The 144,179-nt window shown below is 39.4% G+C and overlaps 3 protein-coding genes across 11 annotated transcripts in view; 1 reads left to right on the top strand and 2 right to left on the bottom strand.

The window, feature by feature from the left end:
* Positions 1-23,666: 23,666 nt before the first annotated feature.
* On the bottom strand, positions 23,667-72,862 carry YME1L1 (YME1 like 1 ATPase). Its single transcript, XM_032396684.1, has 19 exons — positions 72,733-72,862; positions 61,552-61,683; positions 54,834-54,996; positions 52,779-52,877; positions 47,445-47,554; positions 45,672-45,822; positions 45,185-45,268; positions 42,261-42,343; positions 37,937-38,027; positions 34,135-34,287; positions 33,435-33,567; positions 32,029-32,091; positions 30,915-31,027; positions 30,062-30,217; positions 29,362-29,513; positions 28,364-28,490; positions 28,197-28,270; positions 27,271-27,357; positions 23,667-24,812 (listed from the first exon to the last, which is right to left on the bottom strand). The coding sequence occupies exons 1-19, from the start codon at positions 72,763-72,765 to the stop codon at positions 24,669-24,671; spliced, it is 2,148 nt and encodes a 715-aa protein (XP_032252575.1). The 5' UTR covers positions 72,766-72,862; the 3' UTR covers positions 23,667-24,668.
* A 662-nt stretch (positions 72,863-73,524) lies between these two features.
* On the top strand, positions 73,525-112,641 carry MASTL (microtubule associated serine/threonine kinase like). 2 transcript variants are annotated; one of them, XM_032396683.1, is made up of 12 exons: positions 73,525-74,098; positions 76,686-76,823; positions 87,292-87,431; positions 88,371-88,459; positions 93,822-93,928; positions 94,153-94,303; positions 97,818-97,990; positions 100,622-101,767; positions 103,247-103,385; positions 109,465-109,578; positions 109,661-109,762; positions 112,409-112,641. In XM_032396683.1, the coding sequence occupies exons 1-12, from the start codon at positions 73,913-73,915 to the stop codon at positions 112,564-112,566; spliced, it is 2,643 nt and encodes an 880-aa protein (XP_032252574.1). In that variant the 5' UTR covers positions 73,525-73,912; the 3' UTR covers positions 112,567-112,641. The 2 variants fall into 2 exon arrangements, with proteins under 2 accessions (XP_032252574.1, XP_032252573.1); XM_032396682.1 differs by having other exon boundaries at positions 103,244-103,385.
* A 14,626-nt stretch (positions 112,642-127,267) lies between these two features.
* Positions 127,268-144,179, bottom strand: part of ACBD5 (acyl-CoA binding domain containing 5) — a 42,301-nt gene continuing 25,389 nt past the window's right edge. For 5 of the 8 annotated variants that reach the window (XM_032396695.1, XM_032396690.1, XM_032396693.1 and 2 more), the window contains 4 exons: positions 142,363-142,562; positions 136,975-137,019; positions 136,543-136,652; positions 127,373-127,478 (listed from right to left, as the gene is read on the bottom strand). In XM_032396695.1, the coding sequence (XP_032252586.1) occupies positions 127,445-127,478; positions 136,543-136,652; positions 136,975-137,019; positions 142,363-142,562 (389 nt within the window). In that variant the 3' untranslated portion in view covers positions 127,373-127,444. The other 3 variants (XM_032396692.1, XM_032396691.1, XM_032396694.1) reach the window with 3 other exon arrangements.

Here is a 144,179-nt window from a genome sequence, read left to right as displayed (position 1 = left end):
TCTTGGGGTTATGAGTTTAAGCCTCACGTTGGGCATGGAGCTTACTTAAAAAAAAAAAAAAAAAGAATTAACCAAAATAAAAACTGACAGAAACCACTGTTGCACAAGATGCACCGCAAAATTTGAAAGTTTGGTGTCTATTTTTACGGCAAGACAAATACATAGATATAAATTAAGGTACTTATTCTTCAGAAGCCATTTAATGCCATTTTATGTCTATAGGTTGAATGATTTGACAATAAGTTGCTTGGAACTAGCAACTCAGAAACCAAGGGTCTGCATCTTCAGCCAAAATTGCTGCTGGAATGACCTACAGAGCTCTAGAGAGCACTAAGGTCCCTGCTGAGGAGGTGACTAGTTCCAGGATGGGTGTCTTCATTGGTGAAAGAGCAATGAACAAAAACAAAGAAACAAAAACAACAACAAAAAATTTCTCAGGCCTATCCAGTTTAGCTAGACAAAATCATTTTGGTGTGTGTGAATGGTTTCAACTATGATCAACAAGCAATTGTCTCCTACAGGTTCCAGCTAGAAAATTATCTTTTGTCTCTTACTTGTCTCCTCAGAATTCCCCAGGGTGACTTATGAGACCAGTAAAGGCTCTCTGTAGTGACATTTGAACATAAGACTCTGACATTTCCTAATGCAACCTGGAATGAGAGTCAAAGACATTAGCAGGCTATAAGGAGATAGGAACCACACACCAGAAGTCCAGGTAAGTTGTAGAATTTGGTTGACTCTAGTGTTTTTCTATAGATCAAAAATACTCAAAAGAGTATATGGTAGGTCAATTCTGAGCTTCTGTGTTCCTTGGTCAGATGCTATGTGGAACCCCCAAAGAGTTTCTCACAGTCAACTGAAACCTAAGATTTCTGATTCCCAGACTTCTGCGGAAACTAATTTCAGATCTAGAACAAACATCCTCTAGAAAGTTCTTGATTAGAACTCCCATCCCCATCTAAAGCTCAAATATGCCCCAGTTCAGTTTTGCCGCATACTCATTTGACAGTTATAGTAATGGAATTAATAATGTGTTAGAGTAATATTTGTTTTATGATGAAAAACAACTGAGATATGAATGCTTTAACAAATCCCTTAGCTCAGGTTTTCCAATTCCAGTTCAGGGCTGTCACAATTGTTTTCTCCTTTTAAGAGTTACCAAGAAATTCATCAAACACTTTTCCATAACTGGTTCATTCATTTTTTTGGACCTGTCTTCATTTGTATTTCACTGGATCTACTGAGGAAAACTAAAACTATATTGTAATTAAACCATGATTTAAAAAAAAAAGAATATGAGGGCTCAAGTGTGTTGAGGATGATCTGCCAGTGTCTACTGGAGATCCCTGACCTGGGAGAACCATATCAAGGGGACCATAAAGTTGAAACAGAAACATGTACTGAAAACTTTCTTTATTCTGGCATTGTGAGAGTCAGTGAGGAAACAACAAACATGACATTCCAGTGTTCACGGAGTGAGGTGAGTTTTATATTTAGTGCCACACTTAGGGTGAGCACTAAAGGGCCTATGGAATCATGTAAAGGTGAGGGTAGTGAGTCAGGGAATGATGCACAGGAAGAAGCAATATCAAAGCTAAAACTTAAAGAATGATTAGGGGTTAGCCAGTGAGAGGGGGAGAAGCACATTCCAGAAAGAAGGGATAATGTATCAGTGAGGGTCCAATCAGGAGAGAAACCATTTAGTAATTTGAACAGGGAAAGTTTAATATAAAAAATTATTGGGATGCCTGGGGGCTCAGTTGGTTAAGCATCTGCCTTGGGCTTAAGTCATGATCCCAGGGTCCTGGGATCGAGTCACTCGTCAGGCTCCTTGCTCAGTGGGGAGCCTGCATCTCCCTCTGCCTGCCTCTCTGCCTCTCTCTCTGACAAATAAATAAATCAGTCTTTTAAAAATTTTCTTAACTATAACAGTAGATCAACTATAAAGGTGAAAATGATAAGGAAAATCTGTGTCCTAAGATGGCTGACCGAGCCAGCAAAGAGAGTCCCAGTCCTTGCCCCAGGGCTCTTCCAGGTTCCTATCTCTGCTCTGCTTCCCACTCGCACCAATCCAGGTTCTTCTCCCTGCCCCGCTTCACACACGTGCCAAAAGTGCCAAGTATGCGGAAGTAGAAGTGTATATATTGCCCCCTTTGTTTGTGCTCGGGGCTCAGACCTTTGGAGATCACTCTCCTCTGAGCCTGCCAGCATTAAATAAACCTCCTATCCTCCAAGATCTCCGAGTGCCGCTTGGTTCTTCCGTCGGGCGATCCAGTCCAGGTTCCGTAACATTTGGTTCCCTCACCGGGAACCCAATGGCACTGGCCCATTATTGCCACCGGTTTGGGGGCAACAGCGGGGCGGTGATGGAATGAGGGATTGTAATGGAGAAGGCGCGCCCTGCCTAATTTTCAGCAGTCTCCCGCCCCAGTCACCTCGGGCTGGCCCCTCTCCGCTGTTCCCGCTGGATTCGAGGCGACTCAGCAGGTGAGGACTTGGTCCCGACATCGGATTCTGGTAAGGCCTGGGGCCCCAGGACCCAGACAGGCCCACCCCCACTGGGGTGGAAGGGGAGCCTGATCACCTCCCAGAGACCTCTTAGAGGTCTCACAGGTAGGGATTCCCAGGGAGGGAATGTAATAACTTCTGGAGTGTGAATGTGTGAGTGAAGGTGCAGTCCGACCTGGCTTGCTCGAGTACTGATTCTTTGACTTCCCGGGCGGGCACCCTTAAGGTCCCCAGAAGCCTATGGAGTCTGAGTGGGCCTGTCTGCGATTCCGTGGTGAACGGCATACAGTCTATGGTGGCATCAGAATAGTTTCCGATTGTAAGTCACAACGCTGAGACTGCTACGGCTAAGCCTCACCTAAGCTCCTTCGGCACACAGCCAGACGGGCATCTGATTGGTCTCCTCACCTCAGGAGGCACCCCCCCTTTGTCTGTCTCTGCACCACTGCACACATGGACATCACCATGGGGTCAGGGCAGAGTAAACCTACGGTTCTAGAGACCATGATCAAAAATTTTAGGAAGGGGTTTTTGGGAAACTATGGAGTCAGGATGAACCCCGGCAAGTTAAGAACCCTATGTGAATTGGAATGGCCCACGTTTGATGTCGGGTGTCCTTCAGAAGGGACATTGGATGTCCCAATGATTCTTGGAGTATGGCGAGTTGTAACAGGAGAACTAGGACATCCTGACCAGTTTCCGTACATTGACTCCTGGCTAGGAATTGCTCAGACCCTTCCCCCCTGGGTGTGATTCGCTTGCAATAGGCAGGGACAGGCGAGGGTCTTAATTGCCTAATCCCAGTGACCTAAAGAAAATCAGCAAAAGCCCCAGTCTCCACAAATCCGAGCTGGAGATCCCGAGGATGAACTGAACCTGCCCTCACTGTACGTACCCCCAAGACCGCCTACACCTGGCCCTTCAGCTCCAGACGCTCCACCGCCATCGGTTTCACTGGCGCCCCCAGGCCCAGAGGATCCACTGGCACCCCCAGGCCCAAAAGATCCACTTTCTCCAGGACCAGCAGCCAGGCTGTGCCCCAGGCCTGGCATAAGCGCCCTCCAAATGCTGGTATGAGAGACGTGGGAACCCGGGAGTCACAATGAAGACAGGAAGGTCCAACCTGGCCATTCCATGATGTATTATCAGCCTTTCTCCACCACCGACCTCCTCAACTGGAAACATAACACCCCATCCTACTCTGAGAAACCATAGGCTATGGTAGACCTCATAGAATCCCTCTTCCAGACTCATTGGCCAACCTGGGAAGACTGCCAACAGTTACTCTGCACGCTGTTTAACACAGAGGAAAGGAGGAGAATAATGAAAGGAGCATGGCAGTACCTAGAAGAGCACGCACCAGCAGGAGTCATCAACCCTGCTGCCTGGGCTAATATGGCCGCACCCAAAGAGCGCCCAGCATGGGACTTCACCACAACCAAGGGTCAGGCCCACATCTGCTGGTACCAGGAGGCCCTCCTCCGGGGAATCTGGGCAGGAGCTAAGAAACCCATGAACACGACTAAGGTATCCTCAGTCACTCAACAACCAGGGGAGTTCCTCAGGGACTACTATGAAAGACTATGTGAAGCCTGCAGGATATACACTCCATTTGACCCCGAAGCACAGGAAAGCCAACAGATGGTAAACACCTCCTTCGTGGCTCAGGCCACCCCAGCCATCAGAAAAAAACTTCAGAAACTAGAGGGTTTTTCCGGGATGAACATCACCCAACTAATAGAGATTGCCAGTAAGGTCTACATGAACAGGGAGGTCCCTCATGAATGCACGGGGACACCACTTCCTTTTCAGCTCTTGGCTAGCACAGTACCAAGGGCTCCTCTGCAAAAACCCATGGGTCATCCTCGAAACAGTAAGGACATTAAATCCAGCAACCTTTCTCCCAATGGAAGAGGGGGAACCAGACCATGACTGCTCCAAGGAGACTGATGAAGTCTACATGAACCATCCAGATCTGTAGGATCAAGCCATAAAGAATCCAGAGCTCACGCTGTTCAGCAATGGTAGCAGTTACCTACAAGAGGGTGCCTGGAAAGCGGGTTATGCAGTAACCACAACCACTGAAGTCCTAGAAGCTCAGGCATCACCAGCTGGATGGTCAGCTCAACGGGCTAAATCATATGCCTTAGTCCAAGCCCTCACCCTCAGTGAAGGCAAGGAGTCAACATCTATACAGACTCTCGGTTCGCCTTTGCTACTGTACATATACATGGAGGCATCTACAAGGAAAGGGGCCTCCTAACTGCAGCAGGAAAAGCTATCAAGAACAAAGAAGAGGGGTGCCTGGGTGGCTCAGTCGTTAAGCGTCTGCCTTCGGCTCAGGTCATGGTCCCAGGGTCCTGGGATCAAGCCCCACATCGGGCTCCCTGCTCAGCGAGAAGCCTGCTTCTCCCTCTCCCACTCCCCCTGCTTGTGTTCCCTCTCTCGCTGTGTCTCTCTCTGTCAAATAAATAAAATCTTAAAAAAAAAAAAAGAAGAAGAAGAAGAACAAAGAAGAGATACTGAGACCCCTCGAAGCTGCCTGGCCTCCAAAGGAAGTAGCAATCCTGCACTGTAAGGGACACCAGAAAGGAGACAGCCCCATAGCGTGGGGAAATCATCTGGCAGATGAGGCAGCCAAGACCGCAGCCAGTGAGGACATGGACAGAACCCCTTCCCTCACCATGGCCCTAACACACCCGGAAGAAGTCCCTCCGCCCAGTTACACTAAAAAGGAAAAGGAATGGGCCATGGCTGAGGGAGCCACCCTGACTGAAAAGGGATGGTGGATGATGCCAGATGGGCGCATCTTTGTTCCAACAGCAACTGGGGGGCATCTAGTCAAGTAATACCACCAACTCACTCACCTGGGAAAAACTGCATTAGAGGCCCTTCTCTCTTTTTTTTTTTTTTTTAATATTTTATTTATTTATTTGTCAGAGAGAGAGACAGAGAGCACAGCAGGGGGAGCAGCAGAGGGAGAAGGAGACTCCCCGCTGAGCAGGGAGCCCAATGTGGGACTCGATCCCAGGCCCCTGGGATCATGACCTGAGCTGAAGGCAGACGCTCAACCGACTGAGCCACCCAGGCATCCCCTAGAGGCCCTTCTCAAGAAGCAGTACTACATCAGTCAGCTGCCAGCACTATGCCAAGGAACAAGTGAACGATGCATAACATGTGCTAAAAATAATGCTCGGTCGGCACCACGGCCCCAGCCAGGTGTCCAAAGGCTGGGAGCAGCCCCCTTCGAAGACCTAGAGGTAGACTTCACAGATGTGCAGCCGAGCAGGGGTTTCAGATATCTCCTAGTAATAGTATGCACATACTCTGGGTGGGTCAAAGCCTTCCCGACTAGGACGGAGCAAAGCCAGGAAGTAGCTAAACTCCTCTTGTGGGAGATTGTGCCCGGGTTCGGCCTGCCATTAACAATCCATAGTGACAATGGACCCACATTTGTGGCAGACATTGTACAGGTCTTGACCAAATCTCTCAATATCACCTGGAGACTCCACACCACTTACTGCCCCAAAGTTCAGGGAAAGTAGAGCAAATGACTCGCACCCTCAAGGGAACCTTAGCAAAGTTTTGTCAGGAGATTAACTTCCCGTGGCCAGATCTGCTACCCCTAGCTCTCCTGCATGCTCGCTGCACGCCCGGGACATCAGGTTTCTCCCCATTCGAATTAATATATGGACGGCCTCCCCCGTGCTTGGGAAGCCTTCCAGGAAACTTGCATCAGGTTGGAGATAAAGGGATACAGGAGCAGCTTCAGGCCCTGGGGGGCCACCCTGAATAAATTACAAAAGTCCACCATTGAGAGGGCCCCAATCTCCTTAGGGTCTCAGGTACACTCCTTCCAGACAGGGGACTCAGTTTGGGTCAAAGATTGGAAGAAAGACCCCCTCAAACTGCAGTGGACAGGGCCCACACTGTTGTTCTAACCGCCCCTACTGCTCTCAAGGTCTCAGGTGTCACTCCGTGGGTCCACCACTCCAGAGTAAAGAAAGCTCATCATTCAGACGAGGAGCTGCGCCAGTGGGGAGTCCAGCCAGACTTCACGAACCGACTCCAGCTTCACCTTCGACAAGACCCCACCGACTGATGGACACCTGCTCACTGTGGTCCCTGGCTCTCATCAGCATGATTTCCCTCATCTTGGGAGTCACACTCTACACTGTTGCCCCTCCTGACTGGACTTCCCGCCAGAGGCTTACTATTGTCATTGCTTATTGGGTGTCCCTAGGGTGTATTACTGCACTTACTTGTCCACAGGTTTCATCTGCTGACGGGTTAGCCACAGTGGCTCCCTCTACCTAAGGTTGTAGATCCCAATTTTACTGGCCCTCTGCTGTCTGTCTACTCCTGAGTGCATTTCACCATGGTTTTCCTGGCCCCAGTCAGTGCTTGTCTTCTGCTACCTGGTGTGCTGTTCCTCCTCACTGCCTCTAGCTTCCCCGGCCAGGCAAGGGGGGCAAACTCTCATATCACCATTACTGGCAAATGGACGTTCCAGCTTATCTCCCTCAATCCTGCACCAGCGCCCCCACTGACTTCTTCCACCTGGGATGGGCACACACCAAAGGTTAACCTCAATTTTGATGGATGCCAGCTTTTTGATACCTCCTGGGAACCTCATAGACGGTGTTCCTACCATGGCCCTCACTCAGTTTACCGGCTGGTAGATATCCACATCTGTGGGGGTCCTACGCCTCAAGAGCCAAACACCTGCCCTCAGTTCTGCTCACAAGTCTGGGGATGTGAGTCATGGATGGCGACTTGGCCGGGAATGGAACGATGGTCCACCAGGTGGTGGCACCTCAAACAGCACAGTGACATCCAGATTTCCTTGGCATGCAACACCACCCCATCCTCTTGCTCTAACAATCCCTGTATACCGCTCACCCTCTCAGTCTTAGAACCCAATGCCACGTCATGGGCTACAGGAATCCTTCTCCTGTTGGGCCAATATCACCCTATGGGAACCGACTCCATGGCCAAATTTATGATTAAGTCCACGTTCACTCCAAGCCTTACAGTCAACCCCCAGAGTCAGACAGAAAATAACTCGCCCTGGTGTATCCCTGGGCGCCCCATCCACACGCAGCAAGCATCTATAGCGCAACTGTTAGGTATGATTAATGCCTCCCACCAAGCGCGTAACCGCTCAAATCCACCTCTAGCGTCTGACTGCTGGATCTGTATAAAGCCCGGTCCCGTCCAATACCTAGGTGTCATCCTCAACCAATCTACTGTGTCACCTCCCACCTCAGCACCGGGGACCTCAGATTATCCCTTTCTGGCTCCGGTACCGCTGTATGGCAACTCTTCCTCTCCCGTCACGGGCCACAGTCGGGTCTGTGAGCCTAACAACACTTTTCTGGCTTGTGATCAAGGTGTATGCATCTGCATCACCCCGCGCCATCAATCATGCACGCTTGTCAGCCTCTTACCTGATCTTTCAGTCCTCCCTGGGAGCGACGCCCCACTCATATGGAGACCTCCTAGCCGCCCTCGATGCTCCCCCTCTTATCGTGAGCCTGTTGGCCGCATCAGGTGTTGCCCTCGGCACCACTGGTGTCGGGATGTCTCAGGTTCAGTACCGATACCAGGGGTTAACAACAACTCACGGTGGATTTTTCCACCCTCACTCAGTCGGCCCTGGCCCTGCAGCGCCAATTCGATTCACTGGCCTCAGTGGTCCTCCAAAACAAGCACGGGCTCGACTTGCTCACAGCCGCGCACGGGGGGCTCTGCCTCTTCTTACAGGTGGAATGTTGTTCCTATGCTAATGAGTTGGGGGTGGACCAAGAAACTCTGACCCAAGTACAGGAACGAGTACATCGCCAGTGGGAAACACTCCAGCAGACAAGTTGGTGGGATTCCCTCTCACGATGGTTCCCTTGGTTCACCCCCCTTGTCGGCCCCCTCCTATTGCTTCTCCTCATAGTGGCGTTTGGTCCTTGTATGGGTTTGACCTGGGAAATGACCACTGGTAAGTGTGCAGACCTTGTGAGCCAGATTTTAAATGTATTACCTGATCCCCTAAACTCCTACTGTAATGGTCTAGCTATGATAATGTTTTGGGGGCCCAGTTATCAATGTCAACTCAGACCCTATGTTTAATAGTCCTTGAATAACATACAGGAATTCCATTTTCCCCAGTGTAGAATCATCCAAGTAATGACATTAGGTCCATTGGAGAAATATGGGAAAATATTGTAGTATATATTTTCCATGGCATTGCAGGGCTCTTCCACCTCTTTAGTGATTGGCTCCGGATCTGAAAATTATCAAGGGATCATCAGTTTTTATTGGGGCAATTGCCCTCATCTTCCTACTCCTTTATTCTTGCCTTTGTCTGGTTGTAGATATTAAGCAACACCCCTGTTGTTCACCTGACAAATTTTCCTCAAGGGACACCATGCTCTTTTAACCATCTCCACTTCTAACAATTTAACCTTGTTATGCTTGTGTTGGTCTTGATGTAATCCTCCATTGGGTCTTCTGGCCCCACATAAAATACCCATTCCAGCATGCGTACTTCCCTTGGTCTCCTTTTTCCTTCACCTGTCACCTGTCAGGGTATGGTATAAAAAATATATTTTGTATTCGTCCCCAGTTCCTAGCACAGAACTCCTAAAACCCTTAGAATTTCCTGAGTTAGGAATGTCTGTTTTCATGAACCCTGTTAACCATAACTGAGCTTATGCTAATGAGGTGACTCATTGTGGGAAGAGGGCTTAGATAGCTTCAGGAAGAGAACTAGTCACTGGAGGAACCAACCACATGATTAGAAGGTTGGAACTCCAGCCCTGCCTCCTTTGCCCTCAACAGCTATGCTGGAGGAGGGGAGACTGGAGACTGATTTCAGTCACGTGGCCAATGATTTAATCAACCACGCTCACATAATGAGACCCCATACAAAAACTCCAAAATGAGGCTCAGGGAGCTTCCTGGTTGGTGAATGTATCAATGGTGCTGAAAGGGTAGCATGCTTGAAGAGGGCATGCAAACCTTGCCCTGACCTCGCCAGACCTTGCTGCCCTATGTATCTCTTCATCAGTTGTTCATTTGTATCCTTTAGAATAAACCAGTAATCATCCATATAGCACTTTCCGGAGTCATTCTAGTGAATTCTCAAACCTGAAAAAGGGTCATGGGAATCCTCAAATTTGTAACCAAGTCAGACTGAAGTCTAGGTAGCCTGGGGACCTGAGGGGTTGTGGCTGGTATCTGAAGTGGGGGCAGTATGTGGGACTGAGGCCCTTAACTGGTGGGGTCTACGCTAACTTTGGGAAGTTACTATTAAATTGAATTGTAGAAGAGTTGATATTGCAAGTGCATTCAACTCAGACATTTCTGCTTCACTCAGCATTGGTTATTGCTTTCTCTGGAGTTCTAATATAGAATCTAACAGCAAATTTCCTCTATCCCCTGGGGCTCTTGCTTGTTAAATCCTGTTTCCCTCCAAATGCCCCCACATCAATGAGTTACTGCTTATCCAGTCTTACACTCATCGCACTTGATCAAGCCCCTTAAAATCCAATCCCAGAGGTACTCACCCTAGCTTGTGCCTGTACATACTACTTCTTACAGCTGGTTTGATGTATAATCTCTTCTTCCCTTATGAAGCCTAGCATAACCATCCTGATTATATTGGGATTTAACCCAAATTAGCCTGGCAGCCAAGAGAGGAGGTGGGTGCCACTCCTGAGGGTACACCTGTTGCCTTGTCTGGGAGAAGCCTCTGCGAAATCTTTCAGCACGTGGTAAGTGCTAGCACTTATGAGGGAATGCTGAGCTTAGAGAGCTAAATCCATGAGGATCTAGTGGGGTCTGCAGAACTGACATCCTCATGGGCATACATCCTGATGTCCCTATCTTATCTTAGAGTCTAGATATTCTCAGTGGCCCTGAACTTGGTATAGTGTCCTTGCCTTGGCTGAGTATTTAAACATCCCTGGACCTCTGCAACTCTATCAGATCTTCAATTTGTTCTTTCAGTTTCTGCTCTTCCACTGCAGATTAGGGCCGCCATATGAACTTCCAAAGAGGTCCTGTAGCTCTTTGTCAGTTTCTCATTATCCCAATCCAGGAGGAAGATACAACTTTGCAATACTCAGTATCTTTTTAAAACAGTTTTATTGAAATATAATTCATTATACAAGTCACCCATTTAAAGTGTTCAGTTCAATGGTTTTAGAATATTCAGAGAATTGTGCAACTATCACCACAATCAATTTTAAGACATTTCATCACCTCAAAAAGGAACCCCACACACACATTAGCAGTCAATTTCCATTTCTTTCCATCCCTTTGGCCCTAGGCAACCACAAATCTATTTTCTGTCTCGATAGATTTGCCTAGACATTTCACATAAATGGAATATTAAATATAATCATATAAGGTCTTTTGTGACTGGCTTCTTTCACTTGGCATAATGTTTTCAGTTTTATCCATTATATTAGTTTCCTAGGGCTGCTGCAACAAATTACCATAAATAACACAAAATTGGTGGCTTCAAAGAACAGAAATTGATTCTCACAGTTCTGGAGGCCAGTATTCCAAAATCATGGTGTCTGCAAGGCCATACTTCCTCCAAAGCATCTAGTATAGAAATCCTTCCTTGCCTCTTCCAGCTTCTGATGCCAGGCATGCACTGGCTTCTGGGGCATCAGTCCAACCTCTGCCTGTCTTCACATGGTTTTCTCCTCTTTTCCCTATCTTTCCTCTGTGTCTCTTGTAAGGACACATTATTGAATTTAGAGCCAGCCAGATAATGTAGGGTGATCTCCTCCCAAGATCCTCAAGTAATCTGCAAAAACCCTTTTTCCAAAGAAGGTCACATTCACAGTTTCCCGGAGTGAGGATATGGACTTATCTTTAGGCAGGGGGCTGGGGTAGGTGGGGTGGGGGGCAACTTTCAACCCATTATATCCATGTTGCAGCACTTATCAGTACTTCATTCCATTTTATGGCCAAATCATATTCCATTTTATGAATATGCCACATGTTGTTTATCCATTTTTCAGTCGAACATTTAGGCTGTTTCCACTTTTTTTGCTATTATGAACAATGTTGCTATGAACATTTGTGTGGATGTATGTTTTCATTTCTCTCCGGCATATATACTTAGAGGAGTGGATCTACCATCTTTATAGACGTGTTCCTTCCATATCTTTCAAAGTTCCTGCACCTGGAATTTTTTTTCAAGGTCACAACCACTTTATGCCAGGGAATACTCGTGCCCTATCTGCCACTCACAATAGTGTTCTTTTTGTCTGTAAGACAGTCTCAAAACCTGTCTCCTCAGACCACTCTTGGCACCACTTGTTAGTTGACTCCTCAAATAAGCAGATGCTTAGGTAGAGTGCAGGAGATTTACTAGGGAAATGCATATGAAGGAAAAAGTGGAGGGTGGTTTTAAGTAGAGTAATAGTCCTCAAAGATGCCCATATCCTAATCATTGGAGCCTATAAATGTTACCATGGCAAGCAAGGTATTAAGGTTGCAAATGGAATTAAGTTTGCTAATCAGAAGTTCCTAAAATGAAGAGATAACCCTGGATTATCCATGTAGGTCCAGTGTAATCACAAGGGCCCTTTAAATGAGGAAGAGTGAGGTGGCAGTATCAGAGTGGTGTGAGAAAGACTGGATAGACCATTGCTGGCTTTGAAGATGGAAGGGGCCATGAGTGAAGGAATCCTCTAGAAGTTGAAAAAGACAAGAACATGGATTCTTCTCTAGAACCTCCAGAAAGGAATGCAGCCTTGCCAACACCCTGACTTTAGTGAGATTTTCAGACCTCTGACCTCTAGAACTCAAGTAGATTCCCCAATGTGCTTAGGACTGGGGGATTCTTGGGACACCGAACTGTTAGTGCTAAGACCAAGTCAGTACCAGAGTATGCCCAACATACCCCTCATCTCTTTGACCCCCTCTTAGGGTAATTTCTGCTTATTATGGCAGTTCATAGCTGGAGAATTTTTTTTTAACATCTCTGCAGCCCCTCTTCCCATATTTCCCACCTATCCAGAGAAGACACCATCTGTGACTGAATTTCCTTAGTCAGAGTGAGACATTTGTAACTCTTCTTTGTAACTTTCAAACATTAAAACTCAGATTAGGAATGCAAGTTAAAATTTCAGCTTGGTCCTCTGTTTTACTTCCACACTTTTCCCCTACAGAATCTAGGCCAACTCCTGTGTGCCTGACCCCCTACATTGTGAGGGATAGAGCATTGTGCCTGCTCAAACCCTTCCCACTCGAGTCTTTTGTTTCCTATAAGGGAAGAGGACATACTGGTACTACAGTTATTTTCTCAAGACTATAGCCAGTCACTCAATGAACTTCCTATTTCCAACAGAAAAATGAGTGGGCTTCTGTACTTCATTAAATTTTAAAGTCTTCTTAAAAATTTGTCCTAGAATCTGTGCCAAACATAGGACCTCTAAATTTCATAGGGAGTTGGTGCCCAGAGAGTTGTTATAGGCATCCTCTTTGTTGCCAGACTTTTTCAACATAAGCATATTAAGTAGCTCAGTCTCCAACCTGGGACTCAAGTGGGTTCTAAGAAGCCCTCAGATGGGAAGGAGGTAGGCAAAAACTTAGCATCACCCCTCAGATCCTTCATGTAGGGGAGCCAGCGTTAGGAGAATGAGGCATAACTGCATCCATCTGACTGCCAGGGATTAATACTACTATATACTTATTTTCTTATTTATATTGTCTAACTTTTCCACATTAAATTATATGTGTTGCTTTTGCATATAGTAATTTGTTTCTAGTTAAAATAATAAAATAGCCTTAAATGTGTTTAAAGATTGGGGCACCTGGGTGGCTCAGTTGGTTAAGTGTCTGCCTTGGCTCAGGTCATGATCCCAGGGTCCTGGGATTGAGCCCCATGGCAGTCTCCCTGCTCAGTGGAGAGCCTGCTTCTCCCTCCCCCACCGGACCCCCCCCCACTCATACTCTCTCTCTTGCTGACTCTCACTCTATCTCAAATAAATAAAAATCTTAAAAAAATAAATGTGTTTAAAGAGTAACAAATGAAATATTCTGCATTAGATAATAAAGCATAAAATACATAATAAATATAAAAATATAATTATTAAATACTATGTTGTCTACAAAAGAATAATCAATGGAAAATAAAAAAGGCCTGGGAAAAAAATCAGTTAGTGAGTAGAACTTACCTACACATCTCAACACATACACCAAAATAAACTGTATTAGGAAAAGTGTTTACTTTTAATGAAACCATTAAACCATTAAATATTTCAGAAGAAAACATATATGAGTGGTATTACTGATGAGTGATAGATTTTTCAAACAGAAGTTATAAAAGAAAGTATCAATACATTTAGCCACATAAAATTTGTGACCAAATAAACTTAGTATAAATGCAAATATAGAAAAAAAGGATTAACATGAATAAAACATTTTTGTTTATAATAAAGGAACTAGAAAATTTTTGTAAATGATCAAAGGATATAATCAGTTCACAAATTAACCATGAGTACCAGCTTTCTACTCTTACCTGATCGGGACAGTAGGTTCAACTTTATCATCTTACCACAAGACATTTGCTCTTCAGTTCTGTCATAATTTAATCCACTGGAATCTTGATGTACTCACCACCTTACAGATCATCACGCTTACTCATTATATGGATTACTTCATGCAAATATTATTAGGTACATAGGAAATAGTCTGAAAATCTGTGAAAAAAATTTCCCCATTGTTACAATTTATGTAAATCTTTTTTTTTTTTTTCAAGATTTTATTTATTCATTTGACAGAGACACAGCAAGAGAAGGAACACAAGCAGGGGGAGTGGGAGAGGGAGAAGCAGGCTCCCCACTGAGCAGGGAGCTGGATGCAGGGCTCGATCCCAGGACGCTGGGATTATGACCTGAGCCGAAGGCAGACTCTTAATGACTGAGCCACCCAGGCACCCCAATTTATGTAAATCTTTTTAAAAAACAAATCAGTGTTATCCATTTAGATTTAAAGAAATACTTCCCCCAAATTAAGCACAAATTCAAGATACCACTTTGGTATCACATGTAATTGATAAAACATAATATTAATAATATAATCAGTTCTAACAGAGACCAAAATCTTTGGTGGATAAAACTAAATTGGGGACTTGGGATAGTCACATAGTAATATCTCACTTTTAGAAATAGTGTATTTTTATAAAGCCTAACCAAGAGACATTCTTTTTACCTTCTATTTATTCCTCTAACAACTCTTTACATTTTATATAAGATCTGAAGATCTTTTATAACACCAAGAAGCACTAAACTTAAGGATCTTAAAATCTAACAAAAATTAAAAAGTATACAAAAGGCATCAGCTTATGTGGAGAGGGCACAGGCAAACACATGTCTGCCTAATTTCCCAAACAGAAAAAAAAAATGGGTTATATAATAATCAAAGTATATGATATCCACTGCATAAATTCTGGTCTGTTTTTTTCTGCTATAACAGCATGAAACATGATTTATCAACAAAATTTAAAGTTTAAAAAAACTGAACCTGTGTCATAGCAGAACTAATACTGGCAACTTGCCATTCTAATGGTAGGTGCTGTGTTCGCCCATCCATGAAAATTTTACACCGGACTTCACATTGCTTGAACCACAAATTTCTTATCATCGCTCAGTCATTTCATATTTTTTTACTACAACTGATTATGGCTTCTTTTTAGATAACTGTGATTATTTCAAAATAATACAAAAACAAGAGTCTCTCTTTTGTTCTTCCTGAAAATCCTTTGGCAACCAACTTCTGCAAATACCTTTATATTTTGTCTCATTTCCTTATGTCTTCTGACACCTCTGCCTTTGTCATCACCTAGTTCATAATTTCTAGGAGTTACATAGACATAACATCTCAGCTTTAAGAACAGCTGGTGTTTAACATACTTTCAGGGCTGTGAAGAGTGGCAAAATTTGAGGTGAGAGCCTAAAATCATTTCTGCAGAACAGAAAGGATGAAACATTAAAGATAAGCACACTTAAGTGAAATGTATCTACTTAAACACAGTAAGACAGCAGCTACAGAAAGGCTCTCACTATACATCGATTTCCTTCAGAGTTCATGTGACACATACTTTTTTTTTTTTTTAAGATTTTATTTATTCATTTGCCAGAGAGAGAGCGAGAGCACAAGCTGGGGGAGCGGCAGGCAGGGAGGGAGCCCAATGCGGGACTCAATCCCAGGATCCCGGGATCGTGACCTGAGCCGAAGGCAGATGCTTAACTGACTGAGCCACCCAGGCGTCCCACACATACCTTTTTTTTTTTTTTAATTGTAACCACATCTATTTATATCCAGGACCTATTGAAGAGATGCCCATCTATTCACAAAAACATCCTGATTTATCTGATCACTTGGTAAGTTCACAGGACAATATAAGATAAACAAGGGATCTGGAAAACGGGAAAGGAGATTTTTCACTTCTTTGTAACATCAAATAACCTATTTCATTATTTTTAAATCCAAAAAAGACTGCATCTGATTACTAATGGTACAATTCAACTTAAAAACTCCATTAGAAGTGTGCAGAAAACAAAACTCAGCTTTAATACGTTCTTCCTAAGGGAAAGCAAGAACACAGCCACCCAGTTTACATGGTCCTAACACATAATTAATGGAACCTGTGACTTTTACTTGTGCAAGCATGGTGAGTAAAGAATTTGGCATGGATGTGATTAATGACTAGAGGAAGTCTTTTTTTTAATAGGAAAAGATGTTTAATTTCACTCCATATTAATTAATGAAAATGCAAATTGAAGCTCCATTGTAATACAACTTTTAAAAATCTGACTGACATAAAAAGATCAACAAAGTTTTACTATGGTTTTGCGGTATGGAGGTTCTTCAAGATGTTAAAAATAGCTACCCTATGACCCAGCAATTGCACTACTAGGTATTTACCCCAAAGATACAGATGTAATGAAAAGAAAGGGCACATGCACCCCAATGTTCATAGCAGCAATGTTCACAATAGCCAAACTGTGGAAGGAGCTGAAATACCCTTCAATAGACGAATGGATAAAGAGGATGTGGTCCATATATACAATGGAATATTACTCAGCCATCAGAAAAGATGAATACCCACCATTTGCATCCACACAGATGGAACTGGAGGGGATTATGCTGAGTGAAATAAGTCAAGCAGAGAAAGACAATTATCATATGATTTCACTCATATGTGGAACATAAGGAACAGCATGGAGGATCATGGAAGGAAGGGAAAAGTGAAGGGGGAGAACCATGAGAGATATGGCCTCCGGGAAACAAACTGAGGGTTTCTGAGGGGAGGAGGGTGGGGGATGGGTTAGCCAGGTGATGGGTATTAAGGAGGGCACGAGTTGTGATGAGCACTGGGTGTTATACGTAACTGATGAATCACTGAACACTACATCAAAAACTAATGATGTACGATACAGTGGCTAACTGAACATAATAAAAAAATAAAAATAAAGACTATGGTTTTGGTAGGCATATACACTGGCATATTCCCTATGAAGAGCAATTTGTAAATATTTATCTACATGAAATGGAATAGGCTCAGTGTCTAAAATAATGATTATTAATCCTTTTTGCTACATAATTATCTCAGGAAATGGCAGGTCACTCTAGATGTCACTCAAGGGATGAAGTGTAATCTCACATTGTAAAGAGGAAGTCCTTATTTATTTTTATTTTATTTATTTCAGAGAGAGAGAGAGAGATAACAAGCAGGGAGGAGGGGCAGAAGGAGAGGGAGAAGCAGGCTCCCCGCTGAGCAGGGAGTCCGATGTGGGACTCGATCCCAGGACCCCGGGATCATGACCTGAGCCGAAGGCAAACGGGTAACCGACTGAGCCACCCAGGCGCCCCAAGAGGAAGTCTTTTTTAAATATGAGTTTGATTCACCTGCTCCTCCCTCTGCCCCACTCTCATATTAAGTCCATCCCCTCTAGTTTTAAAATTAAGTCTGGTATCTCCCAGCACTACAAACAGATGTATGAAAGATACAGGAAACTGTCTCCTGGGGTTGAATTTTAAAAGACTTTCATTAATAATAAATTTATGTAAGACACTTAATTTAGAACATGAATGGCAGCAACTGGTTGATCAAAGATAAAAGTGTATCTTATATGAAATCAATCCAGAATACCTTAGAGAATTTCATATGCTAGATGTCTTAATCTTTTTGACAGGTCCCTCTATGTGTCAGATACTTTATAAACCTGGCACACAATCTGACCTTGCATTTTTTATCTTCTGAGAAAGAAGTCCTGTTCCTCCACAAGAAGACATTCCAGTCACATAAACAGTATCTCCTGTTACTGTTCTACTCACTGGGGTATTTTCAGGAATGAAAAAGTCACATAATAGTCTCTATAGCATTATTTAACTTTCTATGAAGAATCTGAACCATTTATTCCAGTGCTCTGCCTGAGGGTGAGGGAAATTAAAATAATTAACCTACTGAGTGCCTATTATTGTTTCATTCACTGAAAATGGTATTAGCTGACTGCCTATAAAGCACTTCAGTTAGTCCTAGAGATACAAATATGTTGAAGATTGCTTCCTAGAACTCATCATCAGGTGGCAGGAAGTCGACTTAGAATAAATTAGAGAATAGCTTATTGTTAAAGTACATATGTTGTGCTCTGGAGAAACAGAACAGATGGACATACAGCCTTAACAGAAGGACTGGAGAGAAAGACCAAGAAATCAACAGCATACAGACGACAGAGGAAAAGGGAGAGAAGCTAAAAGAACCAATGAAATAACCTCAGAGTTTACCAATATTGAAGAGCAAAGGACACCACAAGATAATTCCCGAATTTTAACATAATCATAAGAATGTTATCAACAGAATGAAGGGGGAAATAAAAGCTGTGACCAACTAAAAGCAGTCATCAGAAAGGGATTTCTCTTGCCTTATTAATTTAGCAATATAGATAATTCTATAAATTCCTGGATTAGCTCTTTCAGTATTAACAGTATTAATTCTGATAACAATTATGGAAAAATAACAGAACGAAATTTCATAGCAATTTTAAATGGAAAGAATACTAAGCTGTAATACAGTACAACAAAAAATCACATAGAAATACCAAGACAATAGTTTTGTTTAAAAAGTTAACAGTGACATATAGTCACATATATATTCCATATACAATTGTGACAGAACTATTTCAGATTTTGAAAAATCCTATGAATGGGATTATATATATTTAAAAAAAAATGCTCAAACATCTTTTTTTTTAAGTTTATTTTTTCTTAGTAATCTCCACACCCAATGTGGGGCTCGAACTCACAACCCCAAGATCAGGAGTCACACCCTTCCGATTGAGCCAGGCAGGCACCCCCAAAAATCTTAATATATGTAACCACTGTTTTTGACTCACAGGATATAATCACACAGCAAAATCATCTCCCACTAGTCTCTTAAGTATTCAGATATTTTTCTACCAATCCAGATTGAAAAACCTTACTTTAATAAAAAGTCCATAGAGTTGTTTTAACTTGTAATACGACACTAAAACAGAAAGTCCAGCCCCATATAATAAGACAGCAAAAGTCAAGAGTTCATCAGCCAGGTCAGGCTACAGGTTAACCACCTGCCGTAGGCTGGCATGGTCCTTTTTTTCTTTCCTGCCTAAGTCCATCCCTCCTCTCTCAGCTGGCTGGCTGTGTATGGTTTGACCTTGCCAGAGTCAAAACTGTAGGGGGTGGCTGAGTTCTTATCTGACTGATACTACTGAAGATGGTTTTGAACAGGCCGCACTTGGCAATCATTTTAATTATTTTAGGTTTTTGTTTTTGTTTTGTTTTAAAGCCCCAATATGGGGCTTAAAGTCATGATCCCAAGATGAAGAGTCACATGCCCTACTGACAGAGCCAGCCAGGTGCCCAGCAGTTATTATTATTATTTTTTTAATTAAAAAAATATTTTTATTTATTTGAGAGAGACAGAATGAGAGAGAGAGAGAGAGAGAGCACATGAGAGGGGGGAGGGTCAGAGGGAGACGCAGACTCCCCGCTAAGCAGGGAGCCCGATGCAGGACTTGATCCTGGGACTCCAGGATCATGACCTGAGCCGAAGGCAGTCACTTAACCAACTGAGCCAGCCAGGCGCCTGCCGGCAGTTATTTTAAAGCTGACCTTCTGTCAGGGGCACTTCTGTACCCACGGCTGTTCTCACCTGCAATTCCCTTGACCTGAGTGAATGCAATCCATTCTGTTGGTCTTTCTTTCTTCTTAGCTCTTAAGGAATCCAGAGATCCACTCTGGATTGTCTTCTTGTGAGGCCTCTTTGCACCTCTAAGCAACCCTTTTGTACAGTACCTAAAATGGAGCCTCCCACAAGGGCTCACTCTCCACACTTGACAAACATCTGGTCCTTCATTAGCACTCAAATAGTTTCTGTCAAACCAAATGCTGAGAGTACAGAACAGCTTCAACTAACATTAGACTTCTTTCATTAGCCAAAGCACCTTACCAGTCCTCTCAGATTCCAGGTTTCCTGAATATAAGCCAAACATTTATACTTCCAGAACTGCAAGTGATTCATATCAAGCTCTCCAAACTAGGTTTTATGAGAAATAAGTACCTTCTCACCCTCCCATTTTGGCAGCTTTGTAATTAGCTTTCTTTCCCATTAAATGCATTCTCAAATTCGTAACAGATTACCTACCCATTATATTACCATATGATGCAAGACTGAAGACAACATACCATTTATATATAACTAAATTTAAAGTCCACGGTCTAAATGGGGTGGGGGATCCACATTCTTGCCTCAAAGAATGGGGATTCACCTGTGACACAATGGGGGTAGAAGAGGATTTGCATAGAAATAAAGTCCTCAGTTCAAATATATCAACTCTCCCAATTCTTATGTCCATGACTAGGTATTATTTTTTTCAATCCAAAGATCAATTCTACATTCCAACATATTTTATTAAAATACTACGTACTTACATTAAGAAATATACTCATAACCAGCTGGATTGAAGTAACTCAGTATTTACTTTAAAATGAATACAAATAAACACAAAGAATATCTAAAAATAAAACATGTATCCATTACCAAAAGTAATCAACTTAATAGATAAACGTTACATGTCAAACTCTGGCGTTCTGGGAGCTTTGAATGGATAGCTCTGAAAAGTTTACCAGTCCTCTCTAGGTCTATTGTTATTAAACTGCTTTGGTTGGAGTAGGAGTCAAAACAAGTGAGGGAGATTAACTTTCAGCACAACGAGGTGAGGATGCTGACAAATCATCCCCACTTTTAAAAAAGCAACTATAAAGTTGGATAAAATTATTTTAAAAACTCTGGAAATCAACTGAAGACCTACAACAAACTAAGAAGTGTTTATTCATGAAAATCACTGAAGCAAATTTGGTAAGAGCTGTGTGAGTCTGTGGTGCTGTGCTCTCACTTCCCATGCCAGAACTTGTTGTCACTGACAGAAGGGACCTGCTTGACCTGATGCAGAGGAAGTCAGAGGGGCTCCATGCTAAGCACAGAGTTCTCTAGCCTGAGGTTGCAATCCTGTTTGCTGCAAACAAGGTAAGAGTAGCAAAGTATTTAACTTTAAGTTCTGAGAGGTAAGATAGCCATCTGGATTTGATAAGCACTCCATAGACTCCAGATTTACCAGAGGTATGCAGAGTAGAAACTGAAGCTGGTTCAAGCCACCCACGTACCCATGGTTGCCAAGGCGTGCACATACACCCAGAGAAGCAAAAAGCCTGTTAGAAAGCAAAAACCAGGGCAGCCTTGAAAATGACTCAAATGCTGAATGGACCGGAAGCCCACACAGATCCATCAGCAGAGTAGAAAGCATGAATGATGGGGTTTAAACACAATGTCCATCCAATCTTTGGCTAAATGTTAAAGTATGCAGGTACAGCAGCAACCTTTAGGAAGCAAGATTATAAAAATTTTAAAAATTAACAGAGACATCAATGGCTGCACATTGTAATAGAGACGGACTTCATAAATTTACTGGAGGCAAGTTACTAAACAAGACAACCCCCTGGGGAGGAAATCAGAATCCGTAATTGCTACATTATCTGAAATTCAACAAGATTACAAAGCAAAGAAACAAGAAAGTGTGACCCTTACTAAGGAAGAAAAGCATTAAGGAGAAACTGACTATTTCGAAATGGTAGATTCAGCAAAGATTTAAAAGCAGCTATACGGACATGGTCAAAGAACTAATGGAGGTCGTGTTTAAAAAATTAATGAAAACTGTGATGAAAATTATGCATTGCATGAAGAATCTCAAAAAAAAAAAAGATACAAAGTAAATGAAAGAATTGAATGGAAACTCAGAGCTGAAAAATACAGTACCTGAAATGGAAAATTCAATTTATTTGAGATGACAGAAGAATCCATGAACTTGAAGAATCAACAGAAATTATTCAATCTCACGCAGAGAGGGAGAAAAAACAATGAAGAAGATGAACAAAGCCTCAGAAACTAGATCAACATTAAGTGTACCAACACATATGTGAGGAGACTCCCAGAAGGAAGAGACAGAAAGGACAGATATTTGAAGAAATAATTGCCAAAAATTGCTTAAATTTGATGAAAAACTAATCTACAGATCTATGAAGCCCAATAAATCCCAACTAGGAAAAACAAAAGGACATCCACACCTAAACACATCATCATGGTCAAACTGGTAAAAGACAAGGATAAGCAAACAAAAACAAAACCTTGAAATCAGCAAGAGAAAAAAACAACCTATCACAAAAGGAGACCAAAATTATGACTAACAGCTGACTTCTTATAAAAAATAATGGAAGCCAAGAGCCTATGGGATAATATAATCAAAATGGGGGCACCTGGGTGGCTCAGTCATTGGGCGTCTGCCTTTGGCTCAGGTCATGATCCCAGGGTCCTGGGATCGAGTCCCGCATCAGGCTCCCTGCTCCGTGGGAAGCCTGCTTCTCCCTCTCCCACTCCCCCTGCTTGTGTCCCCTCTCTTGCTGTGTCTCTCTGTCAAAAAAATAAAATCTGGAAAAAAAAAAAAAATCAAAATGATCAAAGAAAAAAAAAAGTCAACCATGTATTCTATATTGAGCAAAACGATTCTTAAAAAAAAAAAAAAGGCAAAATAAAAGACATTCCCAGAGAAAGACTGAGGAAATAAGATTATATAAAGCACTAGTTATGTCACTGTATTGTTGAGTTGCTGTAACATGCACAGATCTAACATATGACACTAACAGCACAGAGAAGAAAATGAGATATATTGAAACAAAGTTCCTACATTTGACCAGAATTAAAGTAGACTGATAAGATGCACAAGGTCATACCTCGATTAACCACTAAGATGTAATTCAAAAAAGGAGGAACAGAAGGATCTTTTTAGATATGGAAAAAAAAAAAAAAAGGAAACAGAAAGCAAAATGAGAGGTGTAGAAACAAGTATATCAATACTAAATTTGAATTAACTAAACACTCCACCCAACAGAGATTGCTGGACTGGATAAAAAAAGCAAGATCGATAAAGGACTTGTATTCAGAATATATGATCTCTTACAACACATAATAAGACAAATAACCCAAAAGTGACAGGGAGAGTGGTCTGAATGGACATTTCTCCAAAGAAAATATACAAATGGCCAATAAAACAGGAGAGGATATCACTAGTGTAGATAAATGTATGTTAATCCATGAGATATTATTTCATTCACACTAGAATGACTTTATCAAAAAGACAGACTATAAGAATATACTATAGAAGATGTAGAGAATGATGCAGTTCATCAGGTTCTTTAAAAGGTAAACAGAAAATTACTACATGACCCAGCAATTTCAATCATAGAAGTCTACCCAAGAAAAATAAAAACATGCATCTGCACAAAGACATGTATACATACAGGGAGAAGTAAGGAAGGAGAGAGGGAGAGGGAAGGAGAAGAGAAAAGGGAAAGGGAGGTGGGCAATTAAAAAATGGGATGATGAATGTGGACCAAGGGTATATGGGAGTTCCTTGTATTATTCCAGTAACATTTCTGTAAGTTTGAAATTAGATCAAAATTTAAAATTATAAAAAAAAAGAGGCAAGGATATTGTATAGCAAACTCCCTCTATTCTTCAATGAAGACCATATACAGCTTAAAAGTTATTAGAAAACTGTAGGTAATTTTAATAAAATCACTTCAAGAATATAATTTGGTTGTAAAACCAATACAGTGAGCTCTAAAATAATTTTTCTATTGAGTTAAATAAAGTCATCTGTAAATCCTGTAACAACATGTTCATATTCACAAAATCCAAATGAAAAGCAAACACAACTTTCCATTTCTAACATAGGGTAATTCAAAGTTCACTTTGAAGGGACTGAGATTTTGGGTTAATTTTTCTCTTAATACCAAGCATAATTATAGTTATTTAGATTTTGAAGTGACTCACTTTTTATTTAACAAAACACTTGCAGCTCTGAAATAAATTTCATTAGTAAGAATGATAATGATGTTTAAAAGAAAAAAGACCATGAAAATGCAAGCTGCATTTCTAAAAGGTTATAATCATTTAAATTCTGATTATATCTGTACATTTACAATTCTCTACTCTTAGGCAAAAACAAAAAGAACTATTTTATATATGGACACTCTGGAGCATAATTAAGTGCATCTTAATGAAGTTTCCACTGACCTATATAGAAATATGGTTCACCGACAGCCAAATGGCAGCATATCTTTAACAAAGATAAAAGGTACTATCTAAAAACAAAGACAATCCTTTAACAATTTTACTTTGCCAAGTAAAAATACTTCCAAAGAGCTAAAGGCACAATTTTTATTCACATCCAGTAGAGGAACCAACCATAAAATCACTACTTATTTTCAAATGAATAACTTACTGACATTTCTCAAACAAGCTGTTTCCAATCCTAATAGTTCTTTATTTTCTTTAACATATTTATTATGGGTTGATAATTTGCAATAGGTGTCATTATGAGAATAACCAAAATTAGATTAAACATGACAAAAGAGAGACAAAGTGTTTCACACCCTTGAGTGACACCAAGGCAAGAATGGGAGAAAAGCATTGCAAAAGACTACTGAAATGCTACTTATATATTCTTGCAGTAAAACCAGCAATGCATCCATTTTAAGAGTTATCATCTCACTTCCAATTTCTTTCCCTCAAGAACAATTTGAATCTCTTTGGCATCCAAAGTCTCATAGGTTAGTAAAGCTTCTGCTAGATTCTTATGCTCTTTTGCATGAGTCTTCAAGATATGTTTCGCTCGTTCGTATGAGTCCTGAAATGAAAAAAGCAGGTATCTAAGAGGCAGAAAACGTAGGAGAAGCAAAAACCATAAATAAGAAAAAAAAATGTATATGCCTTAAAAAATATGAAATATATTCATTTCTAGTTATAAAAGATAAAAGCATTGGGCTCCATGCTGGGCGTGGAATCTACTTGATAGATAGATAGATAGACAGACAGACAGACAGACAGACAGATAGAGATAGATAGGGCAAGCTTGGTTCTCAAAGAGAAGTTTCGTATTTGCAAATGTTCTATTTTTAACCTCAAAATCTATCATATTGATAAATGAGGATTACTTAGGGAGCTACTTAAAGATATAAAAGTATGTATTATACTTATCTGTATTTTAAATAAGGTCTGTGAACAAAGAAATCTATTTCTCTATGCAATATACATGTTAAAAAGGGAAGGGAGGTTTGCTCCTTTTGCCTTGTGAGATTTCAGCAGAAAAGATCTACTTTTCTATTGTTATTTGATAACAACTCTGTCAGCCTGTGACAACTATACCACTGTAAAATGAGTTTACCAACATCAAGAAGCATAAGTCATATAAACATAACACAATTATTAAAAATAAACATCATTAGACATTCTGAACAAAACCGTTACGGTCAAGTGAAATCATCAAATTAAAGAAAACATATAAAGTATTATAAATATGTCATGGAATATTGAAACTAATATCCAAGGATGAATTAGTATTAACTTTAAAAACTTCATTGGAATGAAATCCTTACATTGTAACATGAAAGACTACGATAAGGTTTTCATATTTTTAAGTTTCATAAACATTTGAACCTAAAATGTATACTAGCTAGTCATCATTTCCCTTAATAACAATGTAAGCGTGCCATCTAGTGGAAAGAGTACCTACTGCCTTCCCAATCTTAACATTTCAGAAAAGTACTAGAGCAAAGAAAGAGTATTTCCAATGCCCTAAGAATACTAGAGTATAGATAATTTACTTAACATAAATAGCAAAGGAAAGAGAATGAAGATTCAGGGAAGGCAGAGAGAATTCCTCTTCTGAAACACCTTCTAAATCTTTCCATTATATAAATTTTTCATATACTTAATGACTTTAAACCATTTTCTACCTCCTTAAGTTAATCAAAACCTCGCCCTCCTGGGGGAGACTCCTAAGCCCTCAAGTGGCAGCTATTGATTCTTATCCCAGACATTTCAGGGTAAAGAGGTGAACTCTTTGTTCCCCTCACCGCTGACAGACCATTACTATGCTACCCTCTTCCATAAAGCACGATTCCTTTGAAGTTTACACCATCTGACTGTAGCCCTATTCAACATCCTTGATTTTGCAATCTACTACCCTAATTACAGTTCTCATTCACTAGACTTTCTGGAATTTAGCTCTGTCTTTTCCATTCCAAGACCTGCCTTCATGCACATCCAAATGGAATGCACATATTGAACCTCTGCACTAAGCACCAGGTCCACGTAGCTCCCTCAACTTGAAATCTTCACTAAGACACCTCAAATTCAGGAGCACCTGGGTGGCTCAGTTGGTTAAGCGTCTGCCTTCAGCTCAGGTCATGATCCCAGAGTCCAGAGATCAGACCCCACGTCAGAATCCCTGCTCAGCAGGCAGTCTGCTTCTCCCTCTGCCCCTCACCCACCCCACTCATGCTCGCTCTCTCGTTCTCTCTCTCAAATAAACAAGTAAAATTAAAAAAAAAAAGACACCTCAAATTCAATATGTATAAAACTCAGCTCATAATCTACATACTTCCCCACCTTAGGCCATCATCAGTGTTTTCTCAGTAAACGGCACACACAACTATACAGCTGCATGAGGCAGAAACAGCTTTGTATTTAATTTAGCTGCTCTCTCACCCAAACATCAAAAAGGCATTTTGATTCCACTAGATCAGTATCTCTTGAACGCATTTTCTCAATTTCTACACTCACTGCCCTAATCCAAGCATCTGCTGTACCACGAGGAGACTCCACAGTAACTACTAACTGATCTCACTGAGTCTATGCTCACATATTCTGTACTGCACACTGCGATCAAAAAGACTTTTGTTTTCAAAGAACTTTGTGCTTCATTCTCAGCACACGCACGCAGCTAGGCACAAAGCAAATAATATTTGTTGAATAAAATATATGTCAGAGTGAAAAACCAATAAAGACTCAAATAATCAATATCCCCTATTCTAACAACTCTATGGTTTTACAGCTTAAGTAGAATATTTATAATTACTGATATTAACTGTTCCTAGCCTATAGCCAGAATAAAATATTCAGTCTATGACCAGAGGCTCCCAAACAACATATTGAAATCATGGTTTCAATGGTGCACTTATTCTCTTTATTATACATAGTGACATTTCTAAACAGGGGATAACCATTATCTTCTGGTAGTACCTAACTATTGAGGCACATTATGACCAGACAAATAAATAAGCATATAAAAATATGATCATTACCCTTAGAAGGATTCTAATTTCTTGTTCAATAGCAGATTGAGTTTCTGGACTCAGTTTCCCAGTATCACTGTAGGTCATAACTCCAAGCTAAAAAAAATGAAAAGAAATTGAACAGAAAAACCCTAAACCACTAAAATATGTAACAGAGGAAGTACTATCCTATACTTAAGGAAACATCATGGGGACAAGGAAGAAATGCAATATAAAAACACCCTTGAGGGCAAAGAAATTTCATCATTCTTCTGAAAGTGTAAGACTAAAATTAAAAATATAAGAGAAAAAATTTAAAATAATAAGTATGGCTCTGAGTACCTTCTTCGAAAACCTTTGCAGCTATTCCAAATCCAGAAATCCACAATGTAGTGTATTAGAAATGATTCATGAAGCCACAGTGATAATGTAGGAGAGTGAAATATGTGGAAAGGGTAAAGTAAGCAAGCTCAGCAAATAGGTGTTTTATGTCATAAGAACAGAAAATAGAATATCTTATCATTTGCTTAACTCATGAGATACTGTTATTGTCCAAGCAGCTAGGATGGAAAGTGAATACTATATGTTATTACTCAAAAAACAAAAACAGTTTAGTTTAGAATAAGCTGTGACAAATCTACTTGAAATGAGATGGGGGGGGAGTAAATGTTACCAATTTATAATGAGAACCCTCTCTCATAGGGCGCCTGGGTAGCTCAGTTGTTTAAGCGACTGCCTTCGGCTCAGGTCATGGTCCCAGAGTCCCGGGACTGAAATCCTGCATCGGGTTCCCTGCTCCCTCTGACCCTCCCCCGTCTCATGCTTTCTCTCTCTCTTGCTCGCTCTCTCTCAAATAAATAAAATCTTAAAAAAAAAAAAAAAGAACCCTCTCTCATAAACAGACACTTGGCAAATCATCATTTGATACATGAGGAAGGGTTAAAATTAGCTATTACCTTTTCACTCATTCCAAATTTGGTAACCATCCGCTTTGCTATTTTAGTTGCATTATCAAAATCACTGGAAGCACCTAAAATTTAAAAATATACATAGAACTCAATTTTTTAAGGTATTTTTAAATCAGCAAGCACAATTTGAACTAAAGCCATTCTTTACAGCCAACCTGTTGTGATATGGTCAGTTCCAAATATAAGCTCCTCAGCTACTCTTCCTCCCATACTAACGTCCATCTGTGCAAGCAACTGAGCTCTAGTTTCATTCCATCTGTCATTCTCAGGCAAAAGGGACACCTAGACAATTGAAAACAAAGAAAAACTTCAGACACAGTTTGAAATACCTATATTAATGATCAGAATTATCATTTGGCTCTTGCTATAGTACTTAATATCATGATGCTGACAGCTCAAAAAAATTTAGAGATGGTCTCAGGCGACTAATGACAAAACTGGCAATATACAAAATAAGAAAAATTCTTTATAAAGCAAAAGTTCATTTTATATGTAATACGTATATGATGCTGCAAGAGGATGGACTTATACCCAGGTGCACAAAAATGCTTAAAGTGTCTATCATTAGAAAGGTATGAAAATGAAACTTGTACTTGGGGCGCCTGGGTGGCTCAGTTGTTAAGCAACTGCCTTCAGCTCAGGTCATGGTCCCAGGGTCCTGGGATCGAGTCCCATATCGGGCTCTCCGCTCCGCGGGAAGCCTGCTTCTCCCTCTCCCACTCCCCCTTGCTTGTGTTCCCTCTCTCGCTGTGTCTCTCTCTGTCAAATAAATAAATAAAATCTTTAAAAAAAAAAAGAAAATGAAACTTGTACTCAATAAGAAAAATCTTAGAAAAACTATGGAATCACTGACATAGTTTCTTTGTGGAGGGAAAAGAGCAATTACATATTTAAGAATGATACTTTGTTGTCATTCCAGATTTAAATTTCATAATGTAAATATATAATATTTGAAATATTAGTATTCTTTATTAGCAGATGTTTCACCAGTATCTCTGATTTCACAATGGTTCAGAATGTTAAAGAAGAAAGTTCTCAGCAAACTTAGGAATTAGTTGAATTTTCTTTTTAATTATTTTCATCAATAATTTCCTACATAAGTTTTTGGAGAGTGTTACTTGAAAGAAAAGAAAAAAAACTACAAGATACTTACATGTCCAAGTGTTGGCCCTCGTGGCATGATTGTAGCTTTGTTGATAGGCATTGCATCTTTAGTGTAATATGCAATAATAGCATGACCAGATTCATGATATGCTGTGATGGTTTTGTTTTTGTTATCAATTTCCACACTTCTACGTTCAGGCCCTAAGGATAAAAATTTAACTGAATAAAATTATTCTGTTAGGAAAGTATATTTAGATGAATGAAACCCACTTGCCTTTAAGTAATTCTTAGAGTGACATGACTTAATATCATTAACAAATATTTTAAACCACAGTAACTTGACAAATGACAACCAAAATTGTAAGAGCTGTCATCTTACTCCTTACTATCAACAAGGAAAAAGTTTAATTCTATTTCCAGAAAATAAATTTAAAGAAGAAATGTCATAACTAACCTGTTCTGAAGCCAATTCAAGATTTAAAATCAAATACTGAAAATCAGTAAAATTATTCTTTTATCAGCAATATCAGACAAGAGGAAACACATGGGCACCCCCTACCCCCAAAAAGTATAATCATATAAACTATATTTGTTCTGTAAGAGGCCCAATTGTGTGGCTATTTTTGAATATGTATTTTCTTGCTCCTGTACCTTTCTTTTTTATAACCTTTTTCTCAAAAAGAATTTATTCTCTAACATAATGAACAGTGTTAAGACAGGGAAAAAGAAAAAGGGGAGAGAAAACCTACCCATTAGAATTTTATCTTTGGAAAACTCTAGTTCCTTCATGGTAACCATTTCTTTTCCATCAACAGCTGCCTTTAATGCAGCCTGGTTCACAAGATTCTCCAACTCTGCTCCAGAAAAGCCAACAGTACCTCGAGCTATAATTTCTGGATCAACAGCTACATAGACAAACACAATATTAAAATTCCAGAACAACTCTTCACAAACAACTCGCATTCCAAAAGAAAAAAGAAAACAGCTATCCTGAACTAGAACTTAAAATATTTATTTCACTGTTAACTACAAAATAAACTTACTTTTTCTAAAGGAAAAAGCCAAAATTGCCATTAAATATATCATTAAAACTACCAGTGGGACAAATCACAGAAGTTCTTAAAGAACTTTGTGGAAAAAAAAAAACCAAAGAAATTCAGAGTTGCCAGACTTGATTTATAAACCTTCAAATTATAACCTAAATTGTTACTAGCCTAAGCACAAACTGAAAATGTATACTCAGACAACAGTTTATTGGGGCACCTGGGTGGCTCAGTCGTTAAGTGTCTGCCTTTGGCTCAGGTCATGGTCCCAGGGTCCTGGGATCGAGCCCCACATCGGGCTCCCTGCTCTGTGGGAAGCCTGCTTCTCCCTTTCCCACTCCCCCTGCTTGTGTTCCCTCTCTCGCTGTGTCTCTCTCTGTCAAATAAATAAATAAAATCTTTAAAAAAAAAAAAAAAGGACATATAAATGGAGAGAAAAAAAGGACATATAAAAAACTGGTCTTTTGAGACATTTGTCAAGTAACCACAAACAGGGCAGAATGAAATATTACCATTTTATAGAGATAATAATAAAGTTTATTACTGGAATCAGACTTACACTGATCAAACTTTATTTTATTGAGATACCATTTCAAAATTTCTGTTCGACCTTTTACATCTGGTCTTGGAACTGTAACCTGCATGTCAAAACGACCAGGACGTATTAAGGCACTAAAGGGAGAAGAAGAAAATATAAATTAATAATCTGAGTACGCTGAAGGTCAAATTAAATAGGACTGACACTCTAAAGTCAAGATGGAAGGATAATGGCAACCAGAGGTTAGACTGGAGTTTTAGTTTTTATTTTAATTCCAGGACAGTTAATATACAGTGCTATATTAGTTTCAGGTATACAATATAGTGATTCAACAATTCCACACATCACCCAGTGCTCATCACAACAGGTGCACTCCCTAATCCCCATCACCTATTTCACCCTAGATTGGAGTTTTGAACATAAATATTCAGATAACTCCTTGTAAAACATGACTCAAGTAACAGTTTCAATAACCAGAAGGCAGAACAAAGGTTGACAGAGAGAGGTAATACACAACCCTCATAAACAAAAACATGCAAGCCAGTCACTCAAGGAAAAATAATTCTAGAGCAGTCTATTATGAGAGCTACACTATGATAGCTTCCTATCACAACTGCTCTAAGTACAGAATGTTAAACTATAGACTTAGGCAAAGATAAAACTATTAGATCAAATTAAAATATGAGTAACTTCTATGATAAAATCAAAAATTTTAAACTATAATAAATTTTATTTTAAAAATGCTCTCCACCACCCCCAAATTCTGTGATATAAAGTTGTCAGAAGATTAACGACTTTACTGAAATTTAAATCACGTATCACAGAATTTCAAGTAGATAATCCAGTGGTTTTTAATATATTCAAAGTTGTGCAATTATCAACAATCTAACTCAAGAATATTTTTATTCCCCCACCCCAAAAGAAACCCCACAGCCACCAACAGTCACTACTCTCCATTCTTCCCACCCTCTGGCAACCACTAATCTACTTTCTGTTGCCACCGATTTGCTTATTCTGGACATTTCATATAAAAAGAATCATATGTGATGTTTTGTGATCAGCTTCTTTCTCTTTTAAAGTTCATCCATGGTTCAGTATGCATCAGTACTTGTCAAAAAAGTCTTTTAATACGTACTTATCTAATGCCTCTGGGAAGTTTGTGGCTCCTATTATGATAACTCCTTCGTTGGGTTTAAAACTATTAAAAAAGAAAAAAAGTAACATTTCACTGAATATTAAAAGAGTACACATATAGAAATGCTCTACACAAAACTGTTTATCATTAAACTTAGTAACAGCAAAGAAGAGGGACTGATCTTTTTTATACCCAAAGTGGTAAGACATCTCTATTATTTTTTGAAAGGAACAAATGTTATTAGGCCAGTACACTTCAATAAAAATGCTAATAATAAGTCACAAAGTCATCTATGATTACATGCCTTCACGGTATTTGTTCTACTTAGGAAGACATGACCTGACAGAAAAGGCTTGGGTAGGGGTGCCTGGGTGGCTCAGTCGTTAAGCGTCTGCCTTCGGCTCAGGTCATGATCTCAGGGTCCTGGGATCGAGCCCCGCATTGGGCTCCCTGCTCAGCAGGAAGCCTGCTTCTCCCTCTCCCACTCCCCCTGCTTGTGTTCCTTCTCTGGCTGTGTCTCTCTCTGTCAAATAAATAAATAAAATCTTAAAAAAAAAAAAAAAAGAAAAAGCTTGGGTACCTGACTCATTTGTGAAAAATTATTCTCAAGTTTACCAATTCAAATTATTTGCTCCTAGACTTCCTGTTTGGTTCCAAAATGTCCTATATGGTTTTAAAAAGTTTTTCCTTCTTGGGGCGCCTGGGTGGCTCAGTTGGTTAAGCGACTGCCTTCGGCTCAGGTCATGATCCTGGAGTCCTTGGATCGAGTCCCGCATCGGGATCCCTGCTCGGCAGGGAGCCTGCTTCTCCCTCTGACCCTCCCCCCTCTCATGTGCTCTCTCTCTCTCATTCTCTCTGTCTCAAATAAATAAATAAAATCTTTAAAAAAAAAAAAAAAAAAGTTTTTCCTTCTTTCAAAGCAACCCCACATCTTGCTCCTTATATTATAAAAACTGATGCAAACTTTTAATCTACCACAACACTAATACCTAGTCACAAATTGTGTAGGAACCAGCATACACTCTTTACATCTCCAAATAGACTAGTATTCTCAACTGGAATCATCACTTTCCTGTCATCATACAATTAATGAAAAAAGGTATAGAGATCACCAATTAAGAAGAGTTGATATGTCAATCACCCCATTAGTAATGCAGAGAACACAATACAGAGAATGCAGCTTGTCTTGACTTCTTGCACAGGGACTACTCTGTTGCCTACATTTTTTTCTATTTCTTTCTCTCTTTTTTTTAAGATTTTATTTTAAGAAATCTCTATACCCCATGTGGGGCTCAAACACACAACTACGAGATCAAGAGCTGCATGCTCCACTGACTGAGCCAGCCAGACACCCCGCTATTTCTCGAATGTTACCATATCCCAAAGATAGAGGAAGATTCAATTACCCATCCATTTCAGCAAGAAGTTGATTTATAGTCTGCCTTGAATATGGGTGCATTGGAGACTCAATTCGCTTCCCACCAACAGAATCTAATTCATCAATAAATATAACACAGGGAGCATTTGCTTTTGCTTCCCCTAGGAAAAGAGAAAAGATTCAAATAAGTTTAATGAAATCAATACTTTCTGAACAAAATCATGTAAGTATTAAAAACCTGTAAGACTGTCAAAAGCCAACAGAAGACATTCATTAAGGAGAAAATACACAAAAGGAGATCTTTCTTTCTTTTAAAACTGATATAAGAACAGTAGCCTCGGGAAAAAAAACTGTACCATAGAAAATGATATATAATAAAAACAACTGAGTATTCATTCTTCCACTGTACAAACCATATACAATCAGATTGGAGGCTAATTATTCTTTAATTACATGCTATTGAATTGATGAATAAGATAAAAAGGATAACAACAACAAAAAACCCAGCTTTTCAACAGGCCCCAACCTCATCTAACACTTCTAGCTCTTCTATTTGGGGAAAAAGTACAGTTCTGTTTTAGCTCACACATTAAATTACCTAAAACCAAAACCCCACAATGGCTAGGTCAGCTATCAATCATAATCAAGTAGCAAATAAAGGGTAAGAAGCCCTCTTTCCCTTAAATTAACAAAATTTCGTATTATATGAAAGATACATTAAAACATACTAAAGAGATTTCTGATACGGCTGGCTCCCACACCCACAAACATTTCATCAAATTCTGATCCAGAAGCATAATAAAAAGGAACATCAGCTTCTCCAGCCACAGCTCGAGCAAGAAGTGTCTTCCCTGTCCCTGGTGGTCCAACTAAAAGTATTCCTAAAAGAAAAAATAAATAGAATGGGTCAAATTAAAAAATAAAAATAAACCCTGATGTGAACCTATAAAAGTTATTAATTAATGTATATATAGTTTTGAGGTTGAAGGCACATGACCAATATTTTGAAACAAAACATACGTCTCTAGTAATGATTCACTTCAGGATCTTCAAAACTAATTTTTCTCTACCATTTCTATCTTGAGAGAATGGAATATAATAAACTTATTTATCACTAAACAAGATAAAACTCACATAAACACAGATTAAGAGATTAAACAACCAAATGTGACACATGAACCCTTGACTTGATGCTCTTCCATAAAAAACATTTAAGAAATTCTAGGGACATCTGATGAAAATTTGAAAAAATACTGGAGTATAAGATATTAAGGAAATAGTATTTAGTTTTATTTGGTAGGATAAATTATTCTCTTTAGGATAATGTCCTTTGTCTTAGGTGATACACAGCAAAGTATTTAGATGTATAAAGTAATTAATGTCTACAGCTTTGTAACTATTCCATATGTTTGAAAATTTTCCTAACAGCAGTATGTTTTTCATAAGTGGGAATAACAGAATTCTCTGGTTTCCACAACTTTTCATTTTTCATGTAAAAAAAAAAAAACTGTATTAATGCTATATTTTAACATAAAACTCTTTTTAAAGGAAAGTTGCTGAAAAATACCCTTAAGACTATCCTCTTGTATTGCCATGTTATTGTTATTCTTAGCTGGTTTAAATCATCATATCAACTTCTGTAGGATCTATTTTGGTACCTGAGAATTTTCCCACAATTTTATAAAATATCCCTTGTGATTAGAAAAAGTGTAACTACTTTATGACTTTAAACGTGTTCTTTATGATGTTATAGTATTGACTTTAATAAATGAATCCCAAATTAGCAGAGATTCATGCAAACATTTTTATATACTGCTGAACACTGTCAGTAGAGATAGTGGGCAGCATACAAACAAACCTTAAATATGAGTCCCCCCCTTTAACTCACCAATTCCATTTCTAGAATTGGAATCTAGAATAATAATAAATAAATGAGTAAATATAGAATTTATTCTAAGGAGATAATTAAGCATGTGGGCAAAGCCTTGAGATATTAAGATGATCATCACAGTGCTGATTTTATTATTTTAATTAAAAACTGTTTGAGTATAGTTGATACACAGTTACATTAATTTCAGATGTACAACATAGTGATTTGACAAGTTTATACATTATGCTGTGCTCCCCACAAGTGTAGCTACCATCTGTCACCATACAATACTATCACAGTATCACTGACTATATTTACTATGCCTTTTATTCCTCTGACTTACCCATTCGACAACTGGAAGCACGTTTCTCCCTTTCCCCTTCACACATTTTGCCCAGCCCTCACATTGCTAATTTTAGGAGCAAAACATTGGAAACCATAAAAGTTTAATATAAGTGGTTAAAGTATAGTACAATCATACAGTGCAAGGACACCACAAAGTCATTACAATCTTGTACCCAGTTCCAGCATATGGTTTTCCCTCACACCAACAAACAATTCTCCAACACCAGATGGGCATCTTAATATTCAACTCAATTCTGATGCTACCTACCTGGAGATAGCATCAAATACTGTAAGTTAAGCACTTGGTCCCAAAAGACTGCCTCTATCCCCAACCCTCACCATGTCATCTGCAAGACCAGGTTGTTACCTGTGCTTCTGACTGACAGATCATAGACAGGAGGTTCCAGTGACCCCTTCCTTGGATTTGATTAATTTGCTAGAATAGCTCAAAGAACTCAGAGAAACATTCTACTTACTTGATTACTGGTTTATTATAGAAGGATACAATTCAGGAACAGTCAGTCAGATGGAAGAGATGCATAGGGCAAGGAAAGGGAAAAGGATTGCTGAGCTGCTATGCCCTCTCTAGATATGCCACTCTTCCCACATCTCCACATGTTCACCAACCTAGAAGCTCTCTGAATCCTATCCTTTTGGGTTTTAATGGAGGCCTCATTACATAGGCATGACTGACTCAGCCTCCAGCCACTCTCCCCTCCTAGTCAGGAGGGTAAGACTGAAAGTTCCAGCCCTCTAATCACATGGTTGATTCTCCTGGCAACCAGCTCCTAACCTTAGGTGTGTTCTAAAAGTCGCCTCATCAACACAACAGAAGACAAATCTATTGCTGTCATCACCATGAAACTACAAGAATGGGACTAACACTAAATATATATTTCTTATTATAAATCACAATAGTCATTAAAAATCATATTAACTGTGAGAAAACATGAGACAAAGACAAACTGAGGAACAGTCCACAAATTAGTATGTATTCTGCACAATTTTTAAGGTCATGAAAGATCCACACACACTCCCATAAGAAAAGGCTGAGGAGGGGAGCCTGGGTGGCTCAGTCAGTTAAACGTCTGACTTCAGCTCAGATCACGATAAGGTCGTTAAGACTGAGCCCCACGTGGGGCTCCACACTCAGTGTCTGCTTTAGATTCTCTCTCCTCCTGCCCTCCCCCAGACCAACTCCTGTGCTTGCATGTGTGCTCACTCTCTCACATAAATAAATAAATAGACAGATAGATAGATAGATAAGACAGACAGACAGATAGACAGACAGGCAGGCTGAGGAATTTTTTCAGGTTAAAGAAAAATCTAAGGGTGCCTGGGTGGCTCAGCAGGTTAGGCAGCCAACCCTTGATTCTGGCTCAGGTCATGCTCTCAGGCTCCTGGGATTGAGCCCCATGGCTGCTCTACACTCAGCAGGGAGTCTGCTTAAGGATTCTCTCTCTCTCCCTCTGCTCCTCCCCCCACCTGCTCTACCTCTCTCCCTCTTTCTCTAAAAGAAATTGATTTAAAAAAAAAGATTAAAGAAAAATCTAAATGTGTAAACCTGGATTGAGTCTAAACCTGGGGTTGCGGGGGGGGATGGGAGGACCCCACTACAAAAGATATTATTAAGAGAAATGCAGAAATTTGAATATAACTGAATTTCATCATAGTTCTGAAACCATGTTAAATTTCCTCATTTTAACAACTATGTTGGAGTTACATAATAGAATTTCTTATTTGTAGGAAATACATAATGAGGTATTTGGGGTTAAAGGAGCATGATATCTACAATTTACTCTTAAACAGTTTAAAAATACATTTATGTAGCGGCGCCTGGGTGGCTCAGTCGTTAGGCATCTGCCTTCAGCTCAGGTCATGATCCCAGGGTCCTAGGATCGAGCCCCACATCGGGCTCCCTGCTCAGCAGGAAGCCTGCTTCTCCCTCTCCCACTCCCCTGCTTGTGTTCCCTCTCTCACTGTGTCTCTCTCTGTCAAATAAATAAAATCTTTAAAAAAAAAATACATTTATGTAAAGAAAGTGAGCAAATGAGACAAAGTGCTAAAAAACTATTGAGTTTTGTTAAGAGTACAGAGAGTTCTCTGCACTATTCTCACAACTGAAATTGTAACAAAACTCAAAATCCCCTTCCCCTCAAAAAAGGTTATACAAAGTTATGTTGAGAATGAAGACTTATTTGTAAAACAGCAATTAAGAACTAAACTTTAAGCTTTTAAATCCGGTAAAGATTAAATTAGTAATGGATTACAGTATTTTTTTGATGTCAAGTCATGGTAAAGGGAAGATATCTTACCTTTTGGAAGTTTACCTCCAAGCACGGTAAATTTTTGTGGATTTTTCAAGAATTCAACAACCTCCTGTAATTCTTGTTTAGCTTCTTCCACCTAAAGTGATATAATTTATCAAACAATTTTAAGTAATGATTAGATTATCAAGCCCTCCTCTTTGAAAATAGTAAATTTAACTGGAAATTAACTTGAAGGCTCCCTTATAAATGCACACACAAAAGGGATTTCACCCGACTCTTTTTGCCAGTTATGCGGTCTCCTTACATATCTCAACAAAAAACTAACTTTACATTTTTTTTTTTTAAGATTTTATTTATTTATTTGACAGAAAGAGACACAGCGAGAGAGGGAACACAAGCAGGGGGAGTGGGAGAGGGAGAAGCAGGCTCCCCGCGGAGCAGGGAGCCAGATGCGGGGCTCAATCCCAGGACTCTGGGATCATGACCCGAGCCGAAGGCAGACGCTTAACGACTGAGCCACCCAGGCGCCCCAACTTCTTACATTTTCAAGTAGTGCTTCCCCCAGTTAACAAGGACTTATATTCACAACTCTAGTTAAATGTGTCAGCGGCATTTGGTATAAACAGAAAGACTCACCTACCAAGTTTCAAATCCAGAACTTTTGACCTGGTTTATAAGCTTCAAGGGCAAATTATGTGAGCTTAATACATATCAATGAAAAGGGAGTCTGTGTTTAAGTTATAACATTAATTTACGATTAATTATTAGATTATTTTCATTATAAGGAATTACCACTAGATTATAAATGACTTAGTTCCTTACAAATGCCAAAGGGTGGAGACTAAAATTAAGCCAAAGTGCACTGATACTGCTTTGTAAATGGTTCTGGCAAAAAATGTTCAAAAGATTTAATCCCCCGAATACAAAAACCATGTAGAATTAAGGTCTCTCGCAAGAATAAAGCCCAATCTGGTCAAGAAAGATGGCATGTAGAGTATTAGCTCAACTTTAAAAACTCTGATATAAGATTAAGAAAGCTGCCTATCAGAGGTGCCTGGGCGGCTCAGTTGGTTAAGCGTCTGCTTTCGGCTCAGGTCATAATCTCAGGGTCCCTGGATCCAGTCCCATATCAGGCTCTCCACTCAGTGGCAGATCTGCTTCTCCCTCTCCCTCTATGATCTCTCTCTCTCAAATAAATAAAAATCTTAAAAAAAAAAAAAAAGCTGCCTATCAGAAATTAGTTAGCATACAACCAGAAGTAACAAATACAAGTACCTAGAGCCAGAATGATATCAAAGATGAGTGCAGAAGACCAGATATAAAATAACAGTGGTGGCAGTATGCTGAACTGGAAAGCAAAGACCCTTAGAGAGGACAAACCACCATGACTTGGCTCTACCACAGAATATAGACCTAGTGTTCTAGACTTCAATTTTTCAAGAAAAAAAAAAAGACATTAAAAATGTTAGCTACCAATTTAAATTAAAAGCACATTTATGTGTGTACTTTCATGTATTTATTTTGAATTACACTGGCCTAATAATACATTTGTAGCCAATTTGCAACCCTACATTAGACAACTTTAAATAGTTCTCAGTGGGAATAAAAGAACTCAAGTACATTGGTCAGGGTTAAAAAGAAACTACCTGACAAGAAGTGTACTAAAACATGAAACATCTCTGGGCTGAAGGGCATTATTAAAATCTAGAATTAAACTCATGACCCTCTTAGATTCCTGGATAATTTTCTAGGACGATTTCTAGGAAGTATACAATCATTAAAGAGTAAACAGTTTTTTAAATTAGGCTTAGAATAGTCTTTGAAAGTTATTGATTACATTATTAAAACTTAATAAAATGTTTGTAAAGTTAACAGTTGTAAGTAAAGCTCTGTCCACTCCTAAGGAGAAATGCGTACATATGTTCACCAAGAAACGTAAAAAAAATTCACAATAGCACTCTCTAGGCCAAAACTAGAAACAACCCAATTTCTACCTAATGTGGAATATACAATATTATGATATTCATAGAATACTATGCAATGGGAATGAATGAAGTACAACGTCATGTAAAAACATGGATGGATCTCACAAACATCATGTTGAGTGAAAGAAGCCATATACACTATGTAAAATTCAAAAGCAGGCCAAATTAATGTATGTTATGAGACAGAACAACGATTATGCTTGCAGTGGGAAAAAGGGACACTAGGAAGTTTCTGGTAATATTTTATTTCCTGAGCTGGGTGCCAATAATATACTGAGTTCACTGTGTGAAAATTTATTAAGGTACAGATTTGTGATTTGTGCAGTTTTGTGTGAATGCTAAGCTTCAATAAAATTTATGTTTATAAAGAGATTTGGGGGGCACCTGGGTGGCTCCTGGGATCGAGCCCCACATTGGGCTCCCTGCTCAGCGGGATTCAGCTTCGCCCTCTCCCTCTGCCCCTCCCCCACTCGTGCTTGCTCTCTCTCTCAAATAAAAATCTTTAAAAATATATATATAAATACATATAAAAAAGATTTGGCTCTTTATCTATTAAAATAAGCTTTTTAAACGTTCAAAGATATCCATATACTAAAAGAAGGCCAAAGTACATTCGGTCAAGGTAACAAATAACTTTAAATTGAAGGAAAAGGAAAACAAATTAGCTGTCACCTACTACTCAAACTACATTTTCTCTGCCCAAACTCTGTGTCAGGAAAATTACCAATTGAGGTATATAAAATCTATACAGGAAAATAGAGTTTAGGGAACAAGGCAATGAATAAAGTTATAAAAGCCCTTATTAGTATTTTTATGGCAGCTATATATAAAATTATTCCTACATAACCAGAAATTCTAGGCAAGGAAATGACATTCCTATACTAGCTCTTTAAGATTTGGTAAAACTGATCACAGGTACCACCTACTGGCATACCTATTTTAGTAAATGTTATACATTACTTTGGTGTACATAAATTTAGATTTTATAGCAATGAGAGCAATATAAAATTATAACAGTAATTATATTTGTTTAGATTAGCACAGGAAACTGTGACAATCTAAAAACTTTGTGATGTCCCCATTTCTAGTATTATCAGCATGTCTTCTTTAGCTTAGTATCAGAATTGGACTCATTCCAAAAGAAGTGCAGTATATTGAGTAACTGAAGTATATACATTGCAGGGAGAAAGTAAGAATGCCTTGCTGACCATAATCTCAGCACAGGTTCAATGTAGAGCAGGCTGACTGCACATCTTAAACAAAATGGGAAGAGCCCTCTGCACTAATGAGTCAAGTTTTCAAATACTCACTGCACCAACCTCTTCCTCAATTATTCTCTTTCTGCAACTCCAACAGGGTTCACAGCTGTTTAAATTGCAAAGGGAAGGGAAGGAATACTTGGTATAAAACTATCATAGTGACCCCTGATACTTAATTCCCTAATAGTAGAGGTTGTGAAAAATATTTATGCATAGATAGGGAACAGAGTGTGGAAAGAGGAAGAGCTCTCATTCTATTCCATATTAAAGTGGCCTTTTTATTGGTCAGCAAACAAGTCAGGCACATTAATTCTTCAGGATCTTTTTCTCTCTTTCTCTGGCTAGAAGTGTTCTTTGCTCAAATACATGCATGGTTTAGGCACACCTGGCTGGCTCAGTCAGTAAAGCATGTGATTCTTGATCTCAGGGTTGTAAGTTCAAGCCTCACATTGGGTGTACAGATTACTTAAAAATAAAATCTTATAAAAAAAGATACATGCATGGTTTACCCCATCATCTTCAAATCTTCACTCAAATGTCACCTTCTCAGTCAATCATACACTGAATATCCCCATTTAAAATTGTGACCTTTCTCTCAAAACTCCCAATCCTCTTTATGCCGCTCCGTATTTCTCCCATAATACTTCATCACTTTTGAACATACTCTAGTATTTCCTTATATACAATATCATGGTCTAGTTTCTGTTAGAACTAAAAATCCATGACAGCAGAGATTTATTTATTCTATCCCAGTATCTAAAAGAGGTCTGGAGAACATGCAGTGAAGCTAAAAGGTCCAAGGTTCTAATCATGGCTTGGTCTGTTCTAGTGTCCAGCCCCGATTCAGAAGCCCACCCAGAGTGGCCTCAGTACAAAAGACAGTGCTATCACCCAGGAAATTCCTAGGGACTTAGAAGCCCTGTGTTAGACATCAGGATCAAAGACCAAACTGTAGAACCAAAGATGCACCTAATGCTCTTGTCACTTAGGGGATTACAAGAGTTTTAGCGCCTGGAACTGGAGGTAGAGACAAATATATATTTATTTTCTATTTTACACCTTTAAAATCAAATACTGGCCTTACATAATTAGATAATAGAGAGTAGGGTAAATTTTTTAACTTACTCCTTTAACATGTTCAAAGGTGACATTTTTCATCTGGACAGGATCTACTGCAGAATCAAGCCCCGTTGTTGTCCGGAAGCGGACTAAAGAAGAAAAAAAAGAAATGTTTATATATTTCATAGATTCATAAAATTCCAACCACCTTATTATTCAGAGGTAAAAAAGTAGAGAAAAAATATATTTAAGTATTACATACATAAATTCATAGTGAAGTAACAGAAACTACATCTTCTGGATTTCTAGACCATGTTCAAGGAATAAATGACTCACATTAAAATGACATCTTTATACCTTCCAATTAAAATGAAAAATTATTTCCCTCTTCTATAATATCTAACAAGAGAAATTTACACCAATCATTCTCAAACTCCACCGTGCCTAAAAATCACTTGAGAAATGTAGTAATGCAAGTTCCCAGGCCATGGCCCAGAACTTCTGGTTGGTAGATTCAGGAAAAGGCCCAGGAGTTTGCAGTTTTGTTTTTTTTTTTAAAGATTTTATTTCTTTATTTGACAGAGAGATTGAAAGTACAAGCAGGGGGAGTGGCAGGCAGAGAGAGGGAGAAGCAGGCTCCCTGCTGAGCAGGGAGCCCGATGCAGGGCTCGATCCCAGGACCCTGGGATCATGACCTGAGCCGAAGGCAGACGCTTAACCAACTGAGCCACCCAGGTGCCCCAGGAGTTTCCATTTTTAACAACCACTCTAAATTATCCTGATACAACTGGTCAGGGATGCACACCATGAAATACATTGCCTTAAACCTAGCATAAGAACTGGCACTGGCTTTTTTTTTTTTTAAAAAGGGTAAACCTTAAAAGAGATTATTTCACTTTTCATGTAGCCTCCTCCTCCAGCAACTGTTATTACTTGCCCTCAGATGATATATGTCAGTAATGACATCATTAAGAAAGTGAAAGTTTGGAAGGAGAGTAAAATACTTAGAATGAACTACAGAGAACTATTACAAAGCTTTCTTAAAATCTCTCCCCTTTGGTTAAACTTCCCTACTAAAAAGATATAAATGAGTAAACAGAGCAATTTCTAATTTCCTCAGAGGACAAAAAATATTGTCTTTAAGACAGAAATTTAGATGCAAAAAGAATCAATAGGCAAAAATATACAGTTTTGTTGAAAACACTTAGCATATCAAGAATATACAAGTTAGGGGTGCCTGGGTGGCTCAGTTGTTAAGCATCTGCCTTCGGCGCAGGTCATGATCCCAGGGTCCTGGGATTGACCCGCATCGGGCTCCCTGCTCAATGGGAAGCCTGCTTCTCCCTCTCCCACTCCCCCTGATTGTGTTCCCTCTCTCGCCGTGTCTCCCTCTGTCAAATAAATAAATAAAATCTTAAAAAAAAAAAAGTTGGAAGAGCAAATGTAATATAGTAATTCTACAATGGACACTAATAGTTTTAGCCCACTAAATTGTTTATTCAAGGATCTACACAGATGGGCTTAATAAATAATGCAAATTAAATTTGTAGCCAAACCACTCGAAACTTATAAGAAATTATAAGGCAATGCACTTCATATTTTGATATATATTTTGCTTAATGTAAGAAATTAAGAAACATAAAATAATAACCACAGCTAATCCCACCCCTCCAATATCACACAGTGTCCCTACACTGGTTCTGTTTTGAAAATAAGTAGACAAAAGAAGATGACTCTAGCTATAAAGAGAATATTCTGGGGCGCCTGGGTGGCTCAGTCAGTTAAGTGTCTGCCTTTGGCTCAGGTCATGATCTCAGGGTCCTGGGATCGAGTCCCACATCGGGAGCCTGCTTCTCCCTCTGCCTGCCGCTCCCCCTGCTTGTGCTCGCTCTCTCTCTGTCAAATAAATAAAATCTTTAAAAAAAATAAAAATAAAAAATAATATTCCTGGATGTTAAAATCTCATCTCAGGTTTTATTCCACAAAAAACTTAAAATACTGGGGTTACATGCAAGTTCTGGGATAAAGTCCTGATCCAGATCAACTGATATTCTTTAATTGTATACCAGTTTTTTTCTCTCAAGGTAATCAATCATAAAGACCATAGAGAACCCAGGGTAAAAACCGAAGAGCTGAGAAAGCAACAGGAACCACTTAAAATGGACATTATTCATTTTAGACTGGCAAACTGAGAAAATATGAGACTCATTTAAGGCAATTTTTAATTGTACACTAAATTTGTATATATATATTTTTAAGATTTTATTTATTTGAGAAGGGGAGAGAGAAAGCACACAAGTGGGAGGAGGGGCAAGGCAGAGGCAGAAGCAAACTCCCCACCGAGCAGGGAGCCCAATGTAGGGCTTGATCCCAGCATCCTGGAATCATGACCTGAGCCGAAGACAGACGCTTAACTGACTGAGCCCCCCAGGCGCCCCAAAATTTTATGTATTTATATATTATACATAAATTTTCATAAATTTATTAGTGTGTCTTTGAAATAGGGGACTATTTCACTTTGTATTGCTATTATAAAATTCTTCTACATGTTTTCTAAATTTTATAATTGGACAGGTGTAACTTTTTAAAAGTCTAGAAAAAGAACCACTAATAGAAGCTAATCTAACATTCTTGCTATAACATAATCCTTGGAACTTTAACAAAATATTATTGCCTCAAAAATAAAACTTGAAATATGTACAATGTCTGAAGGAACTTATCCTGTAATCCACAAAGCAATGTAAATATAATGAGCCCTGAGAATGCAGATGGCATATAACCATAATAGATTAAAACTTTTCTACTTTAATGTAAAAAAGCAATCTCAAATTGACCCAATCTGTGAAGTGTTGACTTAGGAAAGAAAGGCCTAGACACTAGAACGGTAAATGCTTCCTCTCTCCTAAGTCTAAGGCAGACTAACTACGAAAAAAAAATTGAGTATTTAAAAGATACAAAAAAAAAGTCAGGTAAATGAAAAGAGCCTTTACCAGATAAAAATGGGTTTTTTAAGAGTCCATAAATGCCAAATAGCAGCAGAACGAAGAGAATCAGACGAGTTCGTCTCAGAGAATCTGGAGAAAAAAAAAAAACCTTAAATCAAATGACAACAATGACAAGTGACAGCTTGATGAGAAGTAAGCATTAGGTTATTGATAGTAATCATATTCTATCACATGCAATTTTGGAACCTGGCATTCCTTTGTATAATTGCCATGATTTCCTTTCAGCACCCTGTGACCAAAAACCTCATCAAGGCACTCGTGCTTCTGTCCTTGACGTTGCTTCTCATTTGAGAAAAGGGAGAGTGCCAATAGATTTTCCATTTTGACACAGCTTAAGTTACAAATATAATGGAATATAACCAATGAAAAGGTGCATACTTGTTAGAAAAAATATTTGTAATCACTTAAAGGTAGGACTATGACTTCCTTTTAGATATTCTTCCCAAATACGGATGGTGTCAAATCAACTTACCATTGGTTTTTTGCGTTAGTGCTTGAGCTTTCAGAAAACCCTCTGCAAAACCAGTTTTAAATGCATCTTGGTGAGCTTCAGGTATATTTTTGGTTTTCATGAGTTTGTCCAAACTCTCAACATCTGATCCTCTGTCCCGCAAAAGGAACCCCTAAATACACAAACAATGCATCAGTACTGACTATATAGATAACACTGCCCAACAATATAATGATCACTCACAAAAAAATTCATTCAAAAACTCTAGAATTTCTAATTTTTATTGTCCATCAGAAGAATTACACTAAGATTCAACAATAAATTACTTAATCAATGGCTAAGAAACTAACTTTGGACCTTACACTTGCATCAATCAATAAATATAAAGAAACTCTCTGTAAGAATACTATACTGAAAACAATAGGTCACCTGTGGACTTTAGGGTTCTAATGGTTTGATGTTCACACTCCTTTATCTCTACTAGACAAAAAACCTCATTAAGTTATTAAATGTTTACTGAGTACCTTTTATATACTTGGCCTTGTGTAAGTTCTGAAAATGTAAAGATAAATAACCAATGATCTGAATGTTCTCAGTCTACTAGGGAGAGATACACAAATAACTAATTTTTTGAAATCATTTTGATGTTATGTTAGAAGTTCTAGGTCTGGGGACACCTGGGTGGCTCAGTCGGTTAAGCATCCGACTCTTGCTTTCGGCTCAGGTCATGATCTCAGTCATGGGATCAAGCCCAACATTGGGCTCTGAACTCAGCAAGGAGTCTGCTGAAGACTTTTTCCCCTTTCTTTCCCGCCCCCAACCCTGCTCCTCTCCCGCTCGCATGCATTCTCTCTCAAATCAATCAATAAATAAAATCTTAAAAAAAAAAAAAAAAGAGGTTCTAGGTCTGGTGGTAAAATAAATGCTACCTCAGGAAGCTAGGAAAGGCATTACAGAGAAATAGGATTTCTAAACCAAAGGAAATGCAAAGCATAAACAATTTGACAGAGCCATGAAGTAACAGGCTTTAGCACTCAGGAACTGCAAGCTATCTTTTATGACACTTTAAAATGCCAAGAGACAAGTAGAGTAGAGGTTCAGAAGGAGTGCCATATTAAAGATAAGAACAGAAAAATGATAGGCAGAGGCCAAACGGATACTACAGCAGGAATCTGACAATAAATCAGAGGAATATATTACATTAAAACATTTTAGACAGATGGTGGGTTGGTGGCAGTCTGAAAGCTGGACTGAAGGTAACAAAACTAAAGGCAAGGAGACTAAGGGGCGCCTGGGTGGCTCAGTAAGTTAAGCATCCGACTCGACTTCCACTCAGGTCATGATCTCAGAGTCGTGAGATCAAGCTTCACGTCGGGCTCCATGCTTGGTCGGGCTCCACGCTCAGTACAGAGTCTGCCTGAGATTCTCTCTCTCCCTCTCCCTGCCCCTCCCAACATCCGTCCCTGTGCGCTCTCCCTCTCTAATAAATTCTTTAAAAAAAATAAAGGCAAGGAGACTAAATGAATGTTTACTAGAGTCCTTTAGGCAAGAAATGGTTATACTCCATCTATGCAGTGGAACTGGGAATGAAAAGAGACAGATCTAAGAAATATTTAAGAGGCTGGATCAATAGGACTTTAGTGATTAATGGATGTGATGATTAATGGATGTGACAGGAGAGAAAAGATGAACAAATCAAAGTTGATCAACAGGTTTCTAGCTTGGGCGGATGCTATTCTAGAGAACACACAGGTAGATGTGTAGGAAAAAAAACAAAAGGAGATGTCTAATTACCTTTACAAATGATGGTGTTATATGCTGTGTCTCTGTCAATCTTTCAGAGGTGGACTGTAAACGTCGAGTTCTTGATTTCAAAGTTTTAAAACCCCGAGACTGTATGAAAACTGAACGGAACAGTATCACATTTACTTCTCGTTGCACATTTTTGTAAGAAAAATGACTAGGATTCAAAACTGACACCAAGCCCATACAACCTAAGTTTATTATCTCATTTTTTAACATAGTCCTTTGCCTGACATTTCACTACCCTGGTAATTAAAGTCATTAAAATGGATTGAATCTATAAAATAACTGAATAGTCTCTTGGTAATTTTAAAATGTGAAAAAAAAAAAACCCACTGATGAGTATCAAATAAAAGTCAGTGTCTAATTCCTCAAACCCCAATCCCACTTCCCCAGAAGTGACCACTGTTAACAATTTCATGACTGGGATGCCTGGGTGGCTCAGTCAGTCAAGTGTCCAACCCTTGATTTCAGCTCAAGTCTTGTTCTCAGGGTTGTGAGTTCAAGCCCGCACTGGGCATGGAGCCTACTTTAAAAAAAAAATTTTAAATGAAAGAATAAAAGTTTTCAAGAATGCCTGGGTGGCTCAGTCAGTTAAACGTCTGCCTTCGGTTCAGGTCATGATCCCAGGGTCCTGGGATCAAGTCCCACACCGGGGGTCCCTGCTCAGCAGAGAGTCTGCTTCTTCCTCTGCCTGCAACTTCCCCTGTTTGTACTCTCTCTCTCTGACAAATAAATAAAATCTTAAAAAAAAAAAAAAGCTTTAAAGAATAAAAGCTAAGGGATGCTTGGGAGCTCAGTTGGTTAAGCATCTGCCTTCGGCTCAGGTCATGATCCCAGGGTCTTGGGATCGAGTCCCTCATCGGGCTCCTTGCTTGGTGGGGAGCCTGCTTCTCCCTCTGCCTGCCGCTCCCCGCTTGTGCTCTCTCTCTGACAAATAAATAAATAAAATCTTGAAAAAAAATAAAATAAAATAAAGAATAAAAGCTTTGAAAAACAATTTCATGACTACACTTCTATGTATTTAAACATATGCTCTTTCTATAAAAATAGTATATAATTTTTTGCAATTATCTTCTTGCACTTAACAAGAAATATATCATGGATATTTTTCAGAACAGGTCAAGATAGTACATTCAATTTAATGGCTGTTAATATTTTTCCAATTTATCAGTGTATAGCAATTTGAATATTCAACCACTTTTCTACTATGGACATTAGTTGTTCCCTGTTTTCTTATTGCTAAAAATGGTTCAGCTAAAATTCTTTCAGCATGTGTAGACTAAATTCTTAAAAGTGAAACCATGAGGTTTGAATTATTTAACACTAAGAAACTGCCCTCTAAAAGGTTGTTATTGACTTATACACTCACTGATGAATAGGAGTATCCTTTACTCCACATCCTTTGCAACACAGATTAATATACATTTTTTTTTAATTTTTTAAGGATTTTATTTATTTGTCAGAGAGAGCACAAGCAGCGGGAGCGACAGGCAGAGGGAGAAGCAGGCTCCCCGTTGAACAGGAAGCGCGATGAGGGACTCGATCCCAGGACCCTGGGATCATGACCTGAGCCAAAGGCAGACGCTTAACTGACTGAGCCACCCAGGCGTCCCTATAAATTTTTTTAATTTGTACAGATCTGATAGGCAAAAAGCAGTGTCTTGTTTTAATATGCATTTCAGATTAGAAATGAGGGAAAATTTTGAAAAACACTTTTACTTTCCTTGAATATTTTCTTTAGTAAATTGTTAATCACTCATAACCTTTCCCATTTTCATGAATAAAAGGATGCGTGCTATGTATACTAACTTTAAGGCACATATATTTGAAACATTTAATGTCTTTGTCTGCAGCAATTTATAAAGTTAATATAGTTTTATCTTTTAATCTTTAGTATTTCTGCATTGTGTTTTGATTAGAGAGCCTCACCCCCAAACTGTGATTTTAAGAGTCTACTGGGGCACCTGGGTGGCTCAGTCAGTCGAGTGTCCAACTCTTGGTTTCGGCTCAGGTCCTGTTCTTGGGGTCATGGGATCGTCAGACTCCACACTGGGCAGGGAGTCAGCTTGGGATTCTACTTCTCCCTTTCCCTCTGCCCCTTCTCTCCCTCTCTTCCTCTCCAAATAAGTAAATCTTAAAAAAAAAAAAAAAAAAAAGGAGTCTACTGACTTTCAACTTTGTTCAGACCTTTACCTATTTGCAACTTTTTTAAGATTAAAAAAAGAATCTGATTCTCGTTAGGCCCAAGTTTATTTTTTTATTTTATTTTTTTATTTTTAAGTAATCTCTACACCTGACTTGGGGCTTGAACTCACAACCCCAGATCAAGAATTGGATGTTCTACTGACTAAGCCAGCCAGGTGCCCCATTTTACACCCAAGTTTAAAATCAACTTCTTGGTTTTCATAGCAAGTGTTTAGGATTTTGAACAGGGTTGCAGTGAATTAATAAATCTGGACGTAAATTAAAACTGTTAGGGTACCGAGTCCCTTTAAAGAGGATTATGGCATTCTCTCATTTTATTTTACTCAGCTCTTGTATTTCCTTCAGTGAAGTTTCACATGCATATGTGTGTGTGTGTGTGTTTCTTGTCAAGATAAAAGGTTAAATGGGTTTGGAAGAAACTATAAATAAAATACGTTGCTAGAATATAAGAAAGATACTGATTTTTACGCATTTATCTTATATGATACCAGAGTAGCCTTTCAGTTGATTTCCTTAAGTTTTCTGGTAAGCAAACATATTACCTGGTAAGCAAAAACAATCATAATTTTGCCCCTTCCATAAACTTCTATAACTCCTTTTTTTTTTTTAAGATTTTATTTATTTATTTGACACAGAGAGAGCACAAGCAGAAGGAGCAGGAGAAGCAGGCTCCTGCTGAACAGGGAGCCTGATGCAGGACTCGATCCAGGACCCCGGGATCATGACCTGAGCCGAAGGCAGACACCTAACCAACTGAGCCACCCAGGCGCCCTCTATAACTCCTTTTAAAGCACATTGTTTAAAACTTCCAAATTACTCGTAACAAAAACAGGCTATACATATCTTATTTCCCATATTAATAAGATCCTAATAGATTTCCTTAATAAATTTTAAAACTTCCTATTCTAGTTTTCTACAACTTTGTAGGAAGTGTGACAATTAAAATCTATCACACGCCTTTTTCATACACTTGAAATAATATTGTTCTTTTCTAATCTATTAACATAAATTAACATACTGCCTAATATTAAATCACTCATATTCCTTAATCATATTTTAAAGCACATTTCTGTACTTCCTTTTTCAGATTTTATTTAGGATTTCTGTATTTATATTATTACGTGAAATTGCGATCTATTATATTTTTTATGCTAATATTTTAGTATCAGTAATCTCGTGGAATAAACAGGAAACCCTATTCTATCTTTTTCTTTATTTTGGTCCTGGAAAACAGAACACATAAACCATAAAACCATCTGAGCCTAGATGCCTCTGGGGCAACGGGGTTATATTTGAAAAATATTATCTTTCAAATTTTATAGTTACTGTCTTATCTCTCTTCTTGAGTCAATGTTGTTAATTTATAACTTGGATAATTGTTTCAACATGTTTTTATTTATACATACTCTTAAAAGTTTTAAATCTTCATTATCTGTGGCTGTTACCACTTTTCACTTCAACATTTTCTCAATGTTTTTAATCAGACTGTTCTATTTTCTTGTTTTCTCAAATTAAATCTGTTCATTTAATTAAGTATAACTTTCTTGGTGTTGTATTCATTTAATGTTTTATACATATTAATTTCTCACATTCATTTAAAGAATTCTCAAAATGAATGTTTAATCAATTTATTTTCTTTCTTATTTCCTAATAAATTATACAATGCCCTCATAGCATCAGTTGGCCCTCAACTCAAAGATTTTGATGTTGATTTTCACTGTGGTTCATTACTAATTGTCTGCAATTTCAGTTTCTCTTTCCCTCAGCCACAAGACACTTAGAAAAGTATCTTTAAATTTCCATAGAGTTAAGAATTTTTTAAGCTACCTTTTCTGTTATTTGATTTCAATTATATGATCAGAGAATCTGACCCCTGGGTAATAACTTTCTGAAAATTAAGATATTCCTTATACCCTAATACATGCTCAGTTTTTATAAGTCTTCCATGAAGACTTCCATTTGTAAATATATCATCCTTCTTTAAGAATTCTTCTGTCTTCTGCATTAACCATTTTTTTTCAGGGCATTACTGGTCTCTGTGCCCTACTTGGCACCTCTCTTTCATGTTACAAGTTTTCCTCAACATGTGGAGATTCTTGCTGATCCAGTTGTAATTGTAAAGAGAATACAGTAATCAGTACTGATTGTAGATAGGTTTCCTCAAAACTACGAAGGTGGTAAATACATTTATACTACAAAGCATGGACTTATAATGAGTAAGCACGGTATATTTAGTGTATGATTCAAATCCATTATTTTTCCCCTTGGCCTCAATGCTCATACACAATCTTCAGAGACAGACTTCTCTACACACACACACACACACACACACACACACACACACACCCTTTATTACCAATGTGTCTTTTGCCAATTGTAGCATGAAAGTTACAAGCCCTATCTACTCTGGGACTGGCCCACTTTTGGCAATCTTTCAGTTCAACTGTTCATGAATCATCCCAGAGCCCACTATTATTGACTTGGAAATGGGGTTTTTTCCTAACTTCTACCGGAAATAACAGCACACACCTCTTTTGTGTCATTCCACCCTAAGTTCCATGAAGGTGGGTAACATATGTCTTTTTCATTTATAATTATCACTGTTACCTAACAGCTATTAGTAGTGTCTGGTATTAAATAAATATAAATGTATGCATATTTGATTTTGCTATCAATGTGATGTCATCTATTTCTTACCTTATGGAAAGTCCCCAAATTTCTGATCCACTGATGAAACCCCTCTGCTGCTGCCCTGACTTTTTCTGCATTTTAAATTTTTTTCTGTCCTTACAGTTGATTGGAACAATTTTGAAAATGAAATTTTAAAAATATAGGGAAGGAAACAAATGTGCTTAGTTAATTATGTTGAAGGTATAGATAAGTTCCCTGAAGTTTGATTTACTGTGGCACTTATCACTCACATTCAAAATTCAGCTACTATATATTTTCCAAATTAAAAAATAAACATACCCAAACTAATTGACACCAAATACTCTATCAGTTCTACCATGAGCTACAAATGACTGTTTATAACATTAATATGATTAAGAAAGATAAATCAGAATCTGTTAAATAAATCTATCATTTTTTTCAAAATAAATAGTTGTTGTTTCATACCTGGCCAGCACTGAAGATCTGAACAAATACTTTTAAGAGTTCTTGAATGTTGTCTGTACAAGCAAGAGGAACGTAAAGTACTAAACATATCTAAGTAACCTGGAGGAAAATTGAAAAAAGTGAATTTTCTATTTACCAAGCTACAAAAAAGTCACAAAATATAGTAATTTTACCAAATATTATAAAAACAAAAGTATGAGTTTAGCCTTTTATTTGTTCATATGGCTTTGCTTTTAGGAGTTTTTAAAAACACTGCTAATCTAATTATAGTTCTTCATCTCTTTACTATCTATCAGTTACCCATTATATTATCTTTTTTATCTGATATATGACAATAGCTGCCAATGAAATTAAATTCAAACCAAAAGGTAAAAGATACATATATTTACCTAAAGTAACTTTTTGTTAAGAGTATGAAGAGATAAAGAACTGCTACCTCCTAGGGATGATTTCAAAAACTAACAAATAATGTGATTAAACACTGTAAACCAGAAGCATAGTTATCTTTCTCTCTCAAAGCTTCCAGTCAATGGGTTGGAAAACAGTTCCTTTCATAGCTGGAAGCTACCAACTTTGGCGATCCTTTGAATTCCCATTGTTGACTAATGAGCCCCATCCTACTTTACACCCATGATCCTAGGGAAAAAGTAAACAGGAGCAACAGAAACTGGTTCCCAATATCCCAGTCAGAATTCAGGGATTTTCCTAGGAATCAACAAACCCCTTCCTAATACCTCTGCCTGCTTAAGCCAAGAAAAGAGTATCAAGGAACCTTAAAAGGAAATGTAAATATGCAGACCAGAAGAGCAATACTACTACAACTACACAACGATAGTAACAAAAATTTTACTCTACTGAACACTTACTATGAGCCAAGTAGCATAGTATGGGCTAAATAAACTATTTAGATTATTTCATTTGATCCTGCAAAGTGAGATAAGGAGTTTTTTCTCATGCTTCATATGAGAAAACAGCAGTTTAGAGGAATAAAGTAAATGCCACAGCCACTCAGTGGCAGGACTGAGTCTGATCTTCGTCTGCTCCTCACCCGTAACCATTGAGCCTCAGGACTTCTCTCAGGAAGGAGGTAATATAACATAAAAAATAATAGAAGCAGATTTTTAATCCAAGTCCCCAAGCTCAAAAACTTCATTTTTCTCACTCTTGAATTCTTTACTTATCCTACAACCCATTTTTGAAATAAAGGCAATAGAATGATTAGTAAATGAATTACGTTTGTACAAAGTATGGCTTCAAACCTTTACCACAAAACTAATTAAACTTGCACTTTTGTTTCTGGGCTGTTAGAGCTTGTACCGATTTTTAAAATCTGTTCTTCCATCAATAAAAAAACAAGTATTTTGATAAGTTCTAACATTCATTGTTTAAGTATCATCCAAAAAGAAATTCATGAAGCTGAAACCCCTTCTACAAACTACACACTTATTGTTAACACCTGTTACAAGACTTAAATAAGAAAATATAGACATTCTTTTAAAAAAAAGGACTATTACTATTTCTTCAATGTATTCTCAGAAACCAGTACGGTTCTTGGATCTAATGTTTGTCACGTAAAATTAAAACAATACTCCGCTATTCCACAATCTGTGTAGTATGCTATAGTAGATCCTGGGACAAATAAAGAACCCTAGTGGAAAAACTAGTAATTTAGGAAGATTAAATTTCATTTGGTAAAGTCTAAATACAGTCTATACTTTAGTTAAATGTATTGTACCAATGTTAATTTCTTAGTTTTGACAAACACACCATATTTAAGCAGGCAGTTAACATTAGAGGAAGCCAGGTAAAGGAAAAATAGGAACTCAGTACTATCTTTGCAACTTTTCTGTAAATCTGAAATTATTCCAATATAAAAAGTTATCAAGGAAAGGAAAGGAAAGGAAAGGAAAGAGGAAAGGAAAAAGGAAAGGAAAAGAATGGAACGGAACTCAGGAAAGAACCTGACACACAGTAAATGTTAATAAATGCTATCTGTTAAATTATTAGTAACTACGACAGCTTACTTAAATTGGAACAAAAAACATACCAACCTACCATATTTATTTTCAAAGAAGGACTGTGCAGAGACATGAGATGTATGCCAATGGGAAGAAATGCTCTTGCCTTTACAAAATCCAGGAAGTAAACTGTCTACCAGTTGATCAATCTGTCCAATTTTTAATTCGGATAATCCAAGGTCTCTTAAATTAAGTACAGGCTGTAAAAGATTGAGTCAACAAAGTTAGCATTATTATCAAGATATTTAACTTAAAGAGTTCTTGTTAGTTGAAAAATTATGGATTTAAAAAAAAAATCTAACAAAGGTATTGATTCCTCTTTTCTTTCTAATATTTAAAAACTAAATTGGAAAAAAATAAAAAATAAATTGGTGCAAATATTTTTTTTTAAAGATTTTATTTATTTATTTGTCAGAGAAGAGAGAGAGAGCACAAGCAGGGGGAGCAGCAGGCAAAGGGAGAAGCAGGCTCCCCGCTGAGCAAGGAGCCAGAAGTGGGACTCCATCCCAGGACCCTGGGATCATGACCTGAGCCAAAGGCAGACGCTTAACCCACTGAGCCACCCAGGTGTCCCTGGTGCAAATATTTTTATAGTTCTAGTTTTATGGAGGTCAGTCATGTGGGGTTTGATAAAGATTAAAAATATTTTCCAAACAGTGTCTCTAAGTTATGGACATTTAAAGCTCCCTTCAGTTTCTAAGGTCCATAAACAAAAACCCATTTGATTAAAAAAAAAAAAAAGGGGGGGTATGCTATTCCCAGAGGACATCTCACTCCTCTGGTTTCAGTGCTGAGATCCTTCTTTGAACTGAGAGGTTCTATATTACCCATATCTAACTTCTAATAAGGAGGAAAATTGAACAAAGTAAAAAATGTGTGAAAACCAGGCAAGCAAATACACTCACATTAAAACAGTTCTAAACTAACTACAAATAGGATAGAAGTGAGTTATTTTCTTGTCCACAGGAGCTGTCAGGCAGACATGAAAGACAAATAAAAATAAGCTCCAGACAGCTTAAAGTTCAAGCAAGGGAAGCAAAAATAAACAGAACAAGTAAAGTATCAGCTTCTGAAGACTGATGTGAAGTTAGATCCATAAAATTTCACACAAAAAAATGAAGTTAGATCCATGGATTATATAGCTTTGGATTGATGTCCAGGGGTTTCTCACTTACTAGCTTTGTGAAAAATCATTCATAATCTTAGAATCAATTTCCTCATTAGTAAAATGCCTATGAAACATGCCCTGCCTACTTCACAACAAGATGGTATGGATCAATGGAAAAGATCATGCCATGCTCATCTGACATCCTAACACAAAGACAAGGATAGTTAAAGCCATGATGAAATAAAATATTTAAAAGAGCTCTTTATTAAAAACTACACAATGTAAAGCATATTATTACAATGAAAACAGCAGGACTACAATACTCAAAAGCTACTTTTCAAAAGTTATCTTTTTTTTTTTTAAGATTTTATTTATTTGACAGAGAGAGACACAGAGAGAGAGGGAACACAAGCAGGGAGAATGGGAGAGAGAGAAGCAGTCTTCCGCTGAGCAGAGAGCCCGATGTGGGCTCGATCCCAGGACCCTGGGATCATGACCTGAGCCGAAGGCAGATGCTTAACAACTGAGCCACCCAGGAGCCCTCAAAAGTTATCTTTTATTATTTTTTTAAGTAGGCTCCACACCCAGCATGGAGTCCAACATGGAGACCAACGCAGGGCTTGAACTCGCGACCCTAAAATCAAGACCTGATTCAGCTCTGATCAAGAGTCAGACGCTTAACCGAAGGGGCCACCCAGGCGCCCTTCAAAAGCTATCTTTTAAAATGGGAAGCCAAGGGCGCCTGGGTGGCTCAGTCGTTAAGCGTCTGCCTTCGGCTCAGGTCATGATCCCGGGGTCCCAGGATCGAGTCCCACATCGGGCTCCCTGCTCGGCGGGAAGCCTGCTTCTCCCTCTCCCACTCCCCCTGCTTGTGTTCCTGCTCTCGCTATCTCTCTCTCTGTCAAATAAATAAAATCTTTAAAAAAAAAAAAAAAAAATTAAAATGGGAAGCCAAAACGTCTATTTACAATACAAAGACTTCAAAAGGGAAATGCAGATTCTTAACTTAAAATTATTTCCCTTTCTTATTGGCTGTCAGGTCCTTGGAATGTAAAGAGAAATAAGGTACATGTAAGCACAGCAATTATCATACAACATAATAACTGCTATTACAAAGATATTTAAAACAAAAGTGGTAAGAGAACAGAAAGCAACTAATTTCCTAAGTCAGATACAGCTGCACTGAGGTAACACCTACTTTGCAAAATGATAGGAAGCCTTGGGGTAAGGGACAAACAAAATATCACCAAAGCACCTGGAATGTTTCAGATGTTGTCCAAAGATTAGTGATGGAAGAATGAACTAGATGGGCAATGGTCAAATTGTAAAGAGGCTTGTCTGAATTTAATTCTATAGCTAATATGATTAGTTTTGTTTTATTGCAAGAAAATAGAAGATAAAGATAACAAACTGGATAAAAAATGGCTGATGGAACAAGAGAAAAATGGTACGAGCCTGAACCAAGCCCTAACTAAAAATAAAAAATTACAGACAATAGACATACGAAAAAACCAATAGCGGATTGACAGGAAGAAGGGTTCTGAATGAACAATCTAGTTAATCAATTTATTGTCTCCTAGCTCCTCTTCATCCTTTCTGTTAGCTCCATGAACAATGATCTGGGCTCTTTAAATACTTTTTCTTTGCCAGCTGGGACAATGTTAAGCTTTGTCAGTAAAGAGCACTGGAGACTCTGTAAGAGCAAAGTATTTTTGTTCCTGGTTCTGGTGTGCTCATTCAGCAGGCTCCTATCTGGAGCACCCGTGGTTTCTCTAGCATCTGGCTGCCACTTGTGTAGCTTCTCCAAAACTTGGCCCCTACAGTCAACAGCGGCTAGCACGAGCAGCTTTTCAGTAAGAGACATTCCCATGAAGAGCTTTCCCTGCTACCAGGGATGGCAGATTTCCAACATGTGCAGCGAGCGTGACACCAGTGACTTAGCCACTCAGGGAGCCAAGGCCATACCCTCTTCCAATAAGGTCAGGACCTCAGCCCGCAGGTGAAGAACTCTTCCTGCCATGCTCCATCTCGGTTCTAAGAGCATTAGCTACTCCTTAAATCTTCTAGTACTGTGTATTTTAGAGTTTACTTATTACTAGCCAATCCCTAGTTATCCCAATCCCCTAAAAAAATAGGGTTTTGAAAATATTAAACTAAAAAATTACACTAATTTTTAGCATTAAACTTTCACTGTTCAAATAACTATGTGGTTTCTCTCTCCTGGTTGGAGCCAGACTGATAAAGAGGGGCTAAATCCACTGTAAGTTCAAATATACTAGAAATGTGAGAATAGCCAAGTTTGGACATCTTAATTTTGAGGTCCCTGAAATTCTCTCCAGAGGGGTATTTTAACAAGGCACTAAATAAATGACTTCAAAGATTTAAAGTGAATTTAGGGTTGGAGATATATTTGGGAGTTATCAGCATATATATACACACACATATGTATGTGTGAATATGGGTAACATGACTTGGGAGAATGTGCGTAACAAAAATTAGATCAAGGATAAATGCACAGCACACCAAATATTTAAGGGGCTGGCAACAAAAAAAACAAGCCAGCAAAACAGAAAGAGAAAAACCATCATCAATGTAACATCACTCAATACATGGGAGTATTTTGAAAATAGTGAACGTTCAGCAAGACCAGATGCTAAGGAAATGTTTAAAAAGATGTGGCTTTTTAAAAAGGCCTGAATTTAGGGCGCCTGGGTGGCTCAGTTGGTTAAGCGACTGCCTTCGGCTCAGGTCATGATCCTGGAGTCCCTGGATCGAGTCCCGCATCGGGCTCCCTGCTCGGCAGGGAGTCTGCTTCTCCCTCTGACCCTTCCCCCTCTCATGCTCTCTCTCTCATTCTCTCTCTCTCAAATAAATAAAAAAAAAAAAAAAAAATCTTTAAAAAGGCCTGAATTTAGCATGAAGGAATCAACGACTTTAGCAAAATAAGTCTGTAAAATGGTACAAAGTAATAGCCTAACTATGATGAGATGTAGTGTAAGAATAAAAGTTTAGCAAGTACAGTTACAAGTTCAGACTACTATTTCAAGAAGTCTGAAAACAAAAGGAAAATAAGTCAGTAGCTTTTGAAGGAAGTTGAAAGGAAGGTTTTTAAAATTACATTGTGGAATGGATATTTGGATAAGTAAGACTTGATGAAAGCAAAGCCACCACATACCAAAGGAGGTGAGAGTAAAGATGAGGTAGGATGCTTAAGGAGAGGGGCGCCTGGGTGGCTCAGCTGGTTAAGCGTCTGCCTTTGGCTTGGGTCATGATCCCAGGCTTCTGGGATCGAGCCCCACATCGGGCTCCCTGCTCAGCAGGAAGTCTGCTTCTCCCTCTCCCCCACTTGTGCTCTCTCTTGCTCGCCCTGCTCTCTCTCTCTCAAATAAAGAAATAAAATCTTTAAAAAAAAAAAGGATGCTTGGGGTGCCTGGGTGGCTCAGTAATTAAGTGTCTGCTTTCGGCTCAAGTCATGATCCCAGGGTCCTGAGATCCAGGCCCATGTCGGGCTCCCTGCTCAGCAGGAAGTCTGTTTCTCCCTCTCCCACTCCCCCTGCTTGTGACAGCAAGAGAGAGAGAGAGAGAGAGAGAGAGAGAGAACACAAGCGGGGGAGTGGGAGAGGGAGAACAGGCTTCCCGCTGAACTGGGAGTCTGATGCAGGGCTCATGACCTGAGCGGAAGGCAGAGGCTTAACGACTGAGCCACCCAGGCGCCAAAAATAAATAAAATCTTAAAAAACAAAAAAAAAAGGTGCTTAAGGAGAAAGAAAAAGTTCTGTAAAGCAATAAAGAACACTCACTAAAGACAAACAACAGGACACCAATTCCGTATCTGAAACCATTAATCATAAGCTCAACATTGGCTTCTAGAGTTTAGCTACTTTTCAAGCCCCTGACCTAGCAATTTCACTTAACGAAATAATCTTCAGTAACACAGACAGTAAAAGTGATGTTGTTTATAGCAACAAAAAATTGGGAACAATATCCAACAATGGGATATCATACAATGAACACTCTGAAGTCATTAAAAATATAGAAAATGGGGGCTCCTGGGTGGCCCAGTCGGTTAAGTGTCTGCCTTCCGCTCAGGTCATGATCCCAGGGTCCTGGGATCGAGCCCTTCATCAGGCTCCCTGCTCAGTGTGGAGTCTGCTTCTCCCTCCCCCTGCTTGTGTGCTCTCTCTCTCTCATAAATAAATGAAATCTTTAAAAAATATAAAGAGAGAGAATGTATGGCATAACAAGTCCATAAAAACTATTAAATGAACAAAGCAGAATTTAAATCAGCATATACAGAATGATCCAATTATAAAATTAAAAAGTACAGGGACGCCAGAGTGGCTTAGTTGGTTAAGCATCCAACTCTTGATCTTGGCTCCGGTCTCGATCTCAGGGTCATGAGTTCAAGCGCCACACTGGGCTCCATGTTAGGCCCATATGGAGCCTACTTAAAAAAAAAAGTGTAAGAGAAAAAGAGACTTGACATGTAAATACAAAATGTTAATAGCATTATCTCTGGGGAGTAGGATCACAGGAGAATTTTATTTCTTCTACCTATACAGTATTTTCCAAGATTTCTAAAAGGAACACAATATTGCTATATGTAGCAATTTTGATACATGTATTTTCATCAGGCAGGCTCTCTTGGACTATAATTTGGGACAGGGTTATCACCACAGGAGAAAGACAATGGACTGCCTATACAAAGAAGCAACAGGAATTGGGTAAACGTTATAAAAGGAAAGTCTAAAGACGTTGAAGAACAAACTTTTCATCTAACTAAAATTTTATCCCAAGACTGACTCCAACCCTCCCAAGAAGTGAACACTTTTTCAACTCCTCCTCTCCTATTCTTTGCCATAGCCCCTGATATCAGGACTAAGAACATAAGTTACTTATGGATTAATGAGGTTTTTAGGAAATTTAACTAGAAATGATAATGTTTTCTATGAAAAATGTATTCTGAGCTACATGCAGCTATCTTACTAATAAACCCTGTAAACACAAAGGTTCCTAGGCTGCGAATTCCCTGTATCCTAGTAAACACTGATTTTGTAATCCTCTGAATACTGAAAGTAGTTTCATAGTGTATGTCTTTCACCTTCAGGTACCTATATTCTAACTGTTCAGCTACACTGAACACGCCCATAAGGCAGCAGATGGTAACTTCTTACTATTCCACCTTCCTTGAGACTTGGGAGGTAATTATGGTCAGTTAATTGTGGGTTCACTGCTACTGCTGGAGCAATACAAAATATCTAAATGGTATCACACAACTAGTAATCTAGGAAGTGAATACCAAATACACTTCCACATGAATTTTTTTTTTTTTAAGGTAGGGTCCATGCCCAACGTAGGGCTCAAACTCACGACCCTGAGGATTAAGAGTCGCCTCCTCTACCAACTGAGCCAGCCAGGCACCACTGCCACAGGAAATTTTTAATAAATGTTAAAAAAATAAGACAAAGTAACTTTTCTATATGTACAATAAAGTCAGAATTAGACATCTTTAATCATAAAGGAGATAAGCTGAAGACAGGAACGACCTTGTCACAAGTGCCTAACCATAGAAAGACATTTCAGACATGTTTCCAACATACTAAATCAAAAACACTGTTTCTCACACAATCAGGGTAAAAACTATTACCTCATTGCCAGCAGCCTCATGGTCAGGAACTACATCTCGATGGTGGTTTTGCGAAGCTGACACACTGACAGAAATAGATGTGTTTTTTGGTGAATGGAAGGCATTGATGAGGTGACTCAGAGGAACTGTAACCTAAAAGAAGATAAAAGTTGAAATTCAGTAGTGTGCTTTTTAAAATTAAAACAGAGAAAATCTTTTTATTGTCAGGATCTGGGATTTGTAAAATGTAAAACATACACTGTGTATCAGGACTATGTATTAAAAAATGAAAACACTCAGATGTATTGCTAGCAGGAAAAAACAGGTAAATTCTTCCAGGACAGTACTCTGGCTATATGAATCAAAAGTATTAAAAATATGTATTTTATTTCCCATTAATCTAATTTCTAGTAGTTTATTCTAAGGAAACAATCTGAAAAGTGCTTGTATATGCATAGATGACAATTTTCATTAAAACATTTAAAAAGCACTGGAAGAGGGGCGCCTGGGTGGCTCAGTCGTTAAGCGTCTGCCTTCGGCTCAGGTCATGATCCCAGGGTCCTGGGATTGAGCCCCGCATCGGGCTCCCTGCTCCGTGGGAAGCCTGCTTCTCCCTCTCCCGCTCCCCCTGCTTGTGTTCCCTCTCTCGCTGTGTCTCTCTCTCTCAAATAAATAAATAAAATCTTAAAAAAAAAAAAAAAAAGCACTGGAAGAGCAGAAATGCCCACCATTAAAAGAGTGGGCTAAATAAATGATACCACCACAAAATGAAGTATTTCAGACTTAAAAAAAAAAAGTAAGCATATATCCAGAATTTTATTCTTCTCAACTTCCTCACTGCACCAACCTGTTCTCATCCTATTCTAAGTCACCATTATCTATATGCAGATTTTCACAACAGCCCTCCTAACTACTCTCCCTGAACCTGCTCTATTAAAAACAAAGTCAGGGGCGCCTGGGTGTCTCAGTCTTTAAGCGTCTGCCTTGGGCTCAGGTCATGATCCCAGGGTCCTGGGATCAAGCCCGCATCGGGCTCCCTACTCAGCGGGAGGCCTGCTTCTAACACTCTCCCACTCCCCATGCTTGTGTTCCCTCTCTCACTGTCTGTCAAATAAATAAATAAATCTTCAAAAAAAAAAGAAAAAGTCAGATCTCATCGCTCCTCTGCTCAAAACCCTCCAATGGCTTCTCTTCCCACTCACAATAAAAGCAGAAGTCCTAAGCAGAGTCCTATGACACAGAAAGCCCTCTATGGTTATTACCTCTCCAAATTTATCTACCACTATGTTCTCCTTCATTCTCTTTCCTCCTGCCATATTGGCCTCCTTGCTGTTTCTGGAACACACCTAGCAAGCCCTCCCTCAAGGACTTTGCATTGTTTTATTCCCTTTTGTCTAGCTTGCTCTCCAACTTCCTTCAATTCTTAACTCAAATGTCATCTTTTGAGTCTTTTCCCTAGCCAACCTATTTAAAATTTCAACAACCCTCCCCTAAAAAATATTCCATATCCCTTTTCACTACTCCATTTTCTCTTCTTGACACTTTCAGTATCTAACACACTTTATACATAATCTACTTGTTTATCTATACGTTGTTTATTTCTCGTTTCTCTCTCTTGACCAATTCTGACACCAGCTGGTTGTCCAACAATCCAATTCTGAAATTAATTACCCAGTGTTACTGTAGAACCCATAAGTTAAAGGCTCAGCCCCACAAGTCTGTTCCCATTTCAGATACCAGTCACAAGTCCTAAACCATTCATACTTCTGATCTACCAGCTATAAATCAGGGTTTCCTCAACCTCCTCCCCAGGTTTGATAATTTGCTAGAACAGCTTATAGAACTAAGGAATATACTTTACATTTACTGGTCTATTAAGGAAGGAAGGAAAGGAGGGAGGGAGAAAGTGGGAGGGAGTAAGGAAGGAAGGAAAAGAAAATGAGAAAGGAGAGGAGAGGAAAGGAAAGGAAGGGAAGGGAAGGAAGGAAAGGAACGGGGTGCCTGGGTGGCTCAGTAGGTTGAGCATCTGCCTTCAGCTCGGGTCGTGATCTCAGGGTCCTGGGATGAAGCCCCGCATCAGGCTCTCCACTCAGCCGAGAAGTTGGCTTCTCCCTCTCCCTCTGTGATCTCTCTTGCTTTCGTGCTCTCTCAAATAAATAAATAAAATCTTAAAAAAAAAAAAAAAAAGGTAGGAAGGAAAGGCCAGATGAATAGGCACAGCCACAAGGGTGCAAAAGCACAAGATGTGGAGTGTACCACCCTTCTGCACGGTGAATCTTTGCACTGAATCTCACTGTTGAAGAGTTTCTATAGAGATCAATCCCTAGGCCAGCCCTCCCCTCCCAAAGTCTAGGGGGTTAGGGCTGAGAGTTCCCATCTTCTAATCACTAGGTCTTTCAGGTGACCAGCTCAGCCCTGAGGCTGTCTAAAGACCCTATCCTAAGTCACCTCATAAGCATAATTCCAGGTGTGATCCAAAGGGGTGCCTTAAGACACTCCTATCACATAGGAAATTCCAAGGGTTTTAGGAGCTTCATGCCAAGAAATGGAAACAAAGACCAAATATTTACTTTTTATTATATACCAGTCTCCCACCAAAATGTAAGTCTGATGTGGCAAGGGATTTTTTTCTCTACTCTATTTTACTTTATTTATATAATTATTTAATGTAAAACTGTTAACAGAAAGAGTTAGGTGTCCCTGGAAAAAAGACATAACTTTCTTGACATAAGGCCCCCGAGGCATCTTGTGAAAGAATATAAGAACAGCCACTATCAGGCCAGGAGTCTAATCTTTAATCTTATCAGGGACAATAAATCAGTGGTAAAGCTCCCAGAGTTCAAAAGTGAAGACTGACCTTCTTGAGTTATCTTTGCAGTATCTAAATCCCTTTAACCCTCAGATATTGAACCAACTGGAGCCAGAAAACTGATGATACTATCCCTTGCTGGCCCTTGTGACTCTGACCTGGACTCAGTCACTTTAAGATGACTTTTGCCCCAATTCCATGATGTATTCCCCATTCCACAAGCCTCGTCATGAATATGTATGAACCCTTACCCTAAAACTTTCCCAATTTTGTTATTCAGGGAAACACTGCTTTGGGAAAGATGCCTAATGTTCTCCTTTACTTGCTGCAAGTAAAACCTTCCCTTTTCCCATTCTTTGGCTTGGTTGTGTCTCTTGGTTTGACATTCACCAAGAGACAAACCCAGTTTTCAGTAACAAAATGTTTTTACACAAATACTCACATAACTTACATACTTTAGATTTTCTTTTTCTCTATTTTATCCATACTGTATCCCAGTGCAACAATAATGCACACACAGTAGATGCCAAATAAACATTTCTTGCGTAAATGAATAAATTAAATGGGTTCTTACCATACAGGCATACCTCATTTTATTGTGCTTCACTTTATTGCACTTCGCAAATACTGCATTTTTTTATAAATTGAAGGTTTGTGGTCACACTGCATCAAGCAAGTCTTTTGGCACCATTTTTCCAGTAGCATTTGCCCACTTCATGTCTCTTTGTCACATTTTGGTAGTTCTCACAATATTTCAAACTTTTTCATTATTATTATATTCGTTATGGTTACCTATGATTAGTGATCTTTGATGTTAATACTGTAATTGTTTTGGGATGCCACGAACCACACCTATGTAAGACACTGAGCTTAATCAGTAACTGTGTTCTGACTGCTCGACCAATGGGCCCTTCCCATCCCTCTCCCTCTCCTTGGGCTTTCCCATTCCCTGAGACACAATATTGAAATCGGGGCAATTAATAACCCTACAATAGCATTTAAGTGTTCAAGTGAAAGGAAGAGTCACAGATCTCTCACTTTCAATCAAAATCCAGACATGAATAAGCCTGATAAGGAAAGCATGTCAAAAGCCAAGATAGCCTAAAAGCTAGGCCTCTTGTACTTTGCCAAGTTGTCCATGCAAAAGAAAAGTTCTTGAAGGAAATTAAAAGTGCTATTCTAGTGAACACACAAAACGGCCTCCGAATGGCTGAAAGTTTTAGTAGTCTGGATAGAAACCAACCACAACATTCCCTTAAGCCAAAGCCTAATTCAGAGCAAGGCCCTAACTGTATTTAATTCTATGAAGGCTGAGAGAGGTGAAGAAGCTGCAGAAGGAAAGTCTGAAGCTAGGAGAGGTTGGTTCATGAGGTTTAAGAAGCCGTCTCCATAACATAAACGTGCAAGGTGAAACAGCAAATACTGATATAGAAGCTGCAGCAAATTATCCAGAAGATCTAGATGACACAGATTACTAATGAATAACTATACTAAACAGATTTTCAATGTACAAGAAACTGCCTTCTGGTCTAAGATGCCATCTCATAACTAGAGAGAAGTTAATGCCTGGCTTCAAAGCTTCGAAGGACAGGCTGACTCTCTTGTTAGGGACTAATATAGCTGACTTTAAGTTGAAGCCAATGTTTATTTACCACTCTGAAAATCCTAGGCCCTTAAGAATAGTATTGAATCTATGCTGCCTCTGCTCTATAAATGGAAAAACAAAGCCTGGTCGACAGCACATCTATTTACAATATGATTTACTGAACACTCTAAGCCCCCTGTTAAGAGACCTACTGCTCATAAAAAAATGATTCCTTTCAAAATATTACTGCTCATTGACCATATACTTGGCTACCCAAGAGCTCTGTTGGATGTGTACAACCAGATTAATGTTGCGTTCACATCTGCTAACACATCCATTCTGCAGCCCATGTGTCAGAAGCAATTTTGACTCTCAAGTCTTATTATTTAAGAAATACATTTTGTAAAGGCTACAGCTGCCAGAGAGTGTGATTCTTCTTATGGATCTGGGCAAAGTGAACTGAACACCTTCTGGAAAAGGATTCACCATTTCAGATGGCATTAAGAACTTTTTCATAGGAAGAGGTCAGAATATCAACATTAACCGGGGTTAAGTTTGAGGGGGTTAAGACTTCAGTGGAGGAAAGTAACTGTAAATGTGGTGGAAATAGCAAGAGAACTAGAAGTGGACCCTGAAGATGTGACTGAAGTGCTGCAATCCCATGATCAAACTAAGAGTGATGAGTTGCTTCTTATGGATGAGCAAAGAAAGTGGTTTCTCTTTTTTTTTTAAGATTTTATTTATTTGAGGGCACCTGGGTGGCTCAGTCGGTTAAGCCTCTGCCTTCAGCTCAGGTCATGATCTCAGCGTCCTGGAATCGAGTTCCGCATCGGGTTCCCTGCTCGTCGGGGAGCCTGCTTCTCCCTCTACCCCTCCCCCTTGCTCATGATCTCTGTCTCTCTCTAATAAATAAAATCTTAAAAAAAAAAAAAAATCCTTAAAAAAAAAAAAGATTTTATTTGAGAGAGAGTGAGTGAGAGAGAGAGTGCGTGCAGGCACACAAGATGGGAGGGGACGCAGAAGGAGAGGGAGAAGCAGACTCCCCCACCGAGCAGCATGACCTGAACTGAAGGCAGACGCTTAGCCAACTGAGCCACCCACGTGCCCCAAGAAAGTGGTTTCTTGAGATGGAATCTACTCCTGGTGAAGATGCTGTGAAGATTGTTGAAAAGACAACAAAGAATTTAGACTATTACATAAACTTAGTTGATAAAGAAGGGTTTGAGAGGATTCAGTCCAATAATGAAAGAAATTCTACTGTGGGTCAAATGCTATCAAATAGCATCACATCTTACAGAGAAACCATTCATGAAAGGAGGAGTCCATCAATATTGCAATCTTCACTGTTGTCTTTTTTTTTTTTAAGATTTTGTTTATTTATTTGAGAGAGAGAATGAGATAGAGAGAGCATGAGAGGGGGGAGGGTCAGAGAGAGAAGGAGACTCCCCGCTGAGCAGGGAGCCCGATGCGGGACTCAATCCTGGGACTCCAGGATCATGACCTGAGCCGAAGGCAGCCGCTTAACCAACTGAGCCACCCAGGCACCCTCACTGTTGGCTTATTTTAAGAAATCGCCACAGCCACTCCCCACCTTCAGTAGCCACTACCCTGATCAGTCATCAGCCATCAATTGTAAGGCAAGACCCTACCAACAAAAAGAGTATGACTTGTTCAAAGCACAGACAATGGCGGAGCCTGGGTGGCTCAGTAGGTTAAGTGTCCAACTCTTGATTTTGGCTCAGGTCATGACTTCAGTGTTGTGAGATGGGAGCCCAGTATGGGGCTCCACACTGAGCAGGGAGTTGCTTGAGATTCTCTCCGTCTCCTTCTCCCTCTGCCCCTCCCCCCACTCACGTGCATATGTGCTCTCTCTCTAAAAATAAATGCATCTTTCTTTTTTTTAAAGATTTTATTTATTTGACAGAGAGAGACACAGCAGAGGGAGGGAACACAAGCAGGGGGAGTGGGAGAGGGAGAAGCAGGCTTCCCGTGGAGCAGGGAGCCTCATGCGGGGCTCGATACCCTGGGATCATGACCTGAGCTGAAGGCAGACGCTTAATGACTAAGCCACCCAGGCACCCCAAAATAAATGCATCTTTAAAAAAAAAAAAAAGCACAGGGACATCTGGGTGGCTCAGTCGTTAAGCGTCTGCCTTCAGCTCAGGTCATGATCCTAGAGTCCTGGGATCGAACCCTGCATCAGGCTCCCTGCTCCGTGGGAAGCCTGCTTCTCCCTCTCCCACTCCCCCCTGCTTGTGTTCCCTCTCTCGCTGTGTCTCTCTCTGTCAAATAAATAAATAAAATCTTCAAAAAAATAATAAAATAAAATAAATTTTTTAAAAAAGCACAGATGATGGTTAGCATTTTTAAACAATAAAGTATTTTTTAAAGTATTACATTGTTTTTAGACACCTAATAGATCATAGTATAGTGCAAACATAACTTTCAGATACACTGGGAAATCAAAAATTCATTTGTCTCATGTTACTGTAATCCTTGCTTTACTGTGGTAGTCTTGAACCAAACCCACAGTATCTTCAAGGCATGCTTGTCTACCAGGTTTTGTACTACATGCTTTACTTACATTATCTCATTTAATCCTTATGACAAGCATAAACATTATTATTTACTTCAGTTCAGCAAGAATTTAGACAGGTTCAGTGACATGTTCAAAGTCACACTCAGCAAGTTAAGTGTATGAACAAAGATTCTAACCAAAATAATCTGACTCCAGATTCCACTTAGACTTTTCATCTCATAGTTACTGATAGAGAAATAAATTCACAATATGTTGTAAAATAAAAAAAATTGTTAAATGTAAAACTACATCTTTTTTTAAAAAAGTATGCACACACAGGGCACCTGGGTGGCTCGGGTCGTGGTCCCAGGATCCTGGGATCAAGTCCTGCATTGGGCTCCTTGCTCAGCTGGGAGTTTGCTTCTCCCTCTCCCAGTGCCCCTCCCCCCATTGTTCTCTGCCTCTCAAATAAATAAAATCTTCAAAAAAAAAGTATGCATACACATATTTGTATAGAGGTAAAAAGTATGAAGGAGGGGTGCCTGAGTGGATCAGTCATTAAGCGTCTGCCTTCGGCTCAGGTCATGGTCCCAGGAGTCCCGCATCCGGCTCCCTCCTCAGCAGGAGGCCTGCTTCTCCCTCTCCCACTCCCCCTGCTTGTGTTCCCTCTCTCGCTGTGTCTCTTTCTGTCAAATAAAATCTTAAAAAAAAAAAAAGTATGAAGGAATATATTCTAAAATATGATGTCTGTGCAATGAGATTATGGAGGATTTTTATTTTCTTATCTGTATTTTTCTTTTTGGCATTTTTGGCAATGTGCACGTATTACTTTTAGGGTGAGAAAGAAGCAATAAGCTCTTTTAAAACTACAGGAATCAAAATTATTTTAAGATACATATTTTCTGCCTATTTCTTTGAAAAGCTTTATTTCAGTTATAGCTCTTCTCATTCAAAAAAGGATTTAAATTGCTAAAAGATAGTTTGATCTCTTCTCAATGAAAAAGTTTACCTTTTGTATCTTTCCTAACTTCAGTGTAAATTCAGGCATATTCATGGGGCGACTGCATGGCTCAGTCAGGTAAGCGTTGGCCTTCAGCTCCGGTCATGATCCCAGGGTCCTGGGATCGAGTCCCACATCAGGCTCCCTGCTCGGTGGGAAGCCTGCTTCTCCCTCTAATCCTCTCCCCTCTCATGCTGTTTCTCACTATTTCTCTCTCTCAATTAAATAAATAAAACCTTAAAAAAATAATAAATTCAGACATATTCAATGGATTAAGCAACCAGGAATTACAAGTGTTTACCATCTTTCAAAGCATAAAATGCGTAATGGTCCTATATGAGCCCAGTTAAGCCTGCCTATAGTACACAAAATAACTTCACCATCTCTACCAACATCACATACCACTAACTCTCCATCCAGCTGATGATAAATTCTCCTAAAATTGAGTCTTCTTGATATAAACTTCTTGAAGTTCAATTTTAAAAGGTTTAAAAGGTTTTCAACAGGTCAAGTCAGACTTCTTTTTCAAACAACTGGTAGGACTCCTCCAGATGTAAGCTAGGATGCAACAGGAAGTTACTCAAGTAAGAGGGCGGAAAGCTATCAGCAGAAGAGAGGAAGGAAAGGGACAAAAGCAGGGAAGGAATATGTTTTGTTTTGTAGAACCAACAGTTCCAGCCAAGAAGACATGATGTTTCACCTGGGAGCCCCTTGCTAGCTGTGTCTCCCCTGACAGCCCCTTATGTGAGCCAGTATGAGCTGGACTGGACCTGAGAAGCTGCAGAGAAGTCCCCCTGAGTTGTCCTGAAGTTACCTTTAGCTCATTATACTACCAAGATCTCCTAGAGACGGAGCTTTCCACCATTTTTTTGAACTAGCACATTGACATTCTGGGCATGAGTAATTGAACTGAAGTGCTTACGTGAACTCCCTGCCCCACCCCCTAATACACTGAATAAAAGCTTCCCTATACTAATCCCACCGACAGAGAGTGCTTTGAGAGCCATTATGTCTCCTTACTTGTAACAAGTAATAAAGTTCTTTGTTTTCAACACTTCCTTGGGTTTCGTTCAGTTTGATGCATCTCAAGTGGCAAACCCCTTGAGTTTGGTTACACAGATACTGTCATATTAGTAAATAACATTTTCATACATCCGCTGATCAAACCAGAAACACTTCTTTCCATCATCCCTCATATCCAATCCCTCATTAAATTCTACTCTTTGGGGGCGCCTGGGTGGCTCAGTCGTTAAGCGTCTGCCTTCGGCTCAGGTCATGATCCCAGGGTTCTGGGATCGAGCCCCGCATCGGGCTCCCTACTTGGCGGGAAGCCTGCTTCTCCCTCTCCCACTCCCTCTGCTTGTGTTCCTGCTCTATCTCTCTCTGACAAATAAATAAATAAATAAAATCTTTAAACAACAACAACAAAAAATTCTACTCTTTGTACAAAACAAAACAAACAAAAAAAGCTAACTCATCGCCTTCTTTCCATAACCATTGCTTCCACTTTAGTGGCGCATTATCCCCCTCCTGGATTACTGCAATAACATCCTTAACTGAAAACACTTCTACTTTTGCCCTTCTACATTCTCCACAGAAGCCAGAGTGATCTACTGAAAATGTAAATCTGATCACAGATTCTGTGCTTAAAAACATCCAATGGTTCCCAATACACTTAAAATGAAATCCGAAGTTCCTTATTATGGGCACCTGTGGCTCAGTCGGATAGGTGGACCGTTAAGCGTCTGCCTTCGGCTCAGGTCATGATCCCAGGGTCTTGGGATGGAGCCCTGCGTTGGGATCAAGCCCTGCATTAGGGCTCCCTGCTCAGCAGGGAGTCTGCTTCTCCTTCTCCCTCTGCCCCCCCCATAAATATATAAAATCTTAAAAAAAAAAAAAAGTACCTTAATATAACTTCCTGTATGATCTGCCTAAGGCTTCTTCCCAATCTCATTTCTGTCATCACACCCTTTAATCACTACATTCTAGCCAGACTGGCCTTATTTTTGTTCCTCCAAGAAGCTAAGCTCTTCCCTATCTCAGGACCTCCAAATATCCTTGCATATACCTGAGATACCTGTTCACTTCCATTCACTCTTCACCTGGCTAACTCTTACTCAATTTTTCTTCATATCACCATCAAGATTCCACATTTGTTTTGTCCACCTGGCAGGCACATTACTGGTGTCCAATAAATAATCACTCATTTTCGATTATCCAGCCAGTACTAACAAAAAAACAAAACAAAACAAAAAAACCAAGACAGTGGGGTTACACAAAGAAACGTAATTATATGCTGAAACTAAAGTATTAAAAATTATCTTAAAATCTGAATGTGTTCAGAAACTGTTCATTTGCAAAACTGAGAACTCCAAAAAAAAAAAAAAACCTATCAAAATGTTGCCATAAAAAAATAGATTTTTAGGGGTGCCTGGGTGGCTCGGTCGTTAAGCGTCTGCCTTCGGCTCAGGTCATGATCCCAGGGTCCTGGGATTGAGCCTGGCATCGGGCTCCCTGCTCCGCGGGAAGCCTGCTTCTCCCTCTCGCACTCCCCCTGCTTGTGTTCCCTCTCTCACTGTGTGTGTGTGTCTCTCTCAAATAAATAAATAAAATCTTTAAAAAAAAGATTTTTAAATGAACCAAGGATAAAACATTGTCACAAGTGATTACTCCTGAAAGAAGATAATTAAAAACCCTGGGAATGATGTTTTTCTGCCCTATCTTTTGCTCTATGAAAAAATGGGAAAGAGGCTAAATACAAATAGTAACGCAAGCAGTCAATAACTTAAAAATATGTTTATTAGTCTTTTCTGGCAAGGAAGGAAGGAAAGAAAAAAAATTCGTGGTATTCAAATTATTACAACATGTTTGAGTTAAATTCCATTTAAAAAGGAAAGAAAGTACTGGGTATCGGGGTTGTTACAGTAAATCCCTGGAGAGGTGATAAGATGGAAAGAAAACATTACTTGCTCCCTTTACATCTAAGGCAAAGGCGTTTCCATCCTCACTCCGCACCCCCCCACCCCAGAATGTCCGGCACTGAACAATGCCTAATGGATTCTCTAGTAAAAATTCCACACTATCAACTCGATAAACCAGTGTCTCCATCATATCGATCTCTGCTACATCGTCCGCCTTCTACTCTCAGAGTAGCCGCTGATCTCTTCTCAACCCTAGGACTCGCTTTGGGTTGATCGCTTCCCTCCTAGGATCCCAAACGAGAAACCGCTTCTACGAAACGCAAACGGCAAACAGGAGGGGAGAAAAAAAGGACCGGATGCCAGACTCACCTGGGGCTGCACCGTACTCGACAGGGAAAACATCTCCGGGCCCTCAGCGACCTCACCCGCCTGCCGAAAGTGCCCCTCTGTCCACGGCTCGGCGGGGAGGTGCTGAGCCCTTCTTTCCTTTTCTTTTCCCCTCTCCCCTTAGCTCTTACTCTTCCTAGAAACAGAAAATGGCTTCCCCTTCTCACAGCTGCTGCAACGACAGACAATCTGCCCCGGAAGGCAAGGCTCCAACGCAACACTACTTCCGGGGCAGGTGGGCAATACAGGGGAATACGCCTGTGGTTCCCCCTTTCCCCGACTGACGTATCTACTGCAGCAGCTGAGGTACCCTGGCCCGCAAACTAGTTGATGTTCACGTTGACTAATACAAGCGCGGGATCCCCAAGGTCTCTGGTCTTATTTTTTTTTTAAGGGGGTACGGCATTGACCCTGTTAAATCTTTGTACACTAACTTATCAAATCTTCCAAAACATTCTTCTTTTCCGACTGGGCCTTGAGGTACCATAAACTCTTTTGCTACTATTTGGTGCTCTTTATCTTCCCCACAGTAAATCGAAAATTCTTCCTGTTGGTCCTAATCCGCTTCAGTCAGGCAAATTACATCCTGTTTATATGTCAGATGGCAGGGCCAGCCACGGGCTTCCTGCTCATCCAGTTTCTCCACATTCTCTGATTTCCACTAGCCAGACCGAAGTGGCTTACATTTCTCGCGAGGGTGCGAAGTCGCAAAGGAGTAAAAAACAGACAAAACAAAAAGCAAAAGTGAGATGAGGGCAGGGTCCCACCAACCTCGATTGGAGGTCAGGAGAAACCTCAATTCTGCGATTGAGATTCAAGTCCGAGCAGTAGCCCCTTTCTCTTGTAGGCCAAAGACTCTGTGCCTCCTCCATTATTACAAATGAAATAACAGGGCCGCCGTCACCGCCCTCGAAGAGTCTGTGGTTGGTTGGAGAATTTCCCAACGTCCCCGCCCTCACCGCCATTGGGTACTTCCGCGCGGAGGAACAGGAGGTGACCGCGCGGGACTGCGCTGGGCTCGGCGTGGCGAGCGCGGCAACGCGGTGACGTCACTGGCGACGGACTGCGTGGGCGGGGTCTTACTTTGAACCCAGTTGGCGGGAGTTGTGGCTTGGAAAGGGCCTTAGCTGATGCTGCCGGCTTCCGTCTGGGCTGGCTTACGATGGAGCCCACTGCGGGGAGCGAGAAGGAGAGTGAAGGAGACGCGGTGACAGGGAAGTGCGTGAATAGGATCCTGGTGCCAAGACCTCCCTCCATTGAGGAATTCACCATAGTGAAGCCCATTAGCCGTGGCGCCTTTGGGAAGGTGTATCTCGGGCAGAAAGGCAGCAGGTTGTATGCTGTGAAGGTAAGAAGTCGGGGAGTAAAGAAAGGGAAAGAGTCCGGACCTTCGGCCCTCTTTCCTGCCCCTGAATTGGGCAGGCCCCAGGGCCATAGGAGCCTTTATAGCCCTGTGATATGACTTTCTTGGGGTGACAAGATTGCCGGCAGGCTGGGTGTCTCGCCTCTGCCCCACCCTTCTTTTCACACCGCCAATGCCTAGGATACGCCAGGATTTCTGAATCCTTTTTACCACCTTGACCTTTACCGGGATTAAGTTGGAAACATTAAATTTGAAACAATTAGTTTTTTTAAGATTTTATTTATTTATTTATTTTACAGAGAGAGAGAGAGACAGCGAGAGAGGGAACACAAGCAGGGGGAGTGCGAGAGGGAGAAGCAGGCTTCCCGCTGAGCAGGGAGCCAGATGTGGGGCTCGATCCCAGCACTGGGATCATGACCTGAGCTGAAGGCAGTCGCTTAACCAACTGAGCCTCCCAGGCGCCCCTGAAACAATTATTTAAAGACTAAACTGAAACATGTTAGAACGTGTCACTCCTTTATCCTTGCAGCAGTATATAACATTACAAAAGCACTCAAGAGCTTTCAATGTATTTGAGGCTCTTCTGGCCGCTCTTGGTCCTCACCCACTCCGTAGTTTCAGGTTACTCTTATTTCAGCACTGAGTGAACATGATAAAGGAAAGAAACCAGCAGTCTGAGTGCTGATGCAGTTTCAACTTTCTGTTGAACATTGCTATGTGAATATCTACCAGGTATTTTGAAATTGTACTTGCCTCACATTGCCTGCTTCAACACTGAATCTTCTGTATTCCCTCTCTCCGTTTAATAAAATCACCTTCATCACTGTCATTCAGCCTAGAAACTTGAATCATTTTAACTTTCCTCTACTTCATCTATATAACCAATGTCTCAACTAGTCCTGTCAATTCTGTCTCATATTTCTTATTATCTCTTCCATTCCATTCCCAAGACTATCCAAATACAGGACTTCATTTTTTCTCTTTTGTTTTTTTCCTACTCCCTCCCTCCCTTTTTCCCTCCCTCCCTTCCTTTTTAAAAGTACAAGTCAATTTTTGGTAAATTAAAGATTGGGTAACTATCAACACAATCCAATTTTAGAACATATCCATCACCCTAAAAAGATCTCCTGCCTGTCTGCAGTACCTCCCTCTAACACCCCTAGCCCCAGGATACCAGCAATCTACTTTCTATCTCTATAGGTTTGCCTTTTCTCTACATCGCATGTAGATGGAATCATGCAATATATAGTCTTTTGCATTTGGGTTTTTTGTTTTTTTGTTTTTACTGGACAACATTTTTGAGATTCATCAAACCTTCATTTACATACCTAGTCTATTGGAATAGGCCCCTAAATAGAATCCCTAATTTTTTCATCCCCTCCTTAGGCTGTGGCTTGCAAGCTAAAGTCCAAACTCCTTAGAAAAGCAATCATAGGGCGCCTAAGTGGCTCAGTCAGTTGAGCGTCTGCCTTCGGCTCAGGTCTTGATCCCGGGAATCCCGCATCGATTGGCTCCTCTTCAAACCTTACCTGACCTTTCAGACCCACTCCATTGAAATTAATTCTTCCTTGATTCATATGTTCCACCAATTTTTTGCTTTTCCTTCTACTATACTTCTTAATCAGTCCTTATCAGTTGTTGCAATAAAAACACCAATTCATTTTTTCGATGAATATTTGTTGAGTATCCCCTTTGTGTGTAGGATCTAGGGTGCAGTGGTGAACAAAACAAACATGCCTTCACAGAGCTTCCAATCTAGTGAAATGATAGGTGAAATCATGTTACAGACTGACTTTGACAATTTCCCTCAATTTTCTTATAGAAGGATATAAGGCTGGAATTTATAGTATATTAATTATACACATTAATATTGATTTTATTACTCTAATGAGTCTCTGGAAGCAATATGTCTTTTAATCATCCTGACAATTGATCTCAATGTTACTGACTTCAGTTTAGTGCCCCAATTTTAATATAGATTATATTACAGTTTTGCTTCTGTACCAATTACCTTGAAATTTGAAAAGAGTAATTTGTTATTTTCTGTAAGACAGCATTTGAGACTGTTAACTTTCAGTAGTTTTAACTATTAAGATTTTTTTCTAGGCAAACAAACTTCCTATATTCTTCCTTTTTCTGACTCAGTTCCCATCCATCAAAGAATCAGAAGTTAAAGAAAATTTATTAGCTGCTAATTATCTGTGCCTAGGTTCCTGATTATCTGGGGACTTATTAGGAACATTACCACCTTTGAATTTGTTATAAGAATAGTAGAATGGAATTTTTTTTCTACTAATATGTAGGGCACTAGGGAAGCATTTGTTTACTTCTTTTTTCCTTCTCAAAAGGGATGTGATACTTGTGCCACTTGATGCTAAAATAAGTAGTTCTCTTGAAGAAAGTTTAGTTTTGTTTTACCATATTAGCTGTTTTTCTGACAGTTTCCTGAGGGCAATGACAATGACATCTATGTTTTCTCTCTCTGGTTGTTTTCACAAAGGCAACTCTGAAACCTGAGAACACTTTTGTAATAAAAAATAAAATGAACCTATTGTTATGTTGTCTACCATAGGTTGTCAAAAAAGCAGATATGATCAACAAAAATATGACTCATCAGGTACAAGCTGAGAGGGATGCACTAGCACTTAGCAAAAGTCCTTTCATTGTCCATTTGTATTATTCACTACAGTCAGCAAACAATGTCTACTTGGTAAGTAAATAATTTTACATTTTTTTCTTTACACATTAGCAATCACTGAATTCATTGACTTAAGAATACAATTGGGGAGGGTGGCACTTGGCTGGCTCAGCCGGTAGAGCATGCAACTGTTTGATCTCAGGGTTGTGAATTCAAGCCCCACATTGGGTGTAGAGATTACTTAAAAATAAATCTTTAAGGGGTGCCTGGGTGGCTCAGTTGGTTGAGCGTCTGCCTTTGGCTCAGGTCATGATCCCGGGGTCCTGGGATTGAGCCCCGCATTGGGCTCTCTGCTCAGTGGAGAGCCTGCTTCTCCCTCTCCCTCTGCCTGCCACTCCCCCTGCTTGTGCTCTCTCTCTCCCTTTTTCTCTCTGTCAAATAAATAAATAAAATCTTTTTAAAAAAATAAATAAATCTTTAAAAATATATATAATTAAAAAAAAGAATATAGTCTCTGGGTTTAGAGTACTTGGGTTTGAATTACAACTTTTGCACTTACTATCTTTATGACTTTGGCCAAGTTCCCGTACCTGTTGTATGGGCCAGGTTCTCTGGAGAAAAAGAACTAATAGAGTGTGTGTGTGTGTGTGTGTGTGTGTGTGTGTGTGTGTATAGGGTGGGGATTTAAGGACTTGCTCTATGTGATTGTCAGGGTTGGCAAGTCTGAAATCTTGCAGGGTAAGCCAGCAGCCTGTAGACCCAGGGAAGAGTTGATGTTGTAACTCGGGTCCAAAAGCAGTGTAGAAGCAGAATTCCTTCTTCTTGGGGTGGGGTGGAGGTGGGGGCATGGAGGACAACACCTTGATCTTTTTTCTTTTAATGCCATCAACTGACTGGATGGGGTCCACCCAGATTATGGAGGGTCATCAGCTTTTACTCAAAGTCTACCTAAATGTTAATCTCATCTAAAACACAACTTCACAGCAACATTTAGGTTCATGTTTCACCAAATCTCTGAGTACTATGGATTAGCCAAATTGATACATAAAAATTAACTATCCCACCTCAGTCTCCTCATCTGCAAAAGGGAGATAATAATAGTACCTACCTCAGAGGTTGTTATGAAATTTTAATAGGTTAATATAAAGCATGTAGAACAGTATCTGGCACATAGTGCTAAAAATATTGGTAAGTAAAGGACATATACTAGGAATACTATATAAAGTTTGGTATATAGTAAGGAAAGTATTGGGAAGTGGTGGGTTTTGAGCATGTGCACTTTGAGAGTTGCTTGCTTTTCATTTCTTTTTTTTTTTTAGATATATTTATTTATTTATTTATTTAACAGAGAGAGAGAGAGAGAGACAGTGAGAGAGGGAACAAAAGCAGGGGGAGTGGGAGAGGGAGAAGCAGGCTCCCTGCAGAGCAGGGAGCCCAATGTAGGGCTCGATCCCAGGACCCTGGGACCATGACCTGAGCTGAAGGCAGACACTTAACGACTGAGCCATCCAGGCACCCCTTGCTTTTCATTTCTAATGAAGAATCTGAGGGAGCGGGAATTGGTGAAGATATTTTGACTACAAATTCTGGAGATCTGACTCCTGAGATGGTCTGTGGATTAAATGTTTGGTGTCTCCAATAGCTTCTGTTCAGTATGCACAAACGGTTTTCTATGAATGGATGGGCCTTAGGATGTAGATTTTAGACCCCAAATTTGTAGTTTACCAGCAGAACACTCATTCCTTTCATAATTTGATTTGCCTTCTGGGAGTGGAATCCCTTTATCCTCGATATGCTAAAGCTCTCTTGTAAGTCTGTGGAACATAATTGTGCGACACTTCAACTTTTTGCTATATCAAAAGCTTGAAACTGAACAGAACCTGATATCCAGCTTCAGACTGTACACCTGAAAACTCAGGATAGATTATAAAAATAGAATCAACCCTAAAACTCTTTTGGTACCTGATGGTTAAATCCATTTCTAGTCTTTCAGTAAATCTGTGAGTATATTTAAACTGACATTAAATGTGGTTTCAAAGATTTAATGGGAAGACCAGAAAACTTTGGAGAATAAGAAGTTTTTCTAGGACAGTGGTGAGCACCCTATTTAGCACCTTTTTGCATTAGGACTAATTCAGGATCAATAAAAGTTTTTACACAGTTTAAGTACATGAAATGTGATCATGTTATACTTACTATTCTACATATTTTTTTCCACTTACTGGTGACCTCATCCTTTCTAATAGCTACACAGAATTACATGGATTTATTTAGGAATTCCGTTATTTTTATAACAAATGTCCTATTAATGAGTTGGTTTGGGTTCTTTTTTTTTTTTTTTAAGATTTTTTTAATTTATTTGCAATATTTGCAAGAGAGAGAATGAGAGACAGAGCATGAGAGGGAGGAGGGTCAGAGGGAGAAGCAGGCCCCCCACTGAGCAGGGAGCCTGATGCGGGACTCGATCCTGGGACTCCAGGATCATGACCTGAGCCGAAGGCAGTTGCTTAACGAACTGAGCCACCCAGGCGCCCGGTTTGGGTTCTTTTACAATTCTAAACAACACTCCAACAAATACCTTAGCATGAATTGCAGTACCTGGTTGTAATGACCTTCTCTGTAAGAGACAAGACCTGGTAATGCTGTGGGGAAGGGTTTTGAAGCAAAGATACAAATTTATATTGAGGGAATTCACCCTCAGAGTCCTTCAGGAGACCCCCTAGGTTCTAAGAAAGGCAGATATGCGGGTCTACTTTATAGGATGGTTCACTGTCTGAGAGAGTTGAAAAAGGGTGCCTGGGTGGCTCAGTTGGTTAAGCGACTGCCTTCGGCTCAGGTCATGATCCTGGAGTCCCTGGATCGAGTCCCACATCGGGCTCCCTGCGCAGGGAGTCTTGCTTCTCCCTCTGACCCTCCCCCCTCTCATGTGCTCTCTCTCTCAAATAAAAAAAAAAAAATCTTTAAAAAAAATACAGAGTAGCAGTAAGAAGGTGAAAACTAAATACTATAAGAATAATTGACTTTCCATCTTTTAAGCCTGTGGTGAGCCAAATCTGGCCCACTGTTTCTGCACAGTCTGTGAGCTGAGAATAGTTTTGACATTTTTAAAATGTTGAAAAAAATCGAAGGAAGAATAATATTTTGTGATACATGAAAACTATATGAAATTTGAATTTCCGTGACTAAATATATTTTATTGGAACACAACCGCATCCTTTTGTTTACTTATTATCTATGGCTGCTCTTGTGCCACATCAGAAGAGTGAGGTAGTTGCCACACAGACTATATGGCTTGCAAAGCCTAAAATATTTACTATCTGGCTCTTAACAGAAAAAGAAGGAAACATTGACGTATTCCATTCCCAAAGAAGGTAGGGAACTATTTAATCACACAGGGTATATGGAACAGTATGGAGTAAAGGCATTAGAGAGCACTAGGAAGAATTAAAAGATTAATAAGATTAAAAGATTAAAAAGATTAAAAACAATATCCTATTAGTTTCAGGTGTAAATCATAGGATTTTATAGATTATGAAATGATCCCCACAGTAAGTCTAGTTGCCATCTGTCACCAAAGTTATTGCAGTGTCATTGAATATATTTCCTGTGCTGTACTTTTCATCCCTGTGACTTATGTATTTTATAACATTTTTTTTTAGAGGGGGGCAGAGTAGAGGGAGAGAAAGAATCTTAAACAGGCTCCATGCCCAGCACAGAGCCCAATGCGGACCTCGATCTCACGACCCTGAGATCATGACCTGAGCTGAAATCGAGTTGGCCACTTAACCAACTGAGCCACCCAGGCTCCATAACATTTTTATAGAAGGAGAAAAATATATCATAAGTACATGCTGAAATTTCCAATTCAATGGGAAATTATAGAATTTTTACTCCTCATCTTTGAAAATATATAACCTATAAAAATATTTTGAAAAAAATGTATTCTTTTACCCTGACCATCTGGGTTCTTAACAACATTAACATAATTACTCGTTTGCTTTAACTTATAACATTACGTATATCTAATACTTTCAAAATAACAATATCAATATTGTTTTCTTTTAATTTTAATTCAATTAATTAACATATAATGTATTATTGGTTTCAGAGGTACAGGTCTGTGATTCATCAGTGTTATATAATACCCAGTGCTCATTACATCACATGCCCTCCTTAATGTCCATCACCCTGTTACCCCATACCTCCACCCCCCCCACCCCCCCGCCTGCAACCCTCAGTTTGTTTCCTGAGATTAAGAGTCTCATGGTTTGTCTCCCTCTCCAGCTTCATCTTGTTTTATTTTTTCCTCTCTTCCCCTGTGATCCTCTGCCTTGTTTCTTAAATTCCATGTATCATTGAGATCGAATGATAATTGTCTTTCTCTGATTGACTAATTTTTGCTTAGCATAATACCCTCTAGTTCCATCCACGTTGTTGCAAATGACAAGATTTCAATTTTTGATGGCTGCATAATATTCCATTTGTGTGTGTGTGTGTGTGTGTGTGTGTGTGTGTGTGTGTACACACGCATTTTCTTTATCCATCTGTCGGTGAACATCTGAGCTCTTTCCATATTTTGGCTATTGTGGACATTGCTACTATAAACATTGGGGTGCAGGTGCCCCTTCGGATCACTACATTTGTATCTTTGGGGTAAATGCCCAGTAGTGCAATTGCTGGGTTGTAGGGTAGCTCTATTTTCAACTTTTTGAGGAACCTCCATACTGTTTTCCAGAGTGGCTACGCCAGCTTGCATTCCCACCAACAGTGTAGAAGGGTTCCCCTTTCTCTGCATCCTCACCAACATCTGTCGTTTCCTGAGTTGTTATTTTTAGCCATTCTGACCAGTGTGAGGCGGTATCTCATTGTGGTTTTGATTTGTATTTCCCTGATGCCAAGGGACGTGGAGCATTTTTTTCATGTGTCTGTTGCCATTTGGATGTCTTTGGAGAAAAGTCTGTTCATGTCTTCTGCCCATTTCTTGATTGGATTATTTATTCTTTGGGTGTTGAGTTTGGTAAGTTCTTTATAGATTTTGGATACTAGCCCTTTATCTCATATGTCAGTTGCAAATATCTTCTTCCATTCTGTCAGTTGTCTTTTGGTTTTGTTGACTGTTTCCTCTACTGTGCAAAAAATTTTTATCTTGATGAAGTCCCAATAGTTCATTTTTACCCTTGCCTCCCTTGCCTTTGGAGACATGTCTAGCAAGAAGTTGCTGTGGCTGAGGTCGAAGAGGTTGCTACCTGTATTCTCCTCTAGGATTTTGATGGATTCCTGTCTCACATTTACGTCTTTCATCCACTTTGAATCTATTTTTGTGTATGGTATAAGAAAATGGTCCAGTTTCATTCTTCTGCATGTGGCTGTCCAATTTTCCCAACACCATTTGTTGAAGAGACTGTCTTTTTTCCATTGGCTATTCTTTCCTGCTTTGTCGAAGATCAGTTGACCATAGAGTTGAGGGTCCATTTCTGGGTTCCCTGTTCTGTTTCATTGGCCAATGTGTCTGTTTTTGTGCCAGTACCATACTGTCTTGATGATTACAGCTTTGTCATAGAGCTTAAAGTCCAGATTTGTGAGCCACCAGCTTTGGTTTTCTTTTTCAACATTCCTTTGGCTATTTGGGGTCTCTTCTGGTTCCATACAAATTTTAGGATTATTTGTTTGTTTCTTTGAAAAAAGTTGATGGTATTTTGATAGGGATTGCATTGAATGTATAGATTGCTCTAGGTAGCATAGACAGTTTAACAATATTTGTTCTTCCCAAAGAATCCAATCAAGAAATGGGCAGAAGACATGAACAGACATTTTTCCAAAGAAGACATCCAAATGGCCAACAGACACATGAAAAAGTGTTCAATATTGCTCGGCATCAGGGAAATCCAAATCAAAACCTCAATGAGATACCACCTCACACCAGTCAGAATGGCTAAAATTAACAAGTCAGGAAATGACAGATGTTGGCGGGGATGCGGAGAAAGGGGAACCCTCCTACACTGTTGGTGGGAATGCAAGCTGGTGCAGCCACTCTGGAAAACAGTATGGAGGTTCCTCAAAAAGTTGAAAATAGAGCTACCATACGATCCAGCAATTGCACTCCTGGGTATTTACCCCAAAGATACAAAAGTAGGGACCCGAAAGGGTACGTGCACCCCGATGTTTATAGCAGCAATGTCCACAATAGCCAAACTGTGGAAAGAGCCAAGATGTCCATCAACAGATGAATGGATAAAGAAGATGTGGTATATATATACAATGGAATATTATGCAGCCATCAAAAGGAATAAGATCTTGCCATTTGCAACGACGTGGATGGAACTGGAGGGTATTATGCTGAGCAAAATAAGTCAAACAGAGAAAGACATGTATCATATGACCTCACTGATATGAGGAATTCTTAATCTCAGGAAAGAAACTGAGGGTTGCTGGAGTGGGGGGTGGGGTGGGAGGGATGGGGTGACTGGGTGTTGGACACTGGAGAGGGTATGTGTTCTGGTAAGCGCTGTGAATTGTGCAAGACTGTTGAATCTCAGATCTGTACCTCTGAAACAAATAATGCAATATATGTTAAGAAAGAAAAAAAGAAGAAGAAGAATGTAGCAGGAGGGGAAGAATGAAGGGGGGGAAATCGGAGGGGGAGAAGAACCATGAGAGACGATGGACTCTGAAAAACAAACTGAGGGTTCTAGAGGGGAGGGGGTTGGGAGGATGGGTTAGCCTGGTGATGGGTATTGAGGAGGGCACGTTCTGCATGGAGCACTGGGTATTATGCACAAACAATGAATCATGGAACACTATATCTAAAACTAATGATGTAATGTATGGGGATTAACATAACAATAAAAAATTAAAAAAAAAAACAATATTTGTTCTTCCAATCCATGAGCATAGAACGTTTTTCCCTTTCTCTGTGTCTTCCTCAGTTTCTCTCATGAGTGTTCTATACTTTTCAGTGTACAGATCCTTTGCCTCCTTCATTAGGTTTATTCCTAGGTATCTTATGGTTTTCGGTGCAATTCTAAATGGGTTCAACTCCTTAATTTCTCTTTCTTTCTCATTGTTGGTGTATAGAAATGCAACTCATTTCTGTGCATTGATTTTATATCCTGCCACTTTGCTGAATTCCTGTATGAGTTCTAGCAATTTTGGGGTGGAGTCTTTTGGGTTTTCCACATAGAGTATCATGTCATCTGTGAAGAATGAGAGTTTGACTTCTTCTTTGCCGATTCTGATGCCTTTTATTTCTTTTCGTTGTCTGATTGCTGAGGCTAGGACTTCTAGTACTATGTTGAACAGCAGTGTTGAGAGTGGACATCCCTCCCATGTTCCTGACCTTAGGGGGAAAGCTCTCAGTTTCTCCCCACTGAGAATGATACTCACTGTGGGCTTTTCGTAGATGGCTTTTATGGTATTGAGGTATGTTCCCTCTATCCCTGCACCATGAAGAGTTTTGATCAAGGAAAGATGCTGTACTTTGTCAAATGCTTTTTCTGCATCTATTGAGAGGATCATATGGTTCTTGTCCTTTCTTTTATTAATGTAGTGTATTATATTGATTGATTTGCGGATGTTGAACCACGTTTGCAGCCCAGGAATGAATCCCACTTGGTTGTGGTGAATAATCCTTTTAATGTACCGTTGGATCCTATTGACTAGTATTTTGGTGAGAATTTTTGCATCCATGTTCATCAGGGTGATTGGTCTGTAATTTTCCTTTTTGGTGGGTTCTTTGTCTGGTTTTGGGATCAAGGTAATGCTGGCCTCATAGAAAGAGCTTGGAAGTTTTCCTTCAGAAGAATAGGTATTAATTCTTCTTTAAGTGTTTGGTAGAATTCCCCTGGGAAGCCATCCGGCCCTGGGCTCTTGTTTGTTGGGTCAATGTTGTTATACTAACACTAAAACAATTCAATTTAGGATTCAATTTAGGATTTTTTTTTTTTTTTTTGCAGTTCTTTTTATCCTTGGGATATACTATCAAAATTCTTTTTTTGTTTTTTGAAGTCACTTGAAATCATTTTTTGCTTGATTATGAAACTTAAGATAGTGCTATGGTCATTTGTTTCCCTTTTGTATCGTAGATTTCTACTTAAAAAAGGGAATCCATAAAAGTACTAGAAGAAGGGGCAATGGGTGGCTCAGTCGGTTAAGTGTCTGCCTTCTACTCAGGTCATGATCCCACGGTCCTGGGATTGAGCCCCATCGGGCTCCTTGCTCAGTGGAGAGTCTGCTTCTCCCTCTCCCTTTGCGCCTTGCCCAGCTCATACTCTCTCGCATGTGCTCTCTCTCTTAAATAAATAAAATAAAATCTTTCAAAAAAAAAAGTACTGGAAGAAAACTCATGTGAATATTTTTTAATCATAAATTGGTGTAGGTATTTTAAGTACAAAATAAAACATATATAGACACAAAATACCATTTACCTAGTCAAATAGCAAGTTTGGAGAAAATATTTTTCATAAAATACACAAAAGGCTAATTTTACTCCTATATAAACAGATTTTATACATCAATAAGAAAGAACTAAATACCCCAGTAGAAAAATGGGCAAAGAATAGAAGTGATTCACAGAAGACACATAAAAGACCAAAAATAGGGACACCTGGCTGGCTCAGTCAGTGGAGCATGTGATTCTTGATCTTAGGGTTGGAGTTCAAGCCCCATATTGGGTAGAGATTACTTAAAAATAAAATCTTTAAAAAAAAAAAAATGGTGTAAAATGGGGCGCCTGGGTGGCTCAGTCAGTTAAGCGTCTGCCTTTGGCTCAGGTCATGATCCCAGAGTCCTGGAATCGAGCCCCGCATCAGGCTCCCTGCTCAGCGGGAAGCCTGCTTCTCCCTCTCCCGCTCCCCCTGCTTGTGTTCCCTCTCTCGCTGTCTCTCCTCTCTGTCAAATAAATAAATAAAATCTTTAAAAAATAATAAAATAAAATAAAAATTTTTTTAAAAATAGCGTAAAGATCCTAAATCTCCCTAAAAGTAAATAAACATTTAAACAACTCCATTTTTTCTTAGATTGACAAAAATAAAAAGGATCAATAATTATTGTTGATGAGGATGTAAGAAAATAGACATTATCATGAGCTCAAATAAAGTACCTGTTTACTTATTTATTTACCTACTACTAAATTATAAACTCTTTCAGTGCAGAGACACCTTATTCATGCTTATATTCTCAGTTCTAGCACAGTGTGTAGCACAGATTTTGGGCTTAGTAAATGTGTTAATGATTGATCTCCTCAACAAACATTGACTAACCTGTATATACCAGGGAAACTCCCGACCTAAAGAGGAAAGAAAGGACTTTGTTTTATGAAGTTCTCACTAGGCAGTATTTTATACCTTAAAACTATACAAATTTTTGAGAATAATGACTAGTGCATGTAGAAGAAGGAATAATAGAGCTTTGCAACCACATAGCAATATTGGATTCAGACAAAAATCATCTGTGGTCACATGATGCTAAGATCAGTGCTTGCAGGTTTGTTGGGAAACAGGTTTTTTACATACTCTCAATGTATTTCCCCCATTACTAATTAATTATCAAGGGGGTTAAAAAAGTACTTCTTCATTGGAGAAATCTGGAAGTCCCACCTTAACTAAGTGATCAAAGTCAACATCCCCAGTAATGGAACATGCTGACATTAGGTGTCTCATCTGGTGGGAGTGTCTCTAAGAAAGAGTCAACATTACTTATTTACAATTACTGCCAAAAATGCAAACCTGAATTGAATAATGAGGAGATAATCAAATGTCAAGAAAGACTGCCCCCCTCTAAAAGGCAAAAATCTGTCCCAGATTAAAGGAGACTAAAGAGACATGATAACTAAATACCATGGGGGTCCTGGCTTGGGCAGCGGGGTGAGAAGTCTTATCAAGGACATTTATTTAGATACTCAGAGAAATTTGAATATGGACAATATAATTAGATAATAGTATTATATTAGTGTTAAATTCCTGGAATTTTATTATGCTGTAGTTATGTAAGAATATCCTTGTTAGGAGATACATGGAAAAGAATTTTGTGGTGACAGGTCATGACCTCTTCAACTTTATTCTCCAGTTATTTAGCAAAAACTTTAAAGCTATAAATATCAGTTGTTAATGTTGTCACATTTTTTAAACTGTTTAGTCTGAATAAAAATCATGCGTTTAAGATATTTATGTTAATAATCGTGTTCCTTTTTTAATTATGTAACAATTATGTTATTAACAAACATTTATTTCATATTCATATGTGTGGAGAGGAAGAAAGCAAATGGGCAAAATGCTCACAGGGGGTGAATCTAGATGAAGAGTATATGGAACTGTTCTTATACCTTTCTGTAAGTCTGAATTTTTATTCAGATTAAACAATTTAAATTCAGTTTAAAAAAACTAAATGGCAACATGAACAAACTTGGTATTAATGTGTACTGAATGAGAGCAAGAAAATGTGTCTGTTAAAGAACAATGCTAAAAATATATAACTAATACCAAATAATGTTTTTAAAGTAATCATATTGTTTTTATTTTGTAACATTTATATTCCTTTTTGATAGGTAATGGAATATCTTATTGGTGGAGATGTCAAGTCTCTCCTACATATATATGGTTATTTTGATGAAGAGATGGCTGTGAAATATATTTCTGAAGTAGCCTTGGCTCTAGACTATCTTCACAGACACGGAATCATCCACAGGTAAAGACTGACTTTTCTACAAACTATTACTAAAAAGCACAAATAATCAAATTATGGATTAAATATTTGAGTTTGAAATATTTGCATAATCATTTGCCCATGTATCTGGATTATCTAAAGTTTGGTAGTAACTTGTGTGAGTTTAGAAATTCCATCAACTCGGGGCACCTGGGTGACTCAGTTGGTTAAGCGTCTGCCTTCAGCTCAGGTCATGATCCCAGGGTCCTGGGATCGAGCCCCACATCGGGCTCCCTGCTCAGCAGGAGGCCCGCTTCTCCCTCTCCCACTCCCCCCTGCTTGTGTTCCTGCTCTCGCTGTTTCTCTCTCTGTCAAATAAATAAATAAAATCTTAAAAATAAATAAATAAATAAATAAAAGCACTAAGTTTTCAAAAAAAGTATAAATTCCATCAACTCTTCTTTTGTCTCCCCTCCCTGTGCTTTGAATATGTTCCGTTTAGCATGGGTACACCATTTGTTGTGAAGAATATTGAATCTTTTTTCCACTCCCTACCATCATATAAAAGTGCTCTACTTTATAATGCCAACTGACTTGCAGTGCGCAAAGAAAGTCATGTTCTAAGTGGCTCTTCTCAGTTAAGGCTTAATCTTACCCTCCATGAAAGAGGTAAATATGATTTTGGTGTGGCCTGAGGTTTATTTTATCGAATGAGGTTTATTTGTTGTAATGAACTATCTTATGAATAATGCCAAAGATAATCTAGTATTAAATCAGTTAACTTTCTCATAGGTTCAAATCTACAGAAGATTATTTACTTTTGAGAGTCGTTTTTCGCACTTTCAAAGCCAACAATAAGTGCCTTATTTTAGAGAAAATAGGGTTTGATTTTTCTGTAACTTTCTGGGTTTTTCCCTGCTAATTCTAACATCAACACTAGCTCTTTTTTAATTATCTGCTATTTGTCTTTTGTATGTGCAGGGATTTGAAACCAGACAATATGCTTATTTCTAATGAAGGTCATATTAAACTAACAGATTTTGGCCTTTCCAAAGTTACTTTGAATAGAGGTAAGAAAAATAGCAGGTAAGTACCTTTTTAAAAACCCAACAACTAAAAAAATAAATACCCAACAACTACATACTATTAACTTACACTATTTTGTTAGTTAATAATGCTAAAATTTGATGATTATTTGTTCCAAAAAAGACTAGAAAGGTATAATGATATTTCCTTTCAATTGAAGATGAAAAATGGAAGAAAAAAAAAAGATGAGAAATGGAAATCATTCCTAAATCATCAAGGGTGCTCAGAGATCTTTGGATCTTCAAAGAGGAACTCACAATTTCTGTTCTTCTGACTTTTCTTCTCTACTGAAACTGGTTTGACCAATTAAACATCAGTAAAATGACTAAAATAACTATAACATGATAAACAGTAATACCTACAGAACTTATTCACACTGATAGGACCACCACCAAGACCTTGATAAACAAGGGGCAAAGAAACTGATCACAATCCACACACACATACACACACACATATATATGGGAGTATGTTAATTTCGCTACTGGTAATGAAAGAAATGCTAATTTAAAAAATAACGAGTGAATCATTTCACACTGTTAAGCTAGGCAAAAAAAAAAAGAGAACTGAAGATCTAAAATTAATGAGACTGCAAAAGCACAGTTAGTTTTTTCAGAAACATTGTAAATTAGCACGGTACTTTCCAACGGATATCTACCAATGTGTTTTAAGAAACAAAAGAGTTTAATTCTTTTTGACCTAATTAGTCTATCTTGGAATTTATTCTAAGGAAATGGTTCAAGAGAACAAAATATATGAATAAAACTTTGTAGCAGCATTGTTTCTAATAGGGAGAAACTAGAAATTACTTAAGTTTATCATAGAAACATGGATACTTGAGAGCTTATCAATTTGGTAGCATATTGTATTCTCTATTAAAATGGTAGCAGATAGAAATAAAAACAGGATAGCAAAAACCTGGGCTTATAACTTAAAAACCACGGGATTATAATTATTTGAAAATAAATACAGATCTATAGTTCTTTATCTGCAAGTACAAATTTCAAAAACTTTTGAATACCTGAAGATTTTCATTTAGTTTGATAAAAATCTGACCTGAGCTGATATGGGCTATGTATGGTTTTTATTACTCCCATTTCATGTAACTACTCAGATTCTTCACAGCAGTAATAATAATATTTGAGTACACGTGGCTAGATGAGATGCCACTAGGGATGTTCCTTACTGTACAGTATACTGGATATTTACCCAAAGAAAACAAAAATACTAATTTGAAAAGATAATGTGCATCCTTATGTTGATTGCAACAGCATTTCCAATAGCCCAGATAGGGAAGCAATCCAAGTGTCCATCAATAGATGAATGGATAAAGAAGATCTGGCATAAACACACACACACACACACACACACACACACACACACACACTAGAATATTACTCAGCCATAAAAAAGAATGTGGTCTTGCCATTTGTGACAACATGGACAGACCTGGAGGGTATTATGCTAAGTGAAATAAGTCATACAGAAAGACAAGTACCATATGATTTCACTTAATATCATGGAATCTAAAACAAAACAGACAAAAAAAGTGGAGACAGGGCGCCTGGGTGGCTCAGTTGGTTGGGCGACTGCCTTCGGCTCAGGTCATGATCCTGGAGTCCCGGGATCGAGTCCCGCATCGGGCTTCCTGCTCGGCGGGGGTCTGCTTCTCCCTCTGACCCTCCTCCCTCTCATATGCTCTCTCTCTCTCTCATTCTCGCTCTCTCAAATAAATAAATAAAATCTTTAAAAAAAAAAAAAGTGGAGACAGAGAACAAACTGATGATTGTGGGGGAGAACAGGCAAAAGGGCAAAATGTGTGAAAGGGAGGGGGAGACACAGGCTTCCAGTATGGAATGAATAAGTCATAGGGATGAAAAGTACAGGATAGCAAATATAGACAATAATACTGTAAAAGCATTGTATGGTGACAGACGGTAGCTACACTTGTGGTGAGCATAGTATAACGTATAGAGTTGTTGAATCACTAGGTTGTGCAACTGAAACTAAGGTAAAATTGTGTGTCATACCTCAATAAAAAAACAACAAAAAAATAAAAAACCACTATATATCTATCACATTACCTTTCTAAAATCTAAACATCTTTTAATTGTGAGGCAAAGCTAACTCCTTGGGTTTCAGATAAGATATTGGAAAAAGTCATAAATCAGATAAATTTTGTGTTATGGTGATTAACAGTTTAATATTTTTTATTTTATTTTTTTCCTATCTGATGATTTATTTAAAATTTGGCTCCCATGGTGAACCTGCCAGGCTCAGTTGGTAGAGCATGCAACTCTTGATATGGGGGTCATGAGTTCCATCCCCACAATGAGTAGATGGCTTACATAAAAAATAAAAATAATAAAAATAAATAAAATAAAATACAATTTGCCTCCCAAATAATTCTACATTTGTATTAGTATAAATAGTAATATGACAAACATCTTTTAAGTATACAGATTCTGAATTTGGTTTTTCTCTTTTTTTAATAGTAGTAAAAAATTCATAATATAAAATTTACCATTTTTAGAAAGTGAATTTTTTTTAAGTTCAGTAGTATTAACTCTATTCACAATGTTGTGCAACAGATCTCTAGAACTATTTCATCTTGCAAAACTGAAACACTATACCCTGATTTCCCCTCCCCCCAGCCCCGGCAACCACAATTCTATTTTCTGTATCTGTGAGTTTGATTACTTTAGGCACCTCATATGAGTAGAATCATAGAGTATTTGTTGTTTTGTGACTGACTTATATCACTTAGCATAATGTCCTCAAGGTTCATCCATATCGCAGCATGTAACAGGATTTCCTTCTTTTTAAAGGCTTAATAACATTCCATTATACGGATATATGCCACTTTTTTTATCCATTCATGTGTCAGTAGACATTTGGGTTGCTTCTACCTCCTGGCTATTGTGAATTATGCAATGAACATGAATGTATAAATACGTCTTAAAGACATTGCTGTCAATTCTTTCCTGTATATACCCAGTTGTGGAATTCCTGGGTCATATAGGAATTCTATTTTTAATTTTTTGAGGAGCTTCCATTGTGTTTTTCATAGTGGCTGCACTATTTAACATTCCCTCCAGCAATGTACAGCGTTCCAGTTTCTCCGCGTTCTTGCCAACACTACTTATTTTCTGTTTTTTGATACTAGCCATCCTAATGGGTATGAGATAATATTTCATTATAGTTTTGGTTTGCCTTTTTCTGTTGATTACTAATGTTGAGCATCTTTTCATAATCATGTTGTCTGTGTTATCTTTGGAGAAATATCTGTCCAAATCCATTGTCTACTTTTAGATAATTAGATAATTATTTTTTTAATTGTTGTTGGGTTGTAGTCCTTTATATACTCTGTACATTAACCCCTTATCAGATAACTGATTTGCAGATATTTCCTCCCATTCTTACGTTCTTTTCATTCTGTTGATTGTCTCCTTTGATATGCAGAAGTTTTTAAGTTTGACATAGCCCCATTTGTCTATTTTTGCTTTTTGCCTGTGCCTTTGGAATCCTATCCAAGAAATCACTGCCATATTTTTAACATTTAATTTATAAAAGATTCTTTTTAAAAAAGATTTATTTATTTTTATTTTAGAGAGAGAGAGAGCGTGGGCACATGAGCAGGGGGAGGGGCAGAGGGAGAGAGGCAGAGGCTCCCACAACTCTGAGACCACCACCTGAGCTGAAATCAAGAGTCAGTCGCCCAGCCACTTGAGCCACCCAGGCGCCCCTAATTTATGAAATATTCTTTAAGATGTTTATTGTTACCTGTTAGTCCTTATTTCTTCATCAATGTGTGATATAAATAAAATTTGTTAAGTTCAAATTTTCAGCTTACCTTTAAAAGTCTGATATCACATAGGAGGGCACCTGGCTGACTCAGTCGGTGGAAGATACTGATATCAGGATTGTGAGTTCGAGCCCCACACTGGGTGTAGAGATTACTTAAAAATAAAATCTTTTAAAAAAAGTCTGATACCACATAGAATATTATACTTTTCCTACCATTTGTGGTGGGGGGCGTGTGATTATTTTTTTAAATTATTTTTTAAGGGGCGCCTGGGTGGTTCAGTTGGTTGGGCATCTGCCTTCAGCTCAGGTCATGATCCCAGGGTCCTGGGATTAAGTACCACATCAGTCTCCCTGCTTGGCGGGGAGACTGCTTCTCCCTCTCCCTCTGCCTGCCACTCCCCCTGCTTTTACATTCTCTCTCTCTGTGTCAGGTAAATAAAAAATCTTAAAATAGGGGCGCCTGGGTGGCTCAGTCGTTAGGTGTCTGCCTTCGGCTCAGGTCATGATCTCAGAGTCCTGGGATCGAGTCCCACATCACGCTCCCTGCTCAGTAGGGAGCCTGCTTCTCCCTCCCCCACCCCCCCACCCCCCGCGCCGCTTCTGTTCCCTCTCTCACTGTCGCTCTCTCTGTCAAATAAATAAATAAATTTTTTTAAAAACCTTTAAATAAATAAATAATTTTTTAAAGTAATCTCTTTACCCAACCTAGGGCTCTAACTCCTGACCCGGAGATCAAGAGTCACATGCTCTACCACCTGACAGGCACCCACCATTTTTGATATCTAAAGAAAACAGTACATTATGTGTGAATGTTGAATTATTTTACAAAGTTATGCAGTGAAACTGATAAAAATTCTGCATCAATTTCTATCTTGACCTACACTTGCACATGTTAGTTAATGGGGGGCCCATAATTTGTACTAATTCCTTAAATAGCTTGTGATTTTGAAATTTTAATTTATATTCCTAATATTCCTTTCTTAATTTTTCTTACCACATCTTTTTCTAGTATTTGATTTACCAAGAATTATTTTGTTGCCAGTTAGATAATACTCTTGTTTGGTGATTGAGTACTCCCTAATTTGGGTCATTACTGTGTTCTATTCATTCCAGAGCAAGACTCTATTCTATCAAAGTTTAATGATTTCAATCAGTTGCTTTTTTTTAAATAGGGAAATATTTATCTCTTTTTTTTTTTTTTTTTTGACCCCTTTCACCCATTTCTCCTATCCCCCACCCCTGCCTCTGGCATCCCACGCAAACTGTTCTCTGTACCTGTGAGCTTAGTTTTGTTTTGTTTCTTAAGATTCCATATATAATAGAGATCATATAGTATTTGTCTTTCTCTGTCTGCTTGGTTGTATATGTTTACTCTGTGGCATGGTGGCGTCTCTGGATATGTTCATCTTACACAAGCCAGTGTTATAGATAATGTTAATGTGGAAAAGGGACAAAGTTCAGAACAGATGATTAGTGGCTAGTAAGACAATAACATTGAAGTTTTTAAAGAATTTCATATACTTTTCTTTCCATACATAGACATCAATATGATGGATATCCTTACAACACCATCAATGGCTAAACCTAGACAAGATTATTCAAGAACCCCAGGACAAGTGTTATCTCTCATCAGCTCTTTGGGATTTGTAAGTACTTGATTAGAAAAAAGTCACATGACATGCCCTTTCGTGATTGCCGTTTAAAATTTTAAATGCTTTTTTTAAATAAATGTTCAAAATAAATTTAAATATCAAGCATGTTGAGTTACTTTAACATTATCTACTTAGGTGGTATAACAGTCTATGTATTTAGGTGATGTTTTCGTGGAGGTAAATCTTAGCATTTGTTTTTGTTTTTCTCTCTTTAATAGTACACACCAGTTGCAGAAAAAAACAAAGACTCTGCAAATATTATTTCAACCCATGTATCTGAAACATCGCAGCTTTCTCAAGGACTAATTTGTCCTATGTCTGTAGATCACAGGGATACTACTCCTTATTCTAGCAAACTACTAAACTCATGTGAGTATAAAAGAAAAGGTAGTTTATTCCATTAAGTGTGTCTTTTGAGGAACAAAATGTTTTTGAATTTTTAAATTTCTAATATGGGGGGCGCCTGGGTGGCTCAGTCATTAAGCGTCTGCCATCGGCTCAGGTCATGATCCCAGGGTTCTGGGATCGAGCCCTGCATCGGGCTCCCTGCTCCGCGGGAAGCCTGCTTCTCTCTCTCCCACTCCCCCTGCTTGTGTTCCCTCTCTCGCTATGTCTCTCTCTGTCAAATAAATAAATAAATAAAATCTTAAAAAAAAAAAATTTCTAATATGGGTTTGAAATACAAATACTTGAACAGTCTGTGGCATTCCTATCGTGTAAATGCCATTTCTGACACAGATTGTTGCAGATCTTTTTTTTTTTTTTTTTTTAAAGATTTATTTATTTGACAGAGAGAGACACAGCGAGAGAGGGAACACAAGCAGGGGGAGTGGGAGAGGGAGAAGCAGGCTTCCCGCCGAGCAGGGAGCCCGATGCGGGGCTTGATCCCAGGACCCTGAGATCATGACCTGAGCCGAAGGCAGACGCCTAACGACTGAGCCACCCAGGCGCCCCCTTTTTTTTTTTTTAAATAAAGATTTTATTTTAAGTAATCTCTATATCCAACATAGGGCTGGGGCTTACAACCCCGAGATCAAGAGTCACATGCTCTACTCACTGAACCAGCCAGGCGCCCCTATTGTAGATCGTTAAGTCAACAGAATAAAATACCTAGCTAATGAGACATTCCTCAGTTAGCTTGGTATTAGAATGATCATTGGGTAAATTTCACTATACTGGGTCTATGGAAATATTAAATAGAGAAGATGTAGTACCTATAATATTTTGTGTCTTTATAAAATTATTTCCAAAAGATTTTGAAATAAAATAGTTGAAGTAAAGATATAATTTTTCATTAGCTCACAATGAAAAACAAAAGTTAAGTAGTAGAGGAAGAGAATGGGACATTTGTATAGCACTTAACTTCACTTTTTATAACTTAGCAATGGTGGATGATTTAGATCTCTGCACTCGATGTTCTTCATCTTGGGAATGTGAATAATGATGCTTTGAAGAGCAATTAGTGTTACATGTTTTCGTAGATGTTACCTCATTTTGAATTTGGTCCTCAAATCTGTACATATCCAGGATATCTCCCTTACAAATGAGAAAATTAATGTTTGAAAATAGTTACACACTAGAAGTGGGTAAGCCAAGTCCTGATTGCAACTATAATTATCTGTCCACTGACCCTTTCTTCCAAAGTCAATGAGTCTTATTTCTTCTGTCAAAATCACTTCTGTGGAAATCAAAATGGCTGAAAAACATAAATAGCTTTGATAATAAAAACTACTAAAATACAGAATATGCAGATGTTACTACAGCCTTATTCTTAAATGAAAGTAATTGCATCTCCCTTAGTTGTTTTTTAAATCTAGTCAGAAGTAAATCAGGGCAAGGCACTGCTGGTCACCGAGTGGATATCAAGATGAATAAGAGAGGTCCTTGCCTCAGAAGAACTTGTAATTCTGTGTTGATTACATGTGTAAAGGGATAACAATAGCAATCCTCTAAAATAAAATCGCAAGAAGGATACTGTGATACAACACAGAAAGTGTTAAATGCTAACTGGGAAAATCAGGAATGGTTCTCAATGAAGATATAGCAATAGCTCCAAATGTATTGGAAAAGGGCATTTCGGATAGAGGCATGAACAAAGGCACAGACACTTGGAAGTATTCCATCTTCAGACAATGGGGACTAAACGTGTTATGTGAGAATGGGAAGCATGGGCAAGGGGAAAGGAAGCTTAGCAGGTAGATGGGGAAGGATCAAGTGTCATTACAGGGAACCTAGAATTTAAGCTGTAGAAAAAGGGGAGTCCTCAAAAGTTCCAAAGAGGGGTGCCTGGTGGCTCAGATGGTTAAGCGTCTTCCTTAGGCTCCAGTCGTGATCCCACGGTCCTGGGATCGAGTTCCACATTGGGCTCCCTGCTCAATGAGGAGCCTGCTTCTCCCTCTCCCTCTGCCCCTGCTTGTGCTCTCTCTCTCTCTCTGTCAAATAAATAAATAAAATCTTAAAAAAACAAACAAACAGGGCGCCTGGGTGGCTCAGTTGGTTGAGCGACTGCCTTTGGCTCAGGTCATGATCCTGGAGTCCCAGGATCGAGCCCCACATCAGGCTCCCTGCTCGGTGGGGAGCCTGCTTCTCCCTCTCCCACTCCCCCTGCTTGTGTTCCCTCTGTCACTGTGTCTCTCTCTGTCAAATAAATAAATAAAATCTTCAAAAACCAAACAAACAAACAAAAAAACACAAAAGTTCCAAAGGAATGGTCTGATCATATTACTGATCCAGAAAGAACTCTTTAGCAAATATACAGTATGCAGATGGCATTGGGGTAAACACAAATTTCCACATTCCTGCGGCGGGTGGCAAGCTGAGCAGTTTAGTCAAATATCAAGGTCAGTGTCCAATGAGTTTGAGGAATTTCATTGAGAGGGTTTATGTACCAAAAATAAAGCTGCTTTAGATGGCCATTGAAATTCTATTTCTAGTTTTAAAGTTCCAAGATTCATTAAATCAAAAAATTGTAAGAATTTACTTGAGATTAAAGTCATGAGTTCCCCTTCTTTGGGAAAGAAAAGACAAGATATATATATCTTTTTATATACATAGAAAATCTGAATATACACATATTATGATCTTTAGTAAAAGCCTATTGTGTCTCATAAGTTCAGGAACAACAGTTTTTAGCATCATTATATGATAGACAAACATGTATCATGTAGGTGATGCTGCTTTCTTGTACTGGCTTGCTGTTAGCCAATTCACTGTTACTTGTTTTACCCAGTAGTATAAAAAGTCCCTTATGGATGTAGATAATTCACTCTTGTGAGCACATAAGCCTCAACATTAGAATAAAGCTATGTTTTTTATTTGAGAGAGAGAGAGAGCACAGGTGGGGAGGGGAGGGAGAGGGAGAGAGCATTTCAAGCAGACTCCATCCTAAGCCTGGAGCCTGATGCGAGGATCCATTTCATGACCCAGAGATCACGACCTGAGTGGAAACCTAAGAGTCAGATCCTTAACTGATTGTGCCACCCAGGTGCCCCTAAAGCTATGGTTTTAATTAAATACAAATTGAACTGAGTAAATTTAGTCACATTCCTATCTTATATCATATCTGGATATAGCATATCAATAATGCTCCTTACAAGAAGAGTTTCAAAGTGGATAATGGATTTCCTCCTAATTACAGCCCAGTTCTTTTGTCCTGATTTTCACCTGTGAATGTTGAGGGTTTGCTTTTTTTTCCCTAAATGTTCACAACAGTACTTGTATGTCCAAAACACCTGAGCCATCCTGGCGGATCGGATAATGTTTACACAGGCAGAGCTCTGATGTACAATATTTAATACTTTGCCTAATTATCTGGAAAGATTCAAGTTTGGTGAGGAACTCAGAAAGATGTGACATAAGCCCCAATATTTTTTCTTCCCTACAGGTCTTGAAACAGTTGCCTCCAATCCCGGGATGCCTGTGAAGTGCCTAACGTCTAATCTCCTGCAGTCCAGGAGAAGGCTGGCTACATCCAGTGCCAGCAGCCAGTCCCACACCTTCGTATCCAGTGCGGAGTCTGAGTGCCACAGCAGCCCCCGGTGGGAGAAGGACTGCCAGGTTAGAGTGACAGTTATCCCAACCCCAGCCTCTTTCCTATGCACATTAATGGTGGAGACACTTTATACCTTTCCATGTACATTCTATAAGGAAATGAAACTGTTACATGAATGGCAGTCAAGGTAGTCTTCATTTCCATGTATAATCTGTCAAATTATTTTTAAATATTTCATTTCTCATTCAAATGCAGAATTATTCATGATTAATATATAATGAGCTTGCAGAAAAATGATAGTAAATATTTGGTTCAGGGCATCTAGATGGGCTTTTTTTATTTATTTATTTATTTTTTAAAGATTTTATTTATTTATTTGACAGAGAGAGACAGCGAGAGAGGGAACACAAGCAGGGGGAGTGGGAGAGGGAGAAGCAGGCTTCCCGCCGAGCAGGGAGCCTGATGCGGGGCTCGATCCCAGGACCCTAGGATCATGACCTGAGCCGAAGGCAGACGCTTAACAACTGAGCCATCCAGGCGCCCCCATTTTTTTTTCTTTAATTCCCTACCATGACACAGACACTACCTTATTGTGCTTTTTTTTTTTAAGTATTATTTTAAAACTTATACTACCTCCTTCTATACCGTATTCTGCCAGTTTCTCATTTAATGGAATGGTAACTCTTCCAGATCCCAGAAATAACTTTTAGACCACAAGGTAATATAGGTGTGCCTTTAGAAGTATTTATTCTAAGGACCTTTGCTTGCTAAGTGAATGGAGTTACTTAAAGTTATTTTACTTAACTATATATTCTGCTTTTGCCTTTTTTAAGCTATTAAAGCTAGTAAGTATTAAAGCTGAGAGGAACTGAAGTTTTATTTATTTATTTATTTATTTTTAGATTTTATTTATTTGACAGAAAGAGACACAGCGAGAGAGGGAACACAAGCAGGGGGAGTGGGAGAAGGAGAAGCAGGCTTCCCGCTGAGGAGGGAGCCGGATGCGGGGCTCAATCCCAGGACCCTGGGATCATGACCTGAGCCGAAGGCAGCCGCTTAATGACTGAGCCACCCAGGCGCCCAAGTTTTAAATTATAACAAAGTTTCCTTCATAGACTGCAGATAAAATAATGTTAGATTAGAATAATGGCAATACGCAAAAAGTAAACCTTCTGTTGAGTAAATAATTTGGATTGTATTTACTCCTTATTCTCAGTAATATGATTTTCTTCATTGTTGGATATTTGTGTTCTAGAAGTAAAGTCAGATTCTTTTTTAGTGAAGTCAGTGTTTCTTGATCTTTTTTCCTTCTCTTATAGGCTGCTCTACAGGTAATACACGCTACAGGATAAACAGATTTCCTTTCCTAATAACTTGTTTCACCTCTTTGCTGTTCAAGAAGGCATATTGTATAATATTTCAAACCATACACAGCTTTACCTTCTCCCTACCACTTCTGTATCCGTGGGGAATGCAATGATTGGATTATAGTAGTGCTTCTCAAGTTATGATCAGAGGAGTGACAATGGACCACAAGGGAACCCTGATAAACCCTGTGCTAATCCCTGGATGATCTGTGCCTGCAGATCTATGAGTTGTAATTTAGGGATTTTTGTTATTGTTGTTCATGACTAAGCACTCATTATTACTAAGTAAGTTAATAAAGTCTGATTTTTTACATACCAAAAATAGGCAGTATTTGAGTTTATTGAAGACACACTCTTACTGAGTAATCTTGTAAAAATCCTGATTACCATACACCAATGTATGATACTCTGTATAAAACTCTGATCACACAAAAGCACCTGCAGATAGTTAGAATTCAAACAGATTTTAAGGAAAGTAGTTTGTTATCAATGCCTCATCATTTCATCTTGACAGTGGATTTTAATTCCTGTTATTTTGGGGTTTTAATTATAAATCATGATTAGTTTAGCTTTATCTTTATCAGCTTGGTTTTATTATACTTGTACGAAGTGATACCTGTTTACATTAACAAAATTTTTGTCTATAATTTTCCATTAACTGTATTTTAAGTCCTGTGCATTTTGTAATTCAAAACAGAATCGTCTATACCCATATTGCAAAGAAAATATCTATATAATATAGCGTTACCCTCGACTTTGCCTGAAAATGTTGCTTATTAATTTGTCCTAGCTAAAGAACATGTATCAAATATGTATTATAGAGGGGCGCCTGGGTGGCTCAGTCGTTAAGCACCTGCCTTCGGCTCAGGTCATGATCCCAGGGTCCTAGGATCGAGCCCCGCATTGGGCTCCCTGCTCCGTGGGAAGCCTGCTTCTCCCTCTCCCACGCCCCCTGCTTGTGTTCCCTCTCTCGCTGTGTCTCTCTCAAATAAATAAATAAAATCTTAAAAAAAAAAGAAAACATGTATTATAGAATATCAAATACATATTATACAAATACATATTAAATTATGAAAAGACATATTAAAGAATAGTTTATTTGAATTTTAGACCAGTGTTTCACTCAAAATATATATAAAAACATGCTTTAATTGTTTATATTGCTCTTTAATTCTCTGTTATCATTGTTCTTTTGTTCCAATGGAAAGTGGGAATAGGTAGCGTAGTAGTTTATGGAGTCATTTATCCCACCTAAGTTAAGAGAGGTTTTAAAAGGTTCAAGAATCTCAGTTTTATACAACTAAAAAAGTGTTTTTTCCTCCCTCTCAGGAAAGTGACGATGCACTGGGCTCTACAGTGATGAGTTGGAATATAATAGAAAAGCCTTCATGTACAAAATCTACCGATTCCATTGAAACCAAAGATTTCAATAAAAAGGATCTTGAGTTAGCGCTTTCTCCCATTCATAACAGCAGTACCATTCCTGAGACTGGAAGCTCTTGTGTAAACCTGGCTAAAAAATGCTTCCCCGGGGAAGTTTCTTGGGAAGCAAAAGAACTGGATATAAATAATATTCATGTGGCCACTGACACAGCACAGTCTGGTTTTCACCAGTCAGAGGAGTGGGCTGTGGATTCTGGTGATAGAACTGAAGAGCACCTCGGAAAAAGAGGTTTTAAAAGAAATTTTGAGTTAGTTGACTCCAGTCCTTGGCAGAACATCATACAGAATAAAAAAAACTGTATAGAGCAGAAGTCTAGAAATGAAATGAGCGATGGTTATATAAATCAAAGGACAGGCTTAACAACTGAAGTCCAAGACCTGAAGCTATCGGTATGTGGTCAGCAAAGTGACTGTGCTGATAAGGAGAACATGGTCAATTCTTTCATTGATAAACCACACACCCCAGAAAAATCACCTACCCCGATGATAGCAAAAAACCTTCTGTGTGAACTGGATGAGGATTGTGACAAGAATAACAAGAAGGACCTCCTAAGTTCTAGTTTTCTATGTTCCGACGATGAGAGAGCTTCTAAAAGTATTTGTATAGACTCCGATTCATCTTTTCCCGGAATTTCTATCATGGAAAGTTCATTAGAAAGGCAGTCCTTAGATCCAGATAAAAGCATCAAAGAATCCTCTTTTGAAGAATCAAATATTGAAGACCTACTTACCGTATCACCCAGCTGGCAGGAAAATACCTTGCCGAAAGGTGATGAGAATCCTGCTGTCCAAGGCAGTAGCCAAAAAATGTTAGCTCCGTCTTCGGAGGTGTTGAAAACATTAACCTTATCTAAAAGAAATGCTGTAGCTTTTCGAAGTTTTAACAGTCATATCAATGCATCCAGAAACTCAGAACCATCCGAAATGAGCATTACCTCTTTAGATGGAATGGATATTTCCTGTGTTTATAGTGGTTCATATCCCATGGCTATAACCCCTAATCAAAAAGGAACATCCTATATGCCATATCAGGTATGTTCTAACTTTTTGACACTTTGTCGTTAGATTTTATAACCATAAACTATGAAGGCCAGATACTTGCCTCTCACCTAGACTATCTGAGATTTTCTGATCTGCTGGTTGGGAATCTATGGACTGTTGGAGGTTTTGATGCCAAAAGGTAAAGCTGGTAGCAATTTATTATTATTAACTATAGCACTTCTTCATTTGCTTCTAGCCTTTCACATATTTTCTTTTCTTTTTTTAAGATTTTATTTATTTGAGAGAGCGCATGCATGCACGAGCAGTGGGGAGGGGCAGAGGGAGTGGGAGGAGCAGACTCCCCATTGAGCGGGGAGCCCAATGCTGGGCTCGATCCCAGGACCCCAGGATCATGACCTGAGCCAAAGGCAGCCACTTAACCAACTGAGCCACCCAGGCGCCCCTAGACTTTCACATATTTTCAATCACACGTTTACATATTTACAGTCACATATTTTCACTTGACAACAGCAACTCTAAGATACAATATTAAAGTTCACTCTATCTTACTCCCTTTTAAGGACCTTCCTAGATTATCTCTTTTCTTTATAGAAAATAGTTGGAAAATATATATTTCAAATCTTATGTTATTTTTATTTTCTAAACCTTTATCTTAACAAACCCAAAGTTTCTTTTTTTTTTTTTTTCTTTTTTTGGAGACATGACATAAAATTGAAAGTACAAACTCTGAATTAGGGTCACAAGACTTGGAGTTTTCTATTCAGAACTTACTGAGTGACTTAGAAGGCTGTTTTCCTCAGAGCCTCAGCTTCTTACCTCTCTTAGAATATGCTGACACCTCTCCCACTGGTCTCACAGAGTCCTTGTGAGACCACAAAGTATCTTTAAAACTTATATGCCAATTAGCACAAGAAGTTATTTATATTTTGTTCCAGCTGATGTGTTGTCCCAATAATTCAATCATTTGTCAGCCACAACATCCTTCAGTGACCATTCTTAAGTTTGTATTAATCCATTCTACCAAGAAAGAAATTTTTCTTGTGGATTTCTTCATTCTTTCTTGCATATCTCGATCTTATTGAAATAATTGGTCTTATCTAAGCTATTTAATTTCACCAGATATCAGGACTGTTCAAAATTATAGTTGGTAATGAGTCCATTTTCAAAACTGATCAAGGATTTGAGTATGTCTTTTATGCCCAGCAGCCTAGCTTTGCTTTTGTTTTAGCATTTCTGTTCACTGTAAAAGGAATGAAGATATGGGGCGCCTGGGTGGCTCAGTTGGTTAGGTAGGTGTCTGCCTTCGGCTCAGGTCATGATCCCAGGGTCCTGGGACCGAGCCCCACATCGGGCTCCCTGCCAGCAGGGAACCTGCTTCTCCCTCTGCCCCTCCCCCTGCTTGTGCTGGCTCTCTCCCTCTCTCTCTTTCTCTGTCAAATAAATAAATAAAATCTTGAAAAGAAAAAAAGAAATGAAGATATTTATTGTAAACTCTTTTTAAATTAGCAGACCCCAAATCAGGTCAAATCAGGAACTCCATACCGAACTCCAAAGAGTGTGAGGCGAGGGGCAGCCCCCGTGGATGATGGGCGGATTCTTGGGACCCCGGACTACCTCGCACCTGAGCTGTTATTGGGCAGAGCCCATGGTAAGGCTTCCATGTCTTGAGTTTCTGAAGTGTTCTCTAGCACTACATTTTCTTTTGAGGTAAAATTGTTCTAAATTTCTTTGGTATTTGAATTGCCTAGAGTAAGAGAAAAGGAACTCATGTGACACTCTTTTCTTGTAAATATGGCATTTCTTACCATATTTTCCATATTTCCACATTAAGTTACATTATAACTTACCATATTTACCATACCAAAGAAGACATGCAGCCATTTGATCTTTGCCTTCCCATTCAGTCTCCGGGACCCAGGCAAGTCCTACCGCCCACCCGCTCTGTCATCTTAGTTCAGAAAGTCTCCTCAGGTCTGTTCCAGCTTTGGCTCAGGAATGCAGAGTTGAGCCAGAACTTCTGTTCAGTCTGTAGCGGCGCCCTCCTGGTTAGAGCTCGCCCTCAGAAGCTTAGAAGACGCTCGCCACGAGGGTCAGGCCAGAGAGGAGCCATCTTAGGGATGCAACAGAGGAAGACCAGGGGGGCATTTTTACCTAGCGTCTTTTTTCCCCTTCCTCTCTCTGAAGAATTTTCCCTTCCTGCCTTCTGAAATGAACTGTATTGGTTTCCTAGGCTTCTATAATCAAGTGCCACACACTGGATGGTTCAAAACAACAGGAATTTATTGTCTGACAGTTCTGGAAGCTGGAAGTCTGGAATCTAGGCGTGGACAGGACCATGCTCCCTCTGAAAGGTGTAGGGGAACGACCTTGCCCCTTCCAGCTTCTGGTGGTTTGCCTGCAACCCGTGGCTTGCAGGGGCCTCACTCAAACCAGCATGTGGTATTCTCCCTGTCTCCATGGTCACGTGGCTGTGTTTTATAAGGACACCAGTCATACTGGATTAGGGGCCCACCCTACTCCAGAGTGACCTCTGCAAGGACCGTATTTGCAGATGGCATACTCAGAGGACCTCAGGGTTAAGACTTGAACATGTCTTTTCAGGGAGACATAATTCAGTCCATAATGTGATCACCTTCTTGATCTTGTCAGTTACTTCCCTATTCTTCGGGCTCCTTTGGTGATCAACTGTCTCATCTTTACCCCCCCCACACACACACACCCCTTCTATTTTTATTTCTATGCTGCCTTTTCTCCTTAGCCTGCAAATAAGCTTCCACCCCTGTCTTTCCCCACCACCCACCTTCTCAAAGGTTGCCTCTTTCCTTTGGCTGATTATTTTTGCTCTGGCAATCTGATTTTTATCCCTACCATTTAACTGACACTTTTTTTTTTTTAATTTCTATTTGTAAGTAATCTCTACACCCAACATGGGGCTCGAACTCACAACCCTGAGATCGAGAGTTGTACACTCTACTGACAGAGCCAGCCAGGTGCCTGTAACTGGCACTTTTTTATTAACAGTCATCAATGATATCATTCTTGTCAGATCTACCAGCCTCTTCCCAGTCTCCTTCGTCTTACCTCTGTTGCTAACTCCTTAGCTCTTCAATATATAGAGATTCTTCATGATCCTGCCCTTTCCCTTTTTTCCCTACCCCTGCTTCCTGTTAATCTCATCTCTCCCATGACTTCAGCAGTCACATCCTTGTCGATGCTTACCAAATATCTGTCTCTAATCCTGACTTTCTCTAGGCAGCATACACATGGCCAAAGTACCTACGCAGCATTGCATTGGGGATTCAAGTGCTGTGTGTCAATACAGGACGTGTCCAACTTGCTCTTCCTCTGTTCCCTCTCTCAATCCTGCCATCTGCGTGATGACACAGACATTGTCCCTGCATTCAGGCATTTAAATCCAGTAAATTCTGTCTCTGCAGAATTTCTTCTCACCTTTTAATTTCTGCCACTATCTTCTATAAGAACCTCCTCTTTCCCTTTCATTAATTTACTAGCTCTCTTCCTGGGACATCAACTTCATCCTATTGTCTATAATCATTGCCACCACATTTTCCCTCTTAAGACATAAAGTGGTCCGTCATTCTACTTCTCCCCTTAAAAACCACATTGGCGCCTTCCTACCTGCAGAATAAAATCCAGATTACTGATCCTGGCATCGGAGGCTCTAAGCTCTTATACTAGCCTCATCTCTCAAGGAATCTCTCTTTCTTTTATAAACAACAAAAATGTGTTTCGCACACCCAGTTTGGAGTCTGGGTAGTCTACGATTGAGCACTGGCAGAGTCAAAGAATCTCTATAGGTCTTATGTTCCCATTCCACTTCTTAGACACATTATTTTCAGGTTTTCCTTATTTTGCACAAGTATTTTGCCTTAGTTGAAAAAAGCCAGAACCCAATCCTCTTCCAATCAAATTTCTTCTCATCTCATTATCAGTTCAAATGTTACCTCTTTCACAAAGCATCCACTGGCCAACTATGAAGAAGTAGTTGTTCACGTCTCTGTCACTTTTTTTTTTTTTTAAGATTTTATTTATTTATTTGAGAGAGAGAAAGGGCACAAGCAGGGGCAGAGGGAGAGGGAGAAGCAGGCTCCCCACTGAGCAGGGAGCCCGATGCGGGGCTCAATCCCTGGACCCTGGGATCACGACCTGAGCTGAAGGCAGAGGCTTAACCGACTGAGCCACTCAGGCCCCCACGTCTCTGTCACTTTATTAGAAATTGTTTAAAGCTTATGTCATTTTACCTTATTATATTTATCTCCACTGCAAAAGCTTAAGAAAATTTCTTAAGACGAGAGTCTAGGTTTCCCTTCTACCTAGCACTCCAGGAGGATTCCTTGGTAGCACTCACTAACACTGTTAATAATCTCTACAGTGTTGAAACACATTTCGAATTCCCCCTTATTAGCCAAAGCAACTAAGTTCCTCTGGGCACCTAACTGATTTTTGTACAGTGTCCATGTTGCTAAGTTACAGGTTTGCCAGCTCATTTCCTATAATATACGTTTTCTCTACTTAGGATACAGTATAAAAGTAAGCTTCACATATAAACATTTGCCTTTTAGGATCTTGCCACTATTTTAATGGGACATCTAGTTACCTCAGGTATCTAGTGATTTATTTTAAGATTTTCATTTTCTATAAAATATTTGATACACAGTTCTTAAAATAACAAATACAAAGCAATTTTTTTTTTAAAGTAGGCTCCACACCCAGCGTGGAGCCCAATGCAGGGCTTGAACTCACAACTTTGAGATCAAGACCTGAGCTGAGATCAGGAGTCAGACACTTAACTGACTGAGCCATCCAGGGCCCCAATACAAAGCAATTTATAATTTAAAAAGAAAAATCACTGCTTTATACCTCTTTCCCCAAATCCCAGGCCTCAAGGGCAGTCACTATAGCAACTTTGTTTCTTGTATTGACCTCTCTGTTTCTAAACATCATGCTGAGAACAGCTAAGACTTCTCTGAGCCCTCCATGGTCTCCCCCCTCTACCAATTACTTAGGAACTCTGGCCAGAGTTTCCCATAGCTTCTTGTGCATATTTTTATTTCATTTCTCTTAACATTGTGTCAAAATTATCCGTTTTGTCTTGCCTGGAGTAGGTTGATTTCTCCTTGGAAAAAGCTCTCTTATTTATCTTTGTGTCCCTTGTGTCTGGCATAATATTTAGGATCTAGTTTGGTGAATGATGTGCGGATGAACTCATGATTTTAATACAATGTACCTAACTACTCTTTTCTTACATGCAGGCATTTCTGACTTCCGATGAGTGAGCTTCCCTATAAAGTGAAATGGCAAAGCAAATTAAACTGGTCAAAGTATAACTAGATCACATTGCATAAAAAAGTATTTTCCCTTTCATCTTACTTAGGAAATACAAAATGAACTGTATTCTCTCTTCTGAACAGGAGGACATCCAGGGAGAATGTTCTCTATGAAAACAAATGTAGGCATGTAGCATTTTTTAAATAACTTTTAAAGGTGGCAAAGAGTGAAGATACAGCCTTTTTATTGCAACCCAGAAAATAGGCTTAATAAAAAATATTAAAATTAGCACCGACAAAAGAGCTTGAATTTTCCTACCCATTTAATTCCATTATTATTAGAAAACAGAAAGGCCTAACAGTATCAGTGTACAAATTACAGATGGGGGTTTCATATTAGAAAACCAATAGTGTGAAACAAGTTTGTTCTATTTCTCTGGCTAATGGTGTGTATTATAATTGCTACAATTTATCATCATGTGTGATCTTATTAGACTTTGACTCAAATATATGGGTATGTGTGACATATCCATGGAGAAATCATGTCAGTTTTTGACAGGAGTACATTTTGGCTGAGCTGGGAAAAGGGTTCTAGTTTCTAACCTAAGTAAAATAATGAAGATACATATTTTTTCCTGACTTCTCTCCTACTTTTCTGTTACTTGGTTATACTATCTATTCTTTCTCAGTGCTGCTTAAAAGGTCTACTAACCAAGGTGGTTTGTATGTTTTTTTAATAGTGATTATTATAGAAATACAAGTCTATAGACTGTTTACATTCTTTGTTCCTTAGGGAAGATGGGATTATGTGGCTTGCAATGAAAAGGCACTCTAAATGCATGCGATTATTTTCCTAATGGCAGATTCTACAGTGCTTTCCTACTTGTTTTAAAATGGAATGGTGGCAGTTGCTTAACCATAATAATGAATTTTGTGAAATTGATTTTATAGCAGTTTTTTTATTAGATTTTTTTATTTACTTGAGAGAGAGCAAGCAAGTGAGAAAGAGAGCACGAGCAGGGGGAGAGGGGCAACAGGAGAGGGAGAAGCAGAGTCCCTACTGAGCAGGGAGCCCGACATGGGGCTCGATCCCAGGACTCTGGGATCATGACCTGAGCCAAAAGCAGACATTTAACTGATTGAGCCACCCAGGCATCCCGTGAAATTGATTTTAAAGAGTAATTTTCAAGCACATTTAGTACTAGACTAGAATTCCTATTTTAAATTTATATTGAAGTTAATCATTTTTGACTAAAATTAACCTTTGCTTCAGAAATATTTTTTCATAGGGCGCCTGGGTGGCTCAGTTGGTTAAGCGACTGCCTTCGGCTCAGGTCACGAACCTGGAGTCCCTGGATCGAGTCCCGCATCGGGCTCCCTGCTCGGCAGGGAGTCTGCTTCTCCCTCTGACCCTCCCCCCTCTCATGTGCTCTCTCTCATTCTCTCTCTCTCAAATAAATAAATAAAATTAAAAAAAAAAAAATATTTTTTCATAGAACTAACAAAACTATAAACCAGATTATAAGATCATGTTTAAAATAATTGTTTGAAACATCTTTGTATATAGATGATGCTTCCAGTAAAGATCTTTAGAAATCAGTTTTACGTATTTATTAAGACTTACCTCCTGGGGCGCCTGGGTGGCTCAGTCGTTAAGCGTCTGCCTTCAGCTCAGGTCATGATCCCAGCGTTCTGGGATCAAGCCCTGCATCAGGCTCCCTGCTCAGTGGGGAGCCTGCTTCTCCCTCTCCCACTCCCCCTGCTTGTGTTTCCTCTCTCGCTGTGTCTCTCTCTGTCAAATAAATAAATAAAATCTTTAAAAAAAAAAAAAAGACTTACCTCCTAATTACCTCTTCAAGCCATAGTTTAAGTGAATATTTTTTGTTAAACTAATTTGTCCTTCTCTGTTTTTAAAAGGAGTAATAGGACATTAAAACACTGTAAGGCTTTCCTTTGTTAACCAGGCTGTCCTCCAATTAGTATAAATGTTGCTATTTCATCTCATACCCATGTGAGTAAGTGGAGTACAAAAGCATCTAAATGTTATTGTTTCCCTTCCCCATTTGAAATTGACAAGTACTCTATTTTAGAGAGTAATCTGTAGGTTAAATGTATTTCTTCCTAGTGTTTTAGGATTTAGAACAAGTAAATATCCAGAATATGAGAGGTTTTTAGTGAGTGACAAAAGAAAGATAGCTTTAACTTTTCTTTGACTAGCTGTGTTAATTGCTAATCTAAACTTCTTGGAGAATAGAAGGAAAATAATTGCCATGTTACTGAAATGAAGATAATTTGGGTTTTTGTATCTTATGGAACTAGAAGAAAGCCTTAGGAAATGAATGCCTTGACTGTGCCCAAATATCCATGTATTAACGTTTTAGTTGATGAAACATTTGCACAAAATGCTTGCAAGTTCAACTACTCCCTTTTAAATTCCAGGTCCTGCAGTAGACTGGTGGGCACTTGGAGTTTGCTTGTTTGAGTTTCTAACAGGAATTCCTCCTTTCAATGATGAAACACCACAACAAGTATTCCAAAATATTCTGAAAAGAGGTGATTCTTTTTCTATTAAGACAGATGCATGTATCTCTGTGTATTATTTGAACAATGATTAACAAGCTATTTGTATTTGTAGATATCCCTTGGCCTGAAGGTGAAGAAAAGTTATCTGATAATGCTCAAAATGCAGTAGAAATACTTTTAACTATTGATAATGCAAAGAGAGCTGGTATGAAAGGTAAGGTTTTGTGTTAATAAACTCCTAGCTTGATTTGTTTAAGATGAATGGTAATAATGATACTAAGTTCTAGGACAATACTATAGATAATCTGACTGCTAAATTGGTTAAAAATTTCTTCAGTTTATTTTTGCCTGCTAGATATGCATTGATATATTTGTCCTTATTCTGCATTAAAATTCAGTGCATCAGGTTGGGATACTCACTCACTGAATTTTATTAATCTCAAACAGGTACCTTAAAGCAATCTTATCTTGTCAGTGTCTTGGGTTTTTTCAAAGCCTAATAAAGTTACTCATCAACCAATACAGGAAATTTTTTTTTTTATCAAAACTCTCTTCTATAATTTCTTACTGCTTCATTTCTGATACCACTGTTGACTGACAAATGTATCAGGTGTCTCAAATAAGACAAATCTGGTATCTTTGTGATCCATTCAATGGTTTTTTCCAGTGTAGGGGTATATTAAACTCCAATTTTGAAACTAGAAAACTCATTAGCTTTAATTTAGATTCAAATTAGGTTTAATGTCAGCTGCCTTAAAATCCCTTTTCTAACAAAGTATACATAGAGACAAAGAAGCAGTTATGTCCCCAAATGCATTTCCATGTGGTCTAAGGTATTCAGAAAAATGAACTTCAGTAATATGTCACTTGTGTCAGCTTCTAGGTATTCCCTCTAATAAGATCAACAGTTTATTTGCTTATTTAACAAATCCTATAGAGTGACTTCTAGGTGCCAGGCAATGGGTGCTGGAGGTATCCTAGGGATGAACCAGACCAAAATCCATGTGCTTGTACAACTTACTCTCTAGGGGAAAGACACAGGTAATGAGATACAACCATGACATAATGCATCTAGCAGTGAGTACTGAGAAGAAAGATAAAGCAAGTGAGTGGATACAAAGTTTGACAAGAGATTTTCTAGCTGGAGTTGTCAGGAAGACCTCTGTGAAAAGTGGGATTTGAGGAAAATCCTATGTAAAGTGAGGGTGCAGACATTTGAAAGCTCAGCTTTAAAAAAATTACTTTAGGAGTTCTCAACTGGGGTAATTTTGCTTCCCAAAGGACAAAATAAACAGAGATAGAACACCATTCTCACCAATGACCTCAGATTTTTGTTCGTTTGTTTAATGAACAGTTTACATAGTGAAGCAAGATGACAGGAGAGGTCTTCAGTTAAAAACAGTTGTTGCAACAACTGTTTGTAGAGTTAATCTTAAACTGGCTTAGAATTCTTTTGTGAGTTCAGTTTAAATAAATAGTTATGATGAGAGAGTCATAAAGCGTCACATCACAGCCAAATATCAGTTTAAGAGTTACTGCTATAAGTAACTCTAATCCATGCTCAGACATTTATTTTGAACAATTAAGAGACAGATTCTTTTTGCTATTTTATTGTTTTCCTACCAGTCTTTTAGTTTAGGGGAAAACCAGCTTGTAGATATACTGACTTCCCAAGCCATCACTCCCAATATAGACACATAATTCTTTCCTGTCTGTGTAGTCTTCTCCCAATATTTTCCTTAAATTTGGTTGCTGGTTTTTTGAACTACTTAATGCCTTGATTGTCACCTAATTTTTTTGCCAACATCTTTATATTTGTCTTATAAAGTGAAGGGTTGAGGATAGGGGAGGTTGTGTCTAGCAACTAAATATCACAGTATGATCAAAAGAACATGTTTTTGTTTTATTTTATTTATTTTTTTGTTTAAATATTTTATTTATTTATTTGTCAGATAGAGAGAGAGACAGAGAGCACAAGTGGGGGGGCAGCAGAGGGAGAAGCAGACTCCCCGCTGAGCAGGGAGCCTGATGCGGGACTCGATCCCAGGCCCCTGGGATCATGACCTGAGCTGAAGGCAGACGCTTAACCGACTGAGCCACCCAGGCATCCCACATGTTTTCATTTTAGTAGGTAAAAGGAATTAGGAAAGAAGGCAGGTACTGCAAATGTAGTTAAAGAGATCAGCAAAGTTGAGATCTTGTAAGTGAAGCAATAAAGACTCCAGATATATTCATGCTGTTAAAAGGGCATGTAGTCAAGATACAATCAATGAAATCAAAGAAGTCAAAGAACCATGAAGAGAATATGTCACAAATGTCATCAGTGTATGTGTTGAAATCACCATGAAGGATAAAGATGGGGCATAGGAAAGAAATTAAGGTAGTGGAGGATGATGTTTTTACCAGAGTTACCTAGGGTAGTACATGGTGATAAGAATTGCAGAGATAGAAACAGGTAGCAAGGACTCGGAATGAGAAGTGGAGCATTAATCATGAAGATCAGTGGTGTGGAAGCTGTGTCTGGGAGCAGGAAGCAGGCCAAGCTCTTGTCCCATCAAGTCAGGGATTGTGTGAGAAGATGGAGGCATGAGATAATATAGGCTTCTGTTAAGGAAAACCATTCATTCACTCATTTGATGAATACAGGCCAAGCACCTGTCATATGTCAACTGTTATACAAAATGACATAATGTGTGCCATTATGAAGTACATGGTTGCCCAGAGAGACAGACATTAAACACATATGTGTGAAGCAAAACAGGGCAAGATATATCTGAGATCTTCCCTTACTTCCTGTAAAACAGTACTTACTTAGGTAACAGTGTTATAATGCTCTATTTTGTTTTATATTTTTCCTAAGAGCTGAAACGTCACCCTCTCTTCAGTGATGTGGACTGGGAAAATCTGCAGCATCAAACTATGCCTTTCATACCCCAACCAGATGACGAAACAGATACATCCTATTTTGAAGCCAGAAATAATGCTCAGCACCTGACCGTATCTGGATTTAGTCTATAGCACATAAATTTTCCTTTTAATCTAATCTTGGCTTATAAGCTATCATAATTATATACTCCTTCATAAGAGATTGATCTAAGGGGGAAAAAGAATCATTTGGATCAATGAGTTTTTACACTTGATCTTAGCCAAAAGGCCGAGAAGCGATGGATCAATGAGTTTTTAATGTATGTTACAGCTTCCACAAAGTTAAAATTCTCTCAAGAACACAGTCAGTAACTTATCTTAATTTCAGAGTTGTATATAGATCTTCAAAACTTCTTTCACTTTATTTTGTTACCGCACTTTATGAAAATTCATGCATCAATAAAACTAGAATGACACTACTCTGTTAGAAGAGGAACAAGCTTTGAGCCTAACTTTCTTTCACATGTTGATTTCAGTCCACCATTCAGTTTGGTGTTAAAATAACAAAATCATACGGTTTTATTGTAATTTATTTGGACATGATTGCCTGCAAAAGCTGAAGTCTCGAGAGCAATCATTTAAGCTTGCACTTGTGGCCTCAAAACTGCAGCTGGGAAATTCCTTCACTTGGTAGTGTAACTCCTTTAGGGAATGAGGACTAAAAAGGATAGAGGCTTTAGCTAACTTTACTTTGAAACAGTCTTGCTGCCTTGACTACTTCTGGTGCTTTCTCTACAATACATATTTGCTTAACATTGTACTGGAGAGCTTAGGTGTGATATGCTGTAGCAATTTTAACGGCTTATTCAAGTTTAATAAAACATGATGGTTTACATCTTAAAAGAATTTGTTTAAAACATGTGCAACATTACAAGAAACAACCTGATCCTTAAAAATAAATAATAACTTATTTTTGCTTAATAAATGTAACACTTCAAGTATATTATCTGTCAACATCCTTCTATTAAATATATATACACACTAATATTCAACTTCACTATAATAATTTGTTACCCAGTGGTAAATAGATGGTGAGTAGTCAGAGATAAAGGAAGATGGTGACAAAGTAGGAGGACCCTAGTCTTGCCTTGTCCCATGAATAGAACTACATAACGATCAAATCATCCTAAATGCCCCAGAAGTAGACCTGAGGACTAACAGAACAAACTCTACAACTAAAGGGAGAGAAGAAGCCACATCGAAGAAGGTAGGAAGTATGGAGACATGGTTTAGGAGAGAAAATGGATCCTGGTTGTTGTGGAGGGGAAGGAGCTATGGTCACAGAGAAGGGCGAGAGAGAGGAGCACACTGGATTGCACAAGGAGGTTTCCCCATACCACCTGACTCAGAAAACAAGAGGGGCTGAATTTCATGAGTTCTTGCAACTAGGAGGGCTTAAAGCCTGGAGTTTTAAAGTTCTACAGGATTGATTGGGATAGAGCCCATAGGCACTATGCTGCTCCTAGAGAGAAGGCAGACAACCCTGGGGGCAGACAGCTTGGAAAGGCGATCTAAAGAGTGCTGGGGCACATGGTGGGGAGATTACTCCTTCTTCTTGGAGCTGCCCCTGAGAGGCAGAGTTCATGGAGACATCTCTCCAGGGACAGAGGTACCAGCTAGTGCCATTTCCCTCCCCTACCCCTCAGCATAAACAGGGAGCCACCTGTAGGAAGCACTGTGGCACCAATATTGGCTACCTAACTTGCTTACACCAAGCACCATTCCCCTGCACTCCAGTGGAACCACCCTTCTCAGTTAGGCTTGCCTCAGTCCCACTGTGGGGGGACCCTCCCCCAGAAGACCAGCACAAAGCCCAGCCCATACCACATCTCCCAACCAGAGTTTTGCAGGGCCTCAGTTCCAGTGGAGGTGGTGACAGGACTCGTTTCACAAGCAGACCAAAGCACACCTAGTTAAAACTCACCACATTCAAGCCAGGTACCAAACACAGGCAAAGAGCCTTTGCAGATGACTGGCCTCAAGGACAGAGCAGTCAGAACACAACAGCAGAATGCACACAACACACACCGGAGGCACTCACTGAAGCACCAGGCTGTGGGCACTACAGGACATCTTCAAAAGGCCATTACTGTCAGGAGCACGAAACATAATTGGAACACAGACAAGAAGGCAGCGACTTAGACAAAATGAGAAGTCAGAGGAATTTATCCCAAATGAAAACAAGGTAAGGCCACAGCCAAAGATCTAAATGAAATGTAAGTAATATGCCTGTTAGAATTAAAAGCAACAGGGGGTGCCTGGGTGGCTCAGTCAGTTGGGTGTCTGCCTTCAGCTCAAGTCATGATCCCTACCTGGGATCGAGCCCCTCATCGGGCTCCCTGCTCAGCAAGGAGTCTACTCCCTCTCTCTCCTTGCTGTTCCACCTGCTTGTACTCTCTCTCTTTCTCTGTCTCAAATAAATAAAATCTTTTAAAAATAAAAATAAATGGGCGCCTGGGTGGCTCAGTTGGTTAAGCAACTGCCTTCGGCTCAGGTCATGGTCCCGGAGTCCTTGGATTGAGTCCCACATCAGGCTCCCGGCTCAGCGGGGAGCCTGTTTCTCCCTCTGACCCTCTCCCCTCTCATGCTGTTTCTCTCTCTCTCTCAAATAAATAAAATCTTTAAAAATAAAAATAAAAATAAAAAATAAAGCAACAATCATAAGGATACCCACTGGGCTTGAGAAAAGAATAAAAGACATCAGTGTGATCCTTACTGTAGAGAAAAGTTAAAAAAGAATCAGAGATGAAGAGTGCCATAAATGAGATTAGAAACATCGTTCTAGGGGCGCCTGGGTGGCTCGGTTGGTTAAGCGACTGCCTTCGGCTCAGGTCATGATCTTGGAGTTCCGGGATCGAGTCCCGCATCAGGCTCCCTGCTCAGCGGGGAGTCTGCTTCTCCCTCTGACCCTCCCGCATCTCATGCTCTCTCTCTCTCTCTCTCATTCTCTCTCTCAAATAAATAAATAAATAATTTAAAAAAATAAATTAAAAAAAATTAAAAAAAAAAAAAGAAACATCGTTCTAGAAGGCTGGAAGAAGCAGAGGAATGAATTAATGACCTAGAAGACAAAGCAGTGGAAAGCAATGAAGCTGAACAAAAGAGAGAGAATCATGCAAATGAGAATAGAGTTGGGGAACTCAGTGACTCCACCAAAGGTAATAATATTTGCATTATAGGATCCCCAGAAGAAAAAGAGAAAAGGGGGCAGAAAATATATTTGAAGAAATAATAGCTGAAAAATTCCTTAATCTGGAGAAGGAAACAGACATCCAGATCTAGGAGGCAAAGAGAATTCCCATCAAAATCAACAAAAGGAGGCCCACACCAAGAAATATTGTAATTAAATTTGCAAAATATAAAAAATCTTAAAAGCAACAAAAAAAGTCATTAACTTACAAGGAAAAACCCATAAGGCTAGCAAGAGGTTTTTCAACAAAAACTTGGCAAGCCAGAAGGGAGTGGTGTGATATATTCCAAGTGCTGAATGGAAAAAATCTGCAGCCAAGAACACTCTATCCAACAAGGCTATCATTCAGAATACAATGAGAGATAAAGAGTTTCCAGACAAACAAAAACTAAAGGAGTTTGTGGCCACTAAACCAGCCATGCAAGAAATATTAAAGGGTACTTTTTGATTGGAAAGGAGAGACCAAAAATGACAGTATAAAGGCAGGAAACATAAAAGCAATAAAAATGAATCTTTTTTTTTTTTTAAAGATTTTATTTATTTGAGAGAGAGCACAAGCAGGGGCAGTGGCAGAGGGAGAGGGAAAAGCAGGCTCCCTGCTGAGCAGGGAGCCAGACGTGGGGCTCAATCCCAGGACCCCGGGATCATGACCTGAGCTGAAGGCAGATGCTTAACTGACTGAGCCACTCAGGTGATTTCTATACACCAATAATGAAGCAACAGAAAGAAAAATTAAGAAATCAATCTCATTTATAATTGCACCAAAGACAATAAGATACCTAGTAATAAACCTAACCAAAGAGGTGAAAGACCTGTACTCTGAAAACTATAAAACACTGATTAAATTGAAGATGACACAAAGAAATGGAAAGACATTCCATGTTCACGGATTGGAAGAACAAATTGGTAAAATGTCTACACTACCCAAAGCAATCTACACATTTAATGCAATCCCTATCAAAATATTAAAAGCATTTTTCACCAAGCTAAAACAATCTTAAAATTTGTATGGTACTACAAAAGACCCCAAATAGCCAAAGCAATGTTGAAAAAGAAAAACAAAGTGGGAGGCATCACAATTCTGGACTTCAAGTTATATTACAATCAAAACATGTACTGGTACTGGCACAAAAATAGACACATAGATCAATGGAACAGAAGAGAAAACACAAAAATGAACCCACAACTATATGGTCAATTAATCTTTAACAAGGCAGGAAAGTATATCCAGTGGGAAAAAGCCTCTTCAATAAATGGTGTTGGGAAATCTGGACAGCACCATGCAAAAGAATGAAACTGGACCACTTTCTTACACCATAGACAAAAATGAATTCAAAATGGAATAAAGACCTAACTGTGAGACCTGAAACTATACAAATCCTAGAAGAGAACACAGGCAGTATCCCCTTTCCTCTTTCTAGATATGTCTCCAAAGGCAAGGGAAACAAAAACAATAATAAACTAATGGGACTACATCAAAATAAAACCTGCACAGTGAAGAAACCAATCAACAAAACTAAAAGGCAACCTACCAAATGGGAAAAGATATTTGCAAATGACATATCCAATAAAGGGTTAGTATTCAAAATATATAAAGAACTGATACAACTGAATACCCAAAAAACAAATAATCCAAATTAAAAATGGGCAGAAGACCTGAATAGACATTTTTCCAAAGAAGACATCCAGATGGCCAACAGACAAAAAGATGCTCAACATCACTCATCATCAGGGAAATACAAATCAAAACTACAATGAGATACCATCTCACACCTGCCAGAATGGCTAAAATCAACAACACAAAAAACAACAGGTGTTGGTGAGGATGTGGAGAAAGGGGAACCCTCTTACACTGTTGGTGGGAATGCAATCTGGTACAACCACTCTGAAGAACAGTATAGAGGTTCCTCAAAAAGTTAAAAATAGAACTATCCTATGATCCAGCAATTGCACTATTAGGTATTTACCCAAAGAATACAAAAATACTAATTCAAAGGGCTACTGCACCCCTATGTTTATGGCAGCATTATTTACAATAACCAAATTATGGAAACAGCCCAAGTGTCCACTGATTGATGAATGGAGAAAGATGTAGTGATATTCCTCTCTCTCTATATATATATATATATATGAGAGAGGAACATTACCCAGCCTTCTAGAACGATGTTTCTAATCTCGTTTATGGCACTCTTCATCCCTGATTCTTTTTTAACTTTTCTCTACGTAAGAATCACACTGATGTCTTTTATTCTTTTCTCAAGCCCAGTGGGTATCCTTATGATTGTTGCTTTCAATTCTTTATTTTTTATTTTTATTTTTAAAAGATTTTATTTATTTGAGACAGAGAGAGAGAGAGAGTACAAGCAGGGGGAGCAGCAAGGAGAGAGAGGGAGTAGACTCCTCGCTGAGCAGGGAGCCCGATGAGGGGCTCGATCCCAGGTAGGGATCATGATTTGAGCCGAAGGCAGACACCCAACTGACTGAGCCACCCAGGCACCCCCTGTTGCTTTTAATTCTAACAGGCATGTTACTTACATTTCATTTAGATGTATATATATATATGTAGATATAGATATAGATATATATATAGAGAGAGAGAGAGAGAGGAACATCACTCAGCCATAAAAAAGAATGAGATCTTGGCATTTGCAACGATGTGGATGGAACTGGAGAGTATTATGCTAAGTGAAATAACTCAGTCAAAGACAAATACCATATGATTTCACTCATATGTGGAATTTAAGAAAAAAAACAAACAAGCAAAGGGGAAAGGGAGATGAAGAGACCAAGAAACAGACTCTTAACTATAGAGAACACACAGATGGTTAGCAGAAAGGAGGTGGGTGGGGGATGGGTGAAATAGGTGATGGAGATTAAGGAGTGCACTTGCTGTGATGAGCACCAGGTGATGTACCAAAATGTTGAATCACTACATTGTGCACCAGAAACTAATATTACACTGTATGTTAGCTAACAGGAATTTAAATAAAAAAATTTTAAAAATAAATGGGTGAGTAGTAAAAACTTAGGAAACGAAATCCTCAGCGGGTCTTGGAGAGAGCCAAAAGTAAATCCAATTTACACTACAAAAGTCCTCAAATAGGTTCAGTCAGGCATAGGTACCAGAAACATCCCAAAGTAAGGGTCAAAAGGAGTGGTTAAAATAATTCCTTGAATTCCATATCAGAAGCAGAATCCTAGATCCCCTCCCCAACTGCACACACCTTTCTGAATATGCCCTCCGTTCCTCTTGCCAAATAGTGTAGGTTTTTCCTCTTTATAGGCAAACAGAGAGGATACCAAGCACACACGAAAGCAGGGGTACTGACGGTGCTGTAGATCTTTCATTTGCCCCTCCAGATCCCCTTCCACCCTTTTCCAGCCTGCTGTGTGTCCTGGGAAGCTGACTAGTGTTGACTACATCAACAGACACCCCTATACTCTGGCTTCCAGTTAGATTTGGCTACTGGGGAGTATCACCAGGAGATCCAAGGGAAGGAAGAGACTGAGGTTGGAAGATTGATTCCCACACTTTCTTCCCTGTAGGTCCAAGTAGGCTGGTTGCCTCTCGACCAGTTTTCAGCTCTTGTAAAGTAATTGTCTCCACAGTACCAATCTGTCTGTGGCATCTGATAATGCTCCTTCCCCTTATCACTGGAGACCTACTGTTATTACCTCCGAAGGTACTTGTTATGATCTGAACTGTGTCATCCCAAAATTCATATGTTGAAGTCCTAACCTTCAGGACCTCAGACTGTAAGTGTATTTGGAGATAGAGTCTTTAAAGAGGTAGTTAAGTTAAATGAGGCCATTAGGGTGGCCTCATATAACTCATATAAGGACTGCGTCCTTATAAGAAAAGTAGAGTAGGGGGTGCCTGGGTGGCTCAGATGGTTGGGCGTCTGCCTTCGGCTCATGATCTCAGGGTCCTGGGCTTGAGCCCTGCATCGGGCTCCCTGCTCAGCGGGAAGCCTGTTTCTCCCTCTCCCATTCCCCCTGCTTATACTCTCTTGCTCTCTCTGTTGAATAAATAAATAAAATCTTTAGAAAAAGAAAACTAGAGTAGGACACAAATACAGAGGTTAGATTGTGTGAAGTTGCAGGGGAAAGATGGGCATCTATAAGCCAAGGAGAGCGACCTCAAAAGAAATCAACCCTGTCAATATGCTGATCTTGGACTTGTAGACTCCAGACTGTGAGAAAATAAATTTGCTTTACTACTAGGTTGTTTTAGCCACCAGGTCTATGGTACTTTGTTGTGGCAGCCCTAGCAAACTGATATAGTACTAAACTATTCCTTGTGGTTTCCTTATGCCCTGCCCATTCCTGTATAAATAGGCTCTTTGTTATACTGTCCTCAACATATCTAAATGAATTTGCCATTTCTGTTGGGTCTCTGTCTAATACAATAATAGCACTAAAATAGGCTTTAAACGAACATGTACACCAAATGCCAAGACGCCCCAACCCATGGGATGCCTGGGTGGCTCAGTCATTGAGCGTCTGCCTTCAGCTCAGGTCATGATCCCAGGGTCCTGGGATCGAGCCCCACATCGGGCTCCCTGCTCGGTGGGAAGCCTGCTTCTCCCTCTGCTGCTCCCCCTGCTTGTGCTCTCTCTCTCGCTGACAAATAAATAAATAAAATCTTAAAAAAAAAAAAAGACCCCCAGCCCTCTAACCCCAACCCTCAGTCAGCTCCCAGAACGTAGATAGAAAGGATCTAACCCTCTAGGCAAGAGATTAGTAGAGTGTTCTCAGGAATTTAACCAGCTCGAGAGATCTTTAAAAATATCCAAAGATGGGGCACCTGGCTGGCTCAGTCAGCAGAGCATGTGATTCTTGATCTTCCAGGTCATGAGTTCGAACCCCACTTAAGATATAGAGCTTACTTTAAAAAAAAAGAAGAAATCCAAAGATGTGACATGGATGTCCCCCAACTTTAAATGGCTTATACAGAAAGCCCTTCAGTGAAGCCCACTGTATCTAAGCCCCACTGAGAGCCTCCAATCAGCTTTTTAGTCTCTTACTCACAAATATGAGCAAACAACCAAGATTACTGGATACCTGAGGAAAGTCTTTTTAAATATATAGACCAAAACAATTTGGAGAAAAAGTAATGAGGGCAACAGAGTCTACACACACAGAGAAAACTTCAAAAGTATTATCATTAGTATCCCCAGAGAGATTTTAAAGGATATTGCATATAGTATAGTATAAATAAAAGAATACTCCTGGGGCGCCTGGGTGGCTCAGTCGTTAAGCGTCTGCCTTTGGCTCAGGCCATGATCCCAGGGTCCTGGGATCGAGCCCCACATCGGGCTCCCTGCTCGGCGGGAAGCCTGCTTCTCCCTCTCCCACTCCCCCTGCTTGTGTTCCCTCTCTAGCTGTCTCTCTCTCTGTCAAATAAATAAATAAAATCCTTAAAAAAAAAAAAAATACTCTGAAAAATTTTAAAGTATTAAAAAAATACGATAGTAGAAATAAAAACTAAATAGAAAAGTTCAAAGTTGAAGAAATCTTCCAGAAACAGTAAAAAAACAAAGATACAGAATAGGAAAGAAAAGATAAATTTCAAGTACTGTTTAGTTTAGTGGTTCAATATCCAAATAATAGGAGCTCCAGACAGAATGAACAGAGAAATGGAAAAGAAATTATTAAGGAAATCAATCAAGAACATGTTCAGCACTGAAGGACATAAATTTGCAGATTGGGAGAGCCAAACGCCCAGCATGAAGAAAGAACAGTACTGAGGCAGATTGTATTATTGTTTCCAACCCACTCCACACCCTTCCTCATGTAACAGTGCAGGGTTCTCACTAGAGCAGTTGGAATAAATTTCCTCCCAAATTGGGCATGGCCATATGACTTGCTTTGGTCGATGGAAGCTTAGTAGACATTACACATGCTGGTCCAGGTAGGAAGAGGAGGCACATGGAACAGAACTGAACTCAAACCAAAGCCTCGCTCTGACAAACCTAACCAACCCCGGAGTGGGCACAGCCTACCCAGAGACCCATGAGTAAGGGAAAAAGGCTTGTAGACCATTGAGCTTTGAGGTCATTGGTTACATAACATCATTGTAGCAAGTATCTTTCCTATATATACTAATTTATAACAGTGAAATGTCAGACACTGGGGCAGAAGACCCTATTAGCATCCAAAGAGGAAGAAATAAGATGGTGTAAGATAATAGAAAATATATATGTTGACTTCTGTCCCTGGTTCCTGGCACAGAGCTCTTAAAATCCTTGTAATTTCCTAAGTGATAAGAGCAGTTTGTTCTCGTATCTGGTCTTTAACCCCAGTTTTTGCTATTAAATTCCTTGGAATTTCCTGGGTGACAGGAGTGTCTTTTGTTCTGATGACTCCTGGATGGGGACTGGTTGCCAGAAAGACCATGCCATGACTAGAAGCTTGGACTTTTCAGTCCCACCCCCATTCTCCAGAGAGGGAAGAGGGGCCGGAAATGGAGTTAATAATCAATCATGGCTATGTGGTGAGGCCTCCATAAAAATCCCAAAAGTACAGGATTCAGAAGGCTTCTGGATCGAACACGTGGAGGTTGCTGGGAGAGCAGTGCGTCTAGAGAGGGCATGGAATGTCTGTACCCCTTCCCACACTCCTTCCTCTATGCATCTCTTCCATCTCTATATTTACCACATCCTTTCATAATAAACTGGTAAGTAGTAAACTGTTTTCCTGAGTTCTGTGCACTGTGCTAGCAAATTAATCAAACGTGAGGAGGTGGTTACAGGAACCTCCAGTTTATGGCCGAATGCTCAGAAGCACAGGTGACAACTTGGACTTGGGACTGGCATCTGAAGGGGGAGTGGGAGGGCAGTCTTGTGGGACTGAGTCCTTACCCTGTGGGATCTGACACGACCTCCAGGTAGAACAAGTCAGAATTGAGTTAAACTGTAGGACACCCAGCTCGTGTCAGAGTGTTGTGAGCGTAGTAGTGGTGCGAGAGTGGAGGAAAAAAGGAAGCATCTGACATGTCTTCAAGCTTCTTAACAGTTAAAACTGCAAACAAAAAGGCAACTGAGCAGGGGCGCCTGGGTGGCTTAGTCGGTTAAGCGTCTGCCTTCAGCTCAGGTCATGATCCCAGGGTCCTGGGATCGAGCCCCACATCAGGCTCCCTGCTCAACGGAGAGCCTGCTTCTCCCCCTCCCTCTGCCTGCTACTCTGCCTGCTTGTGCTCTCTCTCTGTCAAATAAATAAAATCTTAAAAAAAAAAAAAAAGGCAATCAAGCCACGTCTTCAAACTTCAGAAACAGAAGAATAAAGACATTTTCACACATAGAAAGTTTCAAAATATTTACCTCTTGTGAACCTTTTCTCAGGAAGATACTGGTAATCATCCTCCATCAAAATGGAATGGTAAACCAAGAGAATACATGGAAGAGGGGAAGCCAACTATCCAACAGAGGAGAGAGGTAAAATGACCCCTCAAAGATGATGGTCAAGTGTTAGGCGGGATAAGAGCTGTGTGCTGGGCACAGGGCGCAGCCTTTCAGCTCTACAAAATTGATAGGATACACATTAAATTGATAGAGTACAGTACCTGAAGGTTATTTAGACAACTGGGGAAGAATTGGGGATTGAATTATTGATAAGTATAAAGAAAACTAAACAAATGAAAAACTAAAACTACTGGGGCACCTGGCTGGCTCAGTCAGTAGAGTATGTGACTCTTGATCTTAGGGTGGTGAGTTCAAGCCCCACGTTGCGCATGGAACCCACTTAAAATAAAAATAAGACTATTAACTCCAGCAATAACAAAAAGCTGTGCAAGAAAGGGAAAATGATCATAGTTTAATAATTTGCTCACCTGTGAATAATGTGTACATGGTCCTAATAATGTGAACCCTAAATACCTATCTAACTATAATTATAATACAAATGTATTGTAATACAAATGTGTGAGAATACAAAAATTCTCCATGGCTCTTGTATTTCTCATGTCCTGTGAATAAGGCACTGACTGCCCTTTATTCTGTACTGTATTTTCAAGGATGTTTGTATGGTGAACAGCCTTGGAAGACAGAGATTGTATCTCCTTTTGCAGTAAATGCAGGAGAGTTACTAATATAATAAAGATAAGGTCTCTCTCCGGAGTAATGTTCAGGCCTGCTTACTACCCGTTATAAAAGATTCGCATTCCCTGAAGTCAGGGCTCCTCTCCTGTAAGGCACCCCCACTGCATGTGCAGGTGCCATATGGCCTCCTGTGTCACCCTGTGGGGGCTGGGGCTGGGAGCACCAGTACCAAAATGCCAATACTCTTGCTGCTAATATTGCTATGTATAATAAACCCTCCTTCGTTCTACTAGCATCCATAAAACTGTGCCAGGCAAACTTGCTAGCTTCCAGGTAGCATAAAATCTTAGACCCTTCAGTTTTGACAAGCAGTATTTCAAAGGTGGGCAAATGAAAAGGATACACGTGAGCAATGAATGTAAAGGAAGGAAAAAGAATGAGATCTTCAATTTCGGTAGTGGAAAGTAAACAATTCCTAACACAAGGATCAAAGAATAGCAGTTCAAACATATTATTTAGGACCTTGGAGGTAAGTATCCCCCCAAAAATCAACCAAAAGTGATGAAAGAAAGTAGTTGCTTCCGGGGAAGAAAAATATGGTAAAAATCGTTGAGGAAAGGGATAATATCCAGAGGATAAGTGGAGGAGACTGGCTCTTGTTTAAAAAATAAATAAATAAATAAAAGTCTGTACCCTTGCACTGACATTTCCAGTATCTATCTTTTTTATAGCACTTTCAAAACCTGTGAAAGGGAATTGGATTTTATGTCTTCGAGTCCTACTTCTGTAAAAGGACTGATAGTGAAATAATCAAAATATTGCCATCACAATAGCTATCAGTTACTAAGTACTTACTGGATGCTGAGCACTATTCTCTGTATACTACATGTATTAACCCTATGACATTATTATCCAAATTTTATACACAAGGAGACTGAAACACAAGTTTTAAGTGATTTTCCCATAACTGCACACAATTCTAACCTAGATAGTCCAGCCCCAAAGCCTGCACACCACCTCCGTTCGGAGAATCAAGAGGTGTCTGTAGTAGTCAGGTCTCTGGCTGCAAGTGTCAGAAACTTAACTGAAACTACCTTAAGTAACAAGGGAAATTTATTTATTTATTTATTTATTTTTTAAGATTTTATTTATTTATTTGATAGAGAATGAGAGACAGAGAGCATGAGAGGGAGGAGCAGACTCCCTGCTGAGCAGGGAGCCCGATGCGGGACTCGATCCCAGGACTCCAGGATCATGACCTGAGCCGAAGGCAGTTGCTTAACCAACTGAGCCACCCAGGCGCCCACAAGGGAAATTTATTAATCCATGTAAACAAATTGTATAAAGAGAGGGGTAGTGTTTCCAGAGTTCACTTGAATTCACTGTATCTGACTGGGGTCTAAGTTCTTAGGTCCAGATGTTGGCCTTATTATCTCAGCCTCCTCCAAGTTGCAGGATAGATGGCCCAGATCTCTACAGTATCAACCTTACAGGCTGTAATTCAAAGAGAAAGAGAATGAAACCTTGAGATGCCACTGCACACCCATCAGAACAGCTCAAATCCAAAACACTGACACCACCCAATGCTGGCAAAGACATGAAACAAGAACTCTTGTTCATTACTGGTGGGAATACAAAATAGTACAGCCACTCTGGAAGACATTTTGGCACTTTCTTATAAAACTAAACATACTGGGGCACCTGGGTGGCTCAGTCGGTTGAGCATCTACTAACTCTTGATTTTGGCTCAGGTCGTGGTCTCAGGGTTGTGGGATCAAGCCCCACATTGGGCACTGTGTTGGCCATGGAGCCTGCTTGGGATTCTCTCTCTCCTTCTCTCTCTGCCCCTCCCCACCCCGCTCATGCTCTCTTTCCACTCCCCCCCCCAAAAAAACCCCCTAACATACCTTTACCATGTGATCCAGCAATCATGCTCCTTGGTATTTACCCAAATGAGTATGACCACACAAAACCAGCACACAGTTGTTTACAGCAGTTTTATTCATAACTGCTAAAATTTGGAAGCAACCAAGATGTCCTTCAATAGGTGGAAGGATAAATAAACTGTGGTGCATCTATACAATCAAATATGATTCAGTGCTAAAAAGAAATAAGCTATCTAGAGAAGTCAGCAAACTATAGCCTATGGGCCAAATCTGCCCCCGCTCCTGCTTGTTTTATAAAACTCTATGGAAACACAGTCATAAAAAAATATAAAGAAATTAGGTGTGAAGCTCCAAAATTACATGAAGGAACCTTAAATGCATATTGCTAAGTGCAAGAAGCCAATCCAAAAAGGCTTCATACTGTATGACTCAAACTATCTAACATTCTGGAAAAGGCAAAATACTCTCTCCTGACTACCTGAAATAAATCCAGAGAATAACACCACTTGCCCTACTTATGGTCATATGCCCATCCCTAAGACTGTCGCTGTGGTCAGCAGAACAGGATGTACACTGGCCAGTTTTGAGTCACAGGCCCACCACTGTGGCTTGGGGGCAGGGGGCAGGGCTGGGATAGCTGGGTGTTCCATTCCTTAGCCTCCCCCGAATCACCTAATGAGAGTGCAGGAGGGAGAGCTCTCTCCAAACGCGGAGGGACAGAGAGGGGAGCGGTGCTTTTATCAGAAGGAGGAAAGGATGCTAGGCAGAATAACAGAGCAATGGCTACCCCTCGTATTATGTATGTATTTAAAAGTTCCATTTAATTGTTTTTTAAAAGGAAAGGACATTTATCACTTTCCAGTTTATACAATGTAGTACCACTTCAAAAGAGGGTTAATGGAGAGAAAATCAGGGCAAACAAGGATTGAGAAGCAGAAAGGAAAAACAAGTAGAGAAAGAGACCTAAAGAAGGGGGCATTGAATGGTGAGCACTGTGAATTGTGTAAGACTGATGAAGGCGTCCCTGTGTACTTCCTGTATATAAGAAAAAAAACCCAAACTTATTTGGTCAAGTCACTGCAGTTAAGTTTTTATGACATGCAGCAGAACACTGGGATCTTAAATGATACAAATAGCTAACATCACTTTTTTTTTTTTAATTTTTTTATTGTTATGTTAATCCCCATACATTACATCATTAGTTTTAGATATAGTGTTCCATGATTCATTGTTTGTGCATAACACCCAGTGCTACATGCAGAACATGCCCTCTTTAATACCCATCACCAGGCTAACCCATCCTCCTACCCCCCTCCCCTCTAGAACCCTCAGTTTGTTTTTCAGAGTCCATCGTCACTCATGGTTCTTCTCCCCCTCCGATTTCCCCCCCTTCATTCTTCCCCTCCTGCTACATTCTTCTTCTTCTTTTTTTCTTTCTTAACATATATTGCATTATTTGTTTCAGAGGTACAGATCTGAGATTCAACAGTCTTGCACAATTCACAGCGCTTACCAGAACACATACCCTCCCCAGTGTCCATCACCGAGACACTCCATCCCTCCCACCCCACCCCCCACTCCAGCAACCCTCAGTTTGTTTCCTGAGATTAAGAATTCCTCATATCAGTGAGGTCATATGATACATGTCTTTCTTGTTTGACTTATTTCGCTCAGCATAATACCCTCCAGTTCCATCCACGTCGTTGCAAATGGCAAGATCTCATTCCTTTTGATGGCTGCATAATATTCCATCTAACATCACTTTTATCACCACCTGTAGAAGTTACAAGTTATATGTTTGTATTAAAAACACAGGGGCACCTGGGTGGGTCAGTCGTTAAACGTCTGCCTTCTGCTCAGGTCATGATCCCAGAGTCGCTGTGTCTCTCTCTGTCAAATAAATAAATAAAATCTTTAAAAAAAAAACACAAAGCCTGGGAGGCCTCGGTGGCTCAGTCGGTCAAGCATCTGCCTTCGGCTCAGGTCATGATCCCAGGGTCTGGGATCGAGTTCCGCACCTGCTCAGCTGGGAGCCTGCTTCTCCCTCTCCCTCCACTCCCCGCTTGTGTGTGCTCTCTCTCTTTCTCTCTCAAATGAATAAATAAAATCTTTAGGAAAAAACAAAACAAAACAAAACAAAAAACACAAATTCTCTCACCATGTTCCACCTAAGACCAACTGTGTGTATTTAAGATGTCTTGGCTGATTAAGGGTGCACTGAGTAGCTGGGGGAAGCTAGCTATTTGGTGAAAGAATGGAAACTAAGATTTTGACTGGATCAATAACATTCTTAACCAAATGACTAAAGGAGCTCTACTTTATCCCACTTTGGGACTTTTATGAAATTGTATGTAATAGCATGGCTTTACTCCGAAAGAGGCATGATTACATTCTATGAATTCCCATTATTTCTGCTCATTTAATCCTTTATAATCAATGTACTTCTACCAGTAACAAGTAATAAAAACCATAGCATTTCTCATTAACCTTTTATTTTTAACGTAGTTTTACAATAAAGAAACAGAAAAGAAGTAGATCATTAAAAAAATACCAGCTGTCAATTTAAAATTTTAAATGAGGTTCTCGTTAAACAAAGCAGTAACACTATATCCTATAATTACATCTTTACTTGTATATACAAGAACTGTGTGCAAAGTGCTTTTCAAACTATAAAATAAGACTTTGGAATAGGATACAAATGGTTATCCCCAGGAGTCAGTCACCTCCCAGTGCCTGTAATGAATCACAACTGCTTACATTCTTAATTGGCATTTAGTTAATTGATTTACTAAAGAGAAAAGCCACCATTTTCTGATACCAAATTGATATCTAATTTTTGAAAATAATCCCTGATCTACAGGTTTAAACCTTATTTTTACATATAATTCAGTTACTTGCTTTATTTTTTCCCCCAAATAACTAGAGAACAGTTTTTAAAAAGCAAATATTAGTAATCCCTTTAGATAGACACATTTTAATCAAGATGTGATTAAAAAATAAAAAACACCAAGTTACATGAAAAAAAAGGAAAAAAGAGTCTGGGGAAAGCAAATTATATTCTTATACTTTTTTCTTCAAGCAAACAAAGAACCACCCTCTAACCTAGGGATGGATTACTTTCTTACTGAAAACACTCTGAACACATGATGCTTAACCCAACATCATACATACCAAGAATGCTTAAAAATTATTTGCTGCTATGCCTTTGAATGAGAGAAATCTTTACAGTACAAGGTACATCTAAATAAGTGGAGTTTTGGAAGGTATACAGGAAGAATAATTCCAAACAAAGCCTTCAAGGATCTAAATTACAGTCTTCTTTTTAGTCTAAATGGGGGACATTTAAGTTTACATTAGTTGGGTGTGCCTTACTCATATGGAAGCACATGGCCTGCTAGCTTGCAAATCCTTCCATTACCCCTGTGAAATAGGTATATCTCAAATATCATACCCCGAAGGAAAAACGGAGGCACTAAGAGGTTAAGAGTCCAGTCTGTGTAGTTTACCAGTTGCAGAAAAGTGATTTTCATGTGTTTCCTTTTTGACCTTTGTAAAAACAGTATAAATAAGTTTTCATTTTACATTTCAAAGCACCCTATGAAGCAGAAACAAGATATCCTCAGTTAAAGAAAAGCGATTACAAAGGAATAAATGTATACGATTGAATAAAATCTTACCAATGATCTACAGGCTCAGAGTATACTTTCAGACCTACTTGAAGCCGATTCTTCATCATTCCTGTCAGCAGGTTATGTCTAGTCTGTGTTCGTTTGTAAAAAGTAAGCCTCGGACGTAGGGCTCTACTTTGTAATAAGGATGCCTAAACACTAAAGTCAGTGCTGTGAATGCCTAGGAAGGATTAGGGGCAGCCCACAGAGTGGATGTGGAGAAGATTCTTCCAGCAGTTTTCTAATCCTTGGCATGGCAATTCAGTGACTAAGACAGAAAGTTGATTTAATCTCATTTGAAATTCACTCCTGGTTTGCATTCTTTCTCATAGTTAATTTAGAAAATTAAAAATATCCAGTTACAAATCTCATCTCATTATCACAACTGTACCTTGGAAAAGCAGCTTATAGTCTCTATGGGAGATAATCAGGTAAACATGTTACCAAACAATAATTAATAATTTAATGTCCTTCAAGTTCAAGGGTGGGGCAAATCTATGTATGCTACTTATAACCTAGTTGAGATTAATTATTCAAGTATCAGCAATATTAGTCCTTAAAATGTTATCATTTGTGTAGTGCAAAATATATATATATGTATATATGTACACAAACCAAACTATTGGACGACAAAAAGAAATGTAATCATCACAAACTAAGATTTCTTGTGAGTTCCACATTCCATTTCATTCTGAGGTCATTCAGGCCCAGTAGTCTTCTTGGGGAAAATATCATTTTCTTCAGTTCAGTTTTCTTTAAAAACAAAGTAAAAACCAATTTCCTATGAATATAAATGCAACCTGAATACAAAACACATCCATACCAGAGAATTCTTTGGATAACATAACAATAATATTCACATTCAGAATCAAACCATAAAATTACCAACAGTTTTTTTTTTTTTTTTTTTTTAAAGATTTTATTTATTTATTTGACAGAGACACAGCGAGAGAGGGAACACAAGCAGGGGGAGCGGGAGAGGGAGAAGCAGGCTTCCCGCGGAGCAGGGAGCCCGATGTGGGGCTCGATCCCAGGACCCTGGGATCATGACCTGAGCCGAAGGCAGACGCTCAACGACTGAGCCACCCAGGCGCCCCAATTACCAACAGTTCTTAAGAAATTACTTCTCATCCTTTTCTAGTTGGCTTAATGCAATTCAGAATTTTGGGAATTATTTTATAACTTGGAAAAGTTCTGAAACAAAAAAAGCTGAGTAAGATTACAAAAGGTTGATAGATATATAACCTAGACTACTCATTTAATCATCATATATTGGGGCACCTGGGTGGCTCAGTTGGTTAAGTGTCTGACTTCAGCTCAGGCTATGATCCCAGGGTCCTGGGGTCAGGCTCTCTGCTCAGAGGGGAGACTGCTTCTCCCTCTCCCTCTGCCTGCCGCTCCCCCTGCTTATGCGCTCTTTTCTGTCAACTAAAGAAATAAAATCTTAAAAAAAAAAAAAATCAACATATATTTTGTGTCTGTTACTTTCCAGGTACTGTGCCAAGCACTGGGGATTCAAACATAAATGAGGCAGGCTCTCAGCTCTCAAAAGAGCTCTCAGGTTAGCTTGGGTGTGAGGGGGAGACATATAAACGAACAATTTGGAAAAGTATAATGTGACAGTTTTAGTGATAGCAGAGTGAATGAGTGATCAGAGAAGGGGGTGGGCTTGTTAGCACAAAACACAATTCGCGTATGATCTGAGATCTGGGAAAGGTCCCACAGCGGTAAAATCTCTATTCCCTCCCCAGAACTCAAGATGCCAAAATGCCTGGAACGTTCTCATCACAGATTCATTCCTCACTTCTGTAGAAATGCTCTTATGCAACCTCCTTGGCAGGAGTGATATTTTAGATAATACCATCAGCCTTTATCTTCTGTAGAAAGCCTCTTATGTACACTTCCTTTTTTTTTTTTAAGATTTTTATTTATTTATTTGACAGAGAGAGACACAGTGAGAGAGGGAACGCAAGCAGGGGGAGTGGGAGAGGGAGAAGCAGGCTCCCACTGAGCAGGGAGCCCGATGCAGGGCTTGATCCCAGGACCCTGAGATCATGACCTGAGCCGAAGGCAGACGCTTAACGACTGAGCCAACCAGGCGCCCCTTATGTACACTTCCTTGGCAGGAGTGACATTTTAAATAAGCAGATCATTTTTCATATTATGTAACATAAGGACAGCCCTTAAGGCATGAAGAAAAAAAAAAGGTCCCTGGAGCCAGAACAGAATTGTGGGTGATACTTTTTTTTTTAAAGGTTTTATTTATTAATCTGAGAGAGAGAGAGCACCAGCTGGGAGGAGGAGCAGAGGGAAAGGGAGAAGCAGACTCCCCACTGAGCAGGGAGCCCAAAGTGGGCCTGGGGCTGGATCCCAGGACCCCAAGATCATGACCTGAGCTGAAGGCAGATGCTTAACTGACTGAGCCACCAAGGCGTCCCACAATTGCAGGTTGGTTCTAAAGACTAACAGCCTGAGTGAGGTTTTAGCAGAAATGTTAGCTGGAAGGTGCATGAACAGTGATCAACACTTACTAACAACCCACGTGATGTAGATTCCTACACAAAATCCTTTGCAGATTTACAAAAAAGCATACAACTCTCTAATCCTCAATCTTCTCCTGTAATAGGTAAATAGACATAAATCCCCATCAGTATTTTCAGAATTTTAGAATGTTTTTCAAGGCTCTTCCTGAGATCTTTTTCTCCTTTTTTCTTTTTAAATTAACTTGCAAAATGTAGGGTATGGTGTGATAAGAGAAGAAAAGTTACAGAAAACAACAGATTAAGGGTAGAGGGAAACATGATGCCTTTCACCTTGCCTGCTCAAGGATCTGCTGGGCTGACTGATGGTTTCTTTCCCCTCCTCAGAAGCCTGGACTTTCCGAGGCAGGACCATCTGCCCCAGGCTCCACCTGAAGAGTGTTCCTGCAGAAATCCTCCCCACACCTACCTAGTTTCTAGAACCTCGCTACTGAAAGCTCAGTGCCGCAAGAAAACTACACGCGTATTTATGAACCTGGGCAGAATGATAAAGAAAAGCGGTTACAAACATCCTTCCCTTCAAAGTAATAGCTTAAGGGTAGTCTTTTGGACTTAATAGGGCTGCTTTTAGAATGTTACTCCTGGATAATTTGACTAGAATGGTCAGGTTGGGTAACGGGGTAGGGGTAGAGCCACAGGAGGCTGCGCAGGGCCAGTTTTTGTACAAGAAGTCTGCAGGTGCTGCTCTTCATACCACATTCAGAAAAAATGTTTTTGTTTTTTGGTTTTTTTCTGATCTACTGCAGAGTGATAATACAATGTTTTTTTTATATTTTATTTATTTACTTGACAGAGAGAGAGAGCACAAGCAGGGGGAGCGGCAGGCAAAGGGGGAGGGAGAAGCAGGCTCCCCACGGAGCAGGGAGCCCAATGCGGGGCTCCATCCCAGGACCCTGAGATCATGACCTGAGCTGAAGGCAGATGCTTAACCATCTGAGCCACCCAGGAGCCCCGCGAGTAATTTACTTTTGAATTTAGATTCTTCTGCACTGGGCGGGGGGGGGGGGGGGAAATCAAGCAGTGGACCTCACACATTACTTTTAATGTTTAAGGAAACAAAACATCTTTTCAAAAAGCTTACCACAAATAGACAGCTACTTATTTTACATATATATGGAACTCTCTCAGTGTGTTTGTACCCAGATGCATATTTATTAAATAAAATGGGGAAAAAAAACATTTAAAATAAATAAATAAATAAAACAAAAGCTTTCTATATCATATGGTACTTCAGTGTGAACTCCTACAAATAGTGGGCCTTCAGTCATGCACTCAGCACACATTTATTGAAAGCCCACAGACACTGTATGAGGGGTCGAGGCATAGGATGGTCCCTATTAAGAATAGGGCATACCCACTCCTTTCCACACCTTTCCCACTCTAACTGGATTTCTGGATCTTTCTCCTCATCTCTAACACAGAACCCATCTCCTCCAAACCATACACACTGCACTCTAGTTTTCATTCCTATATAACTGTCAGATTAAAAACTGCTACACACTTCCAGATGAAAAGATGTCTAAGTCCCCTCAAGGCCAAAACGTATTTCCATATCAAATATGGCTCTATCTCCAACCCCAGTTAATTTGTTACATATATAAACAAATAATACATAAAACACTATCTCATCCAGGGCACCTGGGTGGCTCAGTCGGTTGAGCATCCAACTCTTGATTTTGGCTCAGTTTCATGATCTCAGGTCAGGGCCTGGGATCAAGCCCCATGTCAGACTCCAGGCTCAGCGGGGAATCCACTTGGGATTTTCTCTCTCTCCCTCTGCCTCTGCCCCTCCTCTCCGTGTGCTCTCTCTCACAAATAAGTAAATAAATCTTTAAAAAAAAACCCCACTATCTCATCAAAATGCAGTTGCGGGGGCACCTGGGTGGCTCAGTCGTTAAGCGTCTGCCTTCGGCTCAGGTCATGATCCCAGGGTCCTGGGTTCGAGCCCCACATCGGGCTCCCTGCTCAGCAGGAAGCCTGCTTCTCCCTCTCCCACTGCCCCTGCTTGTGTTCCCTCTCACTGTCTCTCTCTCTCTGTCAAATAAATAAATAAATAAATAAATAATCTTTAAAACAAAATGCAGTTGTGCAGTCTAAATAATTAGTAATTTGGAAGGACTAAACACTTAACATACTGAAAACTTGATGAAGATTCAACAATAACAAAGTAGAATATTAAAAATAGGTTAAGATAGCAGGAGGGGAAGAATGAAGGGGGGGAAATCGGAGAGGGAGTTGAACCATGAGAGACGATGGACTCTGAAAAACAAACTGAGGGTTCTAGAGGGGAGGTGGTGGGAGGATGGGTTAGCCTGGTGATGGGTATTAAAGAGGGCATGTTCTGCATGGAGCACTGGGTGTTATATGCAAATAATGAATCATGGAACACTACATCAAAAAAAAAAAAAAATAGGTTAAGAGTGGGGCGCCTCGGTGGCTCAGTCGGTTAAGCGGCTGCCTTCGGCTCAGGTCATGATCCCAGGGTCCTGGGATCGAGCCCCACGTCAGGCTCCTTCCTCAGCAGGGAGCCTGCTTCTCCCTCTCCCTCTGCTTGACACTCCACCTGCTTGTGCTCTCCCTCTCTCTATCTCTATCAAATAAATAAATAAAATCTTAAAAAAAAAAAAATAGGTAAGAGTTTCTCCATTCAGAGGCATCTGTAAGCAATTGAAAGGGATACTTAGGAGAAATGGCATAGATGTCTACCAGGAAGGAGTATCTTAAAAAAATACTTTTAGGGGGCGCCTGGGTGGCTCAGTCGTTAAGTGCCTGCCTTCAGCTCAGGTCATGATCCCAGGGTCCTGGGATCGAGCCCCGCATCGGGTTCCCTGCTCTGAGGGAAGTCTGCTTCTTCCTCTCCCACTCCCCCTGCTTGCATTCCCTCTCTCACTGTGTCTTTCTCTCTCTGTCAAATAAATAAATAAATAAATCTTTAAAAAAAAAACAAAAAACTTTTTAGAAAAATTGCAATTTTTGGTGACTGCTGAAGCAAAGTCATTGTTTTTTCCATCTTTAATAAAGTGACAAGCTGCTGCAAACTTAAGCATAACATAAATTATTAACCCAAGTAAGCGTTAGGGCTTTTGTCTTGTGCCAAATTTCTCTACTCTCTAATCCTCAACTTTCAACAAAGGAAACATGAAAAGGAACTTTGAAATACATTGCAAATTATGTCAACACCTAACATTAGTGCCACTGTGTCCTGCTACTTGAATCTAGCATTCTTATTAAATAGTGAAAAAAGGTCGGGTCCTTCTTCCCTCCATTTATTAGGGAAATTAAAATTTAAAACACTGTGTGAGGGGCACCTGGGTGGCTCAGTTGGTTAAGTGTCTGCCTTCAGCTCAGGTCATGATCTTGGGGTCCTGGGATCGAGCCCCATGTCAGGCTCCCTGCTCAGTGGAGAGCCTGCTTCTCCCTCTCCCTCTGCCCGCTCCCCTCCATGCTCTCTCTCTTGCTCACTCTCTTTCTCTCAAATAAATAAAATCTGAAAAAAAAAACAAACAAAAAACCACCGTGTAGCACTAAACCCGACCATCATGGGAGAAATGTAAAATGTGTAAAAAGAAGAAAAGAAAGGACTTAAACTAAGGTTTATCGAACCCTGACACCCACCTTCCACACAGCTGAAATGACGTCTATACAAATGACTTAGAAAAGAGGTAAATAACACTGTGAGAGCAGTTTTTGTTTCTGAACTCCTAACTCAAGTTTTTTCAAGTGGGTGGGCGTATTCCAAGAACATGAATGTACCACGGAACTTACTTAGTTCTCTTACGAACATAAGTCAAACTGTCTTAACATAAGCAGAAAGCAGGAAGACTAAAAGGATTCACCCAAATCCCGATGCATTTCAGTTTCTCTGCCATCAGGTATTATCACTGGAGCACTTACATTAACTAGTGTGCTGTTTATCCCTTTCAGAGAAGAGAAGGGCGAATGTCTCATTTCTGCTTTTGATAGCAAATACAGTTAATTAGGGACTTGGGTTCTTTGGTAGAAGAACAACATACTCATAATTACTTAAACTTGTAGATTTTTAAAAATGTGTCTCTATTGCACATATTTAAGACAGCACTTAAAATTATCAAATATCCTATTTCTTCTCCCCATCTGTTATTTAATGGGACATGGTGATGAAAACACCAAAAACATAATAAGTGAGGTCATGAGTGGGGTAAACGATGGTCTATATGCCCAGCCATGCGAAGTAATTCAGTTTACGTCGTGTCTAAAAAAAAAATGCTTTAATGAACCCAAGAGATTGAGCCTCAGGTTATTCCTAACCTAGACAATCTCAGAGCCCTTTCAAGGATCCCAATCTATTATTCTCAGACCTATCTGAGGTATCTCCTGGCATCCCAAACTGGAATATTGGCCCTCAAATTAGAAAAATCTCTATTTCTAGAGATAGTCAACCACCAGGCTAAAAATCTTCTGAAATGTCAATGTCTACTTCAAAGAGCATGCAGGCATTATTTGTTTCCCTACCTATTGTCTATAGTCCTTTAATGTTAGCAAAGGGCCCAAAATAACCATCAGACTTTAATTTTTTTAAGTCTAACAGGTACCTAGAAATCCACTAGATATCATTTCCAAGATAGTTCAGTCTCAGGATCGGTACAGAATGTCCAGTATGACAATACATCTATAAAACAGAGCTATCCTCTTCACTGCTATTGAAAGCTCTGTCTACTATAGATTATAAGACTCTGCACACTATTGTCAATCATAAAACTAAATTACCTTCTCCTTCTTTGATAATATAAATGCACCAACCACTGGGCAATAAAAGGCCATATGATAGCAAAAGTTAATGCACCAGGAGACATCTCGAAGGGCCACCAAGATGGTCTCTGAGAAAATAAAATAAGCTGGTCACCAGTCTATTACACATTGCATGTATAAACATAAAAACATACTATTTCATAATTTTGAAAATATAAAACTTAATAACAAATCTCAGTCCTGCTAAACAGAAGGGAGGTATTCTGTACCTCAGAGCATAATTCAGTAAGTAGACTTCCAGGAGTACTTTAGACTTAAACACATAACAAGTATATTTTAACTTCAAAGCTCTACAGGGTAGATTTCATTTGGAATACTTTAAGAATCTTGTACACCTAAATTATTTTAAGTTATTTGAAACCCTGGGACTTAGACTTAAGATTTTCTTACCTGTGAGGGAGCCTGATTACTGGTCTGTAATGTTGATGATTTTGCCTATAAATACAAATAAAAGTGATTTAGCTTGGACAAAATGAGAAAAAAATAGTAATTTTTCTATTTCTTATCTTTTTTTTTTAAAGGCTAAAATATTAGTTTATTCTGCTAACCATGCTTCAATTGTCCTAAAACCCATACTGACCAAATAAGAAGGTCCCTAAAATTGCTAGCCAAATAAATACCTTTGACATTTTATATTTTATAGTTCAAATTATATAAAATTATCAAAATAAAACCTCAAACTAATCTAAACCATTACTTCTTTTATACTGTTATTAAATTACCTAATCAACTTTTCTTATTCTTTAATTTCCAAAAAAATTACCAATTTACAAACACATCTGAGAACTGCAGCCTTGATTATTATTAAAATTATAAATCATATCCAAAGATCTGTTTTGAAAATTTATGAAAAGTTATAGCACAAGAGGTATGATAAATATGAGAAATGAACTGTCAGTGTTGTAGTTTTATTTTTAAATTTTTTTCCAGCTTTATTAAGATATAATTAGAGATATAATTAATATATATATGTGACAATTTGATACATATATATATTGTGAAATGATTACCATAATCAAGTTAATTAACACATTCCTCACCTCACATAGTTACCTTTCCTGAGGGGAGGAATACTGTCAGTTTTTCAATGAGATGTATAAACTAAGCAGAAAAATTTCAAATTAATTTAGGAAATTTATATTCCAACTTGGCTCATCCAGAAAACAAGTTTCCTTATACTAATTGTTGGAAACTTATTACTCTAGTTTCTCCATTTATTATAACTTCATAGAAATGGTATGAAAATAAGATCATTCACTGATTCATTCATTCATTCAGTAAATATTTACTCAGCGTCTATTATGTACCAGTTACTACTCTGGGTGTTAGAGATGCAACAGGGAACAAAATGACAAAAAGTGCTGCCCTAATGGAGCTTATACTGTAATGGAGAGATACAAATAATAATGAATAAATTAGTAAAATATATAGTATATCAGGTAGTGATAAACGCCATAAAGAAAAATAAAACAGGAGGGAGGAAAAAAAGAAAAAGAAAAACAGGGACAGAAGATGAGACATGTTGGAGGAGGAGAGTCTTGCAATTTTATTTATTTATTTATTTTTAATTTATATATTTTTAAATTTTTTTTAAGATTTTATTTATTCATGAGAGACAGAGAGAGAGAGAGAGAGAGGCAGAGGGAGAAGCAGGCTCCCGCTGAGCAGGGAGCCCCATGCGGGACTCGATCCCAGGACTCTGGGATCATGACCTGAGCTGAAGACAGACGCTCAACCATCTGAGCCACCCAGGCGCCCAAGTCTTGCAATTTTAAATAGGGTGGTCAGAGAAGGCTTTGCTGACACTGCAGCAAAGACCTAAACAAAGAAAATTATGCTCTGTGGCTAAGGGGGGGCGGGGTGGGGGGGTTGCGGAGAACAATCTTCTGTACAGAAGGAATAGCAAGTGCAAAGACCAAGGGTGGGAGGAAGCCTGCGGGCACATTCAAGGCACAGCACAGAGGCCTGTATACTGAACCAACAGCAGGAAGTGGTAAGGAGGAGGCAGGCTTTACATTTCCTTGTTATAAGTAATATGATCTCAAGGACCCCAGTCCCCAGGATGACTATACCTTACAGGTAAAACTAAATTGGTTGCCTCCAGATGTTGCATTAGTCCTCACAGACCATTAAGGTGTTAAAGAAGAGTATAATCAAATTGCAAGTGCTGAAAGAATCTAGACAAGGTAATGATCTTTATGATATTATTTGTAATTGTACCTTGCAGGCGTAACGATATATTTTAAAGATTTACTTATTTATTTGAAAGAGAGAGTGTGCACGCGCAAGCATGCAGCAGGGAGGGCCAGAGGCAGAGAGAGAGAGAGAGAGAGAGAGAATCTTGAGCAGACTGCTGCTGAGCACAGAGCCCAATGCAGAGCCTGATGTGGGGTTCGATCTCACGACCCTGAGATCATGACCTGAGCCAAAACCAAGAGTCAGATGCTCAACCGATTGAACCACTTAGACGCCCCAAGGCATAATAATATTTAATCAGGAGATTTACCTTACGGCACTTTCTTCAGAATACAGGATAGATTTACAAAATTGGGCTCCCTGGTATATGCTGACTTAACTAAGGTCACATTAGTCCGCGTGATTTTGAACGGAATTCAAGGTGACCAAATCCCAATGTGATGACACTATTCTCATTAAAGCAGCAACTACTAACAAATACTAAGGTAGAGTCAGAACTATTAAATGTTAACTATTAGGGCGCCTGGGTGGCTCAGTTGGTTGGGCGACTGCCTTCGGCTCAGGTCATGATCCTGGCGTCCCGGGATCGAGTCCCACATCGGGCTCCCTGCTCAGCGGGGAGTCGGCTTCTCCCTCGGACCCTCCTCCCTCTCATGCTCTCTGTCTCTCATTCTTTCTCTCTCAAATAAATAAAATCTTAAAAAAAAAAAGTTAACTATTAGCGGATTTTTTTTCTAAGTAATAAAGGGTCTGGAAAGGCAAATGAAGAGTCCCAAGGACCCTTGCTTCCATCTAAGCAGCACTGGCACTAGCTGTATAAGTAGCATTGTGACTTTTTGGTTTAATGGTATTTATCCATACATGTTGTTAAAAAAAAAATCAGTGACACGTGTGAAAGCACAGTAAGGAAGACTTTCTTCAATGGAGGAAGGGCTATCACTATGGGCATAGGGACTTCTACAGTAGGGGGAGATGGACGGGGCTCAAGTCCCAACGCAGCACGGGCGAGGGGGAATTTCGTATCAAGGAGTAGGGCTGGGATCGGTGGATGGAAAATTCCTAACAGGACATCAGGGGTAAGGAAGATTCTGGCTAAACCGACCTAACAGGATTCTTGCTGAAGACGAGCCAGGGTGATCTCAGACATCACCTGGGTTTGGTGGAGGATGAGGAGCCTGCCTGGTTAAACTGACGGAGCAGGGTTCTTGATAAAACTGGATTTTACAAGGGAGAAGTGGAGAGATGGGCCTAAGAGAAAGTTCAGGAGTCTGACTAAAGTTTAGTCGAGCAATGAATTTTTGTTGGTATCAGTGGTTTTTACATATCTAGAAGTTCTATTTACCATTCTACAGCTAGATTAAAATAAGGATTACTGAATTTTTTTTTTTTTTAAAGATTTTATTTATTTATTTGACAGAGAGAGACACGGGGAGAGAGGGAACACAGCAGGGGGAGTGGGAGAGGGAGAAGCAGGGTTCCCGCTGAGCAGGGAGCCTGATGTGGGGCTCGATCCCAGGACCCCAGGATCATGACCTGAGCTGAAGGCAGACGCTTAATGGCTGAGCCACCCAGGTGCCCCAGGATTGTTCAGAGAATTAAGTAAAATGCATAGTACAGTGCCTGGAACACTCATGTGACATCTACATATTGTCACATGACATGATGATGGTGACGATAATAGCAATGATAGTAAGCCAGCTTGGTTTCCTCCCTCAGGAAGTTCACAGCCTTAGAGAGGACCTCACTTAAATAATTCTCTGTCTTCATATTTTCTTTGCAATGGTTGCAACTGTATGGGATTTTTCCTTTTAAAAATCTTTTCCAAAAATTTCAGTAGGGGCGCCTGGGTTGTTAAGCATCTGCCTTCGACTCAGGTCATGATCCTAGGGTCCTGGGATCGAGCCCCACATCGGGCTCCCTGCTCGGCAGGAAGCCTGCTTCTCCTTTTCCCACTCCTGCTGCTTGTGTTCCCTCTCTCGCTGTGTCTCTCTCTTTCAAATAAATAAATAAATAAAATCTTTAAAAAAAAAATTCAGGGCGCCTGAGTGGCTCAGTCATTAAGCGTCTGCCTTCGGCTCAGGTCATGATCCCAGAGTCGCTGTGTCTCTCTCTGTCAAATAAATAAATAAAATCTTTAAAAAAAAAAAATTCTCTGAACAATCCTATGTGATAGGCATTACTAGTATTTCCATTTTATAGATAAGGAAACTGAGGCATAGAGAAGTAAAGTAACCTGACTGAAGACCACACAGTAAGTGGCAGAGATAGGATTTGAATCCAGGTAGTTTGTTCCAAGCTCTGCTACACAGCGCTATCTCCCCTTTCCTTTATGCATCCACTGCCCAGAAAAGTATCTGGTGTGTGGCCATTCAACAAATATTTATTGAGTGCATGAGCCTCAGGCAGCTTACTGTGATGGAAAGTACATTGCATGAGAAATCTGGAAAGTTTAGGTATAGAGCAGGCTCTGCCCCAATCTCACCTTCTTCCTCTGCTGAACTAGAGGTATTGAACTAAGTTTCCTTTAGTTCTGCAATCTACTACTATTCTATCATCAATTTATTTCTTTTAGTCATCCAAATGAATTATGCAAATTTTAAGGAAAAAGTCTTTAACATGTCAGAATCTTTTTTGATTTGCTTTATGTAAGCTAAGAATAAAAAACTTGTAAAGAAAAAAAATCGAAAGAATTTTTAGCAGAATTTCAATACCATTAAAAACATTAACTGTAAACAAAATACTCTTTAAAAAAGCCACAGAATAGGAGCACCTGGGTGGCTCAGTTGGTTAAGTGTCTGCCTTTGGCTCAGGTCATGATCCCGGGGTTCTGGGATTGAGTCCCACGTTGCACTCCTTGCTCAGCAGGGAGTCTGCTTCTCCCTCTCCCTCCCCTTCTCTCTCTCGCTCTCAAATAAAAAATCTTAAAAAAAAGATTTTACTTTCAAGTAATCTCTACACCCAACATGGGGCCTGAACCCTCAACCCTCAACCCCAACATCAAGAGACCAACACTCCACTGACTGAGCCAGCCAGGCGCCCCTTAACAGCACTAATCCTTCTAATACTAAGCTACCCTACTTCTACCTCCAACATGGTACTGGTAATTTTACACTAAAAAACTTTTTTTATTAAGTGGCAGTTCGCTTTTGGGTCAGTCTTTTTTTTTCAAGATTTTTGTTTTGTTTTGTTTTAAAGTAATCTCTACACCCAACATGGGGACCGAACTTGCAACCTTGAGATCAAGAGACGCATGCTCTACCGACTGAGCCAGCCAGGCACCCCTGGGTAAGTCTTTTCTTAAGTAAACAATATTTTCAAAGGCAGATCCTCTTTATTTAATTTTTTTAAATTACTTTATTTTTAAAAAGTAATCTCTCTGCCCTACATGGGGCTTGAACTCACAACACAGAGATCAAGCGTTGCATGTTCTATCGACTATGCCAGCCAAGCACTCCTAAGTCCTTTTTATTTTTTTAAAAATCATTACATTAAATTGATTTGTGTAAATCTGATCAACACAGATTACACTTATATGCTGTTTTACAGGATCAGCAGTGGAGGAAGACAAATTCGAAAGCTCACCTGCGAAGCCGTTAGTGTTTCCAGTTTATGAAGTCTCTGAAGGACGTTCTGCATGTCCTCCTGCAGGCGCATGAGGACGAGAGCAATCTGTTCATTGAGGCTGCCTCTTGACCCTCTATCAGAGCCCCAGCGCTCCCCATCACCTCCGCTTCCTACTTGCCGACCCTTGGATCCTTCGCTCATGTGTGGCATTCTATGCCCTATTTTAAGACAGCAAAATAAGGTAGTTTTAAATAATTCTTATAAAAGTAGCAACAGTGCGTTTTACTCATTTTCCTCTATTATTTCTTTGAGTTCTAAATTTCCAAAGTGGAGTGGAAGCAATCAGGAAGTACACAAAATACAGAGAGCAAAGAAGTAGATATATAAGCTTCTATTTGTATTAATATACTCAATGTTTTTCTTGCTAAGGTTTTATAATGTACTTATTACACTAGCACATGACGAAATGCATGTAATTCACACATAATTTACATACTTGGGCTGCATTCTCAAAAATTCCTTACTAATGGGGCACCTGGGTGGCTCAGTTGTTAGGCGTCTGCCTTCAGTTCAGGTCATGATCCCAGGGTCCTGGGATCGAGCCCCGCATCAGGCTCCCTGCTCAGCGGGAAGCCTGCTTCTCCCTCTCCCACTCCCCCTGCTTGTGTTCCTGCTCTCGCTGTGTCTCTCTCTGTCAAATAAATAAATAAAATCTTTAAAAAAAAAATTCCTTACTAATAAGATAACAAGACTGAAAAAATTTGAAGACTGCTTTTAAAAGCTACACTAAAATAGCTATATTTTCCATTTGGGTCATTTTTTATTTCATCACAGTGTAAGTCTCTCAAAAGGTTTTTTTTTTTTTTTTAAAGGTTTTATTTATTTATTTGACAGAGAGAGACACAGCGAGAGAGGGAACACAAGCAGGGGGAATGGGAGAGGGAGAAGCAGGCTTCCCGCGGAGCCGGGAGCCCGATGCGGGGCTTGATCCCAGGACCCTGGGATCATGACCTGAGCCGAAGGCAGACGCTTAATGACTGAGCCACCCAGGCGCCCCTCTCAAAAGGTTTTTTAACGTATTTTTATTATAAATACTATTATACTTATCACTACTATTAAGATTTTGTTATATAACCATCCATTATTTTTCCTATGCATATATTATAGAATTGGCATTACCCCAACACAAGATTTTGTGTCCTTCTTTTAAAAAATATCATAAACATTTATCTGCATCATTAAATTTTATTTAAAAAACACTGCAACGGCTACATAAATTCCCCAGTAAGACCATGAAGTAATTTACTCAATCATTCTCCAACTTTGGATAATTAGGATGATTCCAAATTTTTGTGATTACAGATTACACTGTGATGAATGTCTTTGTATATAAATTCTTGTCCAGGGCGCCTGCGTGGCTCAGTTGTTAAGCGTCTGCCTTTGGCTCAGGTCATGATCCCAGGGTCCTGGGATCGAGTCCTGCATCGGGCTCCCTGCTCGGCGGGAAGCCTTCTTCTCCCTCTCCCACTCCCCTTGCTTGTGTTCCTGCTCTCGCTGTGTTTCTCTCTGTCAAATAAATAAATAAAATCTTTAAAAAAAATAAAAAATAAAAATAAATTCTTGCCCAAATTTCTGATTTCTTTAGGAAAAACAGAATCAAAAAAGAAGAATTACTGGGTCAAAGGATGACAACTTTGTAGAGGTGCTTTTTTTTTTTTTTTTTTTGAGAGACAGAGCACGAGCAGGGGGAAGAGCAGAGGGAGAGGGAGAAGCAGACTTCTCACTGAGGGAGCCTGATGCAGGGCTCGATCCCAGAACACTGGGATCATCACCTG

This window comes from Phoca vitulina, unplaced genomic scaffold (assembly GCF_004348235.1).
Source record: "Phoca vitulina isolate PV1807 unplaced genomic scaffold, GSC_HSeal_1.0 scaffold93, whole genome shotgun sequence".
Classification (NCBI taxonomy): Eukaryota; Metazoa; Chordata; class Mammalia; order Carnivora; family Phocidae; genus Phoca; species Phoca vitulina.
Note: the sequence above shows the minus strand (reverse complement) of the source record. Positions and strands in the feature narration are given on the sequence as shown.

Bases quoted from the DNA above. Each gene is read 5' to 3' on its own strand.
- MASTL (XM_032396682.1), top strand. From the start codon at position 73,913: ATGGAGCCCACTGCGGGGAGCGAGAAGGAGAGTGAAGGAGACGCGGTG. The intron at 87,432-88,370 runs GTAAAGACTGAC...TTGTATGTGCAG, and splicing joins AGACACGGAATCATCCACAG to GGATTTGAAACCAGACAATA. The intron at 101,768-103,243 runs GTATGTTCTAAC...TTTTTAAATTAG, and splicing joins CATCCTATATGCCATATCAG to CAGACCCCAAATCAGGTCAA.
- YME1L1 (XM_032396684.1), bottom strand. From the start codon at position 72,765: ATGTTTTCCCTGTCGAGTACGGTGCAGCCCCAG. The intron at 45,269-45,671 runs GTAAGTTGATTT...TTTTTTCTCCAG, and splicing joins ACTAACGCAAAAAACCAATG to ATTCTCTGAGACGAACTCGT. The intron at 28,491-29,361 runs GTAAGTATCTTG...TCAATTGTCTAG, and splicing joins GAGGGCCAACACTTGGACAT to GTGTCCCTTTTGCCTGAGAA.